General features: G+C 42.0%; 4 protein-coding genes, 1 long non-coding RNA gene and 1 other non-coding gene across 25 annotated transcripts; 3 read left to right on the forward strand and 3 right to left on the reverse strand.

Moving 5' to 3' along the window:
* Positions 1 to 7,571: 7,571 nt before the first annotated feature.
* On the reverse strand, positions 7,572 to 10,133 carry LOC139332194 (uncharacterized). Its single transcript, XM_070963930.1, has 2 exons — positions 9,225 to 10,133; positions 7,572 to 8,756 (listed from the first exon to the last, which is right to left on the reverse strand). The coding sequence occupies exons 1-2, from the start codon at positions 10,131 to 10,133 to the stop codon at positions 7,572 to 7,574; spliced, it is 2,094 nt and encodes a 697-aa protein (XP_070820031.1).
* A 2,819-nt stretch (positions 10,134 to 12,952) lies between these two features.
* camsap1b (calmodulin regulated spectrin-associated protein 1b) lies at positions 12,953 to 39,583 on the forward strand. 5 transcript variants are annotated; one of them, XM_070964009.1, is made up of 19 exons: positions 12,953 to 13,408; positions 14,851 to 15,017; positions 21,108 to 21,370; positions 24,548 to 24,709; positions 25,699 to 25,779; positions 26,178 to 26,210; positions 28,717 to 28,858; positions 29,104 to 29,243; positions 29,464 to 29,560; positions 30,086 to 30,242; positions 31,787 to 31,869; positions 32,197 to 32,281; positions 32,789 to 35,096; positions 35,288 to 35,424; positions 35,508 to 35,722; positions 36,269 to 36,371; positions 36,485 to 36,597; positions 36,893 to 37,011; positions 37,260 to 39,583. In XM_070964009.1, exons 2-19 carry the CDS (start codon positions 14,852 to 14,854, stop codon positions 37,554 to 37,556), a joined length of 4,701 nt encoding a protein of 1,566 aa, XP_070820110.1. In that variant the 5' UTR covers positions 12,953 to 13,408; position 14,851; the 3' UTR covers positions 37,557 to 39,583. The 5 variants fall into 5 exon arrangements, with proteins under 5 accessions (XP_070820110.1, XP_070820112.1, XP_070820113.1 ...); XM_070964011.1 differs by having other exon boundaries at positions 30,086 to 30,209; XM_070964007.1 differs by lacking the exon at positions 12,953 to 13,408 and adding an exon at positions 13,658 to 13,712.
* Positions 15,202 to 15,274, reverse strand: trnak-uuu (transfer RNA lysine (anticodon UUU)). Its single transcript has one exon. It is a non-coding gene; the product is annotated as a tRNA-Lys (tRNA).
* A 4,812-nt stretch (positions 39,584 to 44,395) lies between the features above and the next one.
* On the forward strand, positions 44,396 to 45,700 carry LOC139333199 (uncharacterized). Its single transcript, XM_070965493.1, has one exon. The coding sequence runs from the start codon at positions 44,396 to 44,398 to the stop codon at positions 45,521 to 45,523; it is 1,128 nt and encodes a 375-aa protein (XP_070821594.1). The 3' UTR covers positions 45,524 to 45,700.
* Positions 45,701 to 46,068: 368 nt separating this feature from the next.
* Positions 46,069 to 114,061, reverse strand: kcnt1b (potassium sodium-activated channel subfamily T member 1b). Of its 16 annotated transcripts, none has more exons than XM_070963521.1 (35): positions 113,918 to 114,060; positions 110,502 to 110,550; positions 109,348 to 109,515; positions 85,534 to 85,572; positions 76,078 to 76,157; positions 74,636 to 74,735; positions 73,649 to 73,714; positions 73,503 to 73,551; positions 73,229 to 73,288; positions 71,456 to 71,530; positions 71,114 to 71,197; positions 69,760 to 69,854; positions 68,708 to 68,888; positions 68,008 to 68,172; positions 67,733 to 67,869; positions 66,551 to 66,614; positions 66,152 to 66,260; positions 65,926 to 66,034; positions 63,679 to 63,828; positions 63,331 to 63,566; positions 61,901 to 62,114; positions 60,500 to 60,605; positions 60,217 to 60,389; positions 59,259 to 59,330; positions 58,382 to 58,516; positions 57,919 to 58,030; positions 56,879 to 56,980; positions 56,475 to 56,558; positions 56,262 to 56,390; positions 55,640 to 55,660; positions 55,081 to 55,378; positions 53,221 to 53,283; positions 52,911 to 52,961; positions 49,346 to 49,430; positions 46,069 to 49,178 (listed from the first exon to the last, which is right to left on the reverse strand). In XM_070963521.1, exons 1-35 carry the CDS (start codon positions 113,982 to 113,984, stop codon positions 49,058 to 49,060), a joined length of 3,849 nt encoding a protein of 1,282 aa, XP_070819622.1. In that variant the 5' UTR covers positions 113,985 to 114,060; the 3' UTR covers positions 46,069 to 49,057. The 16 variants fall into 16 exon arrangements, 15 of the variants coding, with proteins under 15 accessions (XP_070819622.1, XP_070819630.1, XP_070819629.1 ...); XM_070963529.1 differs by lacking the exon at positions 113,918 to 114,060 and adding an exon at positions 113,073 to 113,240; XM_070963528.1 differs by lacking the exon at positions 113,918 to 114,060 and adding an exon at positions 112,351 to 112,465.
* On the forward strand, positions 112,998 to 116,924 carry LOC139331946 (uncharacterized). The gene is made up of 3 exons (XR_011602269.1): positions 112,998 to 113,116; positions 116,617 to 116,699; positions 116,803 to 116,924. It is a non-coding gene; the product is annotated as an uncharacterized lncRNA (long non-coding RNA).
* The last annotated feature ends 27,255 nt before the right edge of the window (positions 116,925 to 144,179 follow it).

Here is a 144,179-nt window from a genome sequence, read left to right on the forward strand (position 1 = left end):
GTCTGTCACTACAAAAAATTTAAATGATCCAAGGAAATTTTGGAAAGCTATAAAGTCCTTTTCTGTCAGCAATCATTCCCTAACAGTGCCCAACTTTGTTATGAAGGATTTTGTTGCTATTCATGACAAAATGGAAATTTTGAACTGTTTGAATGAGCATTTTGCAGCTACTGGCTCCCTGTTTGCCTCTGCTTGCAGTGCGTCTGTGAAACCAAGTACTGGTGCGTCTGTCTGTGTTGGTCAGTCTTTTAATTTTGTGCCTTTCTCTGCACAGGCAGTTTCTAGGGCTCTAAAAGAACTAGACCCGAGAAAACCTTCAGGACCTGATTTGATTGATCCTTATTTCTTGAAATTGGCAGCCGATTTTGTAGCAGAGCCTCTCACATATCTTTTTAACCTAACTTTGCTGACTAAGGAAATTCCAAGAATATGGAAATCTGCCTTTGTCCTCCCCTTATTGAAAGGGGGAGACCCAAGTATTTTAAATAACTACAGGCCAATATCTAATTTGTCAGTACTGGTTAAAATTCTTGAATCTCTTGTGAGTGCTCAGCTAAAGGAGTTTTTATACACCAATGATATTTTATCAGCATATCAATCAGGTTTTAGAAAAAAGCATAGCACTATCACGGCTGCACTGAAGGTGGTAAATGACATTTCTGTAGGTCTTGATAAGAAGCAACATTGTGCAGCACTTTTTCTTGATTTCTCCAAAGCTTTCGACACAGTCGACCACAATGTTTTAAAACTTAGACTTCTGAACTCAGGTCTCTCAGAAGAAGCAGTTTCTTGGTTTTCAAACTATCTTAGTAATCGGTCTCAGTGCATTAGGTATGATGGTCTATGCTCAGATTTTGTATCGATCCACAAAGGTGTGCCACAAGGCTCGGTATTAGGTCCACTCTTGTTCACTATTTATGTGAACAATCTGGGTCAAAATGTGTCAAATGCTACTTTTCACTTCTATGCTGATGACACTGTTTTATACTGCTGTGCAGCATCTCTTGCACTGGCAGTTGAGCACTTGCAAAATGCTTTTGTGGTTGTTCAGGATAAACTGCATGAGCTGAAACTTGTTTTAAATGCAGATAAGACGAAGCTTATGTTGTTTACCACCTCAAAGGCTAGGTTACAAAATGTACCTGTGGTGGTCACTGTTGATGGAAAGGAGATAGAAGTTGTTAACTCGTACAAGTACCTGGGTATTGATCAATGACTCCCTTAATTTTAAACCTCATGTGCTGAACCTGGTGAAAAAACTGAGGCTAAAACTGGGTTTTTATTTTCGGAATAAGCTGTGTTTTTCTTTTAATGTAAAAAAGCGTCTAGTTGCTGCAACTTTTTTACCTGTATTAGACTATGGTGATCTCTTGTACATGCATGCCTCTGCTCAGTGTCTCCATATGGTTGATACAGTCTACCATGCATCCCTAAGGTTCATTACAAATTGTAAAGCACTGACTCATCACTGTGAGTTGTACTCTCGGGTAGGATGCCCCCCCCCCGGCGACCCGTAGGCTCCTACATTGGTACACCTTTATATACAAGGCAATTCTTGGTCTGCTTCCATATTACCTGTGTGTTTTCATCACGCAGAAAAACACCGGGCAATATTCACTGCGTTCTCAGGACCTCTTTATGCTCTCTGTCCCAAATGCTCGGACTGAAATTGGGAAAAGGGCTTTTGGGTATTCTGCACCCTCAGCCTGGAATTTGTTGCAGAATGATTTAAAACTGAAGGAGCTTGTGTCTTTAAATGTTTTTAAATCTAAAATGAAGGACTTGGAAGCAGTTTCTATAGGATGTCGATGTTTTTAGCTTGACCGTTTGTACAAATTACTCTCAGAAACACTCGTCTTGATTTATTGATAGTTTTTCTTTATGCAAATTTTAGTGATTGTGAATTGTACTTTGTCTCCCTGTGTGTCTCTGTCTGCAACTTTGTGTTTTTGCTGCTGACCGTCTTGGCCAGGTCTCCCTTGAAAAAGAGATTCTTAATCTTAACGGGACTAACCTGGCTAAATAAATAAATTAATAATAATAAATAATAAATAATAAATTAAAAAAAATAAAAAAATAAAAAATTGTAAAAATAAAATCAGGCCTATGGGGCATTACATATCATTACATACAATCCATTTTCCCCAGTATGCTGTAAATTGTTCCAGTTTAATCATGTCATCATCTTCTCCATTTTATAAATCCCCATTGTAATTTCCATTCATCCATTTAAAGTTGGACTCTCATTTGAATCTCTTTTCAACCATTTTTGAGGTGTATATCCAAAATATGGAGTCTTAATTTCTCGGGGTATTTCACAGTCCCAGAAAATATGGTAGTGGTTTGCGTTTTGATGTCCACGGTTTCTCCAGCAGATAGGACGGTTATTATCATATTGGGATTTCCGACAGGGTGTAATAAAATACCTTTTCAGGTTCTTTCCAGCCAAACTCTCTCAATTTTGGTGAGCTGATACACTTCCATTGAAACCTCCATATTGTCGCCCATTCTTCCACAGAGATAGATTTTTTCTTTCCTTCTCCCACTTTGTTTTAATGTATGAAGTCGATTGTGTTTGAAGATTCAACAGACTCTTATACATGAAATGATTCTGCTACCAGTATATGAATTATATGCTTTTCTGAACAGTTCTATCAGACATTTACTCGTCTCAGTTACATTTTGACCTTTGTATTAACATAATGTCACTTCTGAAAATATCTATAGAAGTCGTGGTTCAGCATCTCAAAGCTGAGTAGTGTTTTATGAGGAGTGTTAATTATATTGTATAGGCACATTATTCTTTTAGCTGTCCAGTCCTTTGTGTCCAATTTATTTGGTGTAAAATCTGAGTTATGTGCACACCATTTGAGAATTCCAATCTCTCTCTCTAATTTATATCATTTCATGATCATTTTCCATATTTTTAAGAGTCCATTTTACCCGTGGATTATGGATAGTATTCACACAACTTTGTAAATTCTCATCAGCTAATATTGCCTGTATGGGAATGGAAGGTATTTTTGCTTCAACGTTTTTCCCTTGAGCAGTATATGATGAGTTGCACTGACATATCATAACTCTCACTTGTGCTGCAAAATAATAATCTCTAGGATAAGGAACATTGACAGCACATCGTCCTTAGTTATATTTTTATTTTTTAACAAACTACTGTTATTCTTGTTTATGTTTTTTCTTACCTTTTTAAACATTTGTTGTATATAATCTGTGTTTGTCTGTATGTTTAATTGCTTCTGCAACAAAATAATTTCCCAATTTGGGATCAATAAAGAAGCAGTCTAAAGTCTAAGTCTAATTGAAGGCCTCATTTCTCTCTTGCTAACTGAAACATCTTAAGATGAAGTCTAGGTCTTTTACTAGCCATAATTGTCCTTTATAGCATTTTATCCCATTAAATAAATTGATAAACATATTGCTGTAAAAACGCAAGAAATTTTGTTCTTTTTATTTTTCATTTCCATTTCGCATCTCACCAAGTCGTGTTGAATCCAGTCCCATCACCTCACTTAGCACACAATCAATATAAAGGTACTAAAAACAGGGAGAAAGTATTTGTGGATCATTGATTTTATTAACGGTAGAGGGAAGAATACCAAGAAGAGAAAGAACTGAAGAAGACAACTTTTACCATTTCTCTGACTGGATGGACACAAAGTCTGCCATCCTGCTCCTGTTTTTTACTTACTGTGCTTTAATCAAAGTTATCGTTACTCTGTTGTCTCATTTTCTGCTGAATTTATATTGTATGAACTTTTCTTTTTTGCGTTCACCACATGCATGCAGGAGTTTTCAAGGAGTCCCCCCCCCATATCAGAATGACAATGGGAGTAGCCAGACCTTTCACCAGCTCTAACACAGTGCTAAAACAAAGCGCGGAGATAGGTCTAGCTATGGAAGACTAGGTTCAGTGAATCAATGTTGTTACAATACCAGAATTTTCAACTTCACACACATTTACACACACAGAGGATACATGGTCAAGGTTTACACCTGACAGAGAGAGAGGCTTTTTTAAGGCTGCTGTCTTTGCTGAATATGTTTCTCACCGGTGTGCCTTGTGTCTGTGTGCAGCATTTGAAGACATGCTGGAGAATCCTCTAAACAGCACCCAGTGGATGAACGACCCCGAGACTGGCCCCGTCATGCTCCAAATATCCAGAATCTTCCAGACTCTCAATCGCACATAGAGCCTCCTGGTGACCCCCTGTGTGACTGTGGCAGCTTGTGTGTATGTTAGACCATATTGGGATGTGTGTATGTATGGATGTGTGTGTGTCTGAGTGTGGCAGAGACACAAGTATTGTTTTTGCCTTGTAAAGACAAAGCCTGAGGCGTAAAGTTATGAATTAAGATGTTCTACATATACCTATTTATAACAGTACAGTAAAAACACTTATACAAAACAATGTTAACATAAACATTATGACAGTAATAATAAAAAAATGAGATTTAGTATGTTGTTTTTACATTTGAATGAGAACAATTTATAGTTATGACAGATTTGATTTATTTTATATAATTTCTCCATGTGCAAAAATGACATCAAACATCAATTTAATGTTTAAAAAGAAAACTGTTTTTGTATGTTTCACAATATTTAAATATCAATTACAGTTTCGTCTGTCATCAGTGGCGAGTGTGTGGAAGACTTTTGTCAGCATCGTGTTTTATTTTTTTCCCCATTCATCTCATTTTCATCAAGATAACTGCTTGCAATTGAGAGGCTGGTGGTCAAAGTTGACATTTGTTTAGCTAATTGACAATTAGGCTCTGAGACACGTCACCGCTCTCTCCATTCATGCCTGTAAGGTCACTGTAAGTCAACCGCCTCCCAGTTTAAAGAGGAGAACGTTTATCCAGGAGCCTCGTCAAGAAAGTTTATTTGACTTTTTTTGTCTTTTTAGACAAAAGCTGTACACTAAACTGTTTGTGTCTTAGTCATGTTTTTGAAAGAAAGTTGTATATTAGGCCTGTGCGTTTGTTGTCAATGTGCTCTTGAATGTCATATTGTCATGTTGCGCTCATTTAGCACTTGTTCACCTCTATGGATATCACTCACTGCAGCACTGAGGAGGTGAAAAGAAGAGGCTGTGGTGTTTTTGTCTCAAAAGGCTGTAGTGGGATGTTTCATGAAGCTGAGCCTAATGTAAAGGGCTCTGCCTTTTTAACCTTTCAATTTGAATGATAAAAAAACACACGTTTACTTCATACACACAAAGAAATAATAGAATTTAAGACCCAACCAGTGTTGGTCTTTAGACTGACTTTTTTCTTTTCAGAGCAATGAACATTTATGCTGTCAAACCAAACCAAAATGCCACTATATAACCTGCCTTGTCATTAGTTGTACCCATTGAAAAACCTCCTGTATTTCTGTGCAATAGCAAGGATTTTTGTTGACCTGTAAAGAAATATATTTGATTTGAGTGTTAGAGGTGTGTGAACTGCAATGGGTAGTGGTGTTACACGATATTAGCCTTTGCATTGAGTACTTAAAATCTCCAGCTACAAGAAGGCGAGCGTAGCCTCTCCTGGTTGTACCGAGGATTAAAAACAATATGGAGGGTGGTGTGTTTTGCCAAGCTTTCGAGTGTTTTTATTCAATATTTGAAAATATGGTATTGATGTGACTTTCTGCTCAGGGAGGCTGAGATTGTTTTTCTAAACCTGTCGTCATGGCAAACCTCTGCTCACCCCCTTCTAGTTTGGCTTTTGAAAATGGCTTTAACCAATCTGTTTAGAACTTTAGCTTATGAACAAGAGCACCACAAGACATGGTTTCGTAAATGCAATATTTGAAAATACTTAAATGTTTTTCGAGAGAAGTGTCTGAACTATGTATTATTACATTATTTATATCAAAGCCAAACTAGTGACTTGTTCTTATTTATAACATTTTTAGCAAACCTCGAAGCTAATCTTCAAATGTGAAAAAAACTAAATGATTCAAATGTTGTTTTTACAAACCATTATTAAGAAATGTGCTTAATGGACTGGTAGGTCAGTGTAGCTTAAAGCGGTGCAACACATTTGAATGAAGGAGGATTTCTGCACACTTTCTGCACTGAAGCGGACCTTCATCACGGCCACAGTGACCAGCTGTCTCACCACCTCCATGCTTTGCACCCGCATGCATACCAAACTGTCCCGTAACATCTTGAAACAAACATTGGGAGATTGCACGTTTCAAGAAAAAAAGGTCCTCAGAAAATGCAGATATCTCGTCTTTGCAAACGGCCATCAAATGGAACTGAAAAGAACAAAATGGACGTTCTTGCTGAGGGACACGGAAGAATTGTTGGATTCACAGGTGTTATTTTCAGCCAGCTTTCATGCAGGACTATCCCAGATTAACAACCTATGCAATATACTCTCACAGTCTGTTCATTCAAACAGCCTCATGGCGACTGGCATCTAAATCACTATTGCATTAAAGTTATTTTTTGTGGCTGCAATCTTTGGAATCTGTGTCTTTATTTGAGTGAGTGATGGGTCAGCAAAGTAGAGGCAGGAAAAATCTGCTGTTCGCTACCACATTTAATGGTCATTTTGGCGCCCACAAAGGCTCATTCTGACAATGTAAGTGTGCAAATGGACAATGGCTGATTTCCTTATCACTGCTTCAGTTTCACTGTGCTATTGTTAATGTTGTCACTCATACCTGTTCACTCATGTGCTGTGAAAAGGCATATTGTACATTATGTGTTTGTATATACACACCTTGGTTACTGCACATATTTGCAGTGCAGATCATGGGCAAGATTTCAATGCATTGTCTCAGGCAGTGTTTTATTTTTGATTTGTTTCATTTTATTTTGTTCTTTTATTTTTGTTATTTGTGCAATTTTATGACACATCTTTTCTACGTTTTCTACCATATTCACATTGCAGGGGGGGCTGGAGCCTATCCCAGCTGTCAGCAGGTGAGAGGCAGGGTACACCCTGGACCGGTCACCAGTCGACCGCAGGGCAACACACAAGACACAACCATTCACACTCACACTCACACCTTTTTGAATTATTTTTAGAATTAACCAATTAACCCAATGAGCATGTTTTTGGTCTGTGGGAGGAAGCCGGAGCACCCGGAGAGAACCCACACATGCACAGGAAGAACATGCAAACTTCACACAGAATGATGCACTCCATCTGACGGGGATTGAATTGCATTAGGCTCCCCAGTCTGTCTGCAATGCTGATGTCTCTTGTCAATTTTATCATTATAATTTTAGTCACTATCACAATTTTGATTCTAGGGGGAGTGACTTTATATTCTGTTACAGCGTACAACACCCTCTGCCCTTAGATCCCCGACCTCAGATGATGGAAAACCTCAGGAAGAGCAACAGGGGAGGGATCCCTCTCCCAGGATAGACAGACATGCAATAGATGTTGTATGTACAGAATAAACCGAAACCAGATTAGATTGATTGTCCGCATGTATGAAGAATGGAGTGAGACATCAGACTTTAGGGCTGCTGTCATCTGGGTGATGGCGGATCGTCAGAGACATGCGGTGCTGCTGTGAACTGAGGTGGACTGAACTCTGGTCAAGGGTTACCTTTCCCAGAGCTGAGCCTCTCATATGTGATTTTGAGGGAAGTGTGACTTCTAAGCAGTTCACGATATTCAGAGTTAACGTCACTGTGCCTCCTCACCAGCTCAGTATATTCCTTTTGTAGCTGGTGCAGAGCCTTTGTGTTCTCGTCCAGGGCAGTCTTTCTGCTGCAGTACTTCTCACACTTAGTGCTTTCTTTTTCAAGAGCAGAGGACAGTTGATCCACTCTTTGCTGTAACTCAGAATTTTTTGTCTTTTCATGTTTTAGGTCATCTTTAAGTTGTGCCTCTCTGAGCTTGCTATCTATTTGTAGTGCTTTGAGTTCATGTACTGTGTATTGGAGCTTGGCGATGGAACATTGATTCTCAGGGATGGCATCATTTTTCTTTGACATCATCTTTTCAGGGTGCTCAGAGAGAGAGTGGAGTTTAGACTTCATTCTGTTATATTCTTTCTCCACAGCCTTGAATTTAGCTCTGATGTCTATGTTTTCAATCCTTATTGTCTGCATGTCATACATCAGGCACTCTGAGGACAAAAATGCCTCTTTCAGCTGGTCACTGAGGATTGTTAGATGATCAGTTCCAGCCTGCTTTTGTAAAAACGCCTGCTCAAAGCGCTTCTGTTCCTTTTTGAGACAGGACCTTAAATATGTCTCTGTGTTCAGACTCTTTTCTAAAGCCAGAGTCTTCTCTGAGAGCTCCTTCTCTTGTATCTGTATCTTTTTAGACACTCTCAAGAACTTAGCCCTTTCCTTCTCAATGGCCTCCTTAAGTCTACTGGGAGATTTTCTGTCTTCCTGAAGCTGATTCCCCTCATTAAGGGCAGCCTCAAGTTCAGCCCGCAGTATTTTATTCTCAGAAGCCAACTGATGGTTTTCCTGAGTCAGACGGTCCAGTTCTGCTTCCTTCTGTTGCTGGGAGACAGCGGCCTCATAGTCCCCGTGGTGTTGACATTTTTTTACTCTGACTTCTTTGTGTTCAGAAACCTGGTTAAGTCTCTCCTGCAGTGAGGAAATTGTGCTGTTCTTGGTGGCAATATCACTTTGAAGAACTCCAATATTGAAGTGCAGGCATTTAATTTCATTGTCTTTCTTCACACTGTCCTTCTGCTGCTCAATGAGGCGCTTTATATAAACATGAAGACCGTCTTTTTCAGCTTGCTCCTTCTTCAGAGTCTTTGCAAGAGCATTTTTTTCAGCTTGCTCCTTCTTCAGAGTCTTTGCAAGAGCGTCTTTTTCAGCTTGCTCCTTCTTCAGAGTCTTTGCAAGAGCGTCTTTTTCAGCTTGCTCCTTCTTCAGAGTCTTTGCAAGAGCGTCTTTTTCAGCTTGCTCCTTCTTCAGAGTCTGTGCAAGAGCGTCTTTTTCAGCTTGCTCCCTCTTCAGAGTCTTCGCAGGAACATCTTTTTCAGCTTGCTCCCTCTTCAGAGTCTTCGCAGGAACATCTTTTTCAGCTTGCTCCTTCTTCAGAGTCTTTACAAGAGCGTCTTTTTCAGCTCGCTCCCTCTTCAGAGTCTTTGCAAGAGCGTCTTTTTCAGCTCGCTCCCTCTTCAGAGTCTTTGCAAGAGCGTCTTTTTCAGCTTGCTCCTTCTTCAGAGTCTTCGCAAGAGCATCTTTTTCAGCTTGCTCCTTCTTCCGAGTCTTTGCAAGAGCGTCTTTTTCAGCTTGCTCCTTCTTCAGAGTCTTTGCAAGCGCGTCTTTTTCAGCTTGCTTCTTCTTCAGACTCTTTACAAGAGCATCTTTTTCTTTTTGCTCTGGCCCCAGAGCTTCTCTCTGTCTTGCTCTGTCTTCCTTCTCCATTGACTTTTCTTGAGCACTGGAGGAAGAAATGGACGCATCCTCAGATCTCTTGTAGTCCTCACTGCCCGCTCTCGTTCCATCAAGAGTCTTTGCAAGAGCATCTTTTTCTACCTTCTCCAGTGACTTTTCTGGATTGCGCTCCTCAAAATAATCCCATAGACTCCCATCACCCTCAGTGTCCATACTCTTTCCAACTTTTTCTGAAATCTCCGATATCTCTTCTTTGATTCCCTCTTCAGTACTCTTGTCACTCTCCTCTCTAACAAAAGTGAACATGGAGGAATTTCTCCTGCCAATTTTGTTTACCTGATTTGATTGGCTATTCAGGATAATTTGGCTGGGTAGCTGGGTCTTCTTCGAAGTTTTTGCAAAAGCATCTTTTTCTTTTTGCTCTTGCTCCAGAGCTTCTCTCTGTTGAGCTCTCGCTCTGTCTTCCTTCTCCAATGACTTTTCTTGAGCACTGCAGGAGGAAATGGACTCATCCTCAGTGTATTCCTCAAAAGAACTGTCATAGTCCTCACAGTCCGTTGTCATTCCATCCAGAGTCTTTGCAAGAGCATCTTTTTCTACCTTGATCAGAGACTTTTCTGGAGTGCGCTCCTCAAAAAAATCCCCTAGACTATCATCGTCCTCAATGTCAATACTCTTTCCAACTTCTTCTGAAATCTCCAGTATTTCTTCCTCGATTTCCTCGTCATTACTCTCGTCAGTCTCCTCTCTAACAAAAGTGAACACGGAGCATTTTTTCCTGTTCATTTTGTTATCCTGATGATTTGATTGGCTATTTATGATAATTTGGCTGGGTAGCTGTGTTAAAACTTGACTTTTTATGTTTTAGCACGACAACAACAAATGTGTCCTTCCAACAGTATGTATCCTCTATTAATGCCAACAGTGTGTGTCCAGCAAGTAGTCAAGCAGTGAAGATCAAAGATCAAAGATCAAAGATCAAAGGCACAGAGATGTCACAGTCTTCTAATTCTACAGAGAGATTCTAAATTCCACAGTTTTTTTTTTGTTGTTGTTGTTGTTGTTTTTTTACTGATATTCAGCATCATTCAAATATTTTTCCTGCATTATATTTCAGGAACTGAATGTGTATGCTACAAATCTCAACATTTTGTTTAACTAAATAATACACATATGACAATGAAAACAGGAAGGCAGTGATCTTTGCTCTGCAATAAAATTATTTTGTAAAAATAAAATCAGGCCTATGGGGCATTACATATCATTACATACAATCCATTTTCCCCAGTATGCTGTAAATTGTTCCAGTTTAATCATGTCATCATCTTCTCCATTTTATAAATCCCCATTGTAATTTCCATTCATCCATTTAAAGTTGGACTCTCATTTGAATCTCTTTTCAACCATTTTTGAGGTGTGTATCCAAAATGTGGAGTCTTAATTTCTCGGGGTATTTCACAGTCCCAGAAAATATGGTAGTGGTTTGCGTTTTGATGTCCACGGTTTCTCCAGCAGATAGGACGGTTATTATCATATTGGGATTTCTGACAGGGTGTAATAAAATACCTTTTCAGGTTCTTTCCAGCCAAACTCTCTCAGTTTTGGTGAGCTGGTACACTTCCATTGAAACCTCCATATTGTCGCCCATTCTTCCTCAGAGATAGATTTTTTCTTTCCTTCTCCCACTTTGTTTTAATGTATGAAGTCGATTGTGTTTGAAGATTCAACAGACTCTTATACATGAAATGATTCTGCTACCAGTATATGAATTATATGCTTTTCTGAACAGTTCTATCAGACATTTACTTGTCTCAGTTACATTTTGACCTTTGTATTAACATAATGTCACTTCTGAAAATATCTATAGAAGTCGTGGTTCAGCATCTCAAAGCTGAGTAGTGTTTTATGAGGAGTGTTAATTATATTGTATAGACGCATTATTCTTTTAGCTGTCCAGTCCTTTGTGTCCAATTTATTTGGTGTAAAATCTGAGTTATGTGCACACCATTTGAGAATTCCAATCTCTCTCTGTAATTTATATCATTTCATGATCATTTTCCATATTTTTAAGAGTCCATTTTACCCGTGGATTATGGATAGTATTCACACAACTTTGTAAATCCTCATCAGCTAATATTGCCTGTATGGGAATGGAAGGTATTTTTGCTTCAACATTTTTCCCTTGAGCAGTATATGATGAGTTGCACTGACATATCATAACTCTCACTTGTGCTGCAAAATAATAATCTCTAGGATAAGGAACATCGACAGCACATCGTCCTTAGTTATATTTTTATTTTTAACAAATTACTGTTATTCCTGTTTATGTTTTTTGTTACCTTTTTAAACAATTGTTGTATATAATCTGTGTTTGTCTGTATGTTTAATTGCTTCTGCAACAAAATAATTTCCCAATTTGGGATCAATAAAGAAGCAGTCTAAAGTCTAAGTCTAAAGGAAGGCCTCATTTCTCTCTTGCTAACTGAAACGTCTTAAGATGAAGTCTAGGTCTTTTACTAGCCATAATTGTCCTTTATAGCATTTTATCCCATTAAATAAATTGATAAACATATTGCTGTAAAAACACAAGAAATGTGTTGTTTATTTTTCATTTCCATTTCTCATCTCACCAAGTCCTGTTGAATCAAGTCCCATCACCTCACTTAGCACACAATCAATATAAAGGTACTAAAAAACAGGGAGAAAGTATTTGTGGATCATTGATTTTATTAATGGTAGAGGGCAGAATACCAAGAAGAGAAAGAACTGAAAAAGACAACTTTTACCATTTCTCTGACTGGATGGACACAAAGTCCGCCATCCTGCTCCTGTTTTTTACTTTACAAAGTTACTGTCAGTTACTGTTAATCAAAGTTATCATTACTGTTGTCTCATTTTCTGCTGAATTTATATTGTATGAACTTTTCTTTTTTGTGTTCACCACATGCATGCAGGAGTTTTCAGCTAGCATTAGCTAGCATCTCCCCTTCAGCTGCTGAGTGGACAACATTTGATTTCTTTTTGTGAAACCACATGACCAGTAAGGTCAATTTATTTGATTTTCATAGCCACAGGTTCCTATGTCTACACAATCAACAAACTAAGCTGTCTATTAAGTGATGTACTGCTAAGAACTCTTCTTTCTCTTGGTGTACTACACTTATATGAAAGTAATTGGGTTTTACCTATGTTAATCTTGTGACCTCTCTGACAAACCACGGAAAGGCTTCAAATGTTGATACCACATTTCAACACTAGATAGCAGCATTGGTCAATGTCACATGGACAACACATGAATGTGATAATAAAAACGTGTACTGTACACATACTGTGACAAGTTCATACTGAAACAAAGACATAATTTGGGACGGAACAACGGGACATGCTTGTGGTTTCAGTCAACTTGTTAAACACAATTAGCCAGCGGTTAGAACAAGTGGAGGTAAATAAAAAGTAGGCAGATTGTTAAGATAGAAGAAACTGAGCCAGGCCTGTGTTTTAGCTTGAAATATTAAAGAAATATAAGTCGGTGAATGAGTTCCTGCGGGTTTATACTGATTATTACCAGTACTGCGAATAACAATTTGGAAGGTAATCACGCATGCGCAGTCGTTGCTGAGACGGGACAGGGTTAGTAATTACGTTTCTATGGGCAGAGCGAGAGCACACCACCGGTCCTTGCTGCATACCCCTAGTCAGTTAGAAATGTGTGTGTTTGCTAACTAACATGAGGAGGCTAGTACAGAGATAGACCTTTAAACGGAAAAGCCTCTGTACGTCGTGCTTTTCCACCGGAGAGCCCCCCTTCTCTGCCTGGCGTTTGTTTCAGCTGAAAACCTGCCGTGGAGCTCTTGTCACACAGGCCGCGAATCGGGTGTTGTTGCTGGGAGGAGACCATTCAGACTCGCCTCCGTGCTAGCATTATTAGCTGGCTATGATGCATCGCTGCTGCTGGTGTATTTTCTACACAGCAGGCCACTGTAAAGCGAGGCAGGTCCTTGGATAATTGTTTACCCCGACGGAACTGAAGGGTGACTTGGAAATACACCACACCTTTCAAGGTAATGTCCTGCCAGCTAGCTAACGTCATTCACGGGGCCGATGCATGCAGTGCTGCTCCTGTAACGTTACAATACCCAATAGCAAGCTAACGGTTAGCCGGTCCTGCAATATATTTGCATGTATGCCGTTTAGCTAACCTCACGTTAGGCAAAAGAGTACAATGTCACCTAGCGTTTGTTCCCTTGTTAATGAGGTTCTAATAATATCAGCGTGCTAACGTTGTAATCATAGGCAATGCAGTTAATTAGCAATTACCTACCATGTTGAACAATCTAGCATTGGGCCGAAGATGACGTTAAGATGGTATGGTAACACTGGGTTAACGCTACAGGTAATGTAACATTAACTGTAGGATCTTAGTATGATATTATGTGTAAACATGTTTGCACTCGTTTACTCACTCGCCATCCTATCAGTGAATTAGAGATGTTACTATTTTTGTAATTGTACATTTCAGTAAGAAATTTTGTCCAGCGTGTTGAAGTCTAGCAAGAAAAGTGTCCAGAATAATGGAAACGTCAACGCAGAACATGTCTTTCAATTCACTGAAGGGACAATTGAAAGTGAAAGTGCTCTGAGTTTGATACAGGCGCTGATAAGAAACATCAGTCTGCATGACTTGGTGCAGATGGTTTTGATCATTTTCCAATTGCCTTGTATTTTTTCAAAACAAAGTTGCAAATTGCACAAACAACGGACAGAAAGATGTAAAGGAAGTCACTGAGACAGCAAATTGAAGCTTCTCTAGCTTTGAGTCTAGACTGAGCAACTGCTGTCAAAGTTTTATTGTAGCTTTTGAGGTTTTCTGTCTGTGAGAGTAGTTAGCTTTATTAGTAAGAATCCTCTTTTTAGGGCCAAAATGTATTTTCAGACAACTAATGTGATCATTTATTCACAGTAGGAAAAAGTCACTAACAACATCAGGTATTTTTACGTGTTGTGGATTGGTACAAGACCTAATGTGCTTCCCACAATGTACATAATGGCCAGCAAGTTTCATTCTTGTAGTCAGCACTGTTTGAAGTCACCATGGCTTCACTGTAGGTTAATTTAAGTACCAGATACTGCAAAGACAGTTTGCACTCTTTCATTAAGCATTTTACATAATGAGTGTGATCATGTTTGTGAGACTGCTACATTGGTACTTATGTCTCAGCCACCAGATGTAAGCCTAATCAACCACTTAAGGGAAGATTAACAGCAGCACCCAAAACAGTATTTTCCTTGATGATCAACAAACACCATATGAGGATTTTATTTAATAATTTATTGAAGAATCACTCTAATAGAGCATCCAGCCACTCACACAAGCCATGCCAATGAGAATTGTGACTTGGCAGATTGGGGATGGCCAGTTTCCTGTTATTTGGCTATATCCCTTAGTCAGCAGTATGATCCGTATAAATTTGATGGTAACATCATTTTCATTTTTGCTTTTAAGGATGGACGTTGATTTGTGTGCTGGCGGGGACAGTACCAGGAGAAAAGGGGATTTGACTGGAGTTGCAGAAGGCACAATGGACATCATACCATTGGAGATGTACGACTCCGCCAGAGCAAAAATAGCTGCCAACTTGCGGTGGCTGTTTGCCAAAGCCTATGGCATTGGTGAGTAATTTCATCTACATTCACGCTACAGAAATACTAAGTATCTTTTTTAGATTTACAGTTGTCTGCATGGTTTACTTACTAAATATCAATATATCCTCCATTATGCACTAAATAGGTAGTGCGTTTGTTCAATTCAATATGCCTTTATTCGTCCCGCGAGGGGAAATTCCAAAAAATTCACCGTCCCAACAGGGACATGAACCCTGGACCCTCAGATTAAAAGTCTGATGCTCTACCGACTGAGCTATCTGGACTCAGAGAGTTTAGTAGAACCTCAGGTAGCACTCTCTGCATTGTGTTTTCCTCCTATTTTCATAGTTATTTCAGATGTTTTTATTCCAACAATGGTTTACTCTTGTCCACACACAGTCAGCAGATTGTGTAGCATTTCAGTAGTGAGAAACTGACAGGAAAAAGGAAAGAGAAAGAAATATCTGTTGATGTGTGCACTCAAGCCAACATTAATTCCCCCATGACACTTGGCAACTGAAGCTTCCCTCACTGACTCACCAGATCCACCCATTCTTGTTGGGTGGCCAGTGAGATTGAACCCAAATCAGGCTGAGTGACAGGCACTAAGGATTAGGCTATATTTGTTAGACTGTACACGGAGCACGGAAAATTGTGATCTGTACTGCCAGTCATTCACTCCTTGTTGAGATAGTATCAGCATTAGTGACTAGGCCTTTAGGCCAGATTTTCCTGTTGTTGTGGTTGCAACAGTCAAGATTTGAATAGATTGCAGGACTGAGATAAGTTGTATGGATTTTAAGACGACATTTAAGGATCCATTTCCTTCTGGCTGTCCAATTAGCTAATTTTAAAACCCCAGCGCTATCACTACTTCTGCTCTGTAGTTGATATACGCAAGTCTGCTTTCTTTCACTGGACACAGTTGCTCAAGTGTATGATGGGGAGAGCTATTAGCCAGAATTTTGGAAGGCATACCCACTCAGTTGCCCGTCTATCAAATACATTGAGCTAAAAAAAAAAAGAGTATAGAGTAGGTTACCAATTTTTCAAGTCTCGTTCTTCCTGTTGAGAATGGATCTTTTTGGATCTCCTCTGAAGGTGTTTTCAATTTAAGTGAGTGGGGACAAAAAAAAATCCACAATCAAGTTACAGTTTGACCCTGCAAGGAAAAAGGTTTGGGTACCCTGTATAGATCATCAGTGCTGCCGGGTTGAAGATGTTTGTGAAGGTCTATGTTTTACAATTTGAAGCTTCTTTGCAGCAACATCCATATCTGAAGCATTGTAGTCCACCACAAGCTCACTGTAATTGTAGATACTGAGCTTCAGGTGATTGTCATTGCACCATGTGACAAAGTGCTCTATCAGTCCTCTGTGCTTCTCTGTAAAAATAATCATAAATGAAGACAGCATGTTTCTCACTGGAGTCATACACATCAATATAGTGGTCAGTTCTATTTCATCAAAAACACTTAAACTTTTACTGAATTCCTCCTGAGTCTTCAGTACTTATGAGTCTGGACGGACATGGATGTAAACTGCAACTCGACTGGTTGGCAGAGGCATACAACCATGAAGCAGTAATTCTAGTTTTTGCAATGCTTTAGAGAGGTGCTGATTCACCTTAGTGTTCATTTTGGTAGCTGTAGTTGTGTGGTGCTGTTGGGATTGTATTGCATCATATTAAGAAGTATTTCTGATATTTCTTTGACCAAGATACAAAACGTAGATCAATTGCTGTTGGATCGAGACGTGATTGGCTGTGATGTTGTTCTAGCCAGAGAATTTGCTGAAACAAATAGCAGATAGACTGCCATCATCAGGGGCTCCAGCTGGAGAAAAATAATTAGATCTTGGTGAAATAGTGTGACTGGTGAAACTCTACATGAGAGACTCTTGCCTGTCATATCTCCAGCCAGCAAAGTGTTGCCATGTTTTCAGATTAGATACACTAAGAAGCATTATAAGCTGTGTAGTCCAGTGCTTGTGCAAAACTACTGTCTACATTAACCATGAGAAAATGTTGGCCTAATTTTTCTCTGATAGCTTTCACTCACATAATAGATTTTTAACCTCTTAACTCAGGCGTGACAGCAGAGAACATCCAGACTGTTTGGCAGATGTTTAAGCATCAGCATCAGAAGATGTTAACATCAGGAATAAAATCACAGCATGCTGCTATTTTATTTACCTTCTCATTTGCTACACATTGTCTCTTTATTGTAACAGTTAAGTGTTGTCAGTGTAAGCATCTAACTGATGCGGGAGTCTCATCATTCACTGTTTTGCATGTCTGTCAGTGTAGTCTCTGGTCAAATCATCTGTCATTATTTCCGAGGCTCATTCTAGCTTTCTTTTGTATTCTGCTGTCTCTTATGTCTGTGGTCATTACGAAGATTTCCTAATGCCACTGAAGCATTCATTTTAAACAAATAGCACTCAGATGGGAGTTTTAATGGTAATCCAGTTTGTAGATGGAAGGATATTTTTCTTTCAGTCCAGTGTTTTGCTCTTAACCCTGTTTGCTCAAAGGTTCATGTCTTGTGCTCCCATTTTCTCAGAGTTCATACCAAGGTTCGTAGGCATTTGTTTTGACAATTCACAGTCTGTCATCGTAGGCCTGGGCTAACAATGGAATACATCATCTCTTTACAAACGAAAACGATGCATCACAAAGCAACATGGGTGTAGATGCTGTTACAGTAAGTTACAATAGAAATAACACATAAGCACCAAAGCTTTGGCAGCTCAGAGGGAGGCAACTCTCAGATGCTGTGGCCCTTAGCTTCGTCCCATGGGAACTAGGCCCATTTGATTTTCACCCTATGCCTCATATGGCGCTCTGCTGCCTTGCTAAGTCTGCACAGTTGTTTGCTTGGCTCGTGCAATGACTGACAGATACAAACAGTGCTTTGGAAACAGCTGAAATGACATAGTTTCATTTTAAAATACATGCAGCCATGTTGTGATATAGAGGTTTGTCAGGGATTCAGGTGCATCTGGTGTGTATTCATCAGTCTTTGACCGTGCATGTCTGTGTTTGTGTACATGCTCTCCTGTCCTACTGCCCTCTGCATGTGCCACAGCTGCTCCCAGCCTGAGCGACAGACAGCCAGACACAACACTGGCGAGGGAGAAAGCACCTGTCATGGTTGCAGGCCCAGTGCTGGTCCTTACTCTGCTCTCCCCTGCTTGAGATGATCGCGGTGTGGTGCTGGTCATGGTTGGCTGACGCTGCTGTAGCACATCTTGGGTCTTTCCTCATGCTCCTCCCCATCCCAGTTAAAATTTTGCAGCCTGGTTCCTGCTGGCAGGAGGGTGGGGGGCAGCTGCCACACGACATCAGTGTCTGTGGAATGAAGTCAAACGTGAAGTCTCGCCCCAGCCAGACCCCTTTGTTTTCATACACAATCATTCCCACTGTTCTACTGTGTTTATATACTCAGACACAGCTCTCCACGAACGACCCACACTGCTGGGTGTTATGCAGAATAGATTGATGCTGTTGCACAATGACATCCTTCTTTGCACCATGTGTACGGTGGTAGACAGCATATTGGTGAGGCCATGTTGTTGTAATGCATGTGGAATGCAGTAAACAGGATGGATGTGACCTGAGCATTAGCAGCCACTGACATAAGCGCTGCATGTTTAAATCTCAGTTCATACCTTTATGCTGTCTCATTCCTACATGACAACAAATCTTCATAGTTGCATGATCAAAGTAGTGTTTGTTTATGCATCAAAACAAAGGCTCCTAATTACTTCCTAATTACCTCATACTTTCACCGGATCATTATTGGCTAAAATAAAGACAGTCAAAGTCTGATCCTTTCTTTTCAGAAATAAACTTTATCCACCTTGGCCTGCTAGTGTTGCAGCGCTGTGCTCCTTTATCACAACCGAGCTCTGCAATGCAGCTTTTTCAATGATATTGAAAATGGGATTGTGCGAATGTGAAAAACTGTTTGGGCTCAACAGTGCAATGGACTCTTGTATCAGTTGCTAAGTTTGGCAAAATGCAGGTGGCACTCACTGTTTCAATGCCAGTTAGAATGACAAACATCACCAATGGTAGGTCTTATCAGCAGATGTTTATTAACGTGAATTCCGTAATTGGTAGTTGATGACGGGCCAAAATTTAAGGATATCAGCCTACAGTTTTTGAACCAGAATCTCCAGTAATACTAATCAAGTAGTTCATTAAAATAAGTTTGAAATTTAAAATTTAGTAGTCAAGCATTTTGTTTCACTGTGTCAGATACATCCATATTTAATCAACTTTTACAAAAACATAAGTAGCGATGTGTACAGTTAGTTGACTAAGTTGACTAAATATTGCTACCCTCGCTAGTCAGCATCACAAATGCTAGTTGATAATTAATTTATTAATGTACCTATTTAAATTACAGGATAATGTGCAGTGTTCATAGTGCACAGTGCAAAGTGCCACTCGCTTCAGCTGCATTTGAAATGCAATTTGGTAATTGAAGAATGTGATAAACAGTTTCAAATGACTCATAATTAGTTCTTAGGAACATTCCTTAATGTAAATATTGGATTGTATTGGGAGATACCCAGTGTTATACAACTCGAATTGGGATCGGGGCCAGAAAAAAATTGATTGCTGTATTCCTACTTCCTAAGTGGCATCAGCAGTTGACAACACAGTGATACACCACATGATGAACTGGGAATAGGCAGAGACAAAAACAAATCTAATGTCAGGAGAGAGAAGAGCAACGCTTTGCCTTGGAGGAATCACAAAAACAGACTAAATGTGTTTGGAAGTAGGAAACCTTCCCTTAATGTTTGTGATCTGTGACCTGTCCCTAGTTCTGAGTAAACCTTTCATGTATACAATAAATGGTCACATTCTGTTGTATTATTGGATTCAGAAGTAATGGTAGACAAAAGCACCATTTACAAGCTACAGTTGCAGCACAATGCAGGGCAACACCACAAATTTGTACGGCTGACAGGAACATCAGCACTAAATATGATATGATGAAGGTCACAAGAACAGCTGTATCCCTACCCAAGAAGTTATCGTAGGCATCTATTAATTACAAAGGCCATATTTTTTTTCCAGGATTTTGAACATAAAATCTGAATCTGAATTCTCCAGAACTGGACAGCCTAAACTGACCTGTGATTTGTCTTTGCTAGTTCATGTTTTATAGTTAATTATTCTTTGCCAACACATTTTAGATACCTCTCAAAATCTAGTCTATTGCCTCCTCACCTCAAGATTTCTGCTATATTATCAACCACAAAAGCAGCTGCTGGTAGAAGCTGCCTGTCTGCCTTCCTGTTTTTGTGAGCAGGAGATTGCTGATGAGTGGCTCCCTTTATCCCGTCAGCCAGAGCAGACACTAAGAACACATCACACACACACATACAGCTTATGCTGTGTTACTGAAGCTTAAGCAGAGTTCAGAAGAGATTTAACAGAACAGCGTTATTTTCAATCACCACGTTGTTTTGTGCAGTGCAGGATTTTGTGCAGGTTTTGTGCAACATTTGAGACCTATTTTAAGCCTCAATGTGCGCTTTAACTTGCAGTATGTATTTGGTTTGTGCATGCCTGAAATCTTGCCCTTATATGGCTGTGGTCTCTGGTTTTGAGAGTGACTTCACTTCGAAAGTAACCAAATCTCTTGTGTAGGTCATTGTTTTCTTTTCGTTTTTTGTGGCTCCAGTATTGTTACATTAGTGCTGGCAAAGTCCACTGTGTCACCTGAGAAGCCTGCTCTCACTGAGGACTCTCGTAAGAATCTCTTTCCCAATGTACTCCTGAGGCAATAAGCTGTGACTTACAATTACAAATGGCCGTGTTTGCGCCAAGTAAACTGAAGCAGGCATAGAACAAATATCACATGGAAAGCGTGCTTAGCATTCCTCCAGCCTTCTGACACTGTAGAAGATTGAAGGGTTCAGGCTAAGGCAGGTGGACATGTTGGAGACCTTAAAGGTGCTTGCCATGCACCATGACGTCCCTGCTTCATCATAGAGTATCTTACAGTGTTATTTTGCCAGCAAAACAACATGTCTGTCTTCAATCTCACTATTTTCCACAGCAACGTGGTTCACCTGACCCCTCTCTCCATTGCAGACCATATTCCAGAGGACTTAAGGGACCCATTCTACACAGACCAGTATGACCAGGAACACATCAAGCCGCCTGTCATCCGCCTGCTGCTGTCCTGTGAGCTCTACTGCCGTGTCTGTGCCCTCATCCTCAAGTCAGAGCAGGCAGCGTCTCTTCAGTCCCACCTGTCTGTCATCCAGGCTCTGTCCAGGAAGGGCATATATGTTGTGGAAAGTGACGATACACCTGTCACAGATGGGGACCTGGCCTGTATGCCCATCAAAATGGTGAGTGGATGGACTTGAGGTTGGGATAGATATGTTAATGGCCATCTGGTGGGTATCCTAACTGATATCCTGAATTGCAATAAAAATTTTCACAATCTCTGTACATTAATTGACTATTTTCAACTTAAGCTGAAGCTCTGCAATTAAAAGTGAATAATGCTGATATGTTTTTACTCTTCTACTTCATTTTTTAAAGACATATCCAGGTCATGATGTTGCAGTAGCTTTTACAAAATGTAATTTGTAGCACAGATTGACTGTCAGAGAAACAGGAAACCAGGTCAGAGCAACAACTTTGAACATTACCTGTAATATCTACGGCTCTTCCTGGTTCTGATGTATTATCTGGTCACAGTGAAATCAGTGGAAGAGGCTAGTGTTTTTATCCTTATCCAGCCGGGCAATCATTCTCAGCCACAGGCACTCGAGACACTCGGAATTGTCTCTCTACTGTGTCGAGTAACTTTAAAACCTTGTGAATAGGCAGAAAGGTTATTTGCCATTGTTTCCCATCATACGCTGTGAGCTTCAGACATGTTTTGCTACTTTGCTAGGTGAAACAGTCAACAGCTGATTTGACTGAACCCTTATCAGTTTTCATTCAAATGACGAGGTGAAATTTGACTGTTACTCATGCAGTCGTGAGAGGGCTTTCATGCAAGATAGAGCTGTGATTAGAGTTTGTGGTGTGATTGTGCTATAGCAGTGTTGACCAGACTGATTTTCAGTTTTAGAGAGTCAGTTTTCCACTTGGTTTTTTTTAAATATTGTCACTAACAGCTGAAGTGAACAAATCTGAACTACATTAAAAGATGAATATGATATAGGATTTTGCAGAGTCAAACATTTGTTAATTCCTTATAGTTTTCATAGTATTAATTTTGCCCATAATGCACAGTTGTATAGGTACCATGACATTGTGTTGCAGAAGACCATCTTTTAATGAGATGGCACAGCGAGTTACTCTTGAGCTAATAGAATGGATTTTGTGATATTTTTCTCGTTTACATTTTTGCAAATTACTTAAGAGCATTTGATGAATGCCGGCACTTGAAAATCTTCCCCTTTTATCCTTGAGTGCCCAGTTCAAATGTCCTTTATTGAGCTCTGTATCCTCTATCCATATTTTGACAGAGAAATTCTGTCCTTTCATTCAGGAAACTGATGGTTTGGCTCAACTGACCCTTTGTGTTGTCATCATATGTGTAGTATGAGTGTATGAGAGCTTATAATATTTTCACAGATCAGCTCTTAAACAGGTTAAATGTCCTCGATGTGTACCCTCCATCCACTACGTCATCACCTAAACCAACAGCACCATGTCACAGAGCAATGAATGAAGTGAAGAGCAGCCCCCGCCCTCTGTTGCAATGAGATCTGATGTCTCACAATTTTCAGCAGCAGCAAGTCACACAGAATACAATGAACACTAACCAGCTCACTCGCTCTCAGCTGTCTTCCTATCCCTTTGTTACCATGGAAACCAGCAGTGGTGTTGAGCCTCCTCTCTGCAGGCTAGCTAGTCAGGGATGTGTGTCTGCTTTTCCGGCTCGCGGCCTGACAAAATAATCCACACAGGCCTATGTGTAAGCAGCCAGACACAAAGCCCTGGTGAGGAGATGGAAAATCCTGAGCAGGACACTGCTTATCTCTGATGGACTGTTGGACAGCCCTCTTCCAGTGTGCTGACTTGACAACCATTTGCACAGCAACAGAATTTGTGAGTGAGTGAGTGAGTGAGAGAGAGAGAGAGAGAGAGAGAGAGAGAGAGAGAGAGAGAGAGAGAGAGAGAGAGAGAGAGAGAGAGAGAGAGAGAGAGAGAGAGAGACTGTCTGTACCTGCAGACAGTTCCTCTGCACCTTGTCTGACTCTTGTTGGGGCAACAGCTGGGACTTGTAAAGCGTTGAGATGCTAGCCATCCTCTTGAGTTTTAACGTGTGTGTTTGTTTGTGTGTGTGTGTGTGTGTGTGTGTGTGTGTATGTGTGTGTGTGTGTGTGTGTGTGTGTGTGTGTGTGTGTGTGTGTGTGTGTGTGTGTGTGTGTCTATGTCTATGTCTGTGTGTATGTGTTTGCGCACGCACGTGCATCTGTCTGCCTGTTAGGAGCTCACACAGCTCAGGGCAACAGCAGCCCCTGCTCCCCATGGGGCTCCTCGCTGAGCTGATGAAGGGCAGAGTCAGTGTTTGAGGAGAACAATAGATTGAAGAGCACATCATGCTTTTATATTTGCCCTTTTGTTTATTTATTGAACACTACTTATTGACATTTAGTGCTAAATGCAGTGCACCTTTTGTTGAGCCCTTCAATATTTGTGTGTGTGGCAGTAGTATTTTTATGGCATTTAGTATTTCTATAATCTGTACATAATGTACATATACATAGTTGATTTCCTATTCTATATCCTGTATACTTGTTATCTTGACCCTTCTGTGCCAGTTTTCTTTTTTGCTTTTTGTAGTACTTGCTGGCTGTAACAACTTAATTTCCCCAGCGTCAGATCAATAAAATCTTATCTTATCTTATCTTATCTTATCTTATCTTATCTTATCTTATCTTATCTGTCTTATATACAACTGGGAGGTAGTTTTTCACTGTTGTTGTCTGTCTCCATGTAGGTCACGCTCTGGTGAAAGCTCTGAATAGCTCTCATTCGTTATGTTAACGAGCCTAATCTCAGCACTTCCATCACCAATTGGATTAGGCTATCAGCACATTATACAAAGCACTGACGATGGCATGTATGTATATTTTGTTCTGTGATGGATTCAGATGCCCTTAGTAACAGACATTCACATACAGTGAGGTTTAGAAAAGAGTTTTACCAGCAGATTTATCATTATATGACTGGTGTTAATTCCCACCCTGGCGATCAAGAAGAAAGATTTTTGCTGTTAGGCAGGTATTGGGCCACTTGGAACAGGCATACCCCCACTGGGTCAACTGATTTCATTAGGATAGAAATTGTTTTAAAGGGTGGGCACCTATTGAGCTGAATGAGAGGTTTCACATTTAAATAAACTGTGGTAGGTTACTTAAAGCTGCACGATTGTTTAGGAACCTCAGGATTGTCCCGCGTGAGCTCTGAAGTAGGCAGTTTTCTTGTTTCTTGCATGGGAAACTGGGGGAAAATTCCAGTGGAATTAAATTGTCCTCTGTTTGTCTTTCTCCCTCACCCAGAGTGCTCACATGCCCATGATCGATGCCCTGATGATGGCGTACACAGTGGAGATGATCAGCATCGAGAAAGTGGTGGCTTCTGTCAAGCGCTTCTCCACCTTCAGTGCCTCCAAGGAGCTTCCCTTTGACCTGGAGGATGCTATGGTCTTCTGGATCAACAAGGTTTGAAGACACAGACACAAACAGCGTAGATACAATAAAAGAAAAATAGCAGCACATTAAAAAAAAAATCCCACTAACAAGGTTCCATACATGTTGTACTGAGCCTGCCTTTTTATTCCCTAAATGTACAGGTGAGAATAATCCTAGGCTTTTTCACATTGACCTTATAGTTGGCTTGTGTTTTTTTGAGGTCTGTATGTCGCTGGTTCTCAGAGATGGGCCAACAGATAAGGAGTACGGATCTGGTGCACACGTAAGAGGTTTGGGCTCATGTTGCGCTCATGTTAAAGGCCTGAGGTTAAAGGCCTGAGGCAGCGAGAGCCATAATGCAGTGTGTCTATTAATCACAATAATGTCCCATCACTGTTTGGGAAAAGGAAAGTGTCAGTTTGTCATGGACAGTATCTATTCCCCCATAGGTCATTTTTCCTAGTTAATCTGTCAGTGTGTGGTTTTATGTGTAATTTTTTGCACATGCAAAACAAAAGACTGCGGACAGAGAAAGTAACAGCAGAGTGTGTACATGAAAGGAAAAGTCATTACACACAGCAGCGTGCCCTTGTATTTAAAACAATTCCATTTAAAGTCAGACTAAAACTGAAACTAACATGAACTTCCAGAACTCTAAATAACTCAGTTTCCATTGCTAAAGAGTTGACTATTTGTAACATTCAGACATATTTGTGCTGTGAGGAGGAGCTGTCTTCTGTCTTTCTGTCTGCTCCAATATCAACACAGGCACCAAAGAAGAAAGAAAGAAAAAAAACAAAACAGTTAAAACAAGCGAGTCAGTCTTCCAAAATAAGGCTGAGGATAGGGGAGAAACCTTATTGCAGACCTGTTGCATGTACATGCAAATTTACAGTAACGAGGCTACCACACAGCATGTAAATGCTTTCTTCAGTTATTTGCACAACCTGGTTTCTCTGAGTAACCTGGTTTCTCAAGTCCATGTAAACATCCTGAATATGTCATTATTTCCTCTGCAGGTGAACATGAAGATGAGGGAGATTACAGAGAGGGAGCACAAAGTCAAGCACCACCCCCTGGAGTCTCCTAGCCACCAAAAGGTAAAGGCCCTCACAGTGTCTTTCAGGTGCTTCTTTTACAGGAGAAAAATCCAAATTCCAGAGCCAGAATGGCCCTGTAGTTTCTGCCAGCATCTCCATGTTTGTGGCTTTTGGGGACTTTTCTAGGTAACTCCTTTTTATTGAAAACATTTTCCTCATTAAGGCTTCATCTAGGTGGGCGTCATCGCCACTAAATTAAGGCTACAGCAGGATCCTTCATTGTGACAAGGAATGTTTCTCCCTAATGGCATTTTGGAGTTGTTTTGACCCTGCTTTCTTTTTCTCTGTTTAAACTGGAAGCAGATCCAATCCTTTGTCTGTGACCTCTGACCTTTTACTCTCTTCTCCTGTTCCTCATCTGCCCTCCCTCCCCTCTCTTATCCCTGCAAACTGGATAGTCTCCCTCCAAATGGTATTGGAAGCTAGTCCCTGTAAGTTGGATGCCAGCCCCAGCCCTCCCCATAACCCCATTTTCTTCGCCCTCTCCCCCTTGCACGCATAGTTCTGTGTTGATGTGCGCGCACACTCCACCATGGCTCATTCAAGCTCATTCTGTGCTGCTTGTAGCCAGTGTGTCAGCAAGGGGGAGAAAGCTGACAGTTACTTTTTTGTTTCGTTTTTCCCTTGTGGCAAGTGTACCACACAGGTGTAAGGTTATTCCGACCTTTGTGAAGTGTTCAAATATATTCTTTTAGCTCTGCAATGTGTGCTATATCATTTCAAGCTCAAGTAGGCCATGTGGATTCGCTGTGCGTGTGCGTGGTATTTGCTTGCCCACTGAGAACAAGAGCAAATCCATGCATACACCTTCCTTTGCTTTGCAGTCCCATCCTTGGCCACCTCCTCTCACTGATCTGCTTTGTCATTCCCCCTCCGGTCTCTCTCTTCTGCTCTCACACACTCCTCTGTGCCAACAGTCCCCTCTGACAGTGTCTCTGCTCTTTGTGTGTGTGTGTGTGTGTGTGTGTGTGTGTGTGTGTGTGTGTGTGTGTGTGTGTGTGTGTGTGTGTGTGTGTATATGTGTGTGTGTGTGTGTGTGTGTGTGTGTGTGTGTGTGTGTGTGTGTGTGTGTGTGTGTGTGTGTGTGTGTGTGTGTGTGTGTCAGCCTTATGTCATGCACGAGCTGGCTCACTGCATGCTGGAGCCAGAGGAGCTCTCTGAAGCGGTACAGTGTTCCCTCTTACTCAGGAGGAGACTCCCTTATGTAGATCTCTTTTTGTAGTAGAGCTTCTTAAGTTTGGTTGGTAGTTTCTCCTGTGACTTGTGACAGAAGCTGCCTCAGTAGAGTTAGTATAATTTCATGGAATGGCCTCCCGACAAACTGTAGGAGCACCAGAGTGAGTGTTAAGAAAATGTTGTCATGCTGTTAGTAATTTAGATAAAATCTTTTTAGCTGCTCGGCTGTCTTGTGCTGTCTGTGACCTTTTTAATTCGTGCTTGGTGGCTCATAGTTTCACGAAACCTTTGCCAGGGTTTGGCATGTTTGATAGGTTTGTCTTTAAAATTTAAAGTTTTGATCTCTATTAGGGTTTAATTGTGACTGAAATATGTATTGGCTCCTTGATCTATAGCCCAAAAAATACATTATGTATTGGCAGATTGTAACTTTTTTAATATATACACATAGCATAAAAAAGAATCTTGATTGAATTTTAACAAAGATTCATACTGAGTGTGACAGTTTAAAAATCAACTTGTCAGGGCTGTCAGATTGACAAATCATCAAATTGTGACACAGTTTCTAATTCACCTCAGACCTGGTTTGGTTTATCTGAACCGAAGTTGTTTTTGTTTTTATCATCGACTAACATAAAGACTGATACCGATATTCAAGATACTTATCAGCTCTATCTACTGCTGCATCACATGACGCAAATATCTTGCACATCTCTTTGTACTGGAGAGACAGCAACTTGATCTGCACCTCTAAATAACTCTTCATAATTTTCTTTATGCCTCTTTTATTCGTGCCTCACAGATCAGATTGGTTAGTCACTACATAGGGTGTGGTGTTCCCAGTCTCAGGTGATTATCTGTAAGTCATGCAGAAGCGTTTGGAGTTAGAAGCAGCAGTACCAGTCAGTACAATCTGCTTTGGCATCCTGTGTGGTCTATATTTACATATGCTGCTCCAAATCATATGTAGGTCTATAGTCTCCATTTTTAGCTTCCATAATGGGTCTATCTGACTTGTAATGATGTCTATAATTTGATCTTTTAGGTAATTTGTGCATATTGTAATCGATCAGTGAATTGTGGAAACAAAAATAAATAACAAAATATCCACCCTTGCCAGTTGTATAGACTATATATCTAAAACTAATGCATCTGGGGTGAGTGAGTTTTTCCACTAACCACACACTCATTCTGATAAGTGGGCCAGTGATTACCCCACTTTCCCTCCCAGTCAGTTGGCTTACGTTGCCTAGTTTGACTCGACTACTGATAGCTGCCTTCCCAAGTCCTGAGGAAGGCTGGCCATCCCCTCTGTGTTGTTCACATCACTTCTTTAACACCTCCACCTCCATCTCCTCATCGTTAACCAGGTCTTCAGGGTTCTCCCTAAACAAGATTTTGCCATTCAGCATCATTTTCTTTTGGAACTTACACTAAACTTGCTATTGATCAGTTGAAGAGGAATAGCAGCTTATATTAGAAAAAAAGAAAAAAATCCTCATATCTTTTGCTTTGAAGCTCCTTGGGAGAACCTTGAACCATTGCTTAAATTGATAGCCTAGAGCATTAACTGGAGCCAAAAACATCTGTGACCAATACATGCCTTGACTAGTTCAGACGGGAATCTCACAGAAAAAGAGGTTTGTACTTGTGTGACACTAGTCATCGCATTTAGTGTGTCAGTGGTTGGTAGTCCCATGGTGGTAGGTATTGTTGTGGCTTCTCCTCTCATCAAAGCTCTCCTGTCCCCCTGGTGGTTAGGTACGGTATCGTCGAGAGCATGCCTCAGGCCGACAGCTGCCCTTCTTCCCACTGCTGGAAGACCTGATGAGGGATGTTTGTGACGGAGCTGCACTGCTCACAGTGGTCCACTGCTACTGCCCAGACCTCATGAAGCTGGAGGGTATGCTGTGCTTGCATGCACACGCCCACGTTCAGTGGCTACTAATTATCAGTTACCCTTGTAGATTTTTTTCGTAGATAGCATCAGGCTTTCTTTGCTAACACGTTGAATTTAAAATCCATGTGCGATACTATTTATGGCATTAGCACATGGCTTACTGTCCCAGTCCAGTCAGTGTGACATTTATAGCCATCAGGTCATTCAGTTGTGTCCTGGTCTGACCTGCTCTCTGCCTGTCTGATCAGATATTTGCCTGAAGGAAGTACCCTCCATCGCAGATAGCCTGTACAACATCCAGCTACTGAGAGAGTTCGCCAACGAGTATCTGAATAAAAGTTTCTATCTGACAACGGAGGACATGTTGTACTCGCCACTTGTGCTCAAGGTACTAACACGGATATACTGTGTTTTCATCAGGAACAAAATGTACGTTTAATCATGTAGCACAAGAAGCCAGCCATTATATTAGGCTGCAACAGAAACTGCTGTATTTTACTTGCTCAAAATTTTTTTTATGTTAGGTGGTGCTAATTATTCTTGTTGTTTATCTAAGCTTTATGACACTCACGAGTGTTTTTAACATGTTTCTTGTGCTCCCTATGCAGCACAATGTGATGGTGTTCATTGCTGAACTCTTCTGGTGGTTCGAGACCGTCAAGCCAGAGTTTGTCCAGCCTCGAGATCTCCAAGAGTTTAAAGATGGTAAGTGTTGATCATGTGATTCTTACACTCAGGGTGTAATGTGAAAATATCACATTGGTGAAATGCCGACAATGAAGCTGCTTTTAATGTTACACAATACGCAGTGTACTGTTGTTAAACCACATAGTTTAGCATCAGGAAAGTTACTCAAAACAATTAACTATTCAATTTAAGCAGTAGGCAAAAAAGCAAATAAGCATAATCATGTTTGTTTCTGTCTGTCCCAGTCCTTCAACATGGATTAAATAACTCTAGTTACTGAGAAAAACTCACTTACTTACTCTACTTCTTAAGTGTCTCATTGATCAAGAAACGGGTATATTTTGTATATTTTGTTTCCATCATTTGAAGTTGCATTTGAAATGTCACATTTTAAAAATGCACCTATTATTTGGGTCATAATTAGAAGTAAATCCCCCTCAATGTCCAAGGTTGAGCTCTTCTAATGACAGTCAGCATCAGTCACTGTTTATTGCCATGATCAACATCTCTTTCTCAACACCTCTGTCTTGCTCCTCTCCTCAGCTCGAGCCATAGCTCAGCCCAAGAGTGCCCGCCCATCAGTGCCTATCTCCAACGCCACCAAGCGCAGTTTCCTGGCCAGCCCTGGTGTGGCCGATAACCAGAGCAGCCCAGAAGTCTGTAACAGGTACTTCCTGCACCCTGAAGAGTCTGACCCCCTGTAAGTCTTCTCTCACTTTCCTTCTCATTCCGCCTCATCATGATCCTGTCTACTAACCAGTTACAATAGCCCTACAAGGGTGGGTAGATATGCAGCAGTGTCTGACTTTCATTCTCATGTGCCCTCCACCTCCAGCCCTTTGTCTTCTCTCTCACCAAATTCACTAGTGGTTTGCACAAAGTTGTCTCTCTGTCTGTGTGTGCATTGTCAGCAGTTGTGTGGGAAGCTGAAAGTTAAAGTTAGCTGTCTTAAGAGTACAGCACTGTCAGTTAGGGGTGGGCAAAAATATCGATATGGCAATATATCGCGATAGTTTGTCTTCCATCTTGGGATCCTGTTCTCGAGTGAGGGAAGGATGGAATGTGAGATTGACAGGCGGATCGGTGCAGCGGCTGCAGTAATGCGGTCGCTGTAATGGTCTGTCGTGGTAAAGAAGGAGCTGAGCCGAAAGGCGAAGCTCTCGATTTACCGGTCAATCTACGTTCCTACCCTCACCTATGGTCATGAACTTTGGGTCATGACCGAAAGAACGAGGTCCTGGATACAAGCGGCTGAAATGAGTTTCCTCCGCAGGGTGGCGGGGCGCTCCCTTAGAGATAGGGTGAGGAGCTCTGTCACCCGGGAGGAGCTCAGAGTAGAGTTGCTGCTCCTCCGCATCGAGAGGAGTCAGCTGAGGTGGCTCGGGCATCTCTATCGGATGCCCCCTGGACGCCTCCCTAGGGAGGTGTTCCAGGCATGTCCCACCAGGAGGAGGCCCCGGGGAAGACCCAGGACATGCTGGGGTGACTATGTCACTCAGCTGGCCTGGGAACGCCTCGGGATCCCCCCAGAAGAGCTGGAGGAAGTGTCCGGGGAGAGGGAAGTCTGGGCGTCCCTGCTCAGACTGCTCCCCCCGCAACCCGGCCCCGGATAAGCGGAAGACAGTGGATGGATGGATGGATGGATGGATGGATGGATGGATGGATGGATGGATGGATGGATAGTTTGTCTTCCGATTCAATATCGATATTGAATCGGAAGACAAAGTATCGCGATTCAATATCGATATTCAAAATTTGAAAATTTGATATTCAATACCGCAACCCTGAAAGGGATAGGCGGTATAGATAATGGATGGATGGATGGATGGATGGATGATATTCAATATTGATATTATATATATCAAATATGAATATCAATATTGAATCGAAAGACAAAGTATCGCGATTCAATATCGATATTCAAAATTTAAATATCAATATTGAATCGGAAGACAAAGTAGCATGATATATTGCCATATCGATATTTTTGCCCACCCCTACTGTCAGTTAGGGGTTTTCATGCCACGTTTCTTGTCTGTTGTGTGGTAAAATATTTGGCTGTTGCTGTGTTCGTGTTAGATGATATCTGAATGTATTTGGTTGGGGGAAAATGTCTTGGGTCTAACCTGTTCACAGGGCTAATCTAGTGAAAAACCTTCTGCATATCTGCTCTGCTAATAATGGTTGAATGACAGTTATGATTTTGCACATCTGCTAAAAAAATAATTATTCATTGGTTTTTAGTAAAGGAGGTCCAACCTTCAGTCCTTCCCACCCACTCCTGCCTCTCCGACAGAGGCAACAGAAGCAAGGAGAGGATGTTGCAGGTACGGAAAGCACTCTTTACACCTTCCATATTCAACTTGTACAACCACAATTCCACAAAAGATGGGGCGCTATACAAAACACATTGTGATCATTTGCTAATCCTTTCAGACACACAATCAATTGAAAACAGTACAAAGACAATTTATTTTAATGTTTTACATCATCAGCTTCATTGATTTTTGTAAATGAATGCTTATTCTGATTTTGATGCCCATATTCTGTTTTTATTTATTTTTTACACAATGTCCCAACTTTTGTAGAATCAGGGCTGTATGATGGTGACCAGCAGCTGTCTATACCTATTCATTGTGTGTGTTTGTGGTCAGGTCTCAGAAACCGCTCGAACTCCCTGACTCAGATGGACGGACAGCCCCGGGGCTCTGTTCTTGCATGGCCCGATAAAAGGCAGAGGTACCTAATGTAGTTAAAAACCTAGACAAAATACACTTTCCTAATCTAATCTAAAAGAAATATTTGCTCTCATGTTTGATTTGGAAAACCTTTTTTTTTTTCAAATGGCATTCCATGTACTGCTTTGAAGATGATACATTTTAGAGGGCTTTGTTTAAAATCTGCTTATAAAGCTGATAATGAAATATTTAAATTGCAGCGTATGCAAATATTCTGGGGTTAAATGTGTGGCACTCGTGTTATTTGTGTTTGCCTGTTTGTAAGCGTGTACATATTTATCATTTATATGGCAAAGATTCTGGTTGTTCATATTTGTAGAGCAGCAATGATTAGTCAATGAACTGGTGAATTGAAAGAAAAACAAGTTTCTTTTAGAATCAGAATCAGATATACTTTATTGATCCCGGGGAATCAATAAATGTATTACCTATGGTGGAAGTATTCAAATTCCATATATTGTGAGCTGTATATTATTCTGACTTCATTTTTCATACTCTCCTTCCACAGACCACTGTCCACACTGAGCCCCTACATGTTTCATTCAGCCACAGACAGTGATGCAGACATAGCTTCTGGTGACAGTGTGAGTCTGGCTCGCTCCATAAGTAAGGACAGCCTAGCGTCCAATGTCATCACCGTCACACCCAAACACCAGACCTCTGTCCACCAGCCGCCACAGGCTGCCATACGCAAAGTCAACGGCCACGGCCTCTTGGGAAATGTCAACAATGAGGCCGAGGAAGAAACTCTGGTGGCAGTTGCCAGGACTGATGGTTCTGTCACCCCTAAACGGGTTGAAGGGCCACAAGCAACTGCCACAGTGGGACCCAAACCTTCCTCTGAGTCCAAACCTGCACCAGATAGCTTTTACCTAGAACCACTGATGCCTGCCGTGCTCAAAACGGCTAAAGAGAAGTCTGTATGCCTAAACAAGGAGGAAGAAAGTGGTGAGGGGCCCCGCTCTTCAGGAAGGGGCTCTCTACGCCGAGGGGATGGATCTACATCGGCCGTTCGTAGGAAAGCGCCCTGCAGCCTGAATCAAACCTTTACCCCTTCAGGTGAGGAGGAAGACTTGTCAGAGGAGCCTCCACAGGCTCAGACAGGTTTCAGGCCCATTGTCACCAGCAGTGTGGACCCCTCGTCCAGAGAGCCAGCAGGGGGTTTCTACCTGCATTCAGATTCTGAAGAACCAAAGGCTGGCCAGGGCCTGGACGCTGAGCTGGAAGACCTGGATGAAGAGGAGGAGGATCTGGATGAAGCTGTTACTACTAAAGACCCCAACTGGCCCAGGAAAGCCTTTATCGAGGAAGATGAAGAAGAGGAGTCAGCCAAACTTCAAGAGGACATGAATGTGAAAGAGCATGAGGACAAAGACTTGAACGGTGGCAGCGGTCGGTCCAGCCCCTGTCTCAGTGCTCACTCCCAGGCCAGCAGCATGGCCAGTGGCAGTGTGCGCATGACCTCCTTTGCTGAGCGCAAAGCCCAGCAGCAGCGCTTTGGCAGCAACCACGACCTTCGCTCCAGTGCCTCCAGCTCCCAAAGGACCACACCAGATGGATCAGAGAGCAGCGGACCTCTCACTTCCTCCTGGAAGCTTAAAAGAGACCAGAGTCCGTCCTCACCCTTGGGAGGATACTCTCGTACAGGTGACGGAAACGGTGGTGCCAGTGTACTGGCCTCTGAACTTGTCCAGCTTCGTATGCAGCTGGAGGAGAAGCGACGTGCCATTGAGCACCAGAAGAAGAAAATGGAGGTGCTGTCAGCGAGGCAGAGGCAGAAGCTGGGAAAGGCGGCTTTCCTGCACGTTGTAAAGAAAGGTAGCGGCAAGAGTGACACATTACCAAACCCACTTAAAGCTGACATCCCTAAAGATGAGCTCAGTGGGGGGAAAGGACCATCAAGTAAAGATGATATGTGTGTAGATGCCCTGAGGGGGGACAAAGAGTTGGAGGGAACCACCCCGTCAGGTGCCTTAGAAGGAGACAAGAAAGGGAACAGTGGAAGCTTCTACCTAGAAGAAGAGTTGGACCTGAATGAGTGCAGCCGCTCCATCGAGTTGCTGAACGACGCCATCGGCAGCATCCAGCAGCAGATGATGCAACTGTCACTGCAGCAGGAGATGTTGATGAAACAGAATGTACAGTCCCCCCCTGGTGCAACTCCACCTCCTCCTGTCACCAGTGACAAAAATGGTGACTCTAAGGCGGGGGCAAGCTTTCACTTTGTTGAGCACCTCTCCGGCACCAGCACTGCCCCCACCAGAAAACCCCCCAAGCTAAGCTCAGGCCGTGGCTCCAGGTCCAAGCCATCAGAGCTAAAGATAGCCAAGGAGCAGAGCCGGCAGGCATCAAGGACCCTCACCCCCACCCAGAGTGGGTCAGAGACATTACCACACCCAAGACAGTTAGCTGGGGGCAGGTCCCCCAGGACCGAGTACCCCGACAGCCCCAGAAATGCCACAGCAGTAGATACAATCGACAGGCCGGGCTCCGGCCATATTCGGAGCGCCACCTTCCGGCTTCGTGACGAGGCGAACGTGAGACTGCCAACCCGAGTGGACCTGACGGCAGTGGTTGCCTCTGAAGTGTCCTTTGACGAGTGCCTGTCCAGCACCGTGAGAGAGACGGACCTTAATTCATCAGACGGTTCAGGGAAAGAGAACGTACCATCAGAGGAGGTGCAGCGCAGCAAAGCCCACCTGATTGAGGTTGATCTGTCAGAGCTGAAAGCCACTGAGGATGAGGAGGCTGCTGAGGACAGAACTACAGAAGGAGGTGATGGAGAGCAGAAGTCAGTCATGGGTTTCTTCTTCAAGGTAATGCCTTTGCATCAAAAAAGCAAATATTTATTTGATGCATCTAGTTTTTATTACAGTGATTGTCTAACTTGCATTGGTCTGGCGAACAGACAAAATTTTTGTATTTGTTCATTTCTGCACTAAATGTCTGATGATTATTGATTAAATGCTTTACAAATAATGTGCTAATATGTTTTTATATGTTGAAGGATGAGCAGAAGGCAGAGGATGAGCTTGCTAAGAAGAGAGCAGCGTTCTTGCTGAAGCAGCAGAAGAAAGCTGAGGAGGCTCGACTCCGTAAACAACAACTAGAAGCAGAATCAGAGCTCAAACGAGATGAAGCGAGGTAACTTATTTCACCAACATCAGCACCAGATTCACCTTACTCTTCTAACAAAAAGCTACAATTCAGTGTTTGGTTTCTTTTAGACGGAAGGCTGAGGAAGAGCGCTTGCGTAAAGAAGAGGAGAAGACACGGCGGGAGCTGATAAAACAGGAGTATCTGCGGAGGAAGCAGCAGGAGATGTTCGAAGAACAAGGCCTCGTCAAGCCCAAAACCCCCAAACCGAAGCAGAAACACAGACCCAAGTCTGTCTTCAGAGAGGAATCCTCCAGCGATAATTTCTCCAAGGGCTCTTCCACATGTGAGATTGTTAGATCATTAGTTTGACATTCAGCTGTTACAGTTTTCTTAACATGTCTCAGCTTGGTGCACTTCAGTTGTTTTTTTTTTTCCATCTGAGGTGTGGGCCACATTGGATGACTGCCAGTTATTTTTTATTGTGCCACAATAATTACCTGTCCTGCAGTTATGAGCACTGACTTGACTGGGTTACATGTTACATGAAATAAAACAAACTTCAAACTACCTCAATGAAACGATGTACAGGAGGAAAGCCTGTTCTTCACTATCACTTCACTGTCATAGTTAAATATTATGAAAAGAATTTCCTCTTTCCATACTTAATTTATTTATGAAAACTATGGTGAGTTTTGACATGCAAAATTTTGGATGCATGAATCATATTTCCTGCTTTATAGGCATCTGACTTGTGCTTTGAAGTTGCATTCACTGTATATAGTCCATATTTATGTGCTGTGCAGTCTTAACTGAGTATGTAGTAGTTGCTTCTAAAGTGACACTGTATTTTTGCCAAACCATTTTTAAGTGTCCTCTCTGTTTTGATTAGCTGACAACCTGAGCAACGCCCAATCAGGCTCCAGTCTGTCCCTGGCCTCTGCTGCAACCAACGAGGCTGACAGTGTCAACTCTGGAGGGGCTGGCTCCCAGCGGTACATGTCTCAAAAACTGCTTTTTTAATGTTAATGATTTGCAGTATTTATAGTCATTTCTGTTTTTAAACAATAGTCACTGTATAATCCTTATTGTTCACGTTGTCTTCTAGCTGTGACTCTGTGGAGTCGTTTCCAGGCAGTCGTAACAACAGTCGCACTGCAGAGAGAGACTGGGACAATGGCTCCACTGCCTCTTCCATCACTTCCATGGCTGAATACACTGGTAAGTGCACAGTTATTGTTGTCTCACCTCTCTTAACAGATACATTACTATGATGTCAGAGCTGCGGTTGTGTTTGTTCAGTCAACCATTAATCGGTGACAGAAAGATCAGCATGTCAAGCCTGCTTTCAGCACAACACAATAACCATGGCCAGCCATTTTCACTGTTTTGCTTGTCATCATCTTCAGCCAGAGTGACTCTTTTATGATGTAGACGTGTTAGCTGCAGTTAATTTACATTATCCTCTTGCTATGTGTGACATAATTCTGCGGTCTAACTGACTTTTCTCCTTTAGGTCCCAAACTATTCAAGGAGCCCAGCGCCAAGTCGAATAAGCCAATCATCCACAATGCAATCTCGCACTGCTGCCTGGCTGGCAAAGTCAACGAGCCACAAAAGAACCAGATCCTAGAGGTCCGTTCTTTAGCAGACATGCACCAACTTGATATCTACCAACTTGGCAACATGGCAGATGACTTTCTCTGCTCCATTACTGTGATACAGGCGTAGGAGACACTTATTTCCTCTGTAACAGCAACACCTGCAACACAAGTCTCTCTCTTAGCAAAAAGGGTATTCCTACCAGTCTAATATACCTCAGTGTTACATTAATGCCGTATTAATAATTGGTCTTGCATGTGTTTGACCTCCTTCCCTACTAGGAGTTGGAGAAGTGCGAGTCCAACCACATGATGATCCTGTTCCGCGACGGGGGCTGCCAGTTCCGGGCTCTCTATTCGTACTTCCCCGAAACCGAAGAGATACAGAAGCTGACGGGCACGGGACCCAAGAGCATCAGCAAGAAGATGATCGACAAGCTCTACAAGTACAGCTCCGACCGAAAGCAGTTCACCGTCATCCCCGCCAAGACTGTGTCGGTCAGCGTGGATGCGCTGACCATCCACAACCACCTGTGGCAGGCCAAGAGGAGTGCTGTGCCAAAGAAAAGCTCAAAATAGCGGGCCGGATTTTAAAAGGCCTCTGTCATCCAAATCATCTTCTCCCCATCTTGCTTGTTTCCTGAATAGACTGCATTGACGCCCACAGCCAAGCTCGCCACCGCGCTCGGTGTGGAAGCCTGCATGGGAGAGGCTGCATTTATGGACGTGGTCACCTGTAGGTGGACCAAGGAAAAGTTGTGTGTGTGCGTGTATATGTATGTGTGTGTATGTGTGTGTATGTGTGTGTGTGTCTCACAGGTGGTTTGAGGAACTGGGACGGCGGCTGAATTCGCTTCCTCTCCCTGTGATCTCAGTGCGATCTGTTCAGGTTTGTTTTGGTCCGGCTCCGTTTTTCTACGACGACCACGACTCAAGCATGTGGCTTTTTTTGATTTCCTCCGTCTCTCTCATATGTGGTGGATGTATTTATTTATTAGTTCAGCACTGTCATGGTTGAGAGCTCAGCTGCAGCACTAAAGTCCTTCCTTCTCTCTGGAAACGCCTGCTTTGGTTGAATTTCGGACAAAAGGAGCGGCGACACTGGGGCATTTCTGACACCCTTGTCAGAAACGCCAAAGTAAGGGACCTTTGTACAACCCTATAGGACTGTTGGGCCACTCCGCTGCCCAGACAAAAACCACAATCTCTTCCTGTGTGGACGGTCGAATCTGTCGAATCAGGCTGGCATTGCCGACTTTGCCTCACCAGGGATCTCCAAAAACCTGCTGCTCTGAACTGTCCTCTTCTTTTGTCACGGGGGGGAGCTCCTCGGGTCTCCCTCAGACATCCGTTGGCCTTTCACGCATCGTGGTACTATCGTCTATGTATTCAACCGCTTTTTAATCAAGACGCTGATCGTGTAGCACTGGGTATGTGTCAAGCAAAAAAAACAAAACAAAACAAAAAAGTTAACGACGGTCATTTTAAATACTTTTATTTGTTAAAACATCCTTTTTCTCGAGGGTGTCAAAAGTGGGTGAATGATAGGTTTTGGTACACAAATGATGCTTTTTTTTCCCTTTGTTTTAACTTTTTTTTTAATTCTTATTAAAGCGATGTGTTAGAGTCTGAGCTGATGTTATGTGTTTTCATCATAACGGGAATTCTCTGATGTTTAGAGCTTAGCTGTGTTTCCTCTCTTCACTGGGCACTCTTGAATTGTCCTGTATTAAGGTGCACTCATGAACACTTGTCGACGGCTTCTTTCATGCAATGTAACTCCCCCTCCTCCCCCTTGAACTCCCCTCCCTGAGTGTTTTTGTCGGCCTGTCCCATTTTTAACCACGAGAGCAGCACATACACACACTCACACACACGCACACACACTCTTGTTGTGGAGAGTGTTTTCGTGCTGCTCTGTAACCGGTTCGAATGACAGTATTTGATATATTCGCTAAGGGGTTTGTGTGTGCGGGCGGGCGGGGGGCTGTGGTTCAGTTATGTACCAACATTAAAGAACATTCCTCCCAGGTGTTGACAAACACTGCCACATCGTCTCACTCTTTCTCTGTTTCCAGAATCATCAGAAGTGCTTTTTTCAGAAACCGTTTGTTGGCCTCGAGAACAACCAGAAGTGTTGCACGAGCACTTTACTTTCTGTTTGTTGGGGAGTTCCACCGTCTGAACGGGCATAAAAACGAAGAACTAATGGATAACACTGCTGTTCGCGCGCTCCGTAAATTGTGAAAACTAAACCAAACACTAGGGTTTAACAGGGACGTGAAGCTGAGGGGGCGTCCGCTGATCTGATACTACTGCTGTCTCCAAAAACAGAATACTTGATTTCTCATTTTGCTGCATTTTGATCTGTTTGTGGGGGCATTTGGGCAGGGGGAGGTGGCAGATCTTTATTTGTATGTGAGTGTATTTTTATGTTCACTCAAAGATTGTACTGGCATTTGGTCACCATTTTTGTTACACTAGTGTACTTTTCATCCTTGTTGATTTTATCTTTGATCCCATGCCATCTATTTATTTTCAAAATGTGGAAGCACTGAAGCGGAATAAATTTTCAAGTGAATAAAATTCACCTTTTTTTCATTTTTATTCTTTTCCCATGGCTTGATTTGTCCATTTGTGAGACTCACTGTTTATTTTCTTTTGCTAGTTTTATGACACCGCACTGATTTGAATCTTAACAAAAATGTGTTTTTTCACACGAGGCGACGCTGCTTCCTTTCACTGCAACGTCATTTACGATGGTAGATGAAGAGTCTTATGTTCTTGGTGTTTAAAGGTCCCCTGTGTAAGGTTTAGAGGGTCTATAGGCAGAAATGGAATATAATACTGTGTTTAATCACATGAAAATAAGAATTCTATCACTTAGAACAAGCTCTTTATATCTAGCTGTAGTATATTTGATGCTATCATAAGTAGAATTCACAGAGATTGTAACACGTGGTATTGAAAAGCTACTGAAGTATCTACTTTTCACAACCTCAGTCATCCAACGTGACACTGGTTTCTAATCTAAGTGATCTAAGCAGTGAAAACCTCTCCAGGCCTCCCCTGGTGCTGCTAACCATCTCACACTCCACCACCCAGCTGGAACAGCGGCCTCACTGCCTAAATGCCAACGCTCATAACCATGGCAGCCTGTGGTCTGCCATAGTAACAGTGTTTCTTCTTCACACCTGCTGACCACCAGATCATCAGACCTGATCAACTGTCACTCCAGACCTGCATCCTGGGTTGATCAGATCGGTCGCCATGAAGGGTGAGTGCATGTGTTTGCTGCTCAAACGATTAGATGCTGCAGTCACAGCTGATCTGATTCCTCTGTACATCCACAGCTGCTGCTGCTGCTGCTGCTCTGGCTTTGCTGCTGGTCAATGTGCGCTTGAGCCACTCGTGTTACGGAGAGGGACAGTTTTTATTCTGCCTGGACATACCGACAGGTGAGGACTGGAAAATTTGACTGGAAATGGTACATGAGAGTAGAAGCTGAATTTGAAAGACAAATGTAGTTTTTATGGAGTTCTGTTTTTTTTTACCAGGATATGCTTTATTGCAGAGTGTTGTTGTACTCAAAAAGAATTAAAAATACTGTGAGTACAGGTAGCCAAGTTTACAAAGTGAGAGACATAATAGTAAGCAAAGTTGAAATAAGAAAAAAAGCGCGAGCGGGGGGGGGGGGGGGGGGACAGACTCTTTAATGGCAGAAAAGCTCTCTCTTATTGACCTCCATGGACTGAAAGTTGGTGCGTGTCTGAACATGTTCATCACACATGAAGGAGGTCAGAAAAATTTCAGGCTAGTGATGGTGCATTACACAACATTACCACTAGATGGCAGCACAAGCAGGACTTTGAAATTGCTGAATCAACACGAGATACAGGCGTATCATATTTGCTCTGAATGCAGCTGTTTCCAGTGTTGCAGTCCACTTCTTCTGTTCCGCTCTCAGATGCACTCACACCTCCATGTGCTTCTGATACTCTGCTCTCAGCCTTCCTGCCTGGTTATTCGTCTCTGTTCATGATTTTGAGGGGTGTCGGGGAGATCAACTCCACCGTGTTTCGCAGCAACAACCTCACCTCTGTGACCAGGCTCAGGATCGAGAATGCAGGAGTCACTGGAGTCGCTGAAGGAGCGTTCAGCTCTTTCCAGAACCTCACAAATCTCAGTCTGAACCAGAACTTGCTGACAGAGATGAACCCAAACTGGTTGGGTCGTCCTGATGTGCTGAGCGAGCTCAGCCTGACAGGAAACCACATGGAAGCTGTGGAGGAGTTCATGCTCAGCGGCCTCGTCCGCCTCAGGAGGCTCATCCTGAGTAAGAACAGGATCAGAACAGTTGATCCAAACAGTTTCAGCTCCCAGACCGTCCTGGCTGAGTTGGACCTGTCTGAGAATAGGCTGACTCGGGTGTCGCCTCAGGTCTTCAGGTCTCTCAGGTCCACCAGATTCAGACTTGATGGGAACCCCTGGGACTGTTCCTGCGGCGCTGAAGACTTTGTTGACTTCCTCAAAGGTTTGTGAAATATGAGACAAGTCTTGTGTTTGAAGAGCTTTTGGAAAGCCTAAAGCTGCTTCTCTCCTCAGATCTGCAGAACAGGTCTCTGCTGGACCGACAGGTGGAGGTGACCTGTGACAGTCCTCCATCTCTGAGGGGTCGACCTGTGTGGAACGTGTCAGTGTGCGCGACGCCACTTCCACCATCAGCGACACAAACCATCCTACCCAAACCCTCTGATCTCTTCACAACAGTCCCACCATCTGCTGGTACGTCTGCTCCTTCTGCTCCCAGTTCTGATATATGAGATTCTTCACCATTAAAATCAGGATATTTGCTCATATTTGTTCCCCAAAAGTTGTGACAACACCTTCATCACGGCTGACATCAAAGACAGAAACCTCAGTCCAACCCAAACCCACTGATGCTCCTTTAATTAGCTCCTCACACACAGGTGCACGCCGTTCTTCTTCATGTCATTTTCTTTTCTACTGGAGTCACATTAAATTTGCGCTCAGGGTTTTTGTTGTTGTCTCTAGCAACCGCTCCAGCACGGTCAACATCAGAGATGAGCAGCTCAGTTCAGCCCAGACCCACTGATGTCCTCACAGTGACCACTGCACCTGCTGTAAAGACATTCGGTACATTCGGTTCTTCCCATCTCAGTTTGCTTCATATTTCATTTTGTCCAACGATAGAATGAGACTATCGTGAGAGACAATCAGGGACAGGCCTGTGTTGATATCTGCCGTCTGGCTGAGAGTCGACGCTCCTTCACAGCATGTCCAGTTTTGTGCTCACACATTCATTATGTGTTAATATTAAACCTCTGATAATCAGGACACACAGACTGACAGACTAATCTCACCTGACCTCACCTTCGATAGAGGGACAGATCGGATGTGATGTTTTGACTCTTTTTCCAATAGTTTGTCATCATGTTTCAACTTTTTTCGTATACTGTAACGTCTGAGTCCAAATTTAGTATTTATTTGGAATTCCCTCGACAGATCTGTGAGTAGCCTGTCACACCTTTCCCCATAAATGATGACATAATTGTCATAAAGCCAGTCATTGCTGAAACCCACGGTACCGGTCTGCACAGAGAGACTGAACAAAAAAATATTTTATTGGTCATCAGAGTCTGAAAGATGTTTGATTTTAAAAATGCATCCGCCTGTGCTTCTGTGCACATGTCAAACCGCTTGTCTCGGTCACGTGATACGGTAGTAAAACAGTAACTCCACAAGCTAGCAAAAATGAGTAAAAAAAAAAAAAAAAGAAAGAAAGAAACGAATTTGGAGAGCTTCTTCGGAAAGGGGGTAAGGCCAAATGATGAGACAGAAGAGGAAGAACCTACAACTTCCAAGAAAAAGAAAGCTGCATTTAAGAGACAATATCAGCAGTCCTACTTAAAATACGGGTTATCGCCTCAGGTGATTGTCACGCACTAAACCCGCTCTGCGTAATATGTGACGACAGGCTCGCTAATGAGGCAATGAAGCCTTTTCGTTGAAGAGAAACAAGCGCAGGGCTCCCACTAATTACAACCACTGCATTCAGGGTAATGCTGAGTTGTATTTTTAATAATTTGTTTTTATCCGTTTCTGTGTCGGTCGTCAAATTATTGCTTTACGTGAATCCGGTCCGTGGCGCAAAAAAGGTTGCGGACCGCAGCTCTTTCACATACACACCCACTCTGAGTCAGCCTGACCTGTTGATGCTATTTCTCCTGCAGATGGCGCCACAGACAGCAACATAATTAATTCAACCATAACTCAGCGGTGTGTGTGACCATCAAAGTTCATCGTTGTGCAGAGCTGTAGCTCTCAGTCAGAAGTCGGGCAGCCAATCAGATTGTCTCTAACTCTGTGTATATTAATGCTGATCTGGTGCACAAATTTTAAAAAGTTAATTATTTTTGGTTTGCACATCATAGAAAGTAATTAAGTACATTTACTCAAACTGTATTTACTTACTGTACTGAAGTATGCTTTTGAGGTACATTTTCTACTTATACTACTTTGGTATGCTACTACGGTTCAGAGGCCACTCCACAATATTTTTTTTTTTTTTTTGATAATTTGATTTATTTGCTACTTTTCAGATTTAGTTTAACAAGGAAAAACATAATCAACAAATAAATCCTCATGTAACATTATAGAATGAAGTAAAACTTTATTGATCTCACAAGGGAAATTTACAGGTTAACCAGCAGATAAACTATATAAGGTAGTTAAACCACCCGTACTGGCTTTACAGTAAAGGGATGACATCACATTAATGCCTCAATAATTATAACCCAATAATATAATTGACATCACTCTGAAACATGTCGCATAATGATGCTGATTCTTTTGTACTTAAGTAAAATCTGAAATGCATGAAATTTACTTTTAACAGAGTATTTCTACAATGTGATGTTGCTACTTCTGCTTAAAGTCAGAGTACTTCTTCCAAATCTGCTTGTTTCCTGTAGAAACTTATATGACATCACTTCCATCAGTGACAGAGATCTCAGTCCATCTTAAGCCCTCTGACCTGCCCACATATACTCTATCTACACCCACTGGAATGACCGGTACGCCTGCGTCTTCTCATCTTTGGATATTTGAACGTCTTAATCTGTGCCTCATATGTGTCTTATTCCCTCTAGAAAGTTGTGTGACATCACGACCATCGACAGGCACAAGTGCTGTCTGCACACTCGTGCTTGTGATCGGTATGTTTAGCTTCGCTTTTGCTGGTTTCTGTTTGCCTGTACTTAAAAAAACATCATCAATGGATGAAAATAATCTCCTCTCGAACAACTCGCTCCTGTGCAGTGGTCCTGTCTTTTCTCCTGTTGGTGGTGTTTCTCCTGGTGGTGCTGCATAGGAGGACATGCAGTACCAAAGCTGTGATGCCTGGATGTCCAAAAGAAAACAGAAATGAGCTGAAAGAAGAGGACGGCAGCAGATCCAGTCATGCTGCGTCTCCAGGACACTCTGAGACAAGAGGAAACAGTCACCAGGACTCAGAGATGGGATGGAGGGGATCGTTTACTGGAGTCAGAGCAAAGTCGGCTAATGCTGTTCTCTTTACATCTCCTTTTTGTGCACCTGTGAAAGATCAATTGACTTTACAAACTGAGACAGGGGCTCAATCGAAAGACACAGAAAAACAAGCTGATGGACGGCAAAGACTGGGGAGTGAGACTGAAGTAGATGGAGGATTTGAGACAGAAAATCTAACAAAAACCACTGAAGTGAATGCTAAACAAGCTGCTGAGGGCAGAAATCTGGATACAGAGCTCCAGTGTGTGTCTGTGAACACTGACACTGTACCTTATCTGAGCATCGGTACGAACCAGAGTAAACCTGATGATTTCAGCAAACAGTCCTCTGATGATCCGCATCAAAGATCACAGACCGCAAAAGTTATGGGGAGGATCTCCACCTGGCCTCCGACTGCAAGTCAGTGGCAGGCAAGATGTAATATGATGAAGGAGGAGGAGGAGGAGCGGTCTGACAGCTTCACGGTGAAGAAAGTGTTAAACAAAGTGGAGCATCCTTCTGATGGAGATGAAATTGAGAAAAATCAAATGGAAGATCCCCTAAAAACAGCTCAGACGAACGTGGGACAGTCTCAGTCCTCAAACACAAAGGACAAGACCACCGTGATCATTGAGGCCCATGACATGAAGCAAGAGAAGATGATCCAGGACCCTGCCACGGTGAGACAGACAATCAGGAAAAAACAGGAAAGACTTGATCAAACTCCAGACCTGAAACCTGCAAGAAGTCCTGCAGAAAAGAATAAGAGCAGCGACAAGACAGAACCAAAGCGAGCTGTGATGAGCAGACAGCCGGCAGAAAACAGAAGCTCTGGCTCAAAGGCTCCCTCTGATGGCGCCTCACCAGATGACGAAACGCTGCTGTCCGGCAATGAGTACGCCTTCATGGACCTGCTGCACGAGGTCGTGCAGAACAATGGCCGCTGGACCAGAGAGAGGTGGAAGCAGACACATGTCAACAAGCAGCGGCGTTAGGATGGAGGAACCACACTGTAAAATCATTAAAAGTCTGACTGCAAAAGTTGCAAATTAAAACCACAAGAAGTCATTTTTACGCGTAAATTTGTGTTTGAATTAAATAAATAAGATACAGCTAATTTATTAGTAGGAAATAGAGGTGCTGGTTGGTGGATTTTGGTACTTTTGGACAGAGCTAGGCTAGCTGTTTCCCCCTGTTTCTAGTCTTTATGCTAAGCTAAGCTAACTGTCCTTCATATTTACCATACATATTTAAGAGTGGTATCAATCTTCTCATCTAACTCTCAGCAAGAAAGCCAGTTTAAAGTGTATTTCTCAAAATTTCACCTTACTTTCCCTCAAGCAAGTTATCTATTTGACCTCCTGCTCTAGTTTAAATTGAATCTTTGTCTGTAATTGTATATAAATATTGATAAAGTCAATATTAGCACTCTAATGAAAGGAACTCTGATGAAATGGTTAAATTACATATTTATGTACACGTGATTGTCATCATATTCATCAAGTCATCGTTTGAAGGTGTGAGAACAAATAAAAAGGTCTTTTCATTCATCTTATCTGGCTGCATGCAGCATTTATTTATTCATATTTTATATGTGGAGAAGTACACTCGCTTCTCATAAGAAATAGTACAAAATGGATCAACCCCTTTTTGACAATGACTTAAAAACATAAAAGTGGAGGTAAACAGAATACAGAGGCTTGTTGATAACACCTAGACAACATGCATGTTCCATTCATATAAATACATAGTATCAAATAATGGCTCCAACTTGCAAGCAGTTGATTTGATTATGGGTTTCTCTAGCATTGGGACATCACACTAAATGTCCTGCTAAATGTACAAAATTATCGTTCTTGGCAAGCTTGTATATCAAAACATGCTTTTTAGTGTTTACATGCCCTTGTGTTACTGTAAGTATGGACAGTAGGAGATCGGAAGTGAACGTGTATGATTTCATAGAAGTGAAGACCTCAGATGATGTCATGTGAATGGATCTGAACACTGATCGTGTCCTCCTCCATCGTGGTCGCTCACGCCTTCACTCCTCAGCTCTCTTGCCCTGTAAACTGACACCTCTGAGGGGCCACTCAGCAAAGATCAACAGTACGTCTCAACGGGACTCTTCACAAAATGCAGACAGTGTCACACATAAAAAAAGCTTATGCTGATTGCTCAAAACAAACAAAGATCTCAGAGACAAAACAATCCTTCAGAGGTCACTTCATCGTCATCACTAATCACTTCATATTTCTCTCACAGCAAGAATGGCACTCGATCAAAATACGCTTTCCAGACGTCGGCAAGGACATGCACAACATGTTACTGCATGTTTGACTGTCTTTGCTTCACGAGAATGGTTGAATACTGTCCACTGCAGATTCAGATTAAAGGGTCATGCTCTTATGCTCTAGACGTCCCCGCAGAGCTTTAGTGCAAAAATAGTTCAAGTCCTCTTTCACTTCACACACAGAGGAGACGGAAACAGAAGAACAGAGTGGCAAACAATGAATGGAGGAAGTTGCTATTTACAGTGAACACACTGCTGAGGAATGATAAACCAAGAGTAAATACTGCACACTGACACCGCCTTATATACACAAGGTGTGGCCTGTACAAGAGAGGAGCGCTTCATTTTCAGCTCGGGTACGTCCAATAGAGATTCAGGAACAGACGTGACTGTCGCAGGCTGTGCAAAGTTGACAAGATGAAATAAAAAAACAACAACTAGTTGGATTTTTGAATCAAAGAAATTTGATAATGACACATCGGCCAATATTAGTTTTTTAATATTTCTGATTAGGACACCTTTAAGTAATAGTTCAACACTTTGGAAAATATGTTTATTCGCCTTCTTACTGAGAATAACATGAGATTGATTCCACTCTCATGTCTGTCAATAATGAAGCCGCAGCCTGGAGAGACTATTAGCTTAGCATAGCATAAACCGTGAAAGCAGGTAGACTGGTTTGCCCCAAAACTCACTCAGTAACACTTTAAAGTTTGTTTAATCCATTTTAGAGGCGCTGCTAGCCGTTTCCCCCCTACTTCTATTAGCTTAGCCCTTATGCTAAGCTACGCTAATCGCCTGCTTACTCTAGCTTCATTCATTTGGTGTCAAGCTTCTCATCCAATGCTCTGAAAGCGAGTGTGAGTGCATTTGCCAAACTTTCAAACTATTCCTTTAAATCTATGAGTTGTGACAAAGACGACCACCACCACGACTACAAACGACATAAAACAAGATTATGTTTAAGTTTAGCTAAAAAAAAAATAAAAAAAATTGACTGATACATAAGAATGCAGCTTATGCCAACTGAGAAATCAGAAATACAGTAAATTATACTGAGTTATAATAAATATTACTTTAAATATGCACATTAAATTAAGTTTTAATTAGAATAGCCACCATGACTATTTCATCTTTTATATTAATTTAGCCTTCATTTATGGATTCTTTCTTCAGTGTTTGTGAACATGTTGTTACGTATTGACTGGCACATCTTTGACGAGGTAAAAAATTAGCTGATAAAATCAAAAAGAAAACTAATTAACACTGATATCTCAAAACAGAGAGAATGGCACATAATGTACAAATCATTTGGAAGAAATTTACAAAGCAAGAGAGTAAACAAAAGAATGGCACATGCACTAGATTTGGGACCCCTAAAATAGTGAAAGAAATCAACAATATTCTCTCTTTAACATAATGAATATCACAACAAAGAGAGAAATGCAGATTATTCTAACACGGCCGATAAAAGTGCCACTACGGTGTGTATATTCACAGATGACAGTCTGTCGTAAAAAAGTTTGTGCTCATAAAGAAAATGTAAATCCGTCTGATTAGAAAGAGACAAAAACCAAACAGACATCTGTAATAAATTAAGAAAAGTGCACATGTACTGTAATTTCATGGCAAATGCTTGAATTGCTAGAAATTCAAAGCATTTCCTCGTAGAAAAACAGGGCCGTTAAGATGTGGAGGAGGGTGGAGTTGCCCCGAGGATTCGGTTCAGTTTAGGTAGCAACAGGCGTAGAGGAAGTCGGCCTGAGTCATGGCACGAGGGCAACTTCACCCTGAGTGAAATGATGAGTTGATATCCTGTACAGTATGTGCAGAGAGACCCCCCTTTGGCTGTCCGAAGACCTCTCACGACATCCTTCAAATCTCTCAGTCCTTTGGCTGGAGGGAGGGGGCCAGTTCTGGTGCCTGGCTCTCGGGTTCAGCTTGTTTTTTCCGAGGGTGACACATGTTAGTACTGCAGGTGCACGAGGGGGAGTCGGGGTCGATGACGAGGCACTCTTCATGCATCCTCCTGTAGCAGCTCAGTGGGGAAACAGCAGCTCTCTCTCTATCAGGGTCATGGGTTGATTATTTCTGGTCTGAGAGACTCATAATGCACATTCACGGGGGACTGCCGCTCTCGGCCCAAGACCAGCCTTCATCTGTGTGAGACAAACGAGCCCCATCGGCCCAGGCGGGGCTTGGAGGTTAAGGGTCAGGGTGTCGAGGACTGAGGGGGGTTTCAGAGGTGAGTCTCGTCCCTCGTCTCTGTGCCGAACTCCTGCTGGTTCCTGGTGGTGCGGGCCTGCCCCACCTGCGAGTCCTCTGGCATATGTGCCAGTGGGTCGGACCTGATAATGTACCTGTAAAGACAAAGCCAGCATTATCTGCCATCATGGAGCACTAAGAGGGTGACAGTTTACTCTAAATGTTTAAATGTGGATCAGTTTAATGGCAGCAGCGTTAATGTTGCTGCTGCTGTCAAACTGGACACAACACAGCGGGGCATCTCCTTTGCTCTGGTTCTTACACGATGTCGTTGAGCTCCAGCATGGTGTCCGGAGGAGGATTGATGAGGACGTAGGACAGCGTGTTCTGGTGGTCATTCATCTCGTCTGGAAAAAGAGACAGAAGAGACGTTCAGAGCGCCGCCGCAGCCCTCCCTCATCCTCCTCCATTTTACAGTACGTCAGCCAGGTAATGAGCCCTTCTAACCACTGAAAATATGAGCCTCCCTTGTTTTTAACCTTTCGGTGAGGACAAAGGCAAAGTTACCCACGTACAGCATCATAGCAAGTGCAGGGAGAGCTATGGAGACGCTCTTCTCCCACCAGTAGAGGAATTTAATACAATGTTTTTAAGGAATTTACAGACACAGTATTTTGACTGGAGCCTGATTGAAGCCAATACTGGTGTCAATATTTAAAAATTAGTATCTGCTGATCTATTGTTGTCACTTAGATTTTAATTTTCTTTTTTCCAATTTCAATTAGTACCCATTACCCATATACTGAGCAGGGCTGTTTACAGCTAGTGCTCTCTGGTGGGCAAACTGTGTAAAGACAACCTCAAACTACCAAACCATCAAATCACTGCAGAAGCATTTTAATAAATTCATTTATTGTTTTAACTATAGATTTTGGGATGAATTCATTTATTCATAAATATGTTTTTTGTTCAACTAAATCTAAAAAAGTCTTATTAAAAAGTTTTATTTGTTGTTTAAATCTTTTACCTAATACAAAATAAATTACTTAATTTACTCTTGGCAGAACTTTTTCAGCCATAATTAGTCAACTGTAAATTGTTTCTGCATTAGCTGTTTATCATGTAAACAACAAATAACAGCTGTAACAGGACTCTTTCATTGCTTCCACAGCGTAGTTAAGCTGACCATGAAAGCAGTTTTGCACTGTGGAGCTCTTATATTTTATGAAGAATCAATAAGAAGTTTAACATTACATCTCCAGATGAGTTATATCTGTGTGTGCGGATGTGTGTGTGTTATATATATATATGTGTGTGTGTGTGTGTGTGTGTGTGTGTGTGTGTGTGTGTGTGTGAGAGAGTGCTCTCTGGCGGTGGCTCCTACTTGCGTGGTGGACAGAGGAAGGGGAAAGGAGGGCACATGTGTCTCCTCCATGACAACCCACCTGCTTGTGGCCCTTTATAAAGCCAGGCGGGGTGCAAGAGAGAGAAGGGCTAACCGTTACTGACAGGGCACTTTGTGGAACAAGGGGAGGCCCATGCTGCCCGCTGACTCAAACAGCACCCCCATGCGCAGCTTCAGAACGGAGCCAGCATGCAGACAGCGTCCGCGGCTACGCCACAAATCGATCTCCATCGCATTCCTTTTTTTTTTTTTTTTTTCTCCTGTGCATTCCACACTGGACCAGCAGGCTTGGTAAGGCGGCAGGCTGCCATGCCAACGGACGACACTCAGCCCCCACAACCCACCAAGAGTGGCATGTGACACACCCCACAGACACACGGGACATGCTCCAGCATCCGTCACACTGGACCAAACGCAGAGCGACTCAAACCAAACTGAGAGCGAAGCAGAACACATTGGGAGTGTGAGAGTGGAAGAGGTCACCATGCTGCTGCTGCTGCCGCTGCTGGACCACCACATATTCTACAAAACTAGAAAAAAAGTCCCCTCTAAGTGGAGAGAGAAAAGACGCAGGATTTATATGAATCAATTTGTGGTCCCCTCTCATCCACCCTACTATAGACTACTCAGTGTATTAAATATGGATTATACCATGGCCACAGATGAGTGTTTGACTCATTTCTGATTCATAGACAGTTGGGAAAAAAGAAACCTTACACATACATAAACAATTCACTGAGTTCAGCGCTGTGTGTTTACTGTTGTGGCTCTGTAGTCCAGCACAATCCAGCAGTTGCTTTTTTATACTGCTCAATTTAAACACAGTGCCAAGGGCAGAGGCTTGCGTATGGACTTGGGAGGACAAAATTGTCCCTGCCAATATTTAAGCAAACTCGTTCGCATTATCTTTGGAGTGAAGTCATATTAGATCATTCCGATGTGCCCTCCCAGAGGCTACGTGACTATTGCTTAGCTGCTGTTTCAGAGCGCAGACAGAGAGACACACAGAGCCTCCGCCTGCTGATTTGGACAGAGAATTAATTTAAAACATATCTAGCTCTCTGCTCGTGCTACGTCCTTATGGGAGCTTTGATTAATACATGTATGCTTTGATTTGAAACAGCAGTCTCAGGGCTCGTGTCCATATAGCGTTTTTCTCTCTCACTGCACACGCACCCCATCCCATCGCTTTTCTGCCGCAGAGACATGGAAACACGCCCGCACATTACCAGACTGAAGCAAAAAAAAAAAAACCCTCAAACAAGCAACAAATAAAGATGGTCCAGACTTCAGTCAGTAGTGTATAAAAATAAGAACAATCCCTGCACTGTCGACCGAATGTTGAATCTTGTACTCTCTTCATCGACGTCTGTCCTCGTCAAGCTGATTCTAAATGCGTTGAATATTTAATGTTAGAAATTAATATTACATTCAATATATTGGCAGCTACTCAACACTAGTTGAGCCACTTGAGGTGGCAAAAGCTGCAGGTTTCAGCCATTTATCCACTATTTGCTACTCATTCACACTCTGCTCGCTCGCTATGCTAACAATTTTTCACCATTCTGCAGTCAGCCCATAGTGGCTGGTGGTTTTTTTTAGTAAAGATCAGCTTCAGTAATCCTGTTTGAATGTATATTCTCCTCCCAATCACTGCAGTGAGGTGGGAGGTTAAACCGCTGGTGGTCAGCAAAACAAGACTGTCAGCTGATTTAGGTTGTGCTTTAACTTCAAGCTGAAAGTCAGCACTTTGACACTGTGTTTTACTTCATAACCAACGTGCTGGAATACAGAGCCAGTGTTTTCCTGTCCTTCTCTAGTCCCTGACAGGTTACTCACCACTCCAAATCAGTGCACACGCTACAGTAAACTGCAGGCAACCATAACAACAGTACACTCGTAACGTCTAACGAGCAAAACAGACCAAATCATGCATTAAACTACAAACGAATGACAATTTAAACACCGCCTCTGCTTTTGCCTGTGGCTAAGTGGCCATGGTATAAGTGTGAAAATACACTTAGAGGGTTCCTGGTATATGAAAATGACACACAAGGCGGAGGTGAAGAACACATTTCCTCCACTGAGGTCTGCATTTTCCACACCAGAGCCCCTCTGATACATACTGTTCGTTACATTTTTACTCTACATCTAACCTTCCATCCACAGACATAATGCGTTCCGCTCCGCTCTTAAAGCCATACTCTGATGCCCTGCAGTACTCTAGCCATTTGGGACGTCACCTCACGGGAACACAATGCAGAAAAGACCAGACAGAGACAGACAGAGAGAGAGAGATATGAGAGTGAGAGAGAGAGAGAGAGAGAGAGAGAGAGAGAGGTAGGAGAGCGAGGTAGTGAAAGATTGGCTGCTGATCTACTGCTAAGTCTGGCAGGACGCGCACGCACACGCACACGCACACACACTTACACGCACACACACTCATGCAGTAAAGTTGTAGTACTGTGATCAACCAGCTAACCTGACGGCCTGGTCCCCTCTGTATACGGGTGCTCTGAAATGTCCTGCAACTCTAAGCAACGCATTCACTGTTAATGGCCTGATTGGGTCATTTAGAATTAACTGAAAACTTTAGATGAACCAAAAAAAGATCAAAGGGTGGGCAAAAAAAAACCAAAAACCACACATCGTCTAAAAATGGATATATCTAGCTCTGTGGGTAAATTCAGTGCACTTATCTTCAATGGATGCTGGTGAAAGGACAGACTCCTTTCTCCACAAGATGGACCACTCACATGTTGTAAATGAGTTATAAACAGCACACAAATTACCTTGCAAATATCCTAGATTTACTCGATTCATGACATCGCTCGCAGTGAGATTAGAAACATCCTCTACAAGCCAAAGGAGGGAAGACAGAAGAGTCAGAGAGAGAAAGCAGGAGAGGAACAGAGGAGGGGGGAAAACAAGAAAAAAGAAAAAAATCAGGCAGGCAGCGAATGCATTTGCAGTTTCAAAAAGAACTCTGAAAAAAGGTGAGAGCGATGCAAAGAAGCCATGCATTAGTGTGTGCACAGAATCACTCCCAAATGTCACATGATCCTGTTGCAGTAATCCTCACTGACATTCATGGTTCATAAGAAGATCTTGAGCTTTTGGGGTTCTTCCTGAAACGTATTCAATCGACACGTTACATAATATTTAGCAGGCACAACACATCTGGAGCATGATTCTGCTTTTGTTTTGAAGCGTGAAGCTGGGAGGAGAGAAAGGGCTGAAGAACAAAAAGGAGAGAGGTGAGCAGGTAAAGAATGCAGGCAATTGCAGTCTGTGGTCAAATGCAATTGAGACGAGGTTTGGTGCTCCTGCATCCTCATGCGTGACGTGTTCACATCCACATGTTTGGTATGATCATGACTATGCAGGGGTGTATGTGTGTGTGTGTGTGTGTGTGTTATGGCACATGGAGAAAGAGTTTGATGAGTGTGAAACTGATGAGAAAAAATGAGGTTTTCTGAAGGTCAGTGATGAGGTGGTGTGATGTTAATGATCGGTGCCATCAAGACCCACAGCGCCAGGTCTTAATAGGTGATGAGATGAGAAAAGATGACTGGAACACAGATTTGAGTGCTTCAAACACAGCTTTTGTCACGGCTGAAATAATGTGAATGGCTGAGAGTGGGTAGAGCAAAAGGATCGCCTGAACTTTCCATGCTTTGTTCTGGTGAAAAGTAGCATCCTTACTTCTTTGATTTCATGTCATGATGGTTATTTTATGAGAAGTCTGGGATTTTTTGCTTAAATGAGTAATTGATTATTGAAATGGTTACCCTACTATGATGGCTCCTGCTGCTAAAAGAGAAGGATCTAGCCTGAACAACTGATGTAGATTAACTAATCGTCAGCCTGGAAGTTCAAACTAGATATACAAACCCTCAGCCGCTGCCCTTCCATGACTGTAACCATTACTGTAAAAAGGGATGCCACCAGTTATCTTCTAGTTTTTCTTCTACGTTTTCTTACTGTCTATCTGAGATTCTTGGGCTCTACCCACTGTTTAAAGGACCAGCGTGTGAGATTTGTATGAGCTTTTTATATCTACAGAGGGAGCAGGTCCTCATCCATGGAGTCCACCATGTTGCACCGCCATGTTTCTACAGTATCCCAGAGAGGACAAACACCATCTCTAGAGAGAGGCTTTGATGCTCATAGCAAGTTTCACGGCCAGCGTAGGGTCTCCTACACACTTGGAAAGGGAGGGGTGGGGCGAGGGATATTCAGTTGGTTGCAATCTATAACCTTACCACTAGATGTCACTAAATCCCACACACTGATCCTTTAATTCAGCCAGTTATTTCTGCCTCCAGAGCTGCTGTGGACTTAAAAAAAGTGTTTATAGAACTGAGACTCCAATCTGCAACAAACATTATAATGTGTATTATTATTCATTTTCAGGTACATTATGACTAATTATGATTAAATCATTATTAATTAAATAAAAATGTATAAAAAATAATTAAATAATTGTTAATAATCAGCTACACTGTGTTTAGTCTGGCTACACAATAAGTAATGTATAAATTACTGCACTGATTTACACGTTTATGTTTCCATACATCACCTTCTACAACACAAAGCAAACACAGGGACAGTCTATCACTTCTCCAACTATCATCAGCTGCTCCACTCACCGTATCCCACGGTGGGCAGGCCCAGGTGCTTCATGCGATTCTTCACCAGCTCAGACAGCTCCTGTCGCTCAGAGCGCCGGTACAGGTTGAGTCTCTGCTGTGAGATACGCTCCGCTCTGCTGGACGGTTTGGTGCTCTTCCTGCTCAGCCGCCGTGCCCACTGCATGCTCTTCTTCCTCAGCAGCGGGTGCTCCGACTGGTCGCTCGTGGTGGAGTTTCTGTGGGCCGTCTTCTCCTTCCAGGACTCTCCACGCTCGCGGTGCTCCATGCCCTGCTCCACGTTGATGGACACCTGAGACTGGAAGAGCAGGGCGCTGCTGTTAACGCTGTTAGTTTTGTTCCATTTGTGTAAAGAAATGCCTTTCCGTGTGACAATCAAGGCAAACTTCCATATTTAATGCTATTTTCAGAAGCCTGCATTACCAAGCCGTGATGGGTATGAACTTTACACATTAATAAATGCCAGAAAAATGCCAGCACGGTATTTTTCATCTTTAAGCAAAAGGTGGCAGCAGACTGAAACTTCCAGATGAAAAAAATAAGCACATGTGGATCTTACCTGTGCATAACTGTCCTTGCACTGAAACAAGAGAGGGACAAACAGACATCCAAACAAAAGAGATGCAATGAAAGATGGGGGCATCCAAAGCGAAACAAAATCATCTACAGCCTCAAGATTCAGCACATGAAATAGTAAATATGGTGGATTTACTATTTTATCGTTCACTGTTAAAATGCAGGGAAATTAACACTATGAGCCAAATATAAAATAAGCCTAAGTTTTATTTCAATAATCAAACTGGCTACTAAAATGGCCAGATGCAGGAAAAATTGTTGGGTTCAGGTAAAAAAATGTTAATTTCCTTCTTCTGCTTAGCATGAAACAAATAGAAGAGAGAAAAGCAGAAAGGAGCAAACAATGACTGAAGGAAAATAAGTTGTTGAGCATTAAAATGCAGCTAGTTAGGAAGATTAAAAACCAAAGAGAGGAAGGGAGAATGGAGAAAGAATGCAAAGCGAGGAAGGACGTCAGGAAAATCTGAAGAAGAAAGGAGTTGAGAAATGAGAAAGAATGAAAAAAACAGAGCCGAACCAGAGCTAGAGCCGAACCAGAAGTCAACGCTGGGACAAAACCCAAAACAAGGCCTCAGATCTGAAGAATCTGATCAAACTGAACTTGCCTCTGAGGTGGAGAACATGTGCGACTCGGTGCGGTAGATGCCTATGGGGATCTCAGCGCTGGAGGAACAAAGCTTCTGGAAGAGTCTGCCGTAAGTCCTGATCCACAGATCCTCTTCTGTTATCTTCATCTGACAATGACAATTAAGCAGACGCTGTAAGGCAATCGTTTACCAAAACTTACGAATCACTTGCTTTGCAATATGAACACTCACAGCACACAGGTACCCAGATCCAGGGGTGGTGTCCAGTCCAAGAAGAAGTCTCGCAATGGCAATCATATAGTCTTTAACAAACGACTGTTGAAACGCAGAATGAGAAATGATGGATAAACAGCTTATAAATGGGCAGTAAAATATACTTGAGATGTAAAAGTTCTTGTAGAGTTCACTCATAGCCATAAGCCTTGCAAAGTACCGGGCAAATCAATCCTATTTCATTATTAAAGAGACAATCAGAGGCTCCCTCACTGATTCAAACATAAGTCAGCATTGTTCATTACAGGCTCGGAATTACTTCCTTCCTCCTATAAAAAGCTAAGACTGAAATCATCATTTGAAATGTTAGCATGACATATACCCATAAGTTCAAAGGTACATGTCGGTCTTTGTGATCCCACCTGGTAAAGCAGCGTGTCCAACATGCTGATACTGAACACCCTGCCTGCAGCAAATGGCAGCCGGAACATGAAGGCCAAGTTGGAGCCCTTATCGCGCTCTATCTGGAGAGAGATAAACGCACAAACATTTGAGGAACAGTGCGAACTGATTTTCACATCTTACTTCCTCCTCTGTGTTTGCTGAACTGCTGCTCTTTTGCATCCATCTCCGAGAAGACGTGTGTGAAATTGAAATGGCTGGTTCGGCTTTCACCTCTGGAAACTTTAAAGTTAGTCAAGAGGCAAGTTTTTGAAAGCACGGTGCTTTCAAAACTCGAAGGTGAACGCTGTGACTGTGGGTAGGAGAGAACAAATGAATGAAGAGTCAGAAGGGAAAAAGCAACTATGATCAGGATTTCAGATACTACTAAAAGTCATGAACTCTTTATCAGATCCTCTGCACGATGATGGCCTCTGCCTCAATGCCTGCTGACTCCCACTCACTCACCACAGTCACACTGCTGCACATACCTGCACTGCTCAGGCTCTCACATAATATATAAATTACCACTGTCCATACTGTATACATCTGCCCTATAGAGTATTCATATTTACACTGCTGTCTGTGCTCTGCATGTCCCATCTACATATCCTACCTGTTCATTTCACTGTATATTTACACATGCATTTGCCTGCGGTAACTGCTGCACATCCTGTATATATCTTAGTGTATTAATTTCACTGTTCATACTTATCTTAGTATATGCATATATAACTTGCTGTTTTACATTTATTTATGTACAGAACTTTGCATTTTACTGCTTTTTGCTGTCCTGATTAGATGCTAAAGTGCACTCCATTGTCTAAGTACTTGTGCTCAATGACACTGACAAAGTGCCATTACAAAATTGAATCTAATCTAATGCCTTTTTGTGCATATGCACATGCATATGTATCCCTGCTACAGACGTCCTCCTTTGAAATCATGGATGGATCATAAGAGTTTCAGTCATCTTCAGACAGAAAACAGTGAAAGACTCTTTTGGTTGTCATCAACTCACCTTCTCCAGTTTGGAGAGAGCGAGCGAGTAGCAGTCCTTGGCTCTGAACTGCATGAACCTCATGTTGGATGGGTGTGTGAGTTCGGTGATGATGCTGAGACTGGGGAACAACCTGAGTGAGGCAAAGGGGGGGGGGGGGGGGGTATGGGTAGAGGAGAGATGAAATGCTTTGTGCTGAGGGGAAGACCCAGCGTGGCAGTGACAAATGCTTTTAATTTTGGTTGTTAAATAAAAGAGTAGTTTCAGAGGTCAGGCAACTGTAGTTTGTCTTTGAGATGAACTCATTCATTATTCTGGCAATATCGGAACAATACGGATTTATTCCTCAGCTTCTCATTGAGAGCAGATGAAAACATTAATCAGGTGCACATTTGATCCAAAACCTGAAGCTCCAAGCTCAAACAAGAAGAACCATGATGGTAGGAGGCGTTTGCTGCATACTGAAATGCTCTCTCTGGGTTACCTGAACATAGTCTGGACGTTGACGATGGTCTTGGCGTCTGCCATGTAGTCCTCCTCAGCGCTCATGGTGCTCTCCTTGTCCACAACCACCAAGTTGTCGGCGTAGATGATCCCACACTGGAGCAAGTTGTCCAAGCTGGTTCATTCACAAACCAACAGTGTTTATTACTTCGTGATGTGTGAAGAAACATTGATAAATCTGTAATGTTCAACGCATTCCATCAATTATTCCAGTGTACACACGCAAAACTGGATAAGCTACTTCTATTTTAGTTTCCAGTGATTCCTACAACTGGTCTGCTTGAGAGGAACAAGAGCAAGTTGCAGCTGCTCTTTATAAACTCATGCTTATGTTTTAACCATATCTAGTGTTCACTAAGTAATCCCTCACTGATGTCTTAACTAGGCTCTCCTAAGATTTAAAGATGCAACCTGATTTTGTAAACCACTAGATTGAAACTAGCCAGCAGTTACTACACAAATCTAATGATGGACTTACAAACAGCCTGTGCAACCAAATCCAGGCGTGTGCTGATTGCATGAAGTCACTGCCTCTCTGGCTCATAATGACGTTCATGCTGTATCATTTTTGAACATAACTGTAAAGCTTGAGGCTAGATAGCACTTCTTTTTTGATCCGCAGAGACAGGCAAAAATACATAATTTATTGTTGATATTAAAGATTAATTAAAAATCTTCTGCTTTCAAACTCTAGTGCAGATTTGCTGGGAATATTGTAGCTTCATGTGGGGGAACATCAGCCTGAAAGCACCCTCTAAAGATTATATTGCATTTTATTCCTGATACATGTGTAGTTGTATTGAAGCTGTAAAATAAATCAGTTAACTGAGCAGGTTTTTAATCATTGGAGCACATACTTATCGATGGTACCAGCCATGAAGTAAACCATTGGAAAGCAGCATATGGCCTCTAGAAAGTGGTTGTCTGGCCTGTGGGCAACAGGAAACATCAGAAATTAGCGTCCCACGCTGATTATGTGACAGCTTATGACACTGTTGCTTTGCTTGTCAATCTGGGCGGCGCAGACACAGTTTTGATGCTTCATTAGGTAACAAGAGGGAAATATCCTGTAGGTCTGATTCTTCAGTGCAATGGGAGGATGTAACTGGTTGCTATGGAAACCCCTGGTGGTGTCACTTAGCCAGACCTTTCTTGGCTGTCTGCCTGTGTAGCTTCTGTTTCAGCAACCGCAGACATTTGGCCAAAGTTAATGAAAGCCAGTGAGTTAGAGCAGAAAAGGTGTGGATCACTGCAACACACACACACACGCACGCACGCACGCACACACACACACACACACACACACACACACACACACACACACACACACACGTGTACATGCTCTAACACTATCATTTTTTTTTCCTGTGCTCAGAGAACTGTTGTTTATGAATAATGCAAAAAGCATTTTTTTCTTTATCTTTAAGCAAAGCTAACCCACAGTTCAGCTGTCATGATGAATTCTTTACCAGAGGCAATTTGGTTGTTTTAAATTGCAAACATATGAAAAACTTTAAAAAAAAAAATCTGAAGCCCACGAGTCAACAAACAAATGAAAATAAGCAAACACACAAACAGACATGCATAGATCCATTTCTTTACTTCTGCATGGAAACTAGTTTTTTTCTTTGAAAAAGCCCTCATATTAAAGCACATGATGATTTTTATCAATGTCCAGCATTGCCATCAATAGCAGCAAACGAAGGCTAGAAGGCCTGCTTTCGGTATTGATTCAGCATACAATCTCATCCTTACTGTGTTATACTGTATGTACAGTGTGTAGTGAAAGCATGCAAGTATGGCAGGAAGTCTTACGGGTAGTCCAGCAGCAGCACTATGGGGTTGAGCTCCTTCCTGGGCCGATAGTAAGCACGCAGAGGGACAATGAAGTTGTAGAGACCGTTTCCTGCCGTCTCCGCAGACACTATAATCAGCTTATTCTTGAAGCCGTACGCCTTGGCATCCTCAAAGCTGCTATGTGTGCAGCCCTGGATGGAGACAGGAAGTCAGTCAGATTTCAGTTGTAGAGTGCTTTCAGGAGACACACATAACAGTTTCTGTGGTCTAGTTCTGGGCTGTTTCCGGCATGTGAATTCACCTTGTCGAGGCGAAGGCAGCAGAATGGAGCTTTCTGTGGCAGGAGGTGGCACAGGGTTGGAGAGCTGCCAATGTAGGGTGAGTTGGGAGGGTAGCCCTTCACAAAACTGATGGAAGAAGAACAAGAAATGCTTCTGAGTCCTATCAAAGTTGTGCCTGGACTAAAACCTCGAGTGCAGAAACTGTCTTTTTCTAAAGTGTCAGACATCAACCTGTGATGCTGCACATCTCTGAACTGGGAGTTTTCTTCCTCTGCACAGATACTTTCTGTCAAAACTGTTTCGTTCTACATTTTCTCTGAATCCACAAAAATAGTGCAGACTTTAATTGACAAACACTTCATTATCTCATCATTATTTCATAATACTGAATCCCACAATAACTGACGGTTAATAACAGTGCATCTGCTTTTCAATGTATGATTACATTCTGCAGCTGCTCAAATTACTGGCATTTAGTAGCCTGAATGACTCATTCCTGTTCAATACCAACTACATCAACGATTACAATGCTTTGTAGCCCCTTAAGTTTTAATCGTGTCCCCAGGACAGGACAATTTGGTGCCGTGTCCCCTGATGTGTTGGCTGAAATTACCCTCATCAGTGCTGTATTGTCCTCTGGTTTGCCAATAAAAGAGATTCTGAGTTTTTTTAGAGGTGCATCTTCAACCTGATCACCACATGATGGCACTGTGGTATCTTAAGCTACACGCCTCGTTTCCTGAAGACGATGCAGCGTCCTCCATTTCCCAAATTGCTGTGCCTGACAACTCTTGTAGCAAGAAAACTAGTTCAGTGTCATGGGGCACAGTAATAGAAGCACAGAGGTTAGGAGGACTATGTTATGTCCAACTTCATAAGAGGCACTGATGTCTGGGTCTTACAGTTGCTGGACAAAAAGACTTGGATGGGCTGAGGTGCAGTTTGTGAAGCAGCCAATCTATCCTAAAAGTATCTCCATCTAATGAAACCACACACAGAGAAATAAACCAATCCCTCAGACATGTTGAGCTGCTATCATGGCGACTGCATGTCTGGACGACTGATAGATGAGCACTGAAGGGTGAGTATCGAGATAAGGACACACAGCATGGGCTTCACTCGAGCGGAAAAGTGCTGACTTTCCTGTCACGAAATACACATCTATCACTGCCATGTCTGCACCTTGCTGCATTATGACATACAGATTACACACCTCTTCCAAACCCATCCATCTTCCCTCCAACAACCACTGAGACGTGAGGAAGAGGAGGAGGGACAGGGGAGATCAATCAAGTACACATCAAAGGACACTAGCATTGTGAGGACATTTCACTTTTCTACTGCAGCAAGACAAAACATACTGTTCACGTCAAGGCCTGTTTTTTTTTTTTTTACATCTCAAACACAGTCATTGCACTTACTCTGACCCTACGGAACCCTCCTCGTCTGATTGGTTGGTCTCATCCTCTGATTGGTCGCTGAGGAGGTCACAAGGCAGAATGGCGGAGGAGTCGGCGATCTCCAGCACAGGAGCGATGCTTGGCCGGCGGCTTCCAGCGCCGTTCTCCGTTGGCAAGGTCAGTTTGCTGCTTTCCTCAGGAGGATCTGGGTTCTGCAGATCAATGGCCACAGTGCCTGAAAATGACATCAGGTTATCGAATGAGCAGCAAACATGGATATTTACAGTAGAAATAGCATGCTCAGCACTTTTAATGCAGGGTGTTGTTTAAGTCAATGGTGAATTTTTACACAGGAAATGCCACAGTGAGCCCATGACTATTTGATCTGTTCCTGGAAAATGCTTTTTCATACTGGACATACAGTAATAAGGTCCATGTTTAGCTTGCTCAGCATCTCAGCCACCGACAATCCTACCAGCTTCTCTAGCTCAGCTCAGCTTGACCTTGAGGAGAAAATGTACTGCTTTCTCGACCTACCACAAAACAGCATGCAAACAGTATTGACACTGTGGGTTTGTCAATAAATATGTCCCCAACACACATCGTATTAGCTGTAATATGATGTGTGATATACATACAGCAGCTACATACATCAGATATATCAGAAACATGATATATATAATGTAATATAATATAATGATATACAATATCATTGTTTATGTGGAGATTAGAGATATTAAGAGAAGCATTAATGAAATATCACTGTGTCTTGTACCGTGTCCAACCCCGATTCCAAAAAAGTACACTGTGCAAAAGGTGAACAGGTTGATTGGTAACAGGTGATAGTATCATGACTGGGTATGAAAGGGGCATCCTGGAGAGGCTCAGTCGCTCACAAGCAAGGACGGAGCGAGGTTCACCGCTTATTTGTTTGTTTGTTTGTTTGTTTGTTTGTTTGTTTGTTTGCAAATGACTACATTCTTTTTGTTTTACAGAGTCCTGACTCTTTTGGAATCATGGTTGTGTATCACACCGTCAACAGTAAAAATGCTGCTAAACAATGTTAAAAAATTGATGCATCATGCACAAACTTACCAAATGAAGTGGCCTGATCAACTTTCACAGATCAAACAGAAAAAGCACAACACAATAATGTCAGCCAAGAAAGTAAAAAGGCACGTGAGAAAAAAATCATGCATGAAAGTCAGCGAAAGCATCGAGCGCCATCGAGGCAGCCACCATTCAGAGATGCTGAGTGTGAGCAAATAAGCATCAAAGCATCCATTTTCTCTTCTGACATGGAAATGCTCTTAACCAAACAATGGGTGTCTGCAACCTGAATATTTCCACTCATACCACTACAGACATCTTCCTTTCCTCTCTCTCCTTTCTTTACCAACTTCCCCGCTACCAAACACGATTTCTCTTTCTGCATCTGGCTCTTGTCTCACCCATGCTGGCGATGATGCTGTGCACGGGCAGCCTGGAGGGGGCGTCGTAGAGGCCGGTGACAGGCAGGCCCTTGTTGTGCTTCTCCTCCTGTTTGAAGATGAAGGCTGAGTTCTCCTCCTTGGTGATGTTGATGTAGTAGCAGGTGTCAGCGGCGGCCATGATGTGGCGGGGCCCGGGGTTCAGGAGGATGCTCTTGTTGTCCTCCCTCTTCACGCCAATCAAACACACACCATACCTACACAGTCCAAAATGGGCCTCAGCTCAACATGTGTTGCTCCCAGAGACATTAATAGCTCCTCAAATGAGATTAAATACTATTACAAGATTAAACTAGGGGATGTTTTTACTTCTTATGGGCGTGGAAGGAGGCGTAGGTGAAGCTCTTTCCATCATACTCTCCAAAAAACTTGCTGTCACACAAGCGGATGTGGTAGACCTCGTTTCCTGAGCAGCGTCCATACGTCCTCTGCCACTGCTCGGGTGACAGCTGCCCCTCTCTGCAACAGCACAATCAGAAGAGTCACTACTTAAATGAAAGAAACATGAAGCTTCAGATGTCCACAGTGGACTGATGGACTGCCGGCAAACAGCAGCCTTGTTGAATTTAACATCAGAATATAACCAGGTTACCATTCATTTTTCAGTATTGCTTAACGATGACTCAAGAGTCATTTTGAGTCCTATAAGAAGGCATTTTTAAATCAAATTTGACATTTATTTGACTACCCAACAGCCCTCATTTCCCCAGAGGCTGATAAATCGGTCTGACCTTTCATGACTCCCTCCTCCTTAATTCTGGTCACGAGGTTACGAGCAAAAGAGAAAAAGCTTTGAGGTCATTTTATTTAGACAGTTCATGTACTTCATAGCTTTTAATCAACGTGATGATGTTTGAATTAACACCTGCAACAAAGAAATCCATTCCCATTCCTGTCACCCCCAGAGCCCCGGGCCAGCACAAGTTCCAGTAATGGAAATTTAAATGGATGTGCCGTCTCTGCTGTGGATAGCAGGGAAGAAATATATGGTGGTCACCTTGCACAGAATATGACAAACACAGCCAGATCTGTTGCCTCACGCAGGGTAATGTCTACTGACTCGACAGTGACAAGTTTCTGCAGTGGTGACCGTGTGCACAGATATAACTGTACTAATGTTATTTATTAGGGAAAGTGACTTCTGCATTTCTATTAAATGTCTGTTTCAAATGTCTTATTAATGCACACGTAGCTATATCATTTCAGTGGTGCTGTGGCACAGTGTGGGACAAGACAAGTGTCAGATTTCATTGATCATAGTGCCTGTTATCACTGTAGCGATAGGAGTTATTAATACTCCCGAGCACCAAAACAACTGGAGTTCCTTCCTCAAAGCGACACTTCTCTTGGTTATAGAGTCGGGTCTGGTATGAGAAAACCCGCACAATGCTTCATGGAGTGAGAATAAATATTTGATGAACCCAAGTCTCTTTGGTTTATTTTAGAAAGATTACAATCACAACAGTGAAAAACAAGCTCACATTGGAAAATCCGGGGGAATAAGACGCATTTGTCTGCTCTCCTCTGCAGCTGTCCTCTATTTTCACGCGGCACAAAAGTAAGAGTAATGAGCCCATTTCAATTCCAGCTGCTGTTGTTTGCATTATTTATTTTGAAAAAGTAATTAGTCACATTTCCATTTACTGGCAAAAGTAAAATTACCATAACGTTACAGTTACTGCCATAACTGACGGTGCAGCAGTCAGCTCTGCAGACAAAAGCCAGCGACAGTCTGTAAAAACTTCTCCAATATTAATTGTGTGGGATTGAATCTGTCCACATGAGTCATGACACAAAGGGATATTAGACATTAAGAGAGCGCTCAAATTCAGAAAGATTGAAAGTTTATTTAATAAAAACAACTCTTGGAAGTTGAGCAGCTCTGGGAGCAGAAATAATGTACCTGGTTCAGTTCAGTCTCAGTGAACAGGAGCAGAGTACGACATCAGTTTTGGATTATTAATCTAAGGCTGAGACACGACGGAAAAGCCAAACAAACTGATCAAGGGTGACTATGTAGCTTGGCTGGTATTTTAGGAACGCCAGTTAGGCTTGACTGATAACTGAGTGGCACCCTGAAAAACCTTAAAGGAATAGTTCAACATTGTGAATTGTGTCATGAGTTAGTTGAAAGTATTGATACAGCTCTCATGTCTGTGCAGTGCATATGAAGCTGGAGGAGCGACTTTATCTTAATTTAGCAGATGGGAGAGAAAACAGCATGGCCCTGTCAAAAGGCAACAAAATTCACCTACCAGCATCTCCAAAGCACATAAAAACCTATTGACAGGTAAAAGTTGTTACCTTTAGACAGACCTATGCTAGCTCTTCCCCCAGTTTCCAGCCTTTATCCTTAGCTAAGCCAAATATTGCTTCATATATAATGAATAGATATTGGAGTGGTTTCCATCTTCAAGGGCAATAAATGTATACATTTGACTTGACCACATATGCCCACATCACACATGGTGATGAAAGGAGATCCTGACGGTGGCCATCACTGGAAATGCATCACATGCTTGTATTACTTGTAGCAAAATAGCAGCATGTACTCACTGTCCTCTGGAGGTGTGAACCAGGAGTGTGACTAAGGTAGACGTGGCCGGACACACACAGTTCAGTGCCAACATGGCATATTTGAACTCCTCTTCACATACTACATGATCTGAAATGCAGTAAATAAATTGCAATAAAACAGTATTTTAGACCTGAAGTGTATGTGTAAGAAAACAACGACAAATTGAACTGTGCCTCTGGAGGTGGACAGCGTTCCCGCACTTACCTGCAAACTTCACATGGAATTTATTTTCTGGTTTGAGAATCTGGACATAGAGAGGGCAATTTGGTGCAAAGTCTTTCGCAGCCCAAGCCCTCAAAATAGTCTGGTGATCCTGTGGGAGAGGAAATGATTTTATGTTATTTTACTCATGCAGTGACTCATTTGTATGCACTCTGAATTTTATGGACCGTGAAGGTTGCCTCAATGTGCTCTCAATACTCAATGGCAGTTCCAATAGCATCACAATATCATCTGGATACCTCCAACTCTCTCTTCTAATTTATGAGGGAAGTTGAGTGTGAAGGGGAAATTGCTCCAATGAAATTATTCTTATCCTGAGTGTTTATACTGGAAACTGGAGTTTTACGACCGCTTCTACCAATTCCTGTTGATGTGACTCACAGCAGCAGTTCGGTCGACCTCGTTCCTGCTGCTGAGGATGAAGCAGGCCTCAGCATCGTCCATCCTGCGGGTACACGGAGAGACGAGCGGAAAGAGAAAGAAAGACAGACAGACAGGTTCGCAGGTTGGTGACTGGGCAGAGGACAGTCATCGAAATGCTAAATGAATTATTTAAGGAGATCAACACTTTAAAGAAAAGTTAGGCTGGGATGCTTATGTTCCGTGACAATGACTGAAAAGGTTTGCTGCTGTATGCTAGCGTGAAAAGTGCTGTTTGATATTAGAGCGCAGTGCTAGCGCCACATGAGCAGCAGAGATCATTCACTCGTGACAGAAAGCTCACATGTTCTGTGGAGAAAAGGACTGTATGAATTTGATGACAAGAAAACAGGCTTATCTGGCCGGGTGATTTTATCCATTACATATCTGTGCGTGAAATTGCCATGCGGTCTAATCACCCCCATGACTTCACACATTGAAGAGAGAAAAAGGGGGATGGGCTCCTTGATAAATTTAGGACACACAACATTGTGCAGAAGTACTTGGACCCCCTTTCATCTGTACCACATCATAACACCGCAAGCAATAAAAAAGCATCAGTAAAAGCATAAATGGCGACTGCTGCTGCAATATTTTGCAGGGACAGAAACAAATGCAAAGGCCAAACATATTCTAATGTGCTCTATCAGTTTCTGTTGCTGCCTACATGCTTGGCCTTAGATGTGAGCAGATGATCAATGCACTGTAGAGAGAAACTCCATTTTACTGAAGTGCAAGCTGAGGGCAGCCAAGTGGACTGAAGTGTCTGAGCCTCTAGTCGTACTTCAAGGGCTGTGATTCGCCAGCGGAGGATTTAAACTTTACATTCGGATTATTACCCAAATCTTAAAATAATTAAATTATAGATGATGTGCTAGACTGAAGCTCAGACATTAAAAGTCAGATATTGACACGGGGCTGAACACAGGTTTCATACAGCCTTTCATTCCTTTCATTATTAAAATCCCAGACTTCAGATAGCTTATCAGAGGTCCCATCTCACATACCTCCATTATGTCTTACATGACTGTTCTTGTATTTTAATCCTTTTGTGAATGAACTGAAACTAAAATGTGGACAGTGATTCAGAGGTCTGGACGCAGACTGCATCAACGAACTGATGCACGCCACCCATTCACTCACTTGGCCCTCATCAGGTCCTGGTCTTTGAGGGCAGATCCTTGAAGGTAGATGACCCTCTGGGACCACAGAGGGATTTGGAGGATACGGCGAACCTGAATGTCTATCTCTGTCGGACACAGGATCACCACATAGTAGTCCTGCAAAACAAGGAAATGTTCACGATGAACGCTTTTATTTAAATCATCCTAAAGCAAGTGAACAGTGGGCATATATACTGACTACTTATTTGACTTTCTGATAATCCAGCATTAAAACAAGCTGTTTTCCTCTGGTACCTGCAGTCTGGGATGAGCATAGAACTCGTTGAGGAAATCCATCAGCAGGTCGATCTTCAGTGAGCTGACACACAGCACCACATGCTTCTCCGTCTGCGCCCGGTGGCGGCTGTAGTTTCCTCCCAACTTCTGGCTCTCCATCCACAGGTAAGCTAGTTCTTCAAACTGACACAATGACAAAAAACATCACAGACGTGATGTCAAATGCCACAAGAATGAAAGAAATAGTGCAAGAGAGATAGATTTGCCATCTGAGCGCAGACCATGAAAGCACTGGAGTGAAAAGTGCTGATGCAGCAGTTTGTCAGCAGTGGGAGCTCATTTCTATTTCTCACCCAACTTGCTCTGCAGGAACGGTAAACACATTTGAGTAATGAACCTGTTTGTGATCTTTAAAAAAGACCTGACCCCAAGTGAATAGTTAGATTTATCATGCAGCGAGAGCAGGTCAGCATGACTTGGCCTGAATACTGAATATGCAGCCAAAAGTGTCAGAGAAATAAGCAACTTAGATCTTTATTTGTTGTCAGGCCTGTTAGAGCTGCAAGAAAATGTCATTTAAAACTTGACGATAACCCACCGGAGGTCAGCACTGCGTTGCAGATCATCAAAGAACTCCTGATAAGACAGGACCTAAGACGATGTTTCCCAAGCGCTGAACCCCTCGGTGCACTTCGAGAGAAAACACTAGTTAGTTTACCTGCAGCGGAAGCACCACCAGGGCAACACAGATGAGAATGACCACCAGCAGCTTGGAGGGCCAGATCTGTGGCGTGACGTCCCCATAGCCCACAGTGGAGAAGGTGACGATGCAGAAATAAAATGAGTCAAACAGGGACAGCTGCTTCCCAGCTCTCTCGAGATGCTGGATCCCACAAGCACTGCAGAGAGATGAGCAGTTATACAACAACTTGATGGTGTTACATCAGACATGTCTCCTACGAGGGAAGAGAATTTAAATAAAACATGTGAAGAGATACTTTAGGAGGGTAATCTGCTTCAGTTTCATGTTTTAGCCTGGTGGATTGGATATCAAATCCAATTTGCGGAAGATCAAAGGGCACTCGAGTCAATACAGCTTAGGCTCCTGCTCAGTATGTCATTTCAAATTACACTATTGATTGCTCTGTTGGTTCCACCTCACTGCTTGTGCCAATTCATTTGTGTTTTTCATTGATAAGTTGGAGATTTAATGAAACCCTGAGGGAGAGGCGAATGAGATGTCGTCTAACTGGGAGGGGTGGAGGAGGTAAGGTGGGTGCTGGGCTGTGGCCAAGGCACAAGAGGGATGCCAAAGACCTCAGGCTCAAGAAGTGATAGCTTTGATTAAGATAGACTGGTGTTAATAAAAAGTCTAAATCAATGAGACAAATGAAGGATGGGTGAATAAGAATGGTTATTTTAACTGTTGCAGTGTTTACTTGTTGTCACAGCACTGTCTCACTTACTGCCTACATTTTAGAGCACGTGACCTCTTATCCAAGAAGTGTTTTTGCACGTTTCCCTGCTGCTCATCACTATTTTGGGTAAGAACTTCAAACTCAAGATAACAAATGTTTGGGTTATTATTTGTCTTTACTAGTAAGAAGAGATAACTGGCTTCATAACATTAGCTAACTTCCACTATTTACATTTTGTTGGCCTGCCAGAAAAACTTTGCATCTTTGGCCCCAACACTGATACAGCTCGCCAAATAATCCGCCTTGTCCAGGACATGCACGCTACCCACCGCGAGGACAGAGATTTACTCACCCAGTGAAAACCAGACACAGTAAGGTGCAGATGAGGATGAACACCTGGTTGAACATGGCAGAGTGGGTCCTCTGGATGGCACGGTGGAAGTCATTCTGGACATGGGAAAAGAGATTAGCGGATGGGCATGTGATGGATCTATTAACCTGTTGTACCAATCAAAAAATTTGTTAAGTTCTCTTCTGGCCTGCATGGATTTCTTCTTTGTATGTACAGTATATTGGAAAAAAAAACCAAGGATAGTCTGGATACAAATTAACACTGGGTCCCACAATCCTCTCCTCTCTATTGGAACATTTTAATATAATATTGCGCTTTCTCCTACATTTGTCCTGAAATGTGGGAGCTCACAACTCATTTTCATTTGCACCTTGTTAGCATGTTCTGCCCGCCACCGCCACTCTGAACTGTCTCTGCTTTCTCTCCATGTGCTGGTCTGCTTGGCCTCAGATTCTACCATCTGCCCAACTACCGCCTTGGCATGAGGCTCTCACTCTGTCATGGTGTCATCTGAATCACAGCGACAGCACACACACACACACGCACACACACACACGCACACGCACACGCACACACACACACACACACACACACACACACACACACACACACACACACACACACACACACACACACACACACACACACTACACCAGCTGGATATCATTTAATTGCTTTCAATTCCATGTACTATTCACTTTGCACCAATGGCAAATCCTGGACAATACTGTACTGCAAGCTTCTGTGCTTGCCGGACAGGCAGGGACTTTCATCCTGTCTATGTTGCGGTTTGTTCTGTTTTTGTAAAACATGGGCTGTGGTCCTCAAATAGATGTAATACATCCTTTTCATTTGCAGTATAGGTCACCAGTATTTGCTCGCTTTGCAGCATTATCCCCCAACAACTGCAGTTGGTTGGAAAGATGTACTGACTGAAGGTGAGCAACAGCTATGTAACCATCCACATCAGATACAGATCGTCTTAAACTATAACTTCAAAAGCAAATTAATTTATCAAAGTAACCAGTGTCAGTGCTAACAATGTTACACAAACTCATGTAGCTAATGGCACTAGCTACAAAACAATACATCAGTGAGCCAACAAATCAGATATGGTTGCATAAACTAAGTGACAGCCACCCAGAAATAAAGAAATCAGTCAATCAACTCAATTGAATCTGTTCAGACTGAATTGTATAAAGCCACTATTAAAGCCAGTGTTACTCATGAGCTGAGGAGCTTCAATATGGCCGCCACAGGATCAATAATGTTCCTTCAAAGGCCTCAGTGGCTTTTATGCAATTCAGCTGCAGTCTGTGCAGTACAACAAATACATTATTGAAGAAATGCTCACAATCATGTTCTCCAGGGCCCCTTTGGCTAGCCAGCAGTTAAGAAAAACAGGAACGAATATGTTTTTCAGTGGATGCCAGAAGATCTTAAGGGAGAGAGGAAGGGGTTAAAACAGATCAGTGACATACAGGAAATCATTATCATCAATACAGCGAAAAACATAGAATTAATTTGCCCTTGGCAATTTTTCATTAAGGGTAATTAGGCTGGTCGAGGATGCGAAGCACATGACACCGGGGCAATCCAATACCAACATGACCCCGATCCTAAATGAAGATGCCTGTGATAAGACCGTTTTTTGTGGAACAGACTGACTGATTTACCAATTAAGTTAATTACTCACCGTGATTATAAATGGCACTGTGTTGATCATCTCCAATATGAAGGATATCTGGAAAATCTGCTCCCAGATATTCCCCTAGATAGGACACAGATGGAAGATAATTGAGTGATCCAGTGAGAGCGCAGAAGTGTAATTCCAGTGAACACTAGAAGAAAACAGCTGTGACAAGGAAACAGTGGAAAAGAGGCAAGGGAGCAACAGTTTTGTATACTGTGTGCTGTAAGTCCATGTTGCACTTTAAAGAGTGAGAAAAATGTAATTAATTGTTATTAGTTGGAAAAAGGGTATTTGAATATTGATTGGGTTTATCAAAGCTGGAATGCAGAGGTTCAGTAATTAATGCTGGGTCAAGAAACAGCACATTGACTTGTTCTTAAGGCATTCAAAGCACGTTTGTTTGTGCAGCCTCTTAATGACGCTGGGAAAAGTTCACATATAGAAACATAATTATCATTATTATAATTCTAACCCTTCGTAATTAAATCTTTTCATCACAACTATGCTCTTGCAGACTTTGTGACTTTTTCAACTTCGTAAACTACAGCATGCTGCATTCTCTGCTCCTGTTTTAGTCATGTATTAAGTTTCATAAAGTATCCTTGCATTATTACATGCTGAATTATGCATTCAATAAGACACTATTTCCAAACAACAAAAGAAAGTACACTAGCTTGTTTTAACTAGTGCTTTTTGTGGATGCTGCCAAGATGCTTTATCTTCAAAAGGCCAGATAATACAGTATATGCAGGCAGCAAAAGTATGGTCGCGGCTAATTGCACAAGCAGCGAGAGGGACTGAATACTAATCAAAGATAGAGAGCGCAGCAGAGTTTACAAGGTGCAGTTCAGTGGTGGATTTAGTTTATGATGGAGTTATTAAAAAGCCTACTAAAGAAACATTTTATGAAGCTACATTTCATCACCAACTGAATTTAATAAAATCTGGGCATTTGCTCCACATAAAATAAACACAGAAGGAGTCCCTGAGCAAGACATAAAATGATCAACAAACAGCAACATTTAGAGGATTACCACAGGGGAAGGAGCTGGAATCTATGGAGCAACATGTCTAAGAGATACTACCAGTGTCAGAGCAGCAATGCTGAAGCTAATATTTCCTAGCAGTACTTTGAGGACCCTGGACTGTGGCGAGATGCAGAATGGGTCTTTAGGTTTTAACACAACACAACAGGGGATATCCCTACATCTCAAGGTAATTTAGTCTTATTGCATTCAGGAACTGGATGAGCTTTTCTTTAATGTCTTAGTGTCTGAATAAAGTACGTAACCATACAACAGAGACACCTGGATTATTATGACTGTATATGAAGGGCAAAAATCCTTTACATTATCCTGCTCATCGGGAGTCTCGCACAAAGACTCACCATATTCATTTCCATAGAGTACATGATGCTGAGATCTTCCCTCACTTGCATAACCCTCCCTATAAAAGTACATGAACTGAGGACCAAAGTACCAAAGTACACCTTTACATGACTCTCATAGAAGAAACAATACAAGCCCGTCCAGCCCTGCAAAGCTGTTGTACACAACTTGTTTCTGGGGCAGAGTGCATGATGTCTGGGTTCAAAATTATTGGCGAAAGTCTTCTGGCCCCATTTCCTTGATAGGTGCTTTGGCACGGGCACTTGGACTTGACATTAGAAGCTGCCGGTCCACAAGAGAGAACAAACGGGCCGTGCTGGACTTTGATCAGACAGCTGTAAGGCATCAGCACGGATTAAATAGAGAAACTATGCATTGTGGCTCTTACCTTGTAGCTGAGATATGTGATAAGCATGGTCTCCAAGAAACTGATTAAGGCCACTGTCACCTGAAGCAGAGGGGGAGAGGGAGATAAATGAACCTGGCAACTGCAAACTTCTCTCTCCTGGCTGTTCAACCTTCATTGAGGAACTACTCTCTGCTCTCGCTCTGCCTGTTTTCTAATAAATGGCTGCTGGTGTGCTTGGGTTGAATCCTGCATTGAGATTCAGTTCATACAGTGGAATTTGATTAATGTGTCATTGGAGCGTTATTAATCTCACCTGTATCGCCCATACAGGAATCCGTCTGTTAACCCAGAAAATCAAGTCCCTGTCAAAAACCATGAAAAAGTTTGTGTTTATAACTGCTACACTGAAAATAAACGTGCTTCGGTTTGCAATTACATGCCATGTTGACTGAAACATACCAGCTGATTTCTGCTGACTCTGCTGCAGCAGTCCCGTTGTTCTCGGTGCTGTTCCGACATGTTGAACTGTGGAGGGAAAAACAGCAAGAAGGGAAAAACAAAAAGAGCGTGAAGGTGTGTGCAGATGTGTGTGCGTGAGTGGAGACTTACCCACTGGGAAACATTTCTATCTGTTGGTATGATGCCATAAAGAACAAACCCAATGCATCTCTAAAAACTGCTGGCAGCGAGCGCAATACAATTTATAGCTACCACATGACTGCGCAGAGGGAGCAACTTAGCTTTGCTCTTTTGTGTTTTGGGTGAATGAAATGAGAAAATGACAATCTTAATGTTATCAAAACCACACAATGTCATTGACTTAAATCAGTGGGCGGGCCCCTCTGAGGGGGGCGTAGGGCCACTGCAGGGGTGGATGACGAGGAAAAATAGAGTCGTTTTATTTCACTATCACTGCTATGATTGATAAACTTGTCTACTGGAAGGATGTGAACTCATTTGGGGAATGACAGAAAAAGTCTGACAACCATTAACTTTAAAAATTAAAATTAAAAGTTGCGTATACATTTTACTTTTTTAGCTTTAGGAGTTACTCTTAATGAGAAATACGCCTTAGATGTGTTGAAAGCAAAATCTGCTCTTATGATATCTTTCATATTTGTTGCACATGCACATGGCATGGCAACAGGAAAATATTATTGGGAAAAATCCTCTGGCATACGGCAAGTCATCTGGTGGGTTTGGAATTAGTAGAAGAAGAATGATAGATAACATTACAAGTGTAAGAAGCTGGAGAAAGAAAAGAGCTGCATCTACACAAACAGCTTTTTCTAAAGCAAAAGACGTCACATTGCCTTTACTTAGCATCAAAGACGTTGCCAAAATACTAAAAGAAACAAAAAAAGACCGTAGCAAATCATGTATCAAGTAAACAGCAACTATCCAGAAAATACAGACACATCGGCAACTGCAGAGTGTGAGTCTCACCATGGGTTCATCTGCTTGGGGTTATCCAGGCTGACTCTCACTATGTAGAGGGCACAGGTGAGGATTTTCAGTGAGAAGTTGAACAGGCGGATTCTCAGGCCTGTGGACCAACAAAGACATATCATTTGGCTTGACTCAAAAACTGGGATGATCCCCTGAAAATGAGCTTGTTTGGCTATTTTGCTCATAGGCTTAACTTTAAAGCTCTGCACCCTCACGCATTCTTACTGTCTGCCGTCTAAAGTTCACACATTCCAGTGTTGTGACTACTGCTGCGATTGTGAGTCTGCTGCTGAAGAGAAATGCAGCCAGATCTCTCCTCATTAGGAAGCTGAAACTGCTTTAACACCATTTTGTTTAGGTGCATTAAACTGCTTTTGTGATGGGCCTAAAGAGACTTTAGCTGTCGAGGCCCTGAAGTGTGACTGATGCAGATCCATGCTGCTCTGGCTGCCTGTCACAACTGATTCCGGTAATGGATAACTTTCAAATCCTCCAAGAATAACACAAAATAACACCAGTACTCCTGTCTAATATGGCTTCTAAGATGACAAAGGACTGCACAGCAAAATAAATGAACTGCACAGAAACAGCTGAGACGGATAATGATGTTTGTGGAAACAGGTTTTCCTGTTTGGGTAAGTAGAGGCATAATCATGCTGATAAGCACTCATACGACCTGCACCACCGAATGAGCTGAACAGACACTTGTCTGCAGGCGTGCTTGTTCGCCAGAGGGTGGTGCTAGCCGTATTCTGTTTCTAATCAGCCTTTGCAGCTGATCCCTCGTGACGCGACCTCTTCACACGAAGCCATCATCAATGTTAAAATGATTTAGAAACAGGACAAACAAACAACGCTGCAACAGAACAGAGCAAGAGACCCCTGCAGCCAAGCATGACATTTTCATTAGACTCTGTTGTTTTATGTCAAAAGCTGTGGTGGCTTAGTGACAATGACAAGTTGAGAGAAAGACAACAGAGCTGTGTCGGTGCTGAGGACATGTCAACCATTTGTGTTCTGCAGGGACACAGGGTGCCTGTAGTTTAGAACAAGCTGCAAATGAACAGTTTCCAGACACAATGCACCACAGTGCTGAGCCGCACTAATGTCTCATTGAGGGATGCCGTGGCATTGCCAGTCTTATCTCCTATTGAGAGAAACACTGCAGCCTTGCCTCGTTTCTCAGGAAATTAACCGTACTCTTCTCTCCTTGGTGGGCCAGACAAAAATACAGTGTTTTAAAATGAGGCAGCCAACGCAATAATGAAACCCCAGCTGAGACAGAAATTGGATATGCGTCATCACTGACTGCAATTTCCGACATAATGCTTTTATATGTTCATTTAGCTCTCAGCATAACTCGCGGCAGCAAGCCTGTTACCATTAGCATTTCAGGATGTAAAGAGAGCAGCGTGATGCTCCCTGCCGGCTGTACTTACTTGACCTTTGGTTTTTGATGAAGAAAAGCTTCAGCCTCTCCTTGAAGGTGTTTTCGTTCACATAGAACTCAACCTGCACCCTGTGGGGAACAGCGACATGATGTCAGTGTAAATGTATACAGGTGAGCGCGTACGCAGCACCGCCCGCCAACATGTACACACACATTGGACCAGAAAACATTTGCCCAAACAGTGGAAAATCTTTTCATGGGATCATATAATCAGGTATGTTTGTGGTGAAATTGGCTTGTTGAATGAGCATCACTTGGACATTTAAAATATGCTAATTGTACTTTACAATAAATACCAAAACCTTGAGATGCTGAGAGTACGAGGACAACATTCACTGTGACGTCTGCTGATATTTCATACTTATAAATTATAAAATAATTGTTGTGTTTTAGTTACCTTAGAATGAGCTCTTTATAGCTATAGAGGGAGCGGGTCCTCTTACACAAGTCGACTGTGTTGCACCGTCATGTTTCTATAGTAGCCCAGAGAGGACAAAAACCACACACTGGCTCTAGAGAGCGCGCTTCCATGGGTTCTACTGCAGTAGTACAGCACATGTTTTGATTGTGTCTGATCTGCAACCTCTTCACTAGATGTCAATAAATTGTATGCACTGGACCTGTATTACTCACTACCACACTGAATCTGATGCTGAAATTAGTCCCAGAGATGCTATTTGCTCCAGTATTTATTCATGACCAGTGTTTAAAGTTTTACAGTAGGTCTTCAGTAGGAATGACTTGGCTCGGGACTGAATGCAACAGAGAGGGTGGGTGAGCACTGAGAGACCAACGCACTGCTGATTTTGGACTTTTCTTGGAGTTTCTTTTTCTAATAAAACAGAATATCATCATCCTTGTCCTGTGGAACAATCAGTCTGAAGAGAACACAGTATATAATCAGCAGCAGCACAAGTTTAGATGAGAAAATATCAAAGAATGAAAATCTGACCAAACATTCAATACCAAATACTGACACTTGATGCAAAGGATATGTTTCAGTCAGCACATACAAAGTACTGAGGGTAGTTTTCATCCTGCTGTTGTGAAGCTATTCCTTTAAATGGCACATCCTGCCAATTTCAGGAGACAGTAATGGTAATTGTGTCAGTGCCATAATTGTCTCTGGTGAAGGTTTCCAGTAAAAATGAACTACAGTATAAAGCATATGCTTTGTGCAAATGTAGTGCTGGAAAAGCTGCACCTCCCTCCTGACTAATTCCGTTACCATCCATTTACTGCCAGTCATTACGCACAGCTCCCCCTCACAATGGAACAAAATCATCCACAAATGCATATGAGCTTGAATCCTAATGTGCAGCACTGGTACTTGAAAATAATGTGGATTATTAAATAAACGCCCTATTTTTTCATACGCTGACATTCTCTTAATGGTGCACTTGCTGTGATACATATACATACTGTAGAGATGTGACACACACCAAGTTTGAGCTAAGGTAAAGGTTTTATAATTGCTCTACTGAGACCGTAATATGAATTGATCCAGGAAGGTTTAATTATTTCTATTCACTCTTAATATCACATATACACATTTAGTAACCAACTCCGTAAACTGTAATGTTGTCTATGGTTTGTGTGATAGTCTGTACCACATAGGTATAAACCATTTTGATTATTAATTATGTTCATCACATTAATAAATGATGGCATGAATGGACAGCCTGTATTATATTGAGCACTAACATAAAGGCGTCCATTAAAAACTGACAACCATGTCCTGTGAGGAACGACAGTATTTCAAATCAAACTGTCTGACCATAAGTGACTTCTCACTTATGATGCATACATTGATAATGCCTAAGCTATGAAAGGTTTGAGCACACATAATGAACCTTAAAATACTTGGGGTCTTGACCAAACGATCGCTTAAGCACAAATGATGATGTAGCTATTAAAGGTAGGTTTGATGAATGCAGGTAGCGAGACATGTCTATTAACAGTTTCTGTAATGTAGAGGGCTTGTTGTCACTAATGAGCAAGGAGGGGAAGGAATAATGGCCTCTCACATCCAGGAGGGACCCTTAGAGTCTTCTCTATTGTCTGACGAGATGAGCACAGGGTGCAAAAAGACAAGGGAGGAGAGAGCAGAAGGGTAATTACAGCATCGGAGTCGTAAGGAAGGTATGTATGTGTGGATAATGAGTGTAGGTGGAAGAAATAACATAAGATATGCACCATCTTCCAGCTACTCCCTTTCCTTCCTCTACCAGCCGTATCGCCATGGAGACAGCTTCCAAGGCAGGAAACATATACTCACGTGTTCGTGTGATGTGTTTCCATTAAAACGAATTAGCCACAGCAACACGACATGTTCTCGTCTATAGGCACCGACAACCCTCTCCCATCGCCTGTGACTGCACCCTACCCAAACACACAGCTATATGTAAACACACAGCTATACTGTATGTAAACCGTGTGCATTGATTGCTCTATCACGTGAGAAGCACCAAAAGACTGTCGTAAAGTCTGATGGTGGCAAGCCGGGTGATCAATGTTCAGATGGTCTCCACTGACACAGATCTCATTTAGGCTTCATGTTTGCTCAGCTGGTTTATGGTCACCTGCAATTACACTTCAAATAGGAAACGTGAGCACATCAAAACCTGAAATGTGACTCTAATATAAACAGTAATATGATTCGTATTGTGTTGTTTTACATGAGAATTGCACTGACATCTGCTTGATAACAGGGCGACAACAAAGCCTACCGGGCCTGGTGTCTGTTTGTATGGGTGGAGGTGACAACCATGCATGTCCCCTCCGCTAATGATATGTCACTGCTCCTCTGAATGTACACTGACACCTGCAGTTCAGTCTGTGAATATTTGGACAGAAACACATTTTCTGTTGGGTTGGCTCTGTACTCTGTACTGATGGCACATGGTACTTCAGGTCCACAGTCTATACAACAGGCATCATCTACAGGTAAATTTAGATACATACTGATGAGACAGCAGCTTGAAAAATAATAATAGCTCATGATAAAGCCACAGTAGTTAGAGTCAGTTTAGTTTCACTTTTAAGACCTTTTTGTGTGCTGTATGTAAACAGTTTCATTTTATCACCAATATCAGGTGATGTAATCTGGCAGCATCTAGCATTTTTTTTTTTTTTAGAGGGCTTTAGTTACTTTCTGTTGAACAGTTTGCCACACTGTCTGTCTGTCTGTCTGTCTGTCTGTCTGTCTGTCTGTCTGTCTGTCTGTCTGTCTGTCTGTCTGTCTGTCTGTCTGTCTGTCTGTGCGTGCCTGTCACTTTGGTTCAGACTAAAATATCTCAACAACGATCCCTTGGATAGCAAGACATTTGGGGCAGACATTGATGCTCCCCAGAGGATGAATCACAGTACCCACTGGCCTGTTGTTCTTTGTGCTATTTACAAATGTTAGCATGTTACAGCACAGAACTAAGAGAGTCAACATGGCAAACTACTAAATAATAACCTTTTTTGTATTTTCACTGTAAGCATGTTAGCATCCTATTGTTAGCTCAAAGCACTGCTGTACCTAAGTACAGCCTCACAGAGGATGGCAGAAGAGTTACATATATTCCCTGTTTTTGGGGGGACCATTATCTGCAGAATAAGAGTCATCAATATGATGATGATCATCACTTCCATTAATAATCTGAAAACTTTCCTCTGGTTAGGCTCATAGTTTTGTCGTTGCTGCCTGTTTAAGATCTGTATGTAGCTTCAATCTCCTAAAATTTGGGGGATTATATATATAAAAAAAGGCTTACAATTCCCAGTCCGTTAACTCAATATGCAAATTAACACCTTCAAACACCCTTAAAGCACAAGTCTGCACTATAATTTCATACTCATTTGAGTACAGAGCCACAAAAAGAAAGTGTGTCAGTATCAAACACTAATGGACCACAGAGTTAAGTTCATGTTATCTCTGCTGGGCTGTTTTCAAGCAGCTCTGACTGAGGCTACAAATTGAGCTCCTTCCACACTTGACTTCAGACCCACTGCAATACCTTTTAAGTACTCACGCTCTTTTCTTTGGCATCCCTGTAGCCTGCAAAGCATCACCATGCACCTCCGCACATTAGCCAGACTGTCAAATGTAAACATGAGCAGTTTGAATATCCAAGAAGCCAGGCAACATCTACGAAAGGTTGCTACTTCACCTCCCTAAAGTTTAAAGACGGTAGACAAGGCGTGAGCCAGGAATGTTTGCACATAGTCACAGTAGATGGAGCATGACCTTTTGTCCCCAACTAACAAGTCTACATGGTATGTCGAGCCTTTTGTATATCTTACAACCAGAGAATCAGTGACAAGTTCATGATCATAATGAAAGTTATGAAGAGCAACACCAGAGAAAGTTGGGTGGGAATGACATGCACGCTCGCATGCACACGGCCATTGATAAGACTATAATTTGATGCACTCGAGCTTGAAACACAGACAGTCTACATCTGCTTTGTAGACTCTATAAATAAACATCAAACAGCTTGTCGACCTCAGGACAATCTGCTTGAGAGAACGGAGTTGTTCAAACACCTGCGTTCATCTTAGTGATGGGAAAAAAAATATGGGCAAACAGCTGCCAGATGTTGTGCGCCATATGGAATATTTGTCAGTGTTGCAGGAGAAAACACTGGTGAACAACAGTACCAGTTAGCCAAATGCAACATCACCTGGGGCAAAAAATGATTGTGGGAACTCTGGGAGGAAGCTGCAAAACAAGCCAATCCGAATATGGTACACCGATGCTTCTGCATGCTCTGCTACTGCAGATATAAGCAGAAATCATTTCCTGTAGACTTGAGCAGCATCCAGTCTTGTAGAAGGCATTATATAGTGTATGCTTGGCTGCACCAAAATCAGCATTATTTAGCAATGCCTAAATAATTAGTTGGCATAGCAACAAATTTGTAAATGACCAGCCCAGTTATCTGTGACCAATCAGGTTGCTTGAGTTCAACTACACGTAGTATTTGTGGTTTACAGTAAGACCAAGGCCTCAGGGCCCAGAGGTAGCACACACACCAATACTGCATCTACTGCTGTCAGGATGACAGCATCACATGCTGAATAAAAATTTTTATTTTCAGATCTCAGGTTTTCTCTGTCCTCACCTCACTCAAAGCACCTCAGACATAGGCCTGATATAAAAGCTGTGGGGATTCTAAAAATATTCCACATGGACATGAATATTCAAGAGCCGAGGCATCTTTGTTATTCTCTGATTCTGTTCAGCCGAGCTGCATCTAAAACTTCCCACGGTGGAGGCACTTGTCTAGTAGCCTCATCACAGTGCAAAAATAGTTGAATGGGCTTCAGGCCAGACATGGACAACGGCAACTCTGAGAGTGTTTTGTCAAATGGATCCTGAAGGCAGGAACCTCTAACAGTCTCTGCTATAATCAGCCCAGGGGTAGGATAATCACTTTAATGGAGCTGGGTGGCCTGTGGACTGACAAGATATACATGAACGATGAAGAGGTCATTTCTGGTCTCCTGAGGCATCCATACACTCTGCTACTGTGTGTGTGGGGGAGTTCTGGAGAGGGTCCTAGCTACTCTGTATATGTACATGATGTATTCAAGGACAAAGACAACCCTGAAGCATTTTGCTCTAAATCACTTTGTGTGAGCGAGAGAAAGTGCACTGCAGCAGAATTCATCATCGTTAAGCCTCGAATCTCTTCTCAAAGAGTGCTGATTCAAAGCAGTTGTCGTACGTCGTTCAAGGTCTGTTGAGGCGTTCTGACAATACTGTACAGTTATAATAAGTGTGCTGCTCATATTATTGTTGACTACACTGTTTATAATAAATGAGTCATCCTGTTGACTGCAGAGGAGATTTCAAGAGCGCTCATGCTAATTTGCTGAACAGTTGGATATTACACCGGGCAGTGCCTGAGAAAGACAAATTCTCATAGAGAGATGTTCCTCGTTCCTAAAAGGCAATACCACAGCATGTCCAACCCAGAAAGGTCCGGGAGATTTTTTACAGATCCAAATCATGTGCGTCTTCCTCAGATACTACTATCAAAGAAAGCTCACAACATACTGGCTATCAAAATATAAATAGTGAAGCTCAGGGGATGGCAGATGTCTGAGAAATGGGACATGAGACAGAGTAAAAGGAAGATATTACACCTAAGAAAGAAACTTCACATCGCCCAAGAGGCCATGTCCTTGTGTTAGAAAATGATAAAGCATGTGGCAGTGTCAACGGAGAGCTAAAAGACTCCAGGACATGAGCCTGATCTCCAAAATCTTTAGATGAGCAAGGACATTTGGAAAGAACTTAACAGAAACTCAATGAAGTAAAGATGATGTTGAAAGATTTCTTCAATGACTCCATTTCCCTGAAAAATGAAATTGTGTCATACAGAAATCAAAGTACGGCAAAAGTAAATTCAAACCTTTCATTGACAAATGACCTGTAACCACAAGAGCAAAAAATGGCATATTCCAGTTGCGTATAGCTCTAATATCACAGTCATATTTTGACTGAGGTAGAATCAGCTTTAATTAGCCTGTAATGCGAAAACTTTATACAAAATAAACACATAGCTGTTAAATTTCAATACAAAATAGGAAATAAAAGTAAGAACGATGGTAAAGAAGAATAATGCCGGTGTTTTGTGATTTTGATGCTTAAGAAACTCCATTTCAAATTTATGGATGGAAACCAATGCAGGTAAAAAGACAGACTGGCTTGATCTCACCCGGCCGTCATAAGAGAGCACACTTGACTGCGACATGTTCCACAACTGCTCAACTGGCTTTACTTTTCTATGAACTGCCAAGAAAATGTGTCTTTTCAATAAATTCCACTTCCAGGAAGAGAGAAGTGACTCATGTCATTTCAGCCTCTGAAGACAGCTCATGACATTTGAAAAGACAAGAAGGTAGGCAGGATTACAAAAAGAGGTCATACAGTGTCACATAAACATTTCTTTCACATTGTGGTACAGAAAAAACCCCACCTTAGATCACCCTTCTGACGTGCACTCCAGGAAATGTTTTGTTAAAAGGTAAAACCTGCTACCTACCTATCGCAGCTGCTTGGGGACGTCTCCATATTAAGCTCCTCCATATTGAGAGGAACCAGCTGAAGTGTTTCAAGCACCCACAGTGAATGCATGTGGATCTCCCTTTACTGTGCTGACATCAGCGCTGTGGTTTTCTGAACATGCAATGATCTTACTCTTTGATGAGCTGGAACCAAAACTTGACATTTCCTGTGATCATATCAAGGCATCTTAAACTTTTTTTTTTTTTTTTTTTTTCTTTGCAACTGCAGGAAAACACTTCATGTTAAATTAGATAGTTTGTGTTTGGATACTGTAAGAGAAACAACTGTTTATTCCCTTTAAAAATGTATGGAGATGCGGCGCCTTGAGCTTCAAGTGTCACATGATGAACATGAAGAGGGAGCCTTATTGCGTGTGCGACTGTGCAGGACTCACATCGTGCATCACACTAAACACAGTGTGTTCCGTCAGCCTGAATTTCTACTTACCATACCAGTGGTGAAGGGAGCACTCACATGTCAATGCATGTTTATAGTTCTCCACTTAGCACATCCCCAAGGATCACAATCCATTTTCCAACAGTAGCACAGTCACAACAAGCACTACACTCAAGCTGCAACCCACCACAGCTGCAGGGTGAAAGCTGCTACTGACATGAAGAACTGCCAGCATGTATTGACGACATGCTGGTAAAAAAAAAACAAACAAACAAAGATTGTGTAGCAAAGTAGACTATTTAAAAAGGTCCAGAACAGCACAAACTGAATATCATCTCAGTAAAACATTAATTTTGAATTAATTTCAATGTCCACATGTTGAGTAATTAGTTTCATTAAGGAGACATCACAGACTCATGTTTTGGGGCATGTTTGCTTGATTGACAGGTGTCAATCAAGCCGTGCTTGTTGTTACTTGTTCTTCTCATTTTGGCTAAACACACAATTTGGATTGTGTGGCTTCAATAACAGCGATGGTTACTGATCCCTTCAAAACCTCCTTTGAGAAAGAAGAGATGCCTCACTGCTCAATTCTGTCAATCAATTTATGTCATAAATATTCAAACTTTTGGGACTTACAATATGTAACATTTCCACTTTAAAATGTCTAAAAACGATGAGACCTATGTTGTATATTTTGGTGTGTGTGTGTGTGTGTGTGTGTGTGTGTGTGTGTGTGCATGTGCGTGTGCGTGTGCGTGTGTGTTCAAAGCCAGAGAAATCCATATAATTTCATTTTATGTAAGTTACAGTGCGTTTCATTTGGTCACTTGTCAATGGAGACCCAGGAGAAACCAGATGATATGTCAGAGAGTGAAGAAGAAAGTAAACGTAACGTGAATAAACCTTTAATGAGTTTCCTCATCAGGGAACATTTCTACCTGAGTCACCTTATGGAGAGATTTTCCAATGGTGGCTATTTATCAAGACAACGATTCCAATGATCCCACGCTACTTCTCAATGCCATCTAACTACATATTGCTTTGTTATTGTTTTGATTGAGAGACCCCTTGTGGCAGAAATTTCATACTGTTCATTTAAAGCAAAATGGCATCTATGATAATGATTAATGATGTGTTCTGGCACCCGTTTTCTTTTACAAATCAAGTAACATGGACCTATTTGCTGCAGTGGAACATCAACAAGTTGAAATACACATCAGACATCTAGCTATTATTTCCAGAAATTCAAAACAAACAAACAAACAAAATATATAAATAATTTTACTGTAACTTACAGATGAGACCTCCACGCTTCACCTCTTTTATCACCATATAATGGCAGGTTGGGTATTTTGGAGAGTTTCTCAAGTGAACGTAGTAAAAATCCAATACTCCAAATATCACACCAGCTGAAACTCCATTATGAATTTGCATACGATCAGAGTCAGCAGCATGCACAGTGCACACCATGTACAGGACAAACGACTGACACGTTGGTAGTTTGAGCACCTCTTTCACCAAAATAACACGACTCATCTCTGCTGACATGATTAATGCTTCAAGCCCTGACCTTACATCCAGTGAAGGCTGCTGTGCACATTCTCTCAAGAAACAGATGACACACCTGGAATAAGTTGATAAAAACACACAAACTACCTTTTCACCATTTCCTGTGGTGTGATCGAATGTGACAAAAAGCTGCATTGAGCTGAATGTTTAATTTGAGCCTTTGCCACAGCAACTGTTGAAAAGGTAGCCACATATGAATTCATTATTCTCGGCATTCTGCACCATTACCACAACAATGATTACCCACTTTACTGATACATGTAATACAACCTCTCAACAAGGTCAAGGCATTAGTATGTCCGCATCCAGTCTATGCAAAACCCAAAGTGAACAGTGCTACGTATGTGCTTTGGTGCTCGCAATAAAGGTCCAAAACGTCCATGCCATGCAAGCATGATGCTGCCAGGGACTTACTGGGCATTGGTTGAGTCCATACTGTACTCCTCTTGATACCTGGACGCAGCACACATAGACACAAATAGGCACAGGTTAGGAGACAGTGAGGTTGAGAAAGCAGGAGAGGGAAGGAGAGAGGGAAGAGCAAGAAAAGGATGCCACTTTTTTTGCATTCACTTGTATTTTGAGTGAGAATGGAACCTTTTTCTAAGCTTGACGGAGAATCTGAACATAGTTTGTGCAGCAAGAAGATCCAAGATGGGATCTGACACTATGTTAGCAAGTTGATATTCCTTTTAGAATATCAGCAAAACCTACATCATGCTAAATACTGGGTACATTGGCTAAATACATACTGAATGTCTCCAAAAGTTGCATCAGATCCCATATTTGTGCAGCGGTTTCTTATTGCACAGTCAAGGACTACTGTCAAGACTTTTCCGCCGAGGCTTCAGAGTGTCACCTTCAAACTCCTCATACAAGTAAATATTAACATTGAGAAAGGAAACTGACTGGAGCTGAACTTGACGGGAAATACAAAATGCATTTCTGAGCTAATTCATGGGGCACATGCAAGGAAAATACAACACATTAATTTGATCAAAAACAATGCCTCCGCTGGCAAAAGAACAGATGGGACAATTAACGCAAACCACAGGGGATCAGTGGACACACCCTCTTGGTCAATCTCATTTTCCACATTGAGATGACCGTTGAGAGAAGGGGAGTGTGTAACACTGAGGAAACTGACAGACAGAGAGACATACCCAGCTATTGATTTGAATGACAAATGGACATTTCTGATGGGCTTGGGGTCACACGCAGTTTGATCTGACGTAGATGTGCCTTCTTTGACTACAACTTCCTTTGGAGACCAATAACTGAGGCTGAACCACAGAGGAATTTGTTCTGTGACATGGAATTAGACAGGATTTGATGTTGACACAGAAACATTCAAAGTTGCAAATGAAATTGAGCTCACAGGAACAGATAATAGCTCACAATGCGGACGAACCACTGTGATTCAGGGAGTCGACCGTGGACAATTTCACTTGGTGAAATTGTAAGGAACATTAATTATGGCTGCCTTCCCTTTAGGTGCTCCAGTTCAAGAGGCCCGGTATTGGTAAACACCACTGAAATGGAGCCATCATTAATGTCACTCGATACATTTGTGCTGTTCCTGCTATGACAAGTCTAACGTCGGTGGTGAAAAAGGTCGAGTAAATGCAACAAGGCGAATAGACAGCAAAGCTTCTGCACCAACAGTTCTTGTTTAGTGCACAATCTGCGAGAAAACATCTGATCATAGTCTGTATTGTTAAACCAAACAAGCGTAATCAGTTCTGATACAGTTAGTTTTATTGATTTAACCTCTCGACCAGTATCGTTAATAGCCCTTTTGCTTGAACATATAATCTTATGCCATTCATTGATTTGTTTGAGAGTCATTTACACAAACTAGACACACCGCTCATTCAGATTTATAGTAACACCACAACTGAGCAGTAGACTTAATTTTTACTCAATTCTGATCCAACAGTTCTGAGCAAAACCCTATACAGTACAACCAAAACTACATGTCCCAAATACATTTGCATTCACTTTATAGCTATTAGTTTTAATCCATATTGTTACAAAGCTAGACTCATGTTGTCAATTTGATATATATTATCTGCATACAGCTCAGTTAGTCTGATTAATGGAAAAAAATCACATTGTACTGTTTGTAGCTGTGTAACCTGCAGTAATGTCTTCCAGTGCTTAATCCATTATAAACTGAATCATTAAATCATTTCGCATTATGTCTGTAGGCTTTTGTACTCTTCTTGGAATCTACAAACATGTGAATATACTGTAACTCTGGTGAGTAAGATACCTTCAATGTCTATTGCAAAGCACATCTAAAAATATGAATTTCAGCAATAGCAGGTGGATAAAAATATAATTTAGGCTGATATCCCCTTGTGAATGATCAAAGTCTGTCTGCTGGTCAAAAGTATGAAGAAGAAAAGCAGAAGGAAAGCGTGTTGTAAAGAGGTCATTATTTGGCAGTTCAGGCACAGTTCAAAAGTTTCTGACAGGCACTGAGCACCATCAAACCAAAACGCCTTTTGAAAGGTCTAATGGAGTGTCCATTAAACCCAGGAAGTAGTTAGGTCACAAGAGAGGACCTGTATAGTAATTATCAAGAACCTTTTGCCATTTCAACAACAGAGCACAGTCGGCTATTACGGTCCAAAGGATCCAATGAAATTATCAGAAGTGGGACTCCATGACAGAAAATGCTTTTTTTTTTTTTTTTTTTTGACAAAATGAAAATGTCTACTCTGGTCATTCAACTGTAACTTTCTAGTAATGCTACCATAAATAAGAAGATGGTCTCCAACCGTTCAATGTTAGAAAAAAAATCATTATCTGAAGTACTTGTGAGGGACCTTGACTGAACTGAAAATCTTAGTCTATGAGGTTTTGGTTATCAATCCTATTGAAAGAGAGAGTCACATTTTTAAAAGCCAGATTAAATATATTTAATTCACCTTGGATCTGAAGTGCATTTAAGAGACAGACACAAGATGCAAAAAGATGGACTGCTGTGCATTTTGGAAATTTTCTGATCACAGCAAAGTTGAACTGCATTGAAGAAAGTGTAACAGACTGATGCACAATATGAGGCAGAGCAACTTCACTTATTTTACAACTATTTCACTCGTAACACTTACTGCACGAGAGGTTCACAGTGAGATTCACTACATGCCAACTGCCCCTTAAAAAAGTTAGTTCAGGGGTAAAAGAAAGCAATTATGAAATGATTAGGCTGCTTGTCAGGGATACTGTACCTAACAACACAATCAACTCCTCTGCTGCGCTCTCACTGTCCATTTGGTGACCACCAACACTTAAAGGAGCAATAAAGATGCTATCTGGCTGCTAAGACTTAAGCAGTTTATAAGCTAAGATAAACAGAGGCTCGCTTCGCCTCCATTAGCTTACAACTGACACACTCAACACTGGCTCTGTTCCTTCCTCTGTTTTTTTCAATATTTATGCAGTTAGCATCATGTTGCCCTTCATGTCTTACTCCAACTGTGTTAAAACACAAGGAAGACAAAAGGAAGAAGCAAAGTGAGTCTCACCTCTTTGCAGCAGATCTGGAATCAGGAACATGAGCCGAGCTGCTGAGACAACAAGTGCAAAATGACCAGCACTTTCAAAGTATGCTTTCAATTGGATTGACTGAGAACTGCCTCAAGGACTGACTGATATAAAGTGGGAGGGCCTATCACACATAACCCATCTCTGCAGCAATTTCAAGGACGAAATGGGATTTGTAGTTTTCAATCTGCACACCTACATCAGGATGCGTGCCAGCATTTCCTCATAAACTACACTTCCCATGCAGCTCCTCACATACCACACAGGCTGCTCAAGCTGTCCACTCCAAAAAATGACTGGTTGGTTCTAGTACAATAACTTAACACCTGGTTAAGAAGGAACTCTTTACAGCAGCATTACACACAAAAAGAAGGTGAATGCAGTAACCTACAGTACATGATAGAGTACTGAGCTGTACATACAGCTGGTGGAAACAGCATCATTAACGCCTACACACTCTAGACTTCATTCTCACAGAAAACACCCATTTCTGACTGGCTGGCAAACGTCCATCAAACTCAAAATTATAATAGACAATCTCACACACAGTTCTGGTCAACAGCTAAACCTCAGCTCTGTATCAGTCAGCAGGTATATTAAACTGCAGGTAACCATAGCAACAGTACCTCTGTACCTCTTGTGCCACAGTATCTCCCACTTTTGGAACTGACCTACCCAGGTGTTAAAATGACAACGAGCAGCCTTTAAAAATGGAAGGATGGGAAAATAATTAGAAAGATGTGTGAGTCATGATTGAAAGAAGACTTTGTTTTTGCAGGATTGTATGTGATGATGTATGTATGATGCGCTTTATTTGTCAGTTATTGAATTCACTGAAGAGGTCACAAACATCAAAATCTTATTGCCTGAATTCATGCAGAGATAATTTCATTTATCTTTTTTGTGTTTTTACTTTTCTGTATTGAACAGATCAGTCATTATTTTTCTGTATGTATGTTTCTTAATGGAACTTCCAGAAATGTTACTACATTATGATACATATTGACAGAAAAGTGTGACAGGTTACTGACGGAGTTAAGTGTGGAGTCCATCATAAGAGCTCTCTACTGACCATATCATCCGGTCAGAGTGCCGTCGTCCCTTTCTTTGTAAACAACTCAGTTTTGAAGGTCTGTGTTGGTGCTACCCTGCACAGCCCAGATTGTGAGCTTTTTCTGGAGCATGGCTCCGATTGAGTTCAGCCGACATCTAGAGCTGACTGTGTAAGCTCTTGAGCTTGGCGGCTTCACTAAAATTATCCCTCATTCTCACATTCTTCAGGCCTTCTAATTGATTCTCTGCTAACGAACGCTCTCAAGAAGCAGGAGGAGGCAAGCACTGTATGTGCATGCACACAATGCCATGTACATAAAGTATACCCTTGTTCAGCACACTACACAGCCAGGTATGCACAGTATCTCACTGTTACAGACACTTAATTAAAAGCCACTAGCGTTCGTTTAGATGGCTCTACCTGATATCCAAGGTCTTTTTAAATCTTCGTTTTGTTTAAACGCATGCATAACAACCAGGGCACCCGTTATTTTTGAGTCTCAACTCTCAAGTCAACTGCTGAGAGATTTCATCCTCCTTTCTTAATGAACAACAATGATGGACAGCATGTAATTTACCCCAAGGACCATATTACAACCCATCATTAAACCCTGGGTACTCAAATCAAAATGAAAGCCTAATTGTTCCGTGAAAGCAGGGCGCTATAAATACACATAAGACATATGGGTGGAGGACACATACTTAAGTGGCCTGTGCAATAAAAAAAGTGAAATGCTCAACAATAATTTACAATCACAGGGTAATTGAGCAGTAACTTGCAAAGAATCTGAAAAAGTAATTAGCTAGAAAACTGACTGATAAACAAAACATGTAATGATGAAGGACTAATGATAAAACCGTGAAACATAAAAACAGTCATTAACCAGGCAACCACAATAAGGCCAACATCTGACTAGAGAGAGAAGATGAAATATTAGCTTTCCCTTATTACATCTACATTCATCTTAGTACTGAGACAGTGTTCATGTCCATTAGCTTTCCTCTATTTCCCAACTGGCTATTGCTTACACCAAAAGACGTTCTCATTAGCTATTGCAGATTAATGAAGATCTACTTCTACTTTACCATGTTGGGCTCAAGATTTGGATTAATTTACAGCATATTCACAGCACATTTTTCACCATTAGATATATGTAAATTGATTGTATAAGGTGCATAATATACTGCACCATTTGAGGAGGATAACTGGATCAAAGTGCCTGCACTGGGATAACAAAAAGGTGTGTGGGAGTGGAGGGACCTAAATAAGATGCAGCTTTGGTGCACAGAACTGCAAATAAACTGAGTTAAGATGTATTTCAATAACATCCGTCTGAAAGATCAACTTACCAAGAGGGAAATTCATACCAAATTGTTTTAAGGTTTAGAAGAGATGTTCAGTCACGCTTCCCATATCTGCACCGTTCACAAGCCGTAAACCTCAATCACAGATCTACATGTTTTCAGTCAATATTGATTTATGCTACCAGTAACTGACATTCTGTGCTGACAGGAAATGCCTTTAAATATGACCATTTTCCTAGAGTGAAATGGCAGCGATTCGTCCTAATTCTTCCTACAAACCTACACAAATCCATTCTTCTGCTTGATCTAGTGGCTAATTATCTAAAGCTCATATCATATACACATATGGTAGCTTCATATCCTTCAGAGTGCCTGGATAAGAAAAATCTGGGCCAGAGTGCGTGGTATCATGCAACAGATTTGTTGCCATTTAACTGCGAATTAAAGAAAACATGCAAAAACAGGAAATTATAAAAAAAATAATGAATGACTTCACCACAGCATCAGTCAAACAGTGGACAACATGAATGGCTGGTAATCAAAATCTACTGTGTAGCTTTGGCGTTGAGGAGGCACTGCTGACTGCACAAGACTTAAAGATGAAACACAGTAAACAAGGACTAAAACTTGATGAAAAGCACAGACTGACAGACATGCACACTGTGTAGAAGGATCAGTGTTGCTGAAACATCAGCAAATGGTAAAAAGCATATCAGTCAATCAAAAGTCCTGACTTTTATCAAGTTGCTGCTCTGCTGGCCTATATGCAGTAAAAACCTCGACACATCCTGTGTAATACACTGGTGTGGCCTTAATGAAAACATGACTAACAGTCCCCACTGGGCTCTAAAATTCAGATTCACTGCACACCAAAAGACCAAACCAAATGCCCATTTTTCAAACAGACTTTTCATGTAGAGGCAATGTGGTGGCAAAGCTGGAAGAAGCCAAAATAAATCTGTCTGAGTCTGTCTGTTTTGATCACATCCTGTGTTTAAAAGATGGTCGATCCCTCTGTTCTTGAAAATCCTCCAAGTCTCATTTAGTCTTTTTCCTGGCCACAGTATTTAAATGTCAATACTGTATATAGACTCCTATACATACAAACATAATAAGGCATTGCCAGGTGTTATAAATTATGCAGAAATAGATTAACTTTTTATAGGCTGTGTCGTACGATGGGCGATATTATTGATTCTGTCACACCCCCTCCACATCCTCTCATTCTTGAGTCAGCCGGATGCATCACATTTCATAACCTAGAAAGCTCTCTGATTTCTGACAGCATTCTGTCAGCCTGCAGTGGACGTGCAGGGGCTCTGTGTGGGCTTTAAAACTATGACAGAACCTGGTATTTTGTCATTTCTGAAAGTAGCATGACAGGAAGACATAGCCAATAGTGGCAACCCGGTCTATTAAATTGTTGATGGTGGTCCAAATCTGGTTGCCCCAGGCAACTGGCCAACTGAAGCATTAGGTTTAACAGCCTCGGCCATTTGCAGATATTGTGCATTAGATCCCACACAAACAGTGCAGCATTGCAATAGCCATATTCAATATCGCTCAACTTCTCGAACTGATGAGCTCCCGATCTGTTCTCAGACCAGTTGTCAGCTGACTAAGATGCTGATCACTCTAACAGATGTGCAATCGTCACTTCAACCACCTACAGCACACCAACAACACCATGAGCTTCGTCATCTCCATTACTGTCATCTTTGCACTTATCATAGTCCATGCTAATTAATGTCAGTATCATCCCTGTGCACTGATTTCAAAATCCCTGTCTGAATGCTTGCTCAAATATTATAGTGGTGAGGACCAGCTGCTCCATCCACAAATGTCAACCTTTAAACCTCAAGTCATCAACATGGCTGTGGTCTGTGATTGGTATTAGAATTTAGTGTTTTGCTCCATTATCATCCTCAATACATACACTCTACTGAACTACTGATACATCCTACTACTTGACAGCTGATAATAGCTAAAGAAACCAGATTTTTAGGTCATCTAAAGTTCATCGTTAGTGTCGATATAACCATCAGCAGTCAAGTACAGGGTAAGTTAATATCATCAACCTGTAGTCATCATCATTTTTTGCATCCTTAGTCAAACCACTACAGTAGTTGCAGTTCTTGCTAGTGTTTATGAAAACACTCCGAGCTAATGCTGTCACCTTGAACCGGTGATCATCATCATCAAACACATCAGAAAGTGAAGAGGTATGCACAACATTTGAGAAGTGCCTCCTTTGCATATTTAAATGTGGTCGAGATGAAAGACATGCTTTCAAACCTTCCTCACGCTACTGACATTGCAAACTTCACCTTGACTGGCAAAAGTGCACAAGATTTCTTTCAATCTCGGCCATTAGCATCACCACAATGCATGTCCTAAAGGAGGTAATTATAATCAGTGTCATCTCAAGCCTAAAGTAATCCTGATCCATCTTGAGAGCCAATCCAGCCGCGTCCTTTGCGTATGGGATACCACTGACAACCCTGTAACACAACATGACATCCTTGCAGGTCTGTCATCCAAAATATGGCAGCCAAGCTCGAGACATTTTGCCCCAGAGAGGAGGATTGTATGGCTACATACAAAGCATACAACATTTAGTAGTATTTGCAGTGGACAGATTTCTCAATGGGTCTCTATTATTGATGGAAATTATAATGAGAGAGAGCAAGTATTTTATGAATATTCAAAGAGACTTCACAAGGTGGAGCCTTATTGTTAAGATTGAAATAATAATCCCTTATAATTTGTCAGATTATTTTGCTGCATTTGCACAGACTGACTTCCTCAGTGGCGGGTTAAAATGTTTTCCCCGTGTCACTGTTGCTTTTGTTATGGAGTGCAAATCAAAAATCAAATCACACATGTATTACACAATGAATGCTGCAGATACCAATGAGTACATTCCAGATTTTTGACCATATCAAAAAATATCAATGCCCTCAAGTAAATATTGGCATGAAAAATGAGTGTTGGAAATACTGAGAGAGAGAGAGAACACACTGCACCACCAGCATATTGGCTGTGCAGGCTTTGAAACACTGCCAAACAAGAACAATCTTTCTTTTTTCAGCCAAACCAAACTCATATAACCTACAGGTAACAGTGCCAATCTGGCCTTTAAGGGCAGCATTTCTGCAGATCTCAAGTTCTTTTGTCTTCCCGAAAGGAAAAAACAAAAAACAAAAGACAGTTTCCCTCAGCTGTTACGGGTTCAGCCCATCTTGCACACACCACAGTCTAATTTGTCTACCAAATGCTGGGAGAGTGTCCTGACAGTGGAGGTCTGCAGACACATGAGTGGTGCACATGTGCTGAAATATGTAGTCTCTCTTTTTTAATCTAAATATTAAAAAAAGGCATGTCCAACGTCATCCCCCATGGTTTGCATTTTTATTTCATCCACCAATCTGCATGTATCATGTCAAACATAACTCCAGCTTTGAATGCAGTGGTATTATAAGATTTTTTGCCACCCTATAAAAACATCAGGTTTCATAAAATTGTAATGGGAATGCAGCATCCTCTAAATTATGTAATCACCACACACTGCAGCTATTAAATGAACCCCAGTGATGCTGAGAGAAATATGATTGATGGAAGAAGCGTTTGCAATCATTCAGCTATTTGTCATGAAACTGAGTCATAAACAGGCGCACTGGTTGTGTTTGTGCTTAACCCCCAGCGGAGAAAGCCTGTGCCACCCGGTGCTTAACGATAATGTCACAATTCACGGGCGGGTAGATTTAATCGTAATGGAATATTGATCACGGCGTAACTTTTGCCTAAGGATAATTGCGAGCTAAGTTATTAGGAAGACTTTATGAACCTTGCGCTCGCAGCATCATGTTATTTCGCGGATGCTGCATGTGCGCAAGCGAGCAGCATTCAGAAACATGCGACTTTGGTGCGGATCTGCGGCAGCTACCTTTGGCCGGCATCACTCCCAAAAGAGCCCATGGTCCGGAGAGGGTTGGCGGGGTTGACCCAAGTGGGCTCTGGGGTTTTCTGCACCTCGGTCTTGACGTCTGGGTCGATCTCCGAGGGCGAAGGCGTCAGCTTAGCGCCTGCCATGGCTCTCTGCCTCCCCGTGTGTTACCTCCAGCAGAGAGCGGCCAATAGTTTCCTCCTCCTGGTGTCAGAGCGGGCTCAGCTCGTTCAGAGACCGACGCCGCCGGAAAACCGCATCCCCCGTTTCACTGGTGCTGTACGAAGGTGGAGGGGGAGCGTCTCCCTCCCTACCGCATCACGGGGTGCTCAGACACACAGAGGCGCGCAGCAGCTTGTCTCCTGGTTATCGAGCGCTCCTCCATCCCTGATGGAGACGTGAGGTCCCCGTGCGTCTGTGAGATCCACTCGTCGTCACGATGTAACGTCAACCGCTCGGCCAACCCAACGGGCTCCCCGACTGGTTACATAATCGAGATGGTCAAATGTAATGATCCGCGATTCCTACTGATCAGACCAACGTACCAGTCATGCGCCTTCACCACCTGGTCTTCATTGTTATGGTTTCAGAAGATCTCGATTCTTCCGAATTACAAAGTCTATTTTCTTTAAAGCACATTTATCTAGTTAATTCAATGGTGCTGCCTGGACAATGGAATTGTGTCATTTACGCCATCCTTCCTGTCCAGAGATCACCACTCCCAATGTTACCTTCAACTATGGATTTGACGAAAGACACCGATTACCAAAATATGATGCAGCAGACAAACGAGCAGACAAACACCCCATGCCATGATCAGACCGGTTTGCGTGGAAACACAGGCGGAGTACAAACCTACAGGAACCACATGGTGGACTCAGTGACCCCCCCGTTCAGAAAAAGTGCAGCAAAAGTGCACCTTCTGGTGCATTTTCTAAAGTGAGAGAAGACTTGCAGCTTGTGACTTGAAAAAGCTAAGACACCTCCACATCAGGGAAAATATATAAGCACAAGCTCACAATGCTGGAGACAATGTGGTTCCCAGGAGGCAAACCATTTTCACGTGTTTTGGAGTTGCCCAAAACTAATTCAGTACTAGAGCAATATTCATAATACACTAAATATAGTGTTCAAGATTTGCATACCCCTAAACTTTGAGAATCTATACCTGGGTCATGTTGTATGCTTGAAACTGAGAAGGGATGTAAAGCTGCTGCAGGCCCTACTGGCTGTGAGTAAAAAATGTATCACTAGGAAGTGGCTAAATCCGTCACCACCTTCCATGGAGGATTGGCCTGAGTAACATTAGAAATATTCAAAATGGAAAAGCTGACCTATTCTCTAAGAACCCAGAAGGAGAAATTCTACCAAATTTGGGAAAAGTGGATTGAATTTATATCCCCCAAGAGAGCAGATTTTACATGACCCCTCCAAAGTCTTTCGAAAAGTCTCCTTTTATCAAATTTTCCTTTCTTTATTTCCTCCTCGCTCTCCTCTGATGGAAATGATGTGAAGCCCCTACGTTCAAATGTATATAGTCTGAAATTTGAAATTGTTTGATTGAATAGTTAATTGCTCTATAGTGCCTGTATATGGGTGGAATAAGGAATACAAAAAAACAAAAAAAAACCTGGAATGAGACTACAGACAATACTGAATATTCATGAACATTTCGATATGTTGTACGAGAATCTCTTTTTCCAAATAAAATTTTAAAAAAAGAAAAGAAAAAGCTAAGACACACAATTAAACATACAACTAAATTTATCATTCATTAGCCACGGCTCATTTGTTTTCTTATCCATCTGACCCATACACATTAGCAAAAGTTTGGGTACCCTCGGTCAATTAAAGGTGGTACATTTCTTTCACATTTTAAGCACGATTAGTTTTTTATTATTATTTCCAAATTGTAAAATATACAGTTTTAAAATAACTAAAAGGAAAAGGCCCAAGAGAAGCAAAAGTTTAGGCACCTGCATGGTCAGTACTTTGTCTCAACCCCTTTGGCAAGTGTGGGGGGGGGTTGCTCATTCTTCTTTGCAAAAGGCTTCTTCTCTGAGAGTCCTGGGCCGTCTTACTCTTTTTAGGTCTATCCACAGATTTTAGGTCGGAGGACTGTGAGGATGGAAAAACTTTCAGCTTGATCTTCTTGAGGTAGTCCATTGTGGATTATTATCCTGTTTTAGAGACCATCCTCTTTTCAGCTGCAGCTTTTTTACAGACGCTGTGATGTTTGATTCCAGAATTTGCTGGTATTTAATTGATTCCATTCTTCCCTCTATCACTAAAATGTTCCCTGTGCCCACTGGCTGCAACACAAGCCCAAAGCATGATTGATCCACGTCCATGTTTGACAGCTGGAGAGATGTTCCTTTCATGAGATTCTGCACCCTTTTTCTCACATACATTTACTCATGGCTACAAAAATAAAGTAATCTTAAGCTTAAAATGTTGAGGAGGTTGTTCCATTTTTACTTTCATGCCTTTTGGAGATCAGTTCATCCTCTACTCACTTAACTTTTCACAATAACTGCAATTTGGACCAGGCATGTCCAAACTTGCCAGTGTACTATGAGATAACAGTGTTAACTGGCCACTGCGCTTATCATAGTTCCTTTTGTAAGCAGCCAACAGTGGACAAGCATTTAAGAACCTGAAGATAAATTCTGCATTTAGCTTTTTAAGCTGAGATGGGTCAGTAGTCTTGCAGGTGATTTTCACATTATCAAGACAGGAAGCAGGTTGTACAGCTGGTCAGGCATACAGGACAGGGGACAACGCATGGCTGATTCTGATGTTCCTCTGTTTTTCAGGTAGTATAAACTGCCAGCTTAGTACCACACATGAATTCAGAGCAGCAATTTGTAAAGATCGACTCGTATTTCTCACACCCTGTCTTTAATCGTGATCTACCGGCCTATTTGCAGTCATGTGCTTACAGGATGCAGGTTTTTTCCTGATGTATCCAGAACAGCCACATAAGCAGAGCTCTAATTAGTAATGCAGTTAGGAAACACATAATACAATCTACATTCACTGCACATGGCATTTTGAGTCCAGCCTGCAGGAAACACATTAAATTAACTGCTGATATTAACCTTGGGATTAGAGAAGGGGACATGTGAGGAGAGAGTTGCATGTTTAATCCTGACTGCACAGGAAAATTTGGGAGGTGAGACAACATCAACATCAACTAAAAATGTATATTTGAGCAAGCTACAAAACTCCCAGGGGAGCAGCCCTGCAGTACCTGATATAAAACAGACTCTGTTTGTACTGATTAACCCCAAATGGTCTGTGTGTGTGTGTGTGTGTGTGTGTGTGTGTGTGTGTGTGTGTGTGTGTGTGTGTGTAATTATATGGTGTAAAAGCAGTGGTGATAATGCTATGTGTATGTTCTAAGTCAACTTCCTCTGTATAACTGATAGTAAGGGTGTTCTGAACCCTCACTCTGATCCTAATTGCAAAAAACCATTATCCAGCAGTTACAACTGTAATGCATTTTATGGGAAATGAAAATGCTGATCAATGAACAATGGGGTATTATTTAATCAATCAACAAATCTCCTCTTGTGGAAACTGTCAGCCATGTAAGTGCTTGTGAGTGTGTGCACTGGTTTCAGTTGAGTGCAAGGAAATTAAACTCATAAAAAGAAGAAGAAAATGAACGTTATGAGCAAGAAAGCTGACATACACTTGGGTATGATAGAGAAAGGGATGCAGACAAGTTCATCAGCAGCAGGAACAAGTGCAGAAGCACAGATTTGAGCACAGAGACACTTTGTGGTGAAGCAGAGAACTGCAGACTATGTGAGTATGATCTAACAGCAGCAGCAGCAGCAGCAGCAGCAGCAGCAGCAGCAGCAGCAGCAGCAGAGTGAAAACATGCTGTACTACAAGAAGCACACACCAGCCGGCGAATGACACAGATGGCAGTATAGCCCCGGGTTTGAAATCTCCTGTGAGTTTGTACTAGTGCAGCAGCACTGCTGAACGAGCTGCTTAACCCGTTTACATGCTTCTGGTACACTGCAAAACGTGGGGGGGGCTTGCGCCTCAACCTCAAATTTAAGTGTAGAAACCCAAATCTGAAGCAGTGATGACTCTCCGTGTTTCAGATGGAAAAACCAAGGCTAAATCAAAGAGTCACATGATTTTCAAAATTTTAAAACGTGGTTCAAATTTACATTAATTTTGGTATTAGCTGCCAGCTCATACTCTCTTGTGCCAGACATGAATCCAGAATACAGTTAGCTATTAAGTATTGGTTAATATTCCTCATCACCGGTTAATTAGAATGATTACAGGCTTATTGACAGGCATGTTGCTTGCAGGATGTGATTTATTCCTATTGTAGCGAGAGCTCTGGGATTACAGCAGCATGATTAGCCAATTGAGGGGCTTCAGATTCAGAATATTTACATATATTATTTTAGGTTCAAGCTGGATTTTGGATTTGGATTTTGCTGGGGCATCATAAATGCTGCAGTGAAGCCTGTTAGACGAGTGCTGGGTTTAGCTGGTAAAGCGTTCCACTCTGAAATGCTTGGCACGTAAACTTGAATGATTTCCAGATTCTGCGAGATGAGTAACTTTGAGCCACTGAGATGAAAAAGACAAGAGGACAAAAGGAATCAGAGTTTGGGGGACAGAGCTGATAAATGCAACACTAGGCTGTGACAAAGTGCCACTGCTGTCACATTTGAAGTTACAGAAAAATACTGCTGAGGGCATTGCTCAATAATGTCTGATCATATTGGCGGATAAAAAAATGTCAAGAGGTAATGATAAGATTTACTTACAATGACCATTTATTGAATTTGCAATGGTTTGACAGAGATAGAGAGACATGTGAAAGTGACAGATCTTTTCTTTAAGAGCTACATTCTGCCTGTGAGGACACACTAAAGCCATTGATTGGCCAGATACTTGGTGAACAATCGCTGGGAACAACTCAGCTTCACGCTCCGTGCTGCAGATGGGTGTCGAGAGCTGTGATAAAGCTTCCTCTGTCAAAACATATTAAGGCAGTGAGCTGGCGCTGCTGTGGGCGAGCTGTCTGTCTGTGCACAGCATAGCCAGAGAGGAGGAAGAAGTCTAGCCAATGCCACTGGCAGGCTTACACACAGGAGTACGCGCGCACACACGCACGCACGCACGCACACACACACACACACACTTTGCTGGCTGACTGCTGTTTTGCCAAAGGCTATTACTATCCATTTTCTGGTCATAACCTTATGCTCTCTTCCAAAAGTGAAAATGTCTGAGGGAATGTTCACTTGCGTAAAGTGAGTTTAGCAGAGCCAGTGGTTCATGCAAAACAAAGAAAGAAATGGAAAAAAAAAGAAAGAAAGAAAGAAAAAGCCATCTATTCATCAAATTGCCAGTGACAATCAGTGCTTTCGATCAGAGAGTCTCTGGTGAAGCGTGAGCACTTCAGCATGCGCAGAAACATACAGCATTTCCTCATACTACGCCTCCACATAAACTTACTGTGGGGGTTTTCAGGTACATCTACCATTTCCCTTTGAAAGTTTTCTGAAAACATGCAGGCACTTTTATTAGGCCACATTAAAGGCAAACAGGCCATGTTCAACAGTTTCATGAATAAAACAACTGCTCGCAGCGTGACGCTGTGCCAGAAAGCTGTGGTGGTGTTGTGCTCGTTTGCATAAAAAAGGACCATCAGCTGTTATTTGGCAGCCTGTGCATACAGATGTAGACAGACATTTAATTTTTCTAACTATGTGAACAGCTGTGGAAATTCCTAATTGGACAGTGGCAGAAAACTTTCATCTCTTCTTCTGAGATAACTCCCTGGACAGTCTGAACAGTATTGATCCTTGTATGTCAACTGTTGATGAATAATGGCCTCACACTCCCAAAAGGCTAAGGTGAGGTTTTCTTACATAAATCAGCAGTGCTGGCTTGGATCAAAGTAAATGCTTTTTGCCAATAAATTGTATCATTTTTATTCCTCATCATTTTATCATTTGACTCACAGTCTTGTATTGTCAAGATGGTAAACCAGGTTAATGAATTTCAGTGTTACATGCAAATGCAAAATCCAGATTTAAGGTCATGCATTCTTTTTTTATCTTTGACTATTAACACACACACAAATCATTAGTGATGTGGTTAGAGTGACTAAATAGAGTCTTTCATAGTCCCTTTCATTCAGCACCATCAGCCAGATAAGCTGTCCTTGTGCACTTAAGACCAGGAAAACACATATCTAAGCTAATTTAAGCTAATGTAATAACCAAAATCTCAGGAATTATACAAGAGCAATACTGTGATACTGTACCTCAATGTGTTAAAATTCCCTGACATTACCTGACAGAAAGGCACACAAACAGTGAAAATATAGACATGAAGCATATTTTATTCTGCTTCGTATTTACAGCTAATATTATACTGGAAGCACGGGAAGACAAAGATTGTATTTAAATGTACAAAGAGATAATTACTAAACAGTGTTTAAGTAAACAGACAGTAGGTGGGAAAAACACACATCACTTGACTGGCACTCAGTTGTGTTATTAGAAAAGGCTGCCACTGGGCTCTGCACTAAAATAATTCTGCAAATCCGAGATCAGTGAACCACAGCGGCTGTATTAATTATGAAACATTTTGCTGATTACCTTGGCCAGGCAAAACTCAAGTGTGGCATCGCAGATAAAAATCATCTCACAGCTTTGACGAATAAACAAATGCAAGTAAGAGACATTAGTGAGTCATAATTAGTTGGTGTTTAAGCGGATTATAATCAAGGCAGAAACTGTACAAATTCTTAACCGTTCACAAAGCCAAGTGAATGTTTCACAATGCAAATGCAGCTTCAGTCTTCAGGCCTCGCATATTTACTGAAACTCTTTGAACTAGTGGGTGGAAATGTGTTCTGTGATTGCTGAATAATCCTCAATGCGACGCTGTACGTCTGACACTTACCCAACACACTGGAGCCCCCTCCACGGTGCTGACAACCCCATCCAAATGCCTCCATCATCACAGCTGCTTATTAAAGTCTGACAAGCCAACTCCGCCGATGCTAATTAAGTTGGCAGGAAAGAGCATGGGGGCTTAAACGGCAAATGCACCAGAGGTTTCCAGGCACAAAAAAAAACAATGGCCAGGAGGACAAACACATTGTGATGGGTAAAACAAACCTTATTTCTCTCTGAGCAAACCCTGTATGATAATTCTTCCATTACAGCTTAATTGTCCGTGCCATCTGAGCTCTCCCTTTGAGGCTGTGCGCCGAGCTATTGAATGATTTGAAGACCAATAACAGCGCTCTATGTCAGCCGCACACTCGTCTCGTCCAGGTACACATGATGCACCACTTTCACTAATACCTCCACGGTGTTCAGGGGAAATAAATCTGAGAGGAATTTGCTGAAATGGAACCCCGTCCAGGTTTAGCTTTTCAGGCGATGCCTCTGCTCTCCCCTCATTTTTACCCTTTTCTTGTTGACATCCCAGTTTCTGCTCTCTGGCTGCACAAATCCTTAAAGGAACTTGCTCTTACGGAGTGTGAAAAAAACACACAACATGTTTGGGGCCTTTGCTTCATTGTGACAATAACAATAATCCTTCAACCAGCATCACTTCAAAGACACACAGCCACTCTGCTGCTGATGAGAACAAGTCTAACGGCCCTTAAGTGTCACCCACCCACTCTGTGCTGATGGTGGTGACTCATACCACCTATGGTATACACTGCAAGCTCTGGTTGCTAAGTGGAACCGTACAGTACATGTCACCGCTAACAACACTCGGCCTTTCAAGCACGTCAGATTTTCAGGTGAGATGATGTTGGGAAACTGTAGGGTCAAAACTAAAGATGTACAATATGTCAAAAGTCCAAATTGTTTTTCCTCCTTTAACTGAGATGTAGAGGTTATTGTTACAAACTCTGATCCTCTGCGCTGCATGGACATGTGGTACAGAAACACATCGGTTAGTCCTCGTCCTGAAAGCTTTTTCTTGTAACATTAAAAGTAAAAAGACACTGAAAGTACTGAAGTACAACCCCGTTTCCAAAAAAGCTGGGACACTATGTGAAATAAAAAGCCTTTTGGTCCTCCTGTCCCCTTAAGCAGATATTTACAAAAATCAATAAAGCTGATGAGATAAAAAATTAAATATATTGTCTTCGTTTTCAATTGAGCACATGTCAAATTCCACCGTTTTACACAGGGTCCCAACAGTTCAAACAAAATGACTCTGACGTTACTGTACTCTTCGCACTAACTGTCTCTATGCTGCGATGTAGAGTAAGACCACTGCTGCTTCTTCATTCAGTGTTACATCACCAGCTGGTGAGGATGGCCACTTCCTGCCAGGGACATACAGCTTTAGCCTCAGACTTTAACAAAATAATGTACGCAGACATAGAGTGCATAAAGTACTCAAGACTACTTCTGGATGACTATTAAAACAAGTCAGCTAGAAACCTTACACTGCCAGCTGTAGACAGCATTTTCAACCTTCCCACGGAGCTAACATAACAGCCGATAAATCTGCCGGGAGCAGTTGTCGCCATCAACTGAAATTTGTAGAATGATACCATGAACTGAAAGATTATATTGAGCTATCTCCTCTACAAATCATATGAAAATATCTTAGTTGTTGCCATCCTAAATCTAAAACAAGCAGGGATTTGGATTTGAGCGTGCAGAGTGAACATATCCCTAGAGCACTCAGTCCCCCATGACTTATTGGACCTAATCATCATCATATCAGTGTCACTCATCACTTGCCTGCCTCCTCTCTCCTCCTTCTCTTTCTTCTTCTTCTTCCCTCCTATCTGCCATCTCCTCCAGCCTACACTTCCTCTTCCTCTGGGTTTTTGTGCTCCTTCTGCTCAATCTTATCATCAGTCTCCTAAACCCGCTCAGATGGAAATCACCCAGGCATCAAATCCCAGCAGTCACTTCTGCCACAGAGTCAGTGCAAACAAACAGCTGCTGCCAGTGTCAGTGCACAAATGATGTCTCAGAACAATTCATTCCACCTGGAGCTTTGTTCTGCAATGTCTATCTGGGCAGAAAAATATCTATAACGGAGGCCTCAAAGAGAGGCAACCACTCTTCTCTTATCAAAACATGACATTTTGTACATTTGCAAGAAATATGTCGTCAGGGGAAAACCTGTGCTTTCAGAAAGTTCAACACCAACAACTTAAACTTAAACAAATGAAATCGACCAGAATCAATCTAGATCAACCCAGAAATGGATTATAAGGGAGCGAAAAACAAAGTTTCTGTGAAGCTGTCACATTGGAGATTTTCACAGCAATGAGTGAATGATCCATGTTGGAGGCTAGCTGTTGCTTGACAGCAGAACATGCGTCAGTGCTGGGTCACCAGTACAAGAGCCACTATTTGACTCACAAGTAGTGTTAAGAGTTGATTCAGTAACCAATTAACACTCATCCTTCTGTCGACATCACTCCCGTCAGCATACCGTCTTGATTAGAGAAAAAAAACTCCAACAAGATTAGACACACAGAGGAAAGATAGATGGAACCAATTTTCTCCCTGCTCCTCTTTCTGTTTTAAATCCTGTCAGCATGTATTAAAGTGTTTGGTGGTTTGTTTCTATTTCTGATGGCTGCCACCCCCCCCACCCCCCCCCCACCCCCGACTGGCTGGCAGACTGAGAAACAAACCCACGTACGCACACTCGGATGTATAATCAGACACTCACAGGTGCACACTCTCTCTTTGGCGAGCACATACACGAACACCTGCAAAGACAAATACACACTCACTGACACACACACACACACACACACACACACACACACACACACACACACACACACACACACACACACACACACACACACACACACACACACACACACACACACACACACACACACACACACAAATGCTTGTCAGACCAATGACTTCAGCGTGATTGCTCCTCTTCAGCACCCACACAGCTGAGCAGTCATTATGGCCCTCTGACACCCAACCCTGAAGATAATGACAGCTCAGGAGGGAGACCCCCCCCCCCCCAGCTTCCCCCACACTGTACGCCCACATCCACACCACAGACACAACGATGAACGGGAATACAAGGAAACACACACTCAGTACAACAGCACAGAAGGGCTCATTGCCTTAATTTTATTGGAGTAACACACACTGAGAATGGCGCATTTTCCCAAGACACACAGTCACATGGACCTGCACTCCTTCACAGTTAATGAGTGCATTTATTTTACTTTACTACGTGGCTGGGCAGAAGTCGGGTTTTAAGGTTGGGTGACAATGACAAAAACACCGTGAGTCTTTAGAAATTTATCAGCCTGTTAAGATTTTGCTTAAAGTGAGAGCACGAGAACTAGATTCTGCTACACGATGTTATGCGTATTTTTCAGACTTCATCTCCAATCTTTGATTCTTCTTGTGAAACACAGCATAGTTTTAAGCCCTCCAACCTTTGATGGGGGACTGTCTTAAGCTAAAAACAGTCAGGAGACAGTGTCTTTGACCATTGTGGGCAATGTTGCAAATCATCGAGCAAGACAACTTCATGAAAATAAGGCATTTTTGTATCATTTTAGCATCAATGTTATAAAGTACCTCAACGTGTCTGCCTGGTTATTTTATCTATAAACAGTTTCTTGAGTGATTTTCCAGGAATTTCACTTTATCACAGAAGTGCAAGATGAAATCACATACAGTATACCATGATGGAGGATTTCTTTTCCATATCGCCCACCCCCTTGTGGACATGAAAGCAAAAAGGTGTCAGGATGGGCTGCTGCAAACATTTGTTATTGCGGAGCGCCTTCCTAGTTCAAATTCAGCGTCCTGTACACAGTGGTAATGGAGTGCACACCATTATTTCCAATTTTGAATAATATTCGGTTTAGACAACCAGCTTAAGTGTCTTTGTAACAGCTCATTTCAGCATGACTGCTCTTGTTGCTGCCTTATGAGATTCCCATCTAGTAGTCTTATTATTATTGTTGTAAGTTGTCACTGGCCAAGTCCTTCAGCCCACTGCCTTTTGCTCTCATAACCCACTTTGATAGAGGCAAGGAAACAGATGCAAAAGGCCATTAGGGCTGCAAGGGGGGTTGGGTCAGGGTTCTGACTCTCCCTCTGGGAGTTAATTTGTTTAGAGGCTTTACACTCGACAAGGCGTAAGGACAGGAAATAATCAACATCACAAACCATGAGCATGCAGATCATCAACCGAGACATGGAAATTCCCCAAAGCCCAGCAACTGCTTCTGTTTCCACTCCGAAGCTCGGAAACTAGCAATTATAGAGCAGCACCGTAAAATGCTATCAATAATGGTGTTTCCTTCTGTTGCATATTCATTCATTTCCTAACGCACATTGTGCAGAGGTGTGTGTGAGAAGCTGCAGTTTACAGCTGCTATTTGTTTTGAAGAAACAAAGGCTGCTGTGTTTTTCCATGTCAGGATCTGTGAATTACTGTATATGGCTTTGTGAGAAGACCTAGCGTACGCACACACACACACACACACATAAACGTGTTGGTAGCCCAGCAACAAAGCGTAATTACCCTTTGACATTGAACAGCGATCAGCAAATCAATTCACAGGGGACCTATGGGACATAACACACAAAAACACACACACACACTCGGCGGCTCTAGTATCTCAAGGTTTACAGAACACAGTATTCATGTAATTGTATGTTAAAAGATAAACCTGATGTTATTGTATGTTTACTGTGTTTCCACGTAATTATATGATTGTATAGTAATGAATACTGTACATCAGTGTTACTATTCATCTTTGGCTCAAAACATTTGTTATTGTTTATGTCAATAATACTGATAAAAGTGGCATAAAGCTTAAAAGAACAAAGTGAGAAGCATCTGTACTGCGATACCGAGAAATCACTGCATCCCTTGGGAAAGCACAGAGACCAATGTGTGGGGGGAACGGTCAAACTCTGGACCCCTGCTCTAATGTTATGTGAAGACAAACAACCTTGCATTGATATAAAACATACTGACAGCAATTTACCCCAGAGACAGAGGCTGAGCGAACAGAAAGATAAAGACAGCCAGAGAGAGAGAGAGGACGGTGGCAAAAGTGAATGTCAAGTTTTCATATAAAATTCTTGGTTCTAAATGAAATTTCACAAGTGATGATGTTCACTGGCCATTCATACACGATAGATATCAATCAGCTAATTGCAAAACACAAAAGCCATCCAGGAAAGGTTATCCAGTCTTTGCTGAAACATGGTGGTTGCTCTGGACAACCAACGCCTGGAGTCCAGAGATAACGAACACAATGCGCCGTCTGGCAGATTCGACCACTGATAAAATTATAAATCAACATACAGTTACAGGTGGGAACAGTTATGCAATTTAGCAACACAAACAATTCAATATGACATTTGTTCGGTAATGAAATCTTGAGTCTCTGAGTGACAGACAAGGAAGGTTCAAAAGAGAGAGGTGTAACAAAAGTCAGTTCACAGCTCACTCAGGTTAACACAGTTTAAAATCCACACAGGTGTGTAAGGGAAAGCAATAACAGGATGATTTGGTGGAAGGTGGAAGTTTCACTGGTGAATATCTCAACAACTACAGCATCTGCGCAGCTAGACAAAACTAGGGATATTTTTGGGGGGGTGAAATGACCCTCTCAGGTGAGGTGAGACCGCAAGACTCCCTAAAAACGAGGCTTTCTCATAGATGGATGAAACCACAGGTCAGAGTGGTTTCGCAGGACGTAGTAGTGCACACTTCAGCAAGCTCTGTGTCTCAGCCTGAGACTGAGGATGTTTAAGTGTATTTGGTCTGTGACCTGGGAGATGGTGGAAATAAATTTGTTTATAGAAGGCTTCTTTATATGACGACCAGCATGCACCTTTTTAAGAATGCAGAACAGAAATCCTGAATTATTTTCGTCTGCTGAAAGTTAGAGTGAGTGAAAGTACGAGTGAGTTTTATTTCTAAAGCTTGGAAAATTCGGCAAACTAGACTGAATAATACACACATGCAATATGGGTGTATTATGTGTATACACACACATGCAAAATGTGTGTATTATTAATTTCCTGAAAACTGACAAGACAACCCAATACGAGCCAACGAGAATGTGCGTAAGGCACACTCTGTGTGACGCGGGACGTGAGGCACTGCCCAGTACCAAGGTTTTTAAGGAGTCCCGTGAGACCGCTGCCGTTTCTCTTAGTTTCTTGAAAAAGAAGCTTGCTAACCTTGGTCCTTCAGGCGACAGTCTTGGCTGATTATAAATCAACCGTGTCTGATATGCCAAACACCCTCAGGCGGCTGCTGATATTAATAGACGTCAACATATCTGGCACAATCTGTGAAGATCCTTTAACAAACAGACTGAAGTGGATGTGGCAATATGGTGAAGCTCAAGGAATGAATCACATGTTAACATCAGATTTAAAGTTACTGACAAAGGCACACTATTAAGCAGTGTTTTCCATTTGCTCTTTGCAAGCCATTATGGAAGCAAGTGCTGATCCTTTAGTGAGATGGCTTCATTACAGCACCATGGAGAGCTCCATAGTACTCTGCTGTGGCTGATGCTCGGCTAATTCCTCCCCTCTTGGGCAGCAAACAGCATCTGTTGGTCTGGCTCTCCAATCGTAGCGATGATAGAACTCTTAGGAGACTCCCAAACACTCCAGCGCTCTTGTGACCATAGCACCAGTCAAGGGCCAAAGGATGAGCTATTTCATGCTCAGCTCGCCGCAGTCTCAAACCAACTGTCATCTGATTCAAACAGACCACACTTCCGCACATTCATTTCTGAGCTTGTCTGTTTTTTTCTTATTTTAGTGGATAAGTGACCACACACAGCATCAGCTTTGGCATCAATCCCTTTGAATGAGGGAGGAGGGCCTTTTTTTCTCAACTGCACTAATGTGACAATTAAACGAGGGCAAATTCATCATTGAAGAGGCAGACGTGCCAATTGACGGTAGTCCAAACAGTCAACAGGGCGACGCAGCCATAAGGTCTGAGCAAGTGGAAAGACTTTTTCGCAACAAAACCTCTCACTGCACTGTTTCTATTTCAAATGCTCTATCCACCTACACATAAGACTACAGCTGAATGCAAGCCCCGCCACATCTCTCGGGGCTCGTCGTGAGAAGTCATTCTGGGAAATGTAGGAAAATATTAGCTCAAGTAGAAGTAGATGAGGCAGCCTGAGGGAAGGTGGGAACAGCAATATAAAGTAAAAACAGCGTTCCTAGTGTGATTGTGAATGTAAAGTAGATGTACGCACGCACACGTACACACACATACCCCTCCAGCAATATCCCTGGGCAGCCCCTCATATACTGTACCACATAATCAGTGTTTTTTCATGCTACCTGTCATCATTCTGAAATGTCTGGTCCCCCAGCAGCAAGTCCCTGAAGCGATAGCGAGGCGGAAGAGGGGGCACCTCTGTATCCACCTCTGCCATCTTGAGAGCCGAGATATCCAGAATAACGCCAGAGTTTCCACTGTTGTTCCTTTGCAGGGTCTCAGTGGAGGGCCTGCCGGGCGAGAGAGAAAGCAGCATCTGCTCATCAACATGGCAACTTTCGCACTGTTCTGCTTAAGAGAGCCGGTCACATGCCAATGATGACATTTCAACACAATTTAACATAAGAGATACAATGAGGTGCCTCAGATTGTTTGTACATATGGGAAAATAAGTCAATGATTGGAAGGTCCATTAAAGGGAGGAGATTTCATGTTATGGGAAATCTGTAGGCAGCTACAGGGTTTATAATAAGAAACAAAGTAACAGACTGTTTGCAATCAAAACGATCAATGTTCAGGGGAACTGTATGTTGTATTGAGCTCTACAGATGCCAATTTATTCATCTGGGACAGAACAGAAAAGCAAATGTGCAAAGAAAAACCACAGCAAGGAAAACAGACTCATTTTTTTTCTCTGTTCCATGAATATTGATTGCACTAAAAGTGGCACGCATTTATTGAGAGAGAGAATAACAGCTAATGTTTCCATTGTGGGCCATCTGAGCACTGCAAACACTTGAATGAAGATTGTAGCTGAAGTCCTGAGCTGCTCTGAATGCAGCGTCAAACACAGCTGCACACACTGCTTAAACATAAATGATGTGATTTGTTAAAGAAACGCTGAACATGGTTCTGATTCTCCGTTCTGAGTCCAAGCAAGTCGTGCATGAAAGTCCGAACCAGATGATTTGATGTAACTGTCCCATTTCACACGCACCATCTATTATTAAACAAAATAAGATGAACATTTAGAAACGGCATGCATTATTCAAAAATATAAACTGGCAATTGACTTGAGGAATAGGTTACTGCAGAGACAAATGTGAAAATCTAAAGCACCTACGAGCAGATAACAGTCCTGTGTATGTGCATATGTTTGTGTACATCGAGTGCATACAACATTGGCTACACATTGTCAGTGTGTGTGCATGTACATGTGTTCCTGCCACGTCACTCAGTGTCATATGTAGGGGAATTAAGTGCTTCAGGAGATTACCTGTCACCATGGGAACTCGATGATCGGCGTGGAGGGCTCATGGCTGCCTCTTGTGGGGGGTTTAAGTGACGGTATGAGAGAGAGCGAGAGGACAGAGGGAGAGGGGGAGGGAGAGAGAGACAAGGAGGGAGTTTAAACACACTTATTAAAAATTCACCTCTTTAAGACTTAGCAAGGATGTAATGTGATTACATCCCCTGGCTGTGTCGCAGCTTAACACTGCTCAGAGTTCAGCAAGACCTCTGAAATGTGCTCCTGTTTAAACAGAGCAGGATTACTCTGACACACTTTAATGCAGCTGTGTGGTTTAATATTAATGTGCTCACAGTTTCACACATGCCCAACTGATGGTGTTTCATTATGTATAGTGCATATTCTGATAAAGTGCAAAGCAGTATTTCAGCTGGGTCAATTAGCTATTATCTACCTATGTGTTTATTGAACACACCCTGGAGTATGGGTTTTAATGCGCGCAGCCATGGTGGAGAGGGTGGTATTAAACCCATTTTCTGCCCACAAAGCCCCGCAGGGAGGATTTCAGAATAGGACACTGAAGTTTCTTCCACACCTACAATGTATAATGCCTGTGTATTTCAGAGATGGCTTACAGGTCCAATCACATGATATGTCTGTGTATCCTGTTGAGACTGAGACTGCTTTCCCTCTAAAGCCTCTACAGAAGGAACAATAAGTGGGTAATTCAGAGTTGTGTATTTGTGTGTGGTCATCATAGCATAGTGTGGGCAGCCTTGAGTGGACTAATGGCACCCAGAGACATGCTCTCCTTGATTAACAGTGAAAGCAAAGACCCTCAGAGGGAAAGATAGGAAAGAGAGTGGGGAGATGACAAATGAGTGTGCTGGAGAGGAGAGGAGAGGAGAGGAGAGGAGAGGAGAGGAGAGGAGAGGAGAGGAGAGGAGAGGAGGAAATAAAAGAGTGCAGAAGTGTAAAGAACCCATTGTCTTCAATGTGCCCTTTACTTAAGGGGACAGGAGAGGTTAAGGAAAGCCAGATGACAAGATGATGAGAGGAAGAGATGATGCTATCAGTCAACTGTGAAAGTAAAAAATGCTTCTTGTCCTCTATTAAAATACAGAATCTGCAGCCTTTGAAAGCTGACTTAATGGATGAGTCAAAGTGACCACAATAATAGGAAAGAGAATTGCTCGCGGTGGGAGACAGTCTCCACTTAATGGAGAGAATACTGCGGAATCAGACCAAAGAGAGCAGATGGAGCGAGGTAAAATACATGCAGGGCAGAGTTAAAATTGGTCTCGAAAAGAAAAACATAGGGGGGCCAAGAGTGAGGATAAAAAACAGAATCAAAACGGACTCAGTCTTCTTCAAAATGATCTACATATTACAGAAGGCAGCAGGTGAAGTCACACAGTGTAGGTGAGGTTTCCATCAGCAGTCTCTAAACATGTTCTGCCAGTTAGACTTCTCACCTGAATGGTACAGTTTTCCTTATGGTTACACTAAAAGTCATTTGGACAATCTCTGAAACGCATCTATCATATTCAAAGAGAGAGAGTTTCAAGCAAAACACCTGCAATGAAGTCCACCATAAATAGTAGCAAAGGGATAAGAAGGACACAGTTAACTCCCATATGAGCACAACTGTAAAACTAAGAAGTGCATGGCTATAGTATCATAGGCCTGCTAAAAAAATATAGAAGATACAACAAAACTCTACCACAATCCTTAGTGGTGTCATTTAACGTCCTCATTAAGCCAAAATGAAGCCAGTAAGAGTAACACAAATACCAGCTCCCCTTAAAGCAGTTTGAATGGCAAAGTTATGACCGGGAGATATAATAAAAGACAGATACACGTTAAGTAAACTTACACCACAGTCTCTGTGAGTAAAGTCGGGCTTCCTGAAGGAACACACGCTGCATGGTAGACTTCTCTTTAACTTCGGTTACCTGTGCTCCAGTTTCTGGGGGTCCCATTATCGTGAACATTGGCTTGGTTTGGTTAACGTGAGCCTCCATACGCCGGCCATTCGGCACTGCCTGTGTAATAGAGCATGTTTCCCATCAACGCGCCCCTGCGTAAGCTCTGTCATCATTGAAAAATGGCACTTATAAAGGGGAGGGACGTCGACTCCAGCGGTCAGGAGGTAAACAAGAGTCTAACGGGGTTAGCTGAAGCGTTCGGGTCAACAAGACAATCTACTGTGACTCGTCTTGGCGAATAATAGTAGCCGGACAAGCTAGCATTCAAACAGTACTACTTCGCTCCCTGTAAGCTCGCGTGGAGGTTATTTAGGTTGAAGAGAAAAATGAGTCCCGGTCCCGAGCGCTGATTGGACGACACACCTTCGACCGCGTTTTCATTTATCGCACACCTGACAGTTCATTTGAATATCAATGCGCGAGCCCCACAACCGGCACCCCTGCCATACTTTTCCCTGTCGCTTAGCAACAACTTTGTTTGCTACTGTTGACGAACTGCATTGCTTGGTGGAAGGAAGATGAAATGTTATTTTTTTAGTCGGATGCTGTCGACTATAAACTTGATTTCCCTCTTGCCTTCTTCTTTTTAATTAGCTGGCATCCCCTGTACCTTTTCAGCTGCTCTTCCATCACAACCCCTGGTCTGCAGTCACTGTAAGTACCGCTCCTCATTCCTCCGTTGCTGTCTTCTGCCGTATAACGCTGGCTAACGCATCTAAAATTAGGACATCATGAAGCTAAGCCCTGCTGGCTTCCATGCTTTCCTGTCAGCATCAGCATCCTTTCCTCCGCAGAACGAGCAGGAGGAGGGAGCTCCTTTCCCGACCTGGAGTCACCTACTGGTGCCTCGCCATCTGCCGGACAACTTTGAAAGGTTTCTGCTGAGGAAATTGATGGGTTTGATGCTGACAGAAACTTCTCATAAAAAGGCTTTTAGAGAAATGAATAAACCTAAGAATAGATTGTGCATTTATGCATCGTCATGATTTTGCACGGCGCCTGTGCGAAATAATGTGTCACGCTTTAAGACTGCTTCTTCTGTTTCATAAGCCATGTAATAGTGTGAAATGGTGGTGTTGATCCAGTGTATGCACACTGTATGCACACTGGATCACTCAGAGTCATCTGGTGGTAAAAGGTGGAAAGTGCAACTTTGCTACTGCACTGTGACTGAAGAAATGAACCAGCATAGCTATAACACCTACATATCAGTCAGTAAAAACAGCGCATCTGTCAGACCAAGGATTTCGATGGCTATTATAGACATTTGAAATAAACAAACAAAAAACATTGCATTTAAATTAGATCACAACAGTCTTTATTCATTTGTCTCAGATTTTCCCAGTATCCAACATTAATGATGCAGCATACACAGCACATGCAAAGTCTTGGCAACTTCTAGAAATTCACAGTCTCTCACTAGGCTATGCATATTTTTCTTATGTTAAAACATACCTGGAACAGCTCTCTCCTCTGCTATCTGCCTCACCATGGTCCCCCTCAAATTGAAAAAAATATTCATTCTGTGTGCTCAGAGGGACGGATGGGAGACACCGCTGGCTCGTGTGCGTCTCTGGAAAAGACGTGTTGCTCTGTGTGCGTTCCTTGCGCTCAGCCCATTATTCTCCAGGGGATCGAGCTCAGAGCGTCATCATTTTAAAGCCCACACAGCCACTTATGCTTTCCCATGCCAGCAGTCAGAACTCACTCTCTTGCTTATCTCACTAAGGATCTTGATTCCCACATATTCCTTTTCCACAACTTGATCCAGCTGATTTGGTTATTGCACAAACCGTTCTGTGTGTGCGTTGCCAAATTGTTGGATGTTTTCGCAAGCATAAATAATGAAATAGGAATAATTGGCTTGCAGTCAAGGCTGAGTTATTGAGGGCTATTTCCAATATGATAGCATCGCAGATATTCACAGAGGCTGATGAACACACAAAAATGTGGTTACATGATGAACATGAGCATTTAAAAGAAAAAATATAATAGTATTGTAAGATGCGATAAATGGACTGGAGCAATTCAGAAAGCTCATAACATATAAACACATCATTACTCTATATCATTAGGCTATTTTACCAGGACATATGACTGTCACTTTGAAAACATTCGGTATGTACTTTCTCCACTTCCAACAGCCGCCTGAGTTTCTCACCTTCAAAGCATTCTTGTACAATCCATCGAGGTTAAAACTACTACTTTCATCAGAAAGTGATGTGACAGAAGATCTTGTCACTTACAAATTCTGCGCTTTCCTTAACCAAACACCTGCATTATTTCCCTGATTACCTATTGGCTTACCATGCTAATAGATCATTATCTGATTGTTAAAACTCCCAAATATTAACATCAGTATCGGACTGAAAAATCCATTATATCTGTTTGGGGGTGAAAAAAATACAGCCTGGAATTTATCTGCCACTGAGTCACGTCCACAAAGAGGTCTGTTTTGTAAGCTAGACATAAAAAGACCCATAACTTTAATGGTAACCCAGGAGCCTGTAATGTAATGCTCGCAGTAATTCTGCAGTTGCCAGCTTTGGCTAATGCAGCGATGTCTCATTTTGGATTGAACTCTTCAATTATTCAATTATTATGCTGCCTGACTCGAACCGTGTAACAATGCATCCTGGGGGCTGGCGTACATCCATTAGGCCAGTTCTCTCTAACACCTCTGTCCTGTTCATATAATGCGAACATTGTCGAGTCTCAGCACAACACAGCCACTCTCCCTCCCGGATGCTTGCTCTTCATGCTTCCAAAGTGTCTAAAAACAGATGGAGAGGGAAAGACTCAGACAGTGGTACGCTCAGATTCAGTCAGCAGCCTGAAGGCATATATAATATATAGGAGCCTTACACAGCGCATGAATCACAAAGTGCCTCTATGTATTTGTCTGGCTCGAAGCAGCAGACTTTCTTGATATAAAGTATTTTTGTCCTAAGCTTGAAATTCATTTGACAACTGTATCATAATGGCTAGAGAGACAGTGATCTGTAACATTAATTAATGTAATATTATATTTAAATTTGAAGGAGTAGGAGTAATTACTTGGATGATGAGGCTATTCTCTTTTTCTTTGTTCATCATATCACTTTTTAGTAAATGACTCGGATGACTTTGACCACAGTCAACATTTTTTCCTTTTTGCGGAGTCTGCGCCGCACTGCACCCTGTGGAGTTTCACAGTATGGCTGGAAATAATTGTGACCTTCTTCATCCTCTTAAGTGTCTGATCTGATAATACGTACAATTATGTTATCCAACTCACTCACACTCTTTGTTGTTAAAATTATAGCAGAGAGCCGAACCCCATTGCTAAGATGCAACCTTGATTCCAAAAAAGTTGGGACGCTGTATAAAACACAGATAGAACAATATGTGATCATTTGCTAATCCTTTTCGACATACATATACAATATTGATTTTTGTAAATATATACTTATGCTGAATTTGATGCCATCAACATGTTTCAAACAAGTTGGGCAGGAGCAACTTAAGACTGGGAAAGATGTGGAATGCTCCAAAAACACCTGTTTGGATCATTCCACAGGTAAACAGGTTCATTAGTAACAGGTGATAGTATCATGGTTGGGTATGAAAGCATACCCAAGCATACCCGGGCGTCCTGGAAAGGCTCAGTCGTTCACAAGCAAGGATGGAGAAAGGTTCACCACTTTGTGAACACATAAATGTAAATGATTTCATTCAGTTTTTATTCATGTTTTACACAGTGTCCCAACTTTATTGGAAATTGTATGTTTTGCACTACTGTATTTAAGGCTTGGTTATCCATGCACCATATTGAGTTTAGTGTTTAAAGTACAAAATGTCTTCCTGCCAATACATTTCCTCATTGTGGCTCTCTACTGTGAATTGCTGGAGTACAATAGTGATTCAGTTCATGGCCTGTTTCTGAAAGCATAAAGACGTTTTAAGCTTCCTGCAAACCACATTAACAGGGAGGGGAAACAAAAATATGTTAGAGCTTTGGGCATTATGTGAATGATGAGTAATCATCTGCAAAGCCAAGTTACAAAAAAGCGCCACAGCAGTGAGCACTAAGCAGCGTCGAGGAAGTCACAGTACTGGTTTTCCTCTTACCTCCATGAGTTGCTTTCATGACAGTACGCTTCTATTGTTTTCAGAGTGGTGACACCATCAGAGCCCCCCACAGCCAGCAAGGCACCGTTGAAGACTACGAGGGACATCTGATAATTAACAAGAGTGGGTGAGAGAATTCTTTAAAATTACTTCCACCAATGAGTTAAACAATTACAATGTGCCATCATGATTGCCATGAAATTTTAAGATCATCCTTTCATTTTTTACAGATGTTCATGGTACCCAGACACTGATTTTGGTGATGCCCTGACTTTCCCTCTGGCACCACCGTGAGGTCTGAGTGCCATGTCTCAATAACTACTGGATGGACTGCCATAAAATTGATCTAGCGCCATCATCAGGTCAAACTCATAAATAGATAAATATTTGTTGGCAAATCTCATGACATTCCTCATCTGTACTTTGTGTTTAGTGCTAACTGGCAAATGCTAGCAATGATAACACAATAGAGTCAGATGGTGAACATGTTAAACATTCCTGCCAATCCATCCATGACAAACCAGAATTAAGACCAAATTACCAGTGTTTCCTTCATTGATATGCTCTTGTATAGAGAAAAATTAGACAATGACATCAAGAAACCCTAAATCTCTAATGAAATATTTGAGGTAATGTGCTAAGGAAGGTAATGTCCTTCCCTCAGTCACATCAGCAGTATTTCTTCTCACTGCCATGTAAAAATAAACTGGACCTTAAATCAGCTGGGAGCCCTGGCATCTGATGTATAATAGTGAACATCCATTACTCACGTTGTCCCTCTTGCTCCTCATGCGTTTGACAGGAGCCCACCTCATGGTGTCCGGGTTAAACCTTTCAGCAGCACAGAGCTCCAGGTTTAGCTCGTCTTTGCCCCCAACCACATAGATTTGTCCCAGGTACACAGCGCAGCCGGCGTTCTCCCTGGGACTCAGCATGTGGGCGCATATCGACCAAGTACCATCTTCAGGGTTGTATCGCTCCACTGGGGAACATTTAGAGGATAGCAGAAGTCAAAAAAGGCCATGTACACCATATACTACCCAACTACACATACCGTATGAGTAACACTACCTTACAGACAGGTAGTGTTTATATTTCTGTCCACAAGTGTCCAGGGTATATAGATCTATTTCATGTTTAGTTGTACACAAAAAGTTAGAGACAAAAGAATGCAACGTACCAATGATATAAACAGATTTTCTATTTATTGTGTAAAAAAGCCCGGTGGAAATGATTGAAAAGTAATGTAATTTCCAAGAATTTTCGTAAGCAAGGAGCGTCAACTAGATGGGAACCAAAAAAGGTTGTGGGAATTTTACTGACGTGCACTTCTCATGGACTGAAATAGTCTGTGACAAGTGTCAGCACAACATAACCCTTGTTTATCTTTGGCAAGGTCAGGGGGCTTAAGAATGTGCATGTGTGTGTATGTGTGTGTGTGTGTGTGTGTGTGTGTGTGTGTGTGTCTGCCTGTCTGTCTGTGTGAACATGGGCTACTCGCACAAAATAAAAGGTCAAGCTAGTTGTTATGAGTGACTTAAATCCTGTCACATGTCAAAAAGCTGTCAAAGAAAGCTGAGGGGGTTTTTTTCAATAGTGATGGGAACAAGTCAGTTCACAAAGCGCCTCCAAGCACAAAATACAACATACAACACAACGATTTCTATCACTCTTTAAAATTGTGCTATTTCTCATAATCTTTGCCAGCTGCAACAAGTCCCCCTGACACACAAAACTCCAAAAAGCACTGGAAGACCATTGAGCATACACGTATGTAATTACATTTTAAATTGAGTTCTCCGGCAGGAATTCGAAGGAGAGAAACTGGAAGACAAGGATTTGCAGGGTTGTTTTGTTCTGTCATTGCAGATCGAATAAGTATGGATTTGGGGCTGTTGGTCAGACAAAACAAGCAATTTGAAGACCTGAAATTGGGCTCTGGAAACTTGCGGCATTTTTAAAAACGAACTGACGGATTAAAGGATGAGAGAAATAATCTCTAGTTCCAGCCTTTTATGAAACACTGGCTGGATGTGTGAGTGCCTGACGTTTGGCGGCCTCACCTGAGCTCATAGCCGTATCACCATCACTCCCTCCGATCACATATATGCGACCCTCCAGCACTGCAGCCACTGCTCTGGCGCGTCTGGCCAGCATTGGTGCCTGCTTGCTCCACGTGTTCATTTTTGGATCGTACCTAGAACAATGAAACAAAGGTTGGCAAGACTGGTTTAACAAATTGCCTGTCAATCACCAATGTTTCTGCATAACTCAGTTTATCATTTCTTTGTTCCTTCCTCTGAGTCAGCCACGTCAGATTGCTTTCAAAGTAATGTGAGATGTCAGGTAAGTAAGATCGTTATTACTTTCATTCTAGATGTATGCAGAGACACAGCCCACTCGTTCCACTTTCATTTAATGTTCATTTTTAAAAGGAGGTATGCTTTTGTTTTATCAAGTAGACTTAGCTAAAGCTTTTCTGTTGCACCAGATGGAGGAAGGAATGGAAGAAAAATGAGAATGTGCTTTCAGTATATTCATTTTATGTACAAAACCCAAAGAGCAACCCTTTGACTGCGGGAATTTGTTGGGAAAATAATAAATAGCAGTGGCACTTAATGAATTAAGACATGAAGTCTTATATGATTACAGTGTGTATTAAGAGGAGTCACAGTTAAAGTTGTCAGATATTGATCTTTTGTACTCATGCTGCAGTACCTCTCCACAGTATTTACGGCAGCGATGCCGTCGTACCCTCCAATAGCGTACAGGTATCCATCCATCGCCACCAGACACACTCCGCTGCGGGGGCGGCTCAAGGGTGCTACATCTGTACTCCAGCTGTCTGTGTCTGGGTCGTACCTGCCGTGATGGTGGTCAAGGAGCGGGGATGTCAGAGTGAGGAAACAAAATCAGGTGGCGGTAATAACAGCTTGAGCAGAACAAACGCAGACACAAGCTTTTGTAGATTTGTACATTTTTCAAGTGTTTTGCATGCCTGCAATTGTGTGCTTTCGAAGACACACATTCACAGGGAGACAGAGTATGTGAGTCGTGTGGGCATCTGTGTAAACATCTGCCAGAGTGGGTCCTCTCCACCGGAAGGCTATTAGAAATTGTTTTCCCTCTATTCAAGGCCATTACTGTAGATGAAAACCTGCATCCCCCAGAGCGACACTTCTCATCTAATTGGCAAATCTTTGCTTGAGTGGGAAGTCAGAAATTCCCTTGAAATGTCACAACAGCACTGTAACTGCCCTGCACTAAAATGAGGGCTTGCTGGTTTATTAACAGCTGATCAGTTTGGAGAAGGTGTTTTCTTACTGGTCTGCAGCCTGCCCGGGGATGATCATTATGGGGTCAGTTGGCAGTTAAGTTAAGGAGGGGCTGTCTGTGGGAACTGGGATCAGAGCCAGCTCCTTTGAGACATCTGATGGAGTAGGAGGAGAGGAAGAGGGAGAAAATGTGCTGCAGGAGCACAGAGTGCTGTGTGTGTGTGTGTGTGTGTGTGTGTGTGTGTGTGTGTGTGTGTGTGTGTGTGTGTGTGTGTGTGTGTGTGTGTGTGTGTGTGTGTGTGTGTGTGTGTGTGTGAGAGAAAGAGTTTATTTATTACTTTCTCTGCCAACGAGGACTAGATACCCTGGCAACATGTGAAGATGAGGGAAATCCCGTGAACTGAAGATTTTGGGTGGTCCATTGCTTAATAATAATGGCTTCAGGTTACAATTTAGATTCAGTGTCAAAAGGCCTGTATCTTATTTGTGCCTTAAGGCTGACCTCTACTGTTCAGTGATGTAAACTACAACAAATACATACACAGCTTTCTTTTCTCCACCACATCGGATGATGAAGGCCAGTGAGCTCAAATGAACTGCTTGTAGCATCGATTTATTATTCTGGTATAATAGTAAATGTTGGGGTAACTAGTATTTCTTACAGAGGTCTTTTTGGGGTGAAATGACATGCCTCCTGGATTATGTTTTCCTCTGTGTTTACTGAGTATATCCGTAATTCTTCACTGTCAGGAATATGGAAAATGGTCATGTTTTACATCCCTATATTCCTTCACAGTCGAGGTTGTGGGAACTCATCCAAGTGCCATAAAACCTCGTCTTTTTGGTCTATATGTTTTGTGCCTTCAGTGTTCTAAAGTGCTGCGGCTATTTTGGTCAGAGCTCTCATGAAAAATAGATCTTTAACCTCAGTGAGGCCCCTTTCCCAGTTAGATAAAGTTATACAAACACTAGGACAGAGGTCCATGTACAGTCGTTCCTCGGTTTGGAGCTTAGGTCATCTCATGCCACAGCACTTTCACCACCACCCTCCATCCCAGTGTCAGCACTCAGCACCAAGGCCGCGAGTCGCTGACTGGCATCTACATGACATTTACATGACTTCAACCTCCACACATCAACCTGGGACTGGGTGGAATCCTCTGAAAGACCCTGACTGTCAGAGCCAAGCAGCTCTTGCTTATTAAGAGATGACTGGTATTTCAAACTGTCGCCATGAGCGCCAGCATGCTTGCTCTCACTCTCTCACGCTGTGATAACTGGTGTGAGGTAATGAAATGTCACTTTGAATCATCTTATTACCAGACAATCGACACAAACCAAAAGGAGCAGCTTCAGTTACAGCCTCCCACGAAATCAGCAGCTGGATGTTTGCATTTAACCGGAACATGAAATGCAGCGGAGCATGTGACAGAACAAACAATGATGATGTGAGGTTCAAGTGATAATATAAGGGAACTTATTCCATAGTGTGGCATGTTGAGATAAATATGATTGAAGTGAAGACATTTAGACAGGGCTCTTTCTCACCTCTCCACACTACTGTAACATCGGACTTTATCTTCTCCACCCACTGCGTAGATCTTGCCATCCAGTGTGCCCACAGCCACGTTGCCACGACTGTTGACCATGCGTGCTGCTGTTCTCCACTCATTATACTCAGGACAGAACTGTTCTACCAAACAGGATGGGTCCTCCTTGGTCCATCCCCCAACTACCAAAACAAAACAGGACACTCATTGTTTTATTATGTTTGTCATAAAAGGAAAATACATCTGTTCTTACCTTACCGGAGTATTTAAAGTGCAAACATACATAACATGCTCTTTTTATAAAAATGTTCTTTCACAGAACTTCCTGTTCTGGCTTCTGTTCATCATATCTCACTCTTTGCCTTTCTCTATATGCAGTAGAAGCAGTAAACAAGGCAAATTTAGGCAAAGATCCAATAGTATTGAGCTGTTTTGACTGGTTTCCATGGTGATCCTTGGCAGAAAGAGGTGTGATCCAGGAAAGTGAAAAATCGCCAAAGTGAACTCAAACTTATGAGTAATTTATCAGACTGCAAATGAACAGATGGGTGACAAATGAGAGGAAAAACCAGCATTAAGTGTCTTCTAAGGTGTTTGGCCGTCATGAGCCTCCAGTGCAGCTTCAGCACTCTTTGGATGAGAAGTAACAAGCCTCTCAGACTCTTCCAAAGTATATTGCTTCATTTTGTATTTTGATCATTGTGGTGGAGAGTGCTGTCTGACACTTTGGTCCAAAATCTCCCATTCTTTTGGGGTTGAGATCTGCTTATTGCGAAGGCTATCATCATTTTCCACTCATCAGATATTCAGCGCGCCCTTGCATTTGCATTCGTCCTGTTTCTCCACTCAGTTACTGAGGTTTGCCCTTTAATTTGTCAGCTGTCTGTGAGTTTTTCCATGCTTAAGCCTTAAGGGTTCCACCTCTATTTACCCTTTGGATATTAAGTCCCAAGCATCCCTCCCTTTCCCAGACAATATGATCAACAGTCTCCTTAAACACTACAGGGGCTGATTTTTTTCTGAAACACTATGTAATCCCGTCTTTGCATAACAGCTTTGTGTGCCCAGTTTCTTGCACCTGCGAGCCGATTCATGCTGTCAGCCTTTGCACAGAGGGGATGCACCATTGTTCTGGATCCTTTAGATGAAGTTCTAGTTCATACAGAGGTGTCAAGGAGTCAGTGTCTGCACAATAATGATTGGCTGAGAATTGCGGGAACAGGGACCTTTAATAACTGCAATCTAGATAATGGTGGAGGACCTGGACAGGAGACTGAAGTTGTGTGAGAATTAGCCAGCCAGCTGCAGTGCAACAAGTATTCTTAAGGAAAAAATAGCAGTACTACACTATAAGTACTGCACTATCATGTCTGTGTTTCACTATTATGTCTGATGTTTTTGAATTCATATTACTACTGCATTCATGTGTATGTTGAATTTTGCTGCTGTTGATGTTTAAAATTAAGATAATTTTAACTACTTCATACACTGTTGTGTAATTTTAATCTAGAACCATTTACGCCTAAAAAGACAATCCAGATAGCAGCCTTGTTTTCAGCTTCGTGATTAAGCATTTTCCAGCTAATCCAAGAGAGTTTTGAATAGTTTATTTGGGCTTAAGAAGTCGCTAGGAGAATTTTCTAAACGAATACTTAATCCTTCAGTTTATCAGAACCTTTCAAATTGAAAATCACCAAAAGTGGAGATACACAGTTTTCACCAGACAGGAAAGGTATGCTGTTATTACATCCACTGTCACTGTTACTGTGACTGCATGTCTGTCTCTCTGTCTCTGTCTCTCTCTCTCTCTCTCTCTCTCTCTGACTGCATTTCTGTCTGTCTGTCTGTCTGTCTGTCTGTCTGTCTGTCTGTCTGTCTGTCTGTCTGTCTGTCTGTCTGTCTGTCTGTCTGTCTCACTCTCCCTCTCTTGCTCTTCCTCTCTCACCCAACCGGTCGAGGCAGATGGCCGCCCACCCAGAGTCTGGTTCTGCTCGAGGTTTCTGCCTGTTAAAAGGAAGTTTTTCCTCGCCACTGTCGCCAAGTGCTTGCTCATGGGGGAATTGTTGGTTTCTTTGTAGATAAAAGAGCTTGGTCTGTACCAGCTCTATATGGAAAGTGTCCTGAGACAACTTCTGTTGTGATTTGGCGCTATACAAATAAAATTGAATTGAATTGAATTGAATTGTATGAAAAATTGTAATCTGTTTACTGTACTACTAAAAACTTAAACTACACCTTAAAGTCAGAAAACTGTACTTGTCAGATAAACACCAATGCAGCAACTGACCCACAAACATCATGTCAGTGAAGTCTGTGGGGGGAAGTCTGCTGAGCTGTCTGCGAAGGGAGAGGGGGGTTGTCATGCGGCGACAGCGGGGGGACCTTCCTTTCCTCTGTTTAATCAGTATATGGCGGGGCTCTGGTTCCTGCAGGGCCGCCCTAAAACATACAATGAGAGAGTGGACATGAACAAATTGCAGTGATTACAAGGTCACGACTTGTTCTCAAAGCAGCTATTCAGCAAACACCATCATTAAGCAAATTTAGAAATGTTCAACAAATGAACGGGATTGTACGTCCTTCTTTATCTTCAAATGCACATCTCATTTAAAATTAACTGCGAACTTGAAATAGAATTTACGCAAATGACTTCATTGATCACTGTGGAAATATGTGAGGCACAGTCGCATCACCTCACACTGTTTCCCCCAAGTGCTAATTACATTGCAGCAATTACACAAAGGATGATTCATTAATTCAAATGATGAAAAACACACCTCATAGTCAGCTTTACACCTCTTAAACGTACCAGCACAAAAGCTCTAAATCAGGATTAATAATCTTACCCTCGATCATTGTACACTCCCATGTTTTATCTGCTCGGCGCTTCGCTCTGGGTCTGCAGTCAGGATTTGGACAGATGGGTCTCTGGCCTCCTGTGCCTTATCAGTACACACCACCCTGTTCCCTCTCCTTAAACGTCGAGCTGTCCCAGCTTTCTGCTCTGAACGACGCTGTACTTGACCACTCCAAGGAGTCCTCCTCTTACCAACACCACCAATGCTCACACAACATTCCCAAGTGATTCATCCCACCATCCCTGCATCCTGAAACCCAAGACTCCTCATACACACCCTGGTTTGAGCGTCCTTTTGACAACTGTCATGCCAAAGGAATTGTTGACGTGGACTTAATTTTAGGCTCAGATGAGACTCCATCAGTGTCCTGTAAGATACTGTGTCATTGGTGTAAGTTTTAGAGCAGAGGCAGGCTACCATGTGTTTTGGAGGGTAAAAGATTTTCCTGTAACCAACACTAGTCTTGTGCTGTTTACTGTAAAGGATTTCCCCTCTGTTTGAGCATGGATGCATCATTAACATTCGTCTTCATTATTTCGCATTTTCACCGGAGGGGCCCGGATATCTGTTACTGTCTGACCTCCCCGTGTCAGCTCCCTCCTGCAAACCTCTCGCTCCCTCCATCGCTTCTTTCATTCCTCTGAAGTTCGCATGACTACCTATCCTCCAGAATGCATATATTTATATCTGTGTCCAGCAGAAACACCTCAGATGGTATAATGATTCATCTCATGTAAGTCAAGGAAGCTAGGTCAAAATGCAAATTCTATGTAGTCACTGCTGTTCTACTGTCAGTAGATGGTTTCCACAGGGCTGACTAACAAATTGTGTTTGACTCATTAGCATTACACAGATGACTCAGATAGATAGATAGATAGATAGATAGATAGATAGATAGATAGATAGATAGATAGATAGATAGATAGATAGATAGATAGATAGATAGATAGATAGATAGATAGATAGATAGATAGATAGATAGATAGATAGATAGATAGATAGATAGATAGATAGATAGACGTACCAGGTGAAGCAGCTGCCGTGCTCCTGTCGACAAAGCCTTCAGAGGTAATCCAATCAGAGATAAATCCTAGATCTTGCGGTACAAAGACAGACAATAGATCATTGTAATTATCCAGATATGAGCAGCTGAGACTTCCCCAAAGACCCCTCTGAGATGATTAAAGTTTCCTCCTCTGAAAAGTCCTGAACATACCCACCCACAATCAACTGTGAGACCCAAACACCTGACTCGCATTTAGCCACTCTGTAACCTTGACAGCTTGGTCGCGCTCGCCTGTCTGGGGCCGCTTGAGACGGTTGTAAAATCCAAAATTCACTGGAGGTCAAGGGTTCATTTAGGACTGTGAGGATAAAAAAAACTGCTGACAGGCTACCTTCTGGACCATGAACATGAACGTTTTTTTCCTGACCTGAATCAACATGGAAAAATAAAAAGTGAAAAATATCAATGGATGTGGGTTACTGAACAGACCACTTCTCTTCAAAGCCTGCTGCAGCGGTCAGGGAGAAGTCATGATGATTTATGGTGGACTTCAAGGACCAGTCAACATCTGATGGTTAATCAGAATCCAATATCCTTTTGTTTTAAAGCCTCTATTGTAAAATGTTTCCTTTTTTCAATTAAATAGTCTTGACTCAGAGGCCTAAATAAGTAATGGGAGCTGTCATGAATCAGGCATAATTGGGGCAGCGTAAGGTGCAGATGGCATTTAAAATGAAGAACAGTGTCACAAAAGAAGTAAAAGAAAGAGAAGTAGTTCAGGTAAAAGCAATGCATCAGACGAAAGTGACAACACAGATATGGAGGGCAAACTGTTTATTATGCACAGGAGCTGGTGAAAGTGACTGATGGACATTTTACAGAGGAACAGGCGGTGAGTCACAATTGCTTCTGCACTCTTCTTTCTTTGTGTGTCATGGTAGTGATGAGGTGAAGTCTCAGGCTTCACATAATCCATTTCCAATTTTTTTTTTGCAATCAGTGAACAGATAACTGAAGCACAAGCTATTTCTTGGCCAACAGCTGGGTCTAGTGAATTCATGTACCATTTCAAAAAGTCCTGTTCTCACACTCATAAATCTGAACAAAAGCCAGGCTCTTGGATGCCTTGGTGATGAGAGCTCTCTTTGAACTTTGCCATGCAAACACCTCCCAGACTGCACTGGACGGAGATACACAATTAATACAGATTTGATTGTGATGGCAAGCCCAATTCCCAGAATGTCTGAGGGTTTTAGCCTTTTATAATCAGTGTTCATGCAACAAATGCCCTCACCATTCATTTTTTGGGAAAATGTGTGTAAAGCATGCTCATAACATGAATGAGGCATCGAGGAAGGTGACCCTCTGTCATATGAGTCAGACATGACATAGTTTACTGTACAGCATGGTGGTCATGTATGAGGGAAGATCTCAGGCTTTCTCACATGCCAGAGAGCCTGTCTGCCACCCGATGACACACTAGCCCACCTGCAGCTGTCTCCAGAGGCTTCCTGCCAATCACACGTCTTAACAATCTATGTCTCACAGTGTGAGAAGACATGCTCTGGAATGTGTGTGAGGTGTTAGTGGTGGAGCGTGAATGCTGGTTGGGTGTTTGTGTTGCTGGGTAAGGTTTGGGCGAGTTCAAGATGTTTTATAGAAAGAAGACATGAGGAAGCAGAGAAAGGGAGGATTGGAGTAGAAATAGAACGTGCAGAGGTGTGTTACAACTTTCATTTAAAGTCTATAATACAGCAATATATGGAAATCAGTTTGGTAGCTTTTAGCGACTTTAATCTCTGCCATGCTTCAGATTTATACATAGCATGCCTTGTACAGTATGTATATTCTGTTTCATGCACATAATTAGACCAAACGATTTAAGATTACAAACAGCCTATAAAATACTTGATTTGACAGCAAGAAGGCAGAAACCTAATTTCACGTGAAAGATTATGTGGATTTTACCTGGATTTTACATCCTAAACATTCAGTTTGCAGGGCAGTTACTGTACAATGTCTCAGTCAGTATCTTAACTTATTAGCTTTCAAGGGGATTATTTCTAAATCATATCAGATTTACATCCAATTAGTGAGGTCTTAGTCATGTCCACACCCAAGGTACAGTGTAAACTCAGCTGCAGCCTTAGATCGGCTTAACAGAGTCCCTCACTTCATGCTCTGTACATCTTGAAATACAGGGTGAGTGCTAACTTAGATTAAGGCTGTGTTTGAGCACTAAAAACATCTTCCTTGATGTAACCTCATGTTTAAATTGGTTTGAGAGGCAGACAAAATCACTCCTGCAGATTGGTGAGCTTAGCGAGAAGTGAAGTGAAAATGGCTGTGATATCACTGTATAGTCCTGCATGGATTCCTGAGATACAGCATTTAATAACAGAAAATGATCTTGTTGCTGTGCAATATGTGAAAATGTGTTTAGTCATTATGTGCATCACATTTTCAGTCCATCTTCCTTTTAAATGAGCATGAATAAGTTGTCATCAGTCTAGTTAAATAAACACAAACTAAGCCAGTTTTGGGGCAACCATGACCCTGCTTTCCAAGTATGATCTTTAAAGGTTGTGGAGATGTCACGTGTTTTTTACCGCTGTGAAATAAAAGTGTCGCAGTTGACACAAAAACCGAGTATAGCGGAAAGTGATACAGAGGCCATGAAATGGACCTCAGGAAGAGGACCCTGTGAGGACACTATAAAGTTAACAGCTGTCAGGCTTCACTTGCTGAGGCAGAGGAGATGGTATGAGCTGGATATTTAGGGGCATTAGAGTAAAGGGGACAGTGAGAATAAACATATTTGGAGATATTTGGAGCTCCATTACAACAAAACTGCAAGTTCTTGTTTTTATAGCCACAATGTACATGATCATAAAAAAAGTTATTTACAGGACAGGACATAAATAGTTATCATAAGATCCGATTATGTTTGCAGCAGAGGAGGCCCATGGAACAGTGCATCTTAACATTTAGAATTCGGTGACGCACAGCGTCCTGCTTTCCTGCTTTCAGTTTGTTTGTTCATTTGTTTGGATAGTTGGACATACATACAGTCTATGTGACATGGTGTGTTGTTATTTTTAGCAAAGTTTCAGCTAAGTTTGATGGCAAAAACTATCAAACAGCATTTGATATGTGACATGTTGCCTTTGGAAGTTGTGAACTTGAGAACCGAGAAAATCACTAACTCAAGTAGAGGAGAGTAAGGCAGGTTTAGTGGTGCAATGGTTCCCTAAAGACCTTAGCTTGCTCTGATGTGCTTTTGACAACACTTTTTGCATGTTCTAAACTAGCAGGGAGATTGTAACCTCCATCCTTCCTCCCAAATCACAGAACAGCCAGACATAGCTCTAAGCCAAGGAAAGTAAACACAACAGTCATTGCCTCATCAAATTTCTGACAGCAGTCCATGTAGATTACTCTTCTCCTTGTCCTTTGCAGCTAAAAAGTCACAGTCTGGCTGACACAGTTTGACCCTTCAGACATGCAGCATTTTTGGGACAAATAATTTGTCCCAAAAATGCTGCAATTCACTGCAAACTCTGACCTGTTTTTATCATCAACCCCCCCTAACTTTTCACATCAAAATATCAATCTCCTGAATTCTGTTTTCTCTGCGTGCATATGGATTGTTATTATCAACAGTGGGAAATTATTATTATAATCACATCATCACTAATCCTTCCATCAAGGAAAACCATTACAGACAGACTGTTTACAGCTGAGTGTGGGCAGCTCTAATGCTGATCGGGAGTTCATTAGTGTGGGGGCTTAGTAATCAGATTCACATCTTTATTGACTTCCTTGACAGGTCTCAGAAGAGCCTTATATGCAGCCCACACGTCACTATGAACCTACACAAGTCTCTGTGCAAGCATTACCTTCAGCGTACATTACACAGGGGGATAATAAGTTATTAAACGAAAAAGTGTCTTGTTGATACTTTTATGCTATTATCATAAAATTATAATGCAGACTGCATGATGAAGCGGCAGACTTTTTGATGTGCCTTCTCCCCCTCAACATATGTTCTCCTTCAGTTAGCAGTTTCCCTTCAGGTCCCAAAATGACTTCTGCTAGCCTGCAGATAACACCTTGAACTTGTCACATTTTTAGCAGCACTGCAAATGAGTTTTCCTGTTGAGAAATGACTGCGGATATGTTGCATTCTGGTCTATCAGAGCTGAAAGATGATTTTTTTAATTGATATGGCAGACTTGTTAACCAACAGTCGCATACTTAGGAACATTTGCATTCATTTGGAGTCATGTTTGTGGCAACTTGGAAAATAAGTCCAATATTCACTCTTCCTTTAGCTTCTGGGGGTAATATATGACTCAGCAGCTAAATGCTTTGATATATTAACCAGCTAGTTTGTTGCTAACTTTGTCTGACTGCCGTTAGGTGCCAGGCAGGTAGTTCATAATGTGTTAATTTGCTGCTGCTGCTGCTGCTGCTGCTGCTGCTGGAAACAAGGCTGAAGAATACATTGAGAGTTAACCAAGAACTGTAAGTTGCAGAAGCTGAAGACTGAATAAGCCTAAAGAGGATAAAACTGCTGAGGGAAGTGCAGAGTGGGATGATAATTCTCTGTGGGTATGTCACTACAGATGGTAATAATGTACTCTGATTCCTTGTTTGCATAGTGGACTGGCTCGTTGGTACAGTACAGTGGTCTGCACTGCAGCCGAGCAGGAAGGTATAGGGTTCAATCCTGCACTCTGGATGTGGTCCTTCTGTGTGGAGATCGCATGTTTGTTCCTGTGATCAACTGGTAATCCAGTGTGTACCTGTATCAACAGATAATCACTTTTCACAACTGAGTTTGTGTCAATACTCTGGAGCAACATATGTACGGTATTATAACACTCAGGCATCATAATCGGATCTGTCTTTACAGTTTTCACTATCATCATTTTATTAGTATCATTAGTGTCCCTGATAGCCACTCAACCTGTTTGGAGAGAGGAAGACGTTTGTTCAGTAAGGACGCTGCTGTCTGATAAATGGAGATACGGATCCACAGAGGTGCCTCTTCATGTCAGAAGCACTAATCTCCCGTCTGTAACACTCCGGCAGGGATTTACAGATGACTCCACTTCACCTTCCATCAGGCACAAATCATCTGAGAGCTGGAAACAACTTTGAGGGTGCACACCTTATGTTGGGTTTCGGTATGTGAGGATTTTAATCTTGATCTCAGTGGTCCCTCTTTGGACTCTTTGTGCAATGGTAATTAGCACTCTTATTGTCCTGTTGTCTAATAGATCAATGGATGTTAAGCTTCACTGTTACAATGGTGCTTTCTCAGGTGTCGTGGAAACTAAGGTCAAACTTACAGCAGTAACATAATCATCCTTCTAGTCTACTTGCATTCTCTCACAGCAGTACTGTACACTACTAGTGTTACATATTTGATTGTGATAACATGATTAGACAATATTATATATCATGAAATAAATGAAACAAGTTTAAATATGCCAGGACTGTATACTATATGGATTCATACAAAATAGAGTGCATTTATATAGCAGTTTTATGCCAAAACACTTTGCATTGTGGTCCTCATTAACCCCCCACACTCTGTACCAGTCTGAAGATACTGGCCTGACCATAGGGAGCAGATGTAGTTTCAATTTCAGTGTCTTGTTCAAGGACACCTCGCCATGTGGACGGTTGAGGATTGAACCACCAACCCCCAGGCGGCCGTCTCCACCTCCTGAGGCACAGCTTATGAGACTACAGAGGAAGTTTTAATTAATCCATATAAAGCATATTTTCCATGTGCAGGCAGGAGCCAATTCCATCATGCAAAAAAGTAAAAACCACAGGACGAGTTGCCTGTGAATCAGGCATACACATTCACAGCAAGGAAACAATTTATCAGGACTGTGAGAGTACATCCGAGCAAACTCATCACAGGGACAGCATGTGAATTACACACATGCAAAATATCAGCCAAGTTCAGACAGTGGTGCTAAACCCTGAGCGTTGCCCCCATAGTGTGTAATAGAAGCAGCTGATGAAGCTTGTGTGTTCCTCATTTCCCACTAGAGGAGAGAAATGTTCCAGCTGCTGCCGTCTGCCAAGCAGTACCACAGCCTCGAGGCTCTTGGACAGTTTTCTCTACCAGGCAACCAGGCTTCTGAACAATGAGCACGAGTGGCCTGCTGCCACACACACACACACACACACACACACACACACACACACACACACACACACACACACACACACATAGCAGTGCATACATATACATGCAAACAACTACTGTACATACAGATATGCATATTTACACGCAGCACTGCACAACACAGCACTCTATTGTTTTTATTGCTATTGTTGCTGCAAGGTCAAGGAGCCAAAACCATAAGAATTTTACACTCTTTACACTCTCGTGTGATGAAGATGTAACAATAAAGGAGTCTTGACTCTCTTGAATGTTGAAACAAACAAAATCTTGAAACATGCATAACTTGCGGCCAACTGGAAATAAACTGAAAGATAATACTTCAATAAATGCAGTAAAGAATGACAGTCAACACATAAAAATTATCCAATAGTCAGCATCTGCTGTTTGATTTGCAGAAAATAAAAGTTTAAAAGCTTTCAGTATCCATTACAATAGGCCACATATTTTGATAAAATTATTTAATCTCTTATGTTCTTTGAATAACGGAACATAGTTTTAGGGGTTAGACAGCATTCAGGCTGCACTTTCCTTTTCCTTTTTTTTAGCCATTCCTTCACATGCAGCCTGCACCATGTCCCGGTCAAGAAGGTGCCAGCTTGCCACATGGCTCTGCCAGTCTCCAGCTGGGACCAGCTCCGGCACCCCTGCTGCTCTGCACAGATGGGACGGGCCACTCATGCCATCCACTGACACAGTGCATGGATGTTGTGTTAACTTAAGACCTCAGACCGGGGGGGGGGGGTCCCATGAGCTATTTGCATCATTCGCATTATTCCAAAATTTGTTGATTTAGATTTTTCTTATTTAGGCAAAAATCTTAAGTGCACCTTTATGTGATGGAAATATATAATTACTTATAAATAAACCATCTAAAAACCCATTTGATAATCTAGAAGCATGCATTGTCACAAAGCTGAAAACAGGGATTATTTGATGACATTTGCATTTTTGAGATACAGCGCTGGTTATACTATATGTAATTATTTGGCACTTGATATCCTGACCTGAACAGTTGCAACTGTGATTTATGCAGAAGCTGTGATCATCTGGAAAAAATAAAATTGACGGTCATTAGTCACTGATGTTTGCTTTAATTTATTTAAATGTATAATGAATTAGCCAACAAGCAAATAATCTTAATTAATTTTGATAAGCATGTGGTGCTAAATATAGTCTAGGTTAAAAACGCCTCTTTGGCCCAGGTGCAGCTGCTTTGCTTAGGCAGTAATCCATGAAACTAAAGCAGTCACAGCACAATAAAGTCTTTATAAACTTTCTAAACTGCACTGATATAAACATGTGATACCACAGTATATTAACCTCCTGTCCTCTCTGAAGACTGCAGCAACAGGATAAAGGTCACCTGTCAGCAAATGATTCCTGATGTGGAAAAAAAAACCTGTCCAACACTGCACAGTTGCAAAGAGAAAGTGTGTGTGTGTGTGTGTGTGTGTGTGTGTGTGTGTGCACACGCGTGCGTGGGTGTGCTGGCATGTTAGGATTAATTCCAAATGTGTGAAATCAGTGTGCAATAAACACTGCTTCTCCCATCAGCCAGTTTCCAGCTTTAAGAAAGTATCGCTCCCCTCTTTGATGTTTCTTATTAAATGAATTTAACCAAAACATGAAATTTGACAGAGTGGTGCAACTGGGCGCCAAACTGCTCCATCCCAGACTGCCAGGCGACAACAGTAGTGTGTGCTGCAGGTCCAGCATTTTGTGGAAAATCAACTATACCTGCCAATTAGAAGTCTGAGTGGCCACAATAAGCAGCCTTGAGTCAGTGTTTCTGACAGCAGGAACAGATGATGCAGCACTTCAGACAGAGAGGTAATTAGCCACAGAGGAACAACAGACCACCGGGAGAGCCTCAAGATGAGCTGCCAGCCCACTCTCTTTAATGCAATGTATTTCTATGACAGAGTTGGCTCATGTGTTGGTCTGATTGGTCTTCTTGCGCCCTCAAGTGGTGCAACACTGACAATGCAGGAGAGAGAAGACACGGCAGCTCATGTTTGTTCATTATTGTAAGACTCTGCTATGCTTTCACTATGTTTTTGTGTTTTGTGATATACTTAACATGAATAATACCAACACCATGCTGCATCAGAAAGTGAGAAACATGAGAGCTGTGACCGTAAGACCGAGAGATCAAGATGAATTAAATGTGATTAATAAGTGATACTGGCGGGGTTTACTGTGCTATTCACTGAAGAGGCTCACATATCACCAGAAAATCATGACGAATGAGTGAATGAAGGTTTTAAAATTGTGTCATGTATACAACTTGGATCAGCTGACACTGGCTTACAAAACACCACCGGATCTAGAGGGATATACATTTTGGTTCTACAAAAAAGTCTAGAGGTAAAGGAAATCAGCTCCAGTGAGATCCTCAGACCATGATGTCTACAGCAACAGTCATAATTAACTTGCTAAATAAAACATGCTATAGAATACCAGAGAAATCAGAGTAAAGTCTCATCAAAAAGTCCAGCTTTTCTTCTTCTGAGTTAAAATTTGAACTATTAAACTATTCATTTTTTTCATCATCTGCTCACCAATATATTTCAGAGTTTTGTAGAACAATTTCATAGAACATTAACTCCCTTAAATCTTCATAGAACAGTTCAAAATAAAATGGGACATCTTCCACTGCAGTTCACACAATCTGTTTTACTCCTGAGCGTTGTTGAATCTGATGACCTTGTTGACCGGAGGAAGAATACCAGTTCTCAACTGTACAAATAAAAGAGGTCTGGCTTCTACAGCCCTGACTCCCAAAAAGTTGGAATGCTATATAAAATGTAGTAAAAACAAAATGCAATAATCACTGATGCGCTGCCTGCTTTTTCACTTTCCCATCACAGATTTGTCCTGCTGGTGAAATCAAGTACTGCTTTTAAACTTCTTACCGGTAATACCCAACCAGGGGTACTGGTACCCCAGGGTTCCCTTCTGCAGCTATCGGGGGTACCTGGGAAGATTGTCAGGTGGCTCAAAAAGCAGAAACTCAGTTGAGTGCAGTTCCCTGCCAGGTGTTTTCTGAGGGCATGTGGGTAGAAAACAGTGCAGGGCAGTTTGTATGTCCAGCATGTGTGCACGAGAATAGCTGAACGCACACAATAAGCAGGTTAGAAAACAGCAACGATGTAAAATGTCAATTTCAAAGTGAAAACAGAAGAATATGTATTCACATTTTCATGTTTAGGAGGAATATCAATGTGCAAAAGGATAACAAATTGGTGTGAAGCTGATCTGAGCTGCTAATTTCTTTGTCACGATAACTTATAAATCACCAGATGCAAAAGGCTGACTGCACCAAACTGAGTCAGTTTAGCACCCGAACAACAGGTGTTGCAACTGAGGTTGTAGAAAAATAAATGCATCACTAAATGTAACACATAGATGGCTGACACCAGCTTCTGCCACTCCAAGCACTCTTTGTACAAATGTAAACTCAACAAACCCACTGAAAAAAAAAGAAAGACCAGGTCTGAATACTGAACCATATTCCAGGACCATGTATTCACAGGTGTAGATATGGATCCAAAACATCGATTGCATCTATCGAAGGTGTAGGACAAAGGGATCCTTGAGCTCATCCCATTCATTTGCCAAAAAAGTTTGTGAGTCACTGCTTTAGGCCACTGCTGCTTTATATTAGTTACAAATTATACAACAGGAAGAAGAGGAGGAAATGAAATATGTTTTGCTTCTTTGGTTCTTACATTGAGAGGCAGGATGAATGGTCAGTAATCCGAACTGTCCCCTGAGAGCAGGATATTACATAAGCTGTCTATAAAACACAGTGATATATAGCTTTAACACAGCCTCTAAACTCCAACATTAACAATCAATTTGTTCCTCACTTCCAAATATTCACTGCAGCAACTTATATTTCCACATTGATCATTGATGACTTTTACAAATCTTGGCCCTCAAAAGATGCTGAGCGGAGAGAAATGACAAATCACTCCATCTATAAAGCACCGCTAACATAATGCGTCATATCATGGACACTGGAGGGTGGAGGTGTGTAGTGAGCCTGTAATAGGCTGACACATTGCTTCAGTGAACATGGCAGGAAACGAATGCTGGACTGCCAAGCCAAATACACTCAGACCCCCTATCAGTTTATGGATGTAATGGATCCAGCAGGCAGACGGAGCTCGTTGGCCTCCAGCGGCCCTTTGGATGTGCCATGGCACATAAGAAACTGCATGGAGCCAGTGTGTGCATGCAAGGAGGGTCAGGCTTTTTGAGAGAGCTGAGGCATGAAAACAGTACAACCATTGAGACAGCTCACAGAGGACAGATGAAGAGAGAATGAGCAGGTCTTTATGGGGCAACAGCAGGAAAATGCCTGTTATATAACAATAACACCATATGATGGCAAGCACGTTTTTTTTGTTTCAAAACAATGAGATTTTAATTGTTTTCATATGATTATATCCACTCTACAAATATATAAATAGGAATAATGGTGATTTCATGTCTGACTTCCTTGGTCCCTCAGATGAACGAGTCCCTCTGTATTTTGTCTTCAATGTGTCCGTCAAAGCTGTGTATAGACACAACTTTCATGGCACTAAGTATGTCAATCATCTCCCAATGTACCTGACCCAGAGTCAGATTTTAGCCGATTCAAATCATCAGATGTTATATGATTGAGCTCGCTTTTCGACTGCAGCAGTTCATTTTCATTAAATTCATTCTTGACCTTGGAAATAGTTGTGTCAAATCTTGCAGTTTGTTCAGTCCTCATGGATCTGTTGACATATAAGTTGAGCAGTTGATAGGATTTTATCCAAGGCAAGTTCTCATATTGGTTTGAAGGTCAGGCTTGTGGCATGCCATGTGTGATGTGGCTGACAGGTCCAGAAAAAGTGGACTGCGCTCTCTTACAGCACTTCACTCCCGCTTAATTTCAGGCCAGTGTGGACAATAAGTCCTAAATCTGGGACTAAACATAGCAGCCACGAAACTTGCATGTCAACAGATCTATCTTCATGACAGCTGGGGAGGGATCTGCTGATGCAATGTGATTGAAAGCTAAACAGAAAAAGCTAGATGGTGGACTTTGAGTTGGGATTAAATTACAATTTCTTTCTGTCTTTCTTTCTTTGTAAATGTCTAAATCTAATTAATGTAAATCCATTTAAATGCAGCAACATATTCCATAATCATTATATTGGGGTGGCTTCATTTAACAGATAAAGACCAGATAAAGACTGGAAATGAATTAGCTTTGTTGTTTGAGAGGCTTTTCTGTTATGCAAAACTAAAACCAAATGCCTCATTTTTTGAGATGGAAGTGTTCAAATCAAAACTGTAAACAAGCTGGCACAGTGTCTCAGCTTTTGGCAGCTTATTGATAACTCAATAATTAAAAATACTTCAGCATTAGCTGTCCAAAAAATAAAACAAAAACTGATGAATCTCTCCTGACAAAAATGTTTCTGAGGTTGAGGAACAGCATCAGAAATGACATCATGTGGCCAGAGCATATAGAGGGAAGGTCAGGGAGGATTAAAGATGGATGAGAAACCAGTGTCAGGCGATATGAGCCAAAGGTGCCAAAGGTGTCGGCTACTCAGGTGTCACTGGCTGGCCGTGTGAAGAGAGAGCAGAGAACAGGAGATCAACAGCTGTGCAGGTATCAGATCACTTGGTGGAAAGACACATTCTGCTCCGTACCTGCTCAAGACAACAGGTAAGATCTCTGTCCTGTTCTTTTCAGCAAGATATTGCCATTTTGAGACACTGCAGGTGAATATGTTGCTTTTTCGTGCTGGTAAACTTTGAGATTTTGGGCTGTGTAACATGTCTTCTTTCAGACTGCTGGAAAGAAACGTCCAAAATACACAGCTAGCTGTTCATTTTAGCTCTGATTTCTGTTCTGGGCGTTCATGCAAACTAGCACATCTTTAATAGATAATGCATCATTTGCATAATTTAAACAGAACATTCAGAAAACATACAAAACTAATTGTCTTAAAATAAGTGATAAACTGGTTTCAATAAAGTTATAAAGTTCCAATATGATATCTATTCACTTAAAATTTTTACTCAGATGTTCACGTCGTGTCTCCCCTTCAGTAAAAGAGCTGAATACTTCTTTTCTGAATTCTTGTTGTGATGATGATCTGTTAGAAACTGCAAAAGTTCTGTTTCCAGACATTAAAATGCATGCAGTGCATGAAAAGGTATGGCAGCTGCAGTAAAGTGCTTAAAATGAACATTTGGGGGAGTTATGATAACTTTCAAGACAACATGCTGCATTGGCTCTGCAGAAGCATATGTTTCTTAACCACACAAGTCCTATATTTGTTCCTATTTACCATCTGAAGCTGAAGTGCACTCATGCATACACAGGCTGCTAATCTCAGGACATGGCTGTCTGCCTGCTGCCTCCGGTCCCAGATGCACTCAGCCCAGCAGATAACATGGCCACAGATGAAGCGATTAGGTTACAGATAGTGTAAGTCACTGACAGGCTGGGGAGGAAACAATGGAGGCTTGTTAGATTACAGTGAAGAAAATAAAAAAATAAAGTGTCATCTTAATTCAGTTTGCCCAAGGTGGATTTATCTTCGTTTTAGCACAGGAGGCCCAGGTGGGAGGATTTTGTGCCTGACTCTATTCACTGACCACAGTGCAAAATGCATGCTCACCTGTAAACTCTCCTCTCTGTGCTTTCTATCACCCTCGCCAGACTGAATTTTATCCCACGTCCTCTACTCACTGTGAAATTTCTATTTCTCCCACCTATGATTTCATTTCATTCCCTCACATTTAATTATTGGGTAGCGCTTTACATTAGAAATCGGTAATAAGGAAATAATGGAGTAATATGAACCCAGTTTCAGACCACTAAATCGCTGTCCACACCTCTGACTTCTTCCCATTCTAAGGTATTTTGTTAAATTACATATGTAAAAGCATGTCTTCAAAAGTATCATTTTCACCATGCTAGCCTGTTGTTACCATGCTCCAGCTAATATTTTCGGCTCCATATAGCATGAATTGTTTTCCACCATGATTACCCTCATGTTTTGCTTCATTACCACACTGCAAAATGAAACCAAGATCTTTTTCATAGTTAGTATTAAGATTGTGTGTACATGTTGCTGTCCGTGCTGATGGTCACTTGTATGTGTATCCTGGCCTGTATCAGAATCAATGAGAAGAATCAGGAGAAACAGCAAGACTCTCCTTCAGGACCTCCTTTTCAGAGGAGTCCACGGAGGAGACAGAGATACTCCTGTAAGAGTCTAACCCACATGTTTCTGATCTGTGTCTGAACTGTCAGCTCCACAGCTTTATTAATGTTTTTTTAAACTGTTTAACTCCTCTAAGTTCATCATTAGTGTGAATATTATGTTATGGAACATCCTGTTTTCATGGATTAAAAGAGTTTTTCTTTAAAGATCCCAGCTCAGCCTGGTAGAGACGCTAAAATGATCCACTCCATCGCCAGTCTGATCAGAGCAAAGAGCAAACTCCTCCTCCTCGAAAACCCCGATACTGTGGAGATCTACAAGGTCAGCGTATTATTATCATTACATGAGTGATGCTTTAACTTTATTACAGGCTGGGAGCTCTAATTTGGATATACAACATGGAGGAATTTCTAAAGGAGTGATGGAGCAGATTTCTTAAAATACATAAACTAAAAACTAATCTTAACTGTCTTTTATGAACAACACCTGTGTTTGTGGTCAGGCCTTTTTCTGCAGACTCTAAACAGACCTTTAGGATTAAATATAATGTAAAATGGATTTACCACTCAGATGATGGCTTTGTATCCAATATAGCTGGATGATTCAACAGCCCGTTCTACCAGAAGTGGTAAAGATGACGCGTACCTCCCAGCCATCACAACTAAGGGGTCGAATCTAAACTCACTCAAAGGCGCTCTGAGTCAGTCCTGTCCTTACCTGTATGACAAAAGACGTGGATCTTTCTCCTCAGTTGCCTCTCAGAGAACTGGAGGTCCCCCTAGAAAACAGGTAATCTGCTCAACTTTTAGTGAAAATGAATGGAAACTTCTTTTGGCAAACCTTTTTTTTTTCTTTCCATCATCTTCTCTCTTCACATTAGAGCAACCTAAAGGCACAAAAAGAGGCCAAGAAATCCAACGTCACTGTGACAATGATCTACCTAGGACAAGGTCATCGGGGGTCAGGGTTGGGGTCCAGTCAGGATGAACTGAAGGTCCTCCAGCAGGTCAATGGAGGGGAGAACATCTGTGTCTTCAAAGGCCTGGTGACTCCAGGAGGTAAGAGCTGGGGAATGTAAAGACGTGTTGCTGGAATGGCCAAAAGAGGCGCAACATTTAGTCTTTAAAATACATCTAAAAATCTCTCTCTAAATGTCTTTGTTATGCAAATCATTTTCAACAAAAGGAAACATGAAGGTGTTCTCCCTCATTAACCAAGCCCGGAATAATTGAATGAAATAAGAGGTGTTAAAACTACTCCCTCTTTTCACACATTTTATTACTCAACTGCCCTCAAAGCAACACTGTAAAAAGGCTGATGAGGACGTCGGCCTGAGGCAGTATTTGAGCTGAACAAGAATACAAAGCCGACGTGTGACCTGACAAGCTAGCGTCACATAAAAGAAGTTATTTCAGCTTTGCAGATGGTACATGTTGATGCACACTGTACGGCCATCACTGCGGGGAGGCAATCACCATGTCGGACAAGAAAGAGGTTATGGATTTGTGCTTGGAGCTGTGGGTGTGATGTGTTTACCAAATCTTCTGTAGCTGTAGCTCAGATGAAGGAGCAAAACAAAGGAGACAATGCACGTAGAGGCACATTCCAACCAGTCTGTACAGGATTTATATTGACTTTTATTGAATTGATTTTACACTGTGCTGTGCCATCCACTATGTACATACATACGTTGGTATGTGGCACTGAGTTTTCACTGGAATTCATTTTTAAAGAAGAAATAGTCGCTATGGGAAAGACTTTGACAGGATGCTCTGTGGATTATTCGGAGTAACAGAAACACGGTTTCTGGGAAGAGATGTTGTTATTGAATTTTTTGAAATGTCATTTTTCAATGCTGTGAGCACCACAAACAAATTACATTCCCCTTAATTGTACTAGAGTGGAAACACAAAGCCTAGAGAAAGATGTCTCCTGGAAACCTAAGCTGCCTGTACAGAGAGATAAAGCAGAGCTAAATCTAAGTGACAAAATGTGTTCTTCGTAATGTGGGTGAATGAGCCCTTAAAACTCTGAATTTTTTTGATAAGCCTCTTTCTAATTTCTCCAGACAGTAACAATCAGTGTCTGTAAGTGGTGTACAAATGAGTAAAAACGATGCCAGAGCGACATAACAGTCTTCCTCAGATCTTACTCTTCCTTTGAGTTTTACTCCATCGATTGCTCCTAAATGGGACTGGAGTGAGTCTGATTTTGGTCTTGATGTGGTTTGTTTTTTAAATAATATGACATACTAAGAGAAAGACTAAAAGGGAAAAAGAGGAAAATACACTCAATTACAAACCGGCTTGTTTGTTGGCTTTATTTTCATTATAATTTTTCCTCCTCAGGCCTCTAATTTAGAAAAATAGAACAATGTTAGCAGAGATCATCACTCTTTGGCTGTACTGTTCATACAGTAGCTCACAGATATAACCCAATGCAAGTTTTAATTCAATTCAATTTTATTTTTTGTTTTTGTTTTTATTTTTTATGTATTTGTATAGTGCCAAATCACAACAGAAGTTGTCTCAGGACACTTTCCATGTATAAGTTTTCATGTATGAGCGGATCATTAACAATAAATCCTCAAGCTAAAGTGGCAGTTCTGAATCTTCCTTTTCACTGGCAGTCACTGGATTTTGGCGTTGGAGCTCACCTCACTGCTGACTGAAATGACCATTGTGATAACTCAAATAGCATCATCAGTGCTTATATGGGCCTAGTTTTGTAGTGAACTGAACAGGTTCAGGAGGTCGCAAAGAGGCGCTTGGCTATCAAGGCTCTTCAGGCATTTGATAATATTTTCTCCTTGTGTCTTTCAGAGCAATTCCAGTTTGTCTCTCAGAGACACAGAGGTTACCCCTTCAGTGCTACCCTGTACGTTAACGGCATGATGGTGGCCAGAATCAGCTCCTGCTGCGAGTACCGCTACGCTCCCGGTTTCCAGCAGGGCAGGAAGAGCTGCTTCAGGCTGACTTGGCTGGCTGGTGGGATACCCTGTTACAGGTCAGACTCCATCCTCTGGGAGACGGACAGCATAGCATCGGCAGAAAATGAGAAATTAGTTCCAGTCAAAACAGATTGGGCAAACCCAATCCACTCTGCAGATAGAATGCATTGTGGGTCGACAGAGAGGAAAAAGGATGCATATTGCATGACATGAGGGAATGATGTTGGTGGTGGTACAAGGGAGGAAATATGAGTCATGATGAAAGCACATTTTTCATTTTTTCAGATGTACAAGTCTCCGAAACAAATACGGCTCCTGCCAGCAGCTGAACAGCGGCACAAAAGAGAATTTAATTCTCCCTCTAGAGCAGAGCCCTGGCAACGGTACAAAGCCTGGAAATGAGTGTCTCAATTTTCCATTTCTTCCTAAAGCTTATTCATCAACATTTTTTGACATTAGGCCCAGTCCTTGATTTTAATAGACTAGTTTGAAGACAAAATGTCCCACAAAGCATTTGTTCCTTGCTTTCATTTTGTGTCCTACTGTCTCCAATGCAGGCACCATTGAGTCATGTCCATCATCCCCTCTGTTTATCCCAGCCAAACCAGAGAAGAAATCAGTGAGGAGGACAAGAAAACACATCAAGGAAGCAGGCGGCGGAGGAACTACAGACAGCGAAGACCCCGGCGTAGCTGGGATTAAAGAGACCTCCGAAAAGAAACGACGCAAGGGTCAAACTAATCAGAGAGAGAGCAAAGGCAAGACAGCCGGAAATAAGAGGGCAGAGGGACGAGACAGCAAGGGCTCGGAGGTCTTGTGGAGGTCACCGGTGACAGAGAAATGTAAAGACCAAGCGTCGTCAGGCAGTCGAGAGCAGAGAGCAACCAGTAACGTCACAGCACTGCAGACAGAGCCGCCGCGAGCAAACAAGACAAGCAAAGTTCTCGGTGAGCACTGTGTCATTCCTGTAAGAGAAGGTGGAAAAATAGAGGAGGGCAAAGTCTTCCAGATACAGATGACCTTCAATTCATCTGCATATGGTGTTTCCATTTAATAGTCTTTGTGGGGGAAAAAAATGGGAAAGAACAAGAGTGTTTCTTTTTAAAGATTCATTGCAGGACAAGGAAGCACTGACTAAGCACAATGGAGAGAAACAGAAGGACCCGGGGTCAAATGGGAAAAACAGAGATGGGGAAAGACTGAAGGACTTCTGTGAAGAATGTGTGGAAATGAGCACCGCGTTGGAGCGTGGCCCAAGCAAACACAACTGGTTCAAGGCAAACAGTGAGTAAAGAAACCGCAGCACAGTAGGAACAAACTGGAATCCCCCTGCAGTGCCATAACTGATTTACATAATACACTTTAGCAGAAAATGTTGAAGTTGCAATAAAGTGATGCTTTGAACAATGTCTGCTTCAAGGAAGATGGACGACGTGTGGGAGAGGTTATGCAGACGTTGTTCACGCAGACACACACACACATGCCAGTAAGAATAACTCTCACTGCAGCAGATGCCTCTTCTCGACTGAACACGAATACTCAAACTGAATTTTTGATTTCATTACTTGCATCCTCACATCAACAGTCAGCATCAATATATCTATGTGCACTTGGCTTTGGGAGAGACGGTTTTATTGCGTCTGTGTTGTTTTTCTTTTTTTCTCTCTGCATGCCAAGTTCTGGAAAGGTGCCCGCTCCAGAAGAGACTGTCATCGTGCCCCAAAGCTGCAGGCTCAGATGTGAAGCACAGTGCGGAAAGTGACACGGTCCCACAATCTGATGGCGAGCCAGAGGAAAGAGGGGACACGGCCAGCCAGAGTACTGGCGATGAAGAGCCTGTGAAAGAACAAGACCTGCAGGCGCAGGTGCGTGTAGAACACAAATTACTGTGGTGAATCTGTTTTTGCCAGAAACGCTCTTGGCATTTAAGCACTGGCAAAAGTCCTTGAAATACCAACATCCCCACATTATGGGTGAGAACTGGTAATTTAATTGCCAAATGATGTTATTAAGTGTTAACAGAAAAACAATTTGTCTTTTAAAGGGATACATTTCCCATTAATGTTAGGTAGTTATTTAGCTTTCAGCCTTAATAGAAAAATATAATGCCAATTTTCCGCAATGACGCTGCAGAAACTATGTTGTTACCAGGAGGGGCAGTCAGTGATTTCAAAATATTCTGTCAAATATCAAATACTTCATACATCACGAACATGGTAGCTTGTAATCAAAAACAGTTTCAGGAAAAACTGTATATTCAGAGTAAAGAGATTACTTCACAGTCAATATTGTTGCTTGTCCTCTTGAAGTGTAAAGGGTGAATATTGTCCTTTAATATCTCTGGTGGAGTTCACTGCGGCCAATTCACATGTTAGTTGCATGATATGTGTGTACTTTTTCAAAAGCTGAATGATGTGAAAAAAAAGCCATGTTGCAGTTATTCTGGATCTGCAGCTGCATATTGGATTCTGGATATTGCACTCGGCCATACTACAATTTGATAATATTTCAACAAATTGTTCATTTATAGG

The sequence above is a fragment of the Chaetodon trifascialis genome, chromosome 6 (assembly GCF_039877785.1).
Source record: "Chaetodon trifascialis isolate fChaTrf1 chromosome 6, fChaTrf1.hap1, whole genome shotgun sequence".
Lineage (NCBI taxonomy): Eukaryota > Metazoa > Chordata > Actinopteri > Chaetodontiformes > Chaetodontidae > Chaetodon > Chaetodon trifascialis.

Bases quoted from the DNA above. Each gene is read 5' to 3' on its own strand.
- kcnt1b (XM_070963521.1), bottom strand. From the start codon at position 113,984: ATGAATATTTTTTTCAATTTGAGGGGGACCATGGTGAGGCAGATAGCA. The intron at 110,551-113,917 runs GTATGTTTTAAC...ACCCCCCACAAG, and splicing joins AGAGGAGAGAGCTGTTCCAG to AGGCAGCCATGAGCCCTCCA. The intron at 76,158-85,533 runs GTAAGTCCCTGG...TGTTCCCCACAG, and splicing joins ATGGACTCAACCAATGCCCA to GGTGCAGGTTGAGTTCTATG.
- LOC139332194 (XM_070963930.1), bottom strand. From the start codon at position 10,133: ATGAACAGGAAAAAATGCTCCGTGTTCACTTTTGTTAGAGAGGAGACT. The intron at 8,757-9,224 runs GCAAAGACTCGG...GCTCTTGCAAAG, and splicing joins AAGCTGAAAAAGACGCTCTT to ACTCTGAAGAAGGAGCAAGC.
- camsap1b (XM_070964007.1), top strand. The intron at 31,870-32,196 runs GTACGGAAAGCA...GTTTGTGGTCAG, and splicing joins GCAAGGAGAGGATGTTGCAG to GTCTCAGAAACCGCTCGAAC. The intron at 35,097-35,287 runs GTAATGCCTTTG...TATATGTTGAAG, and splicing joins TCATGGGTTTCTTCTTCAAG to GATGAGCAGAAGGCAGAGGA.
- LOC139333199 (XM_070965493.1), top strand. From the start codon at position 44,396: ATGCCTGGATGTCCAAAAGAAAACAGAAATGAGCTGAAAGAAGAGGAC.